The sequence below is a fragment of the Lipophrys pholis genome, assembly GCF_963383615.2.
Source record: "Lipophrys pholis genome assembly, chromosome: 1".
Classification (NCBI taxonomy): domain Eukaryota; kingdom Metazoa; phylum Chordata; class Actinopteri; order Blenniiformes; family Blenniidae; genus Lipophrys; species Lipophrys pholis.
This window is the reverse complement of record NC_137635.1, coordinates 4,098,074-4,236,733: the sequence shown is the minus strand read 5'-3', so window position 1 is coordinate 4,236,733 and position 138,660 is coordinate 4,098,074. Positions and strand designations below refer to the sequence as shown.

General features: G+C 41.8%; 10 protein-coding genes across 13 annotated transcripts; 4 read left to right on the top strand and 6 right to left on the bottom strand.

The window, feature by feature from the left end:
* The first annotated feature begins 6,001 nt into the window (after positions 1-6,001).
* On the top strand, positions 6,002-33,495 carry ngfrb (nerve growth factor receptor b). Its single transcript, XM_080485943.1, has 6 exons — positions 6,002-6,390; positions 11,154-11,295; positions 16,703-17,059; positions 27,949-28,198; positions 29,923-30,086; positions 31,949-33,495. Exons 1-6 carry the CDS (start codon positions 6,337-6,339, stop codon positions 32,290-32,292), a joined length of 1,311 nt encoding a protein of 436 aa, XP_080342069.1. The 5' UTR covers positions 6,002-6,336; the 3' UTR covers positions 32,293-33,495.
* Positions 33,496-54,687: 21,192 nt separating this feature from the next.
* On the top strand, positions 54,688-56,228 carry LOC308124090 (neurexophilin-1-like). The gene is made up of 2 exons (XM_080486904.1): positions 54,688-54,984; positions 55,118-56,228. The coding sequence occupies exons 1-2, from the start codon at positions 54,928-54,930 to the stop codon at positions 55,844-55,846; spliced, it is 786 nt and encodes a 261-aa protein (XP_080343030.1). The 5' UTR covers positions 54,688-54,927; the 3' UTR covers positions 55,847-56,228.
* Positions 56,229-58,443: 2,215 nt separating this feature from the next.
* On the bottom strand, positions 58,444-72,484 carry spop (speckle type BTB/POZ protein). Its single transcript, XM_080486253.1, has 10 exons — positions 72,412-72,484; positions 63,946-64,158; positions 63,734-63,855; positions 62,591-62,742; positions 62,354-62,481; positions 62,082-62,259; positions 61,839-61,894; positions 60,933-61,055; positions 60,380-60,522; positions 58,444-59,338 (listed from the first exon to the last, which is right to left on the bottom strand). Exons 2-10 carry the CDS (start codon positions 64,021-64,023, stop codon positions 59,194-59,196), a joined length of 1,125 nt encoding a protein of 374 aa, XP_080342379.1. The 5' UTR covers positions 64,024-64,158; positions 72,412-72,484; the 3' UTR covers positions 58,444-59,193.
* Positions 72,485-72,870: 386 nt separating this feature from the next.
* cenpt (centromere protein T) lies at positions 72,871-78,600 on the bottom strand. 2 transcript variants are annotated; one of them, XM_080485274.1, is made up of 13 exons: positions 78,277-78,600; positions 78,077-78,197; positions 77,863-77,998; positions 77,681-77,774; positions 77,424-77,560; positions 77,222-77,279; positions 76,923-77,059; positions 75,347-76,378; positions 74,940-75,206; positions 74,724-74,823; positions 74,208-74,381; positions 74,000-74,104; positions 72,871-73,511 (listed from the first exon to the last, which is right to left on the bottom strand). In XM_080485274.1, the coding sequence occupies exons 1-13, from the start codon at positions 78,360-78,362 to the stop codon at positions 73,385-73,387; spliced, it is 2,574 nt and encodes an 857-aa protein (XP_080341400.1). In that variant the 5' UTR covers positions 78,363-78,600; the 3' UTR covers positions 72,871-73,384. The 2 variants fall into 2 exon arrangements, with proteins under 2 accessions (XP_080341400.1, XP_080341401.1); XM_080485275.1 differs by having other exon boundaries at positions 73,049-73,511; positions 74,208-74,375.
* A 703-nt stretch (positions 78,601-79,303) lies between these two features.
* Positions 79,304-81,995, bottom strand: ndufa4b (NDUFA4 mitochondrial complex associated b). The gene is made up of 4 exons (XM_080487228.1): positions 81,756-81,995; positions 80,691-80,779; positions 80,404-80,464; positions 79,304-80,174 (listed from the first exon to the last, which is right to left on the bottom strand). The coding sequence occupies exons 1-4, from the start codon at positions 81,804-81,806 to the stop codon at positions 80,118-80,120; spliced, it is 258 nt and encodes an 85-aa protein (XP_080343354.1). The 5' UTR covers positions 81,807-81,995; the 3' UTR covers positions 79,304-80,117.
* Positions 81,996-85,006: 3,011 nt separating this feature from the next.
* Positions 85,007-92,054, bottom strand: LOC308119466 (protein FAM117A-like; the record flags this gene model as incomplete). Its single annotated transcript, XM_080479481.1, has 8 exons — positions 85,007-85,158; positions 86,382-86,535; positions 87,237-87,417; positions 88,197-88,319; positions 89,045-89,143; positions 89,882-89,977; positions 91,044-91,189; positions 91,937-92,054. The coding sequence occupies 8 exons, from the start codon at positions 92,052-92,054 to the stop codon at positions 85,050-85,052; spliced, it is 1,026 nt and encodes a 341-aa protein (XP_080335607.1). The 3' UTR covers positions 85,007-85,049.
* A 2,329-nt stretch (positions 92,055-94,383) lies between these two features.
* Positions 94,384-103,456, bottom strand: LOC308123528 (RUN domain-containing protein 3A-like). 2 transcript variants are annotated; one of them, XM_080486056.1, is made up of 11 exons: positions 103,078-103,456; positions 99,344-99,459; positions 99,070-99,197; positions 98,293-98,378; positions 98,116-98,205; positions 97,927-98,007; positions 97,667-97,832; positions 97,145-97,302; positions 96,873-96,992; positions 95,697-95,794; positions 94,384-95,586 (listed from the first exon to the last, which is right to left on the bottom strand). In XM_080486056.1, exons 1-11 carry the CDS (start codon positions 103,182-103,184, stop codon positions 95,444-95,446), a joined length of 1,293 nt encoding a protein of 430 aa, XP_080342182.1. In that variant the 5' UTR covers positions 103,185-103,456; the 3' UTR covers positions 94,384-95,443. The 2 variants fall into 2 exon arrangements, with proteins under 2 accessions (XP_080342182.1, XP_080342183.1); XM_080486057.1 differs by lacking the exon at positions 97,927-98,007 and having other exon boundaries at positions 103,078-103,447.
* Positions 103,457-105,899: 2,443 nt separating this feature from the next.
* On the bottom strand, positions 105,900-114,603 carry pth3r (parathyroid hormone 3 receptor; the record flags this gene model as incomplete). The annotated part of the gene is made up of 13 exons (XM_080487348.1): positions 105,900-107,185; positions 107,277-107,318; positions 107,405-107,546; positions 107,647-107,741; positions 108,123-108,189; positions 108,304-108,364; positions 108,444-108,597; positions 109,310-109,463; positions 109,610-109,704; positions 109,870-109,994; positions 110,164-110,274; positions 111,033-111,138; positions 114,538-114,603. 13 exons carry the CDS (start codon positions 114,601-114,603, stop codon positions 106,700-106,702), a joined length of 1,704 nt encoding a protein of 567 aa, XP_080343474.1. The 3' UTR covers positions 105,900-106,699.
* A 1,773-nt stretch (positions 114,604-116,376) lies between these two features.
* Positions 116,377-120,434, top strand: taco1 (translational activator of mitochondrially encoded cytochrome c oxidase I). Of its 2 annotated transcripts, none has more exons than XM_080486705.1 (6): positions 116,377-116,432; positions 116,592-116,868; positions 116,953-117,059; positions 118,464-118,597; positions 119,104-119,266; positions 119,695-120,434. In XM_080486705.1, exons 2-6 carry the CDS (start codon positions 116,595-116,597, stop codon positions 119,902-119,904), a joined length of 888 nt encoding a protein of 295 aa, XP_080342831.1. In that variant the 5' UTR covers positions 116,377-116,432; positions 116,592-116,594; the 3' UTR covers positions 119,905-120,434. The 2 variants fall into 2 exon arrangements, with proteins under 2 accessions (XP_080342831.1, XP_080342832.1); XM_080486706.1 differs by having other exon boundaries at positions 116,395-116,505.
* A 1,064-nt stretch (positions 120,435-121,498) lies between these two features.
* kcnh6b (potassium voltage-gated channel, subfamily H (eag-related), member 6b) lies at positions 121,499-128,033 on the top strand. Its single transcript, XM_080485608.1, has 12 exons — positions 121,499-121,667; positions 122,102-122,217; positions 123,326-123,751; positions 123,862-124,255; positions 124,372-124,571; positions 124,648-124,900; positions 125,000-125,193; positions 125,843-125,945; positions 126,124-126,369; positions 126,518-126,698; positions 126,920-127,124; positions 127,192-128,033. The coding sequence occupies exons 2-12, from the start codon at positions 122,116-122,118 to the stop codon at positions 127,486-127,488; spliced, it is 2,601 nt and encodes an 866-aa protein (XP_080341734.1). The 5' UTR covers positions 121,499-121,667; positions 122,102-122,115; the 3' UTR covers positions 127,489-128,033.
* Positions 128,034-138,660: the final 10,627 nt, after the last annotated feature.

Here is a 138,660-nt window from a genome sequence, read left to right as displayed (position 1 = left end):
TTTTACGTTGAATTAAAAAAAGAAGCACGTTTCCACACACCGTCATGTGTCATCACTGAGAAACAAACATCACACATTCCTGAAACCAAAGACACACGTGGGCAGGCGCCGCGTCAGCGGAGGGTTGTGAAGCTGGAAGGGAATTTCCCAATTTGAATAGCCAGAATCAATCTGCATTAAAAAAATGGTGGGAAGCATGACCGATAGACAATTAATTTATTGCTTTTTAAAAAATATTGGGAAATGCTCCGACCACACAGCAGTTCTACAGACATGATATGGGAAAAGAGAAGAACTAAATGAGGACACCAAGTGGACATATGAGAGACTACTGTCTGTATAAAGAAGAGCAAAGTACAACTCTCTCTACAGTAATGACTTAGGTTCAACAAACTCGGAGTAAATTGTTCCCTAAATTAAAAATTTAAATTTTTTTATTATATATATATATATATATATATAAATAAATATGATCGTCTGTGCAACCCAATAAATGAAACTGTAATCACTGTAACTCTAAATGATCATTTGAAAAAGGCCATGAGCCAATTTAACAGACAAGTAAGTCCAGTTATTTGTTAAAAAATAAAAAAAATAAGTCTTCAGAAAAATCGCTTCTCAAGTAAACTAAAGATATAAAACAATCTATTTCTGTATATAATAAAAATGAAAATAATTTTAATTTTAATTTAAATTTTAATAATGATAAATAGCACTTTTAAAAACACCCAAAGACACTTTACATCATCATGAAATCAGGAAGCATAAATCTGCATTTGTTCTCTCTTCTTTGTGACACTTGTTCTCTTCATTCACATCGTGCTGCATCAGTTTTATGGCAAAATAAAAATTGGATCCTTAAGTATCACACTTGCAAATGGCCTTTTCATTAATTCATCGTGAAATAATTGATTGCCAGTCAATCAATAAATTCCTGTCGGCTTTTAAGAAGCACGTCTCTCACATTTCAACCATCAGGACTGCCGATGTGTTTCAGTGTGAATCAGCAGGGAGCAGCATTGTTTTAGACATCAACAGCCTCAGTACAGAGTATTTATGGGATGTAAGATGCTCCATTTAAATCTTCAAATCTATTTACAACCTGTGGCGCTTTTTTTTTCTGAATGTGGTTTCCTAAAATAAAAACAAGCATACTACAAACTCAAACACTGAAAATGAAGTATGTGTTATATTAATAATAAAAGGTCTCACAGCACAAACTCAATGTAAAAAAAAAAAAAAAAAAGCCATCATAACCTCAACAAATTATATAAGTTTACATGTGGATTTTATTTATGTTTGCTTTGATTGCTTATGTGAGATCCCAAAGCTGTTGCTTGTGAACAAATATTTGGACAAATGTGATGTTCTTCCCGTTTCACAGATGATTTATGTTCACCGATCTCTCGTGAAGAAAATCCGTCTTGCTCTCTATACGCTTTAACAAAACCCATGTGTTTAAAGAACTCTGAGGAAGTTAAATCCAAGATTTCAAAATCTTTTTATTTTTATTAAAATCACATGAGCCACTGGAGTGGTGTTGTTGTGTAACTGTCATGTTTGGGCCAAGTCTCTTTATTCAGTAATATACTGGCTGCAAATGCACTCTTCTTAAGTCACATCGACACACTATGTGTCACTTGGAGTGCATTTATCAGATGGAGAAACAGTCTATTTCCGCTTACAATGGATTAAACAGCCGCATGCAGTGGAAATGAAGAAGTCTGCACATGTGTGAATTCACTGTCCGATTCCAGCAGGTTACAGAGCCTCATCATCTGCCACAACACTGCGTCTGAATACACAAAGGGCTGCATTGACAGGCTGACAGTCATCGGCCCGAGGCTTTATTTCACCCGAGTGTTTTAAAGCGAGCTCTGTCCACCCAAATCTGATCAATACAAAGACTAATTCAACCCCATCCTCCACCCAGAGGTCCTTCTGCTCTTTCCAGAGCAACAACACAGAAACAAATGGTTTTTATTAACGATCCACTGAGAGCGACGTGTGTCATTCACACACGTACAGTATGAAGAAAATGACACCGTGCAACTCGATCCACTGACGGGATATTAACCACGAAGTGACGCACAAATGCATTTAACCCGACAAACATGGCATCATTTGTGGGTTCAGTTCAGGCCAAAGATAAAAGGGCAAAGTTTTTCCACAAGAGAAGGCTGATTCGGTGACCATTTATCATGAACGTGAGCAAAGTATTTGTTGAATAAAGAATTCTGGTTCGTAAGAGAAATCCACTGCAAAAAGAGAACGCATCTGTGGACAATATGGGAGCATGTGAAAGAACCAGAAATAGACCTGTACATATGCAGTTCATTTGGAGCGCATCTGAGGAGTCGGTGAATTTTCAGAGAGACGGTTAAAAACGAAACTGGCACATCGTCCAGAAAATGAGTGAAATAAAATCTGCACATGGATGTTTTTTTTTTTGTTCTTTGAATGGCGGGAGGATGTACTGCAGGAGGATGGGACAGACAGATCAGATCAATACGGTGCAGATGAGGGCGTCCCTCGGGAAGACGCCGGTTTTGTTGCCATCTGACCACCCCTGAACGTTTAGGTGTCTCACCCGCGCAAGCAGCCACGCAAAGGGATGACAGAAATATGTGCCAGCTTGACAGCGCAAACATTTCACAAGCCAGGAAGACCAACAGAGCGGAGACGCGCGCTGCTGGCTTCCTCCAAACACAACATGAGACCACTCCGATGCCAGTTATTGGTGTGAGTGCTCTCAGAGCGAGTCAAGGGTTTCCTCGGCCCGTCATATGATGCCTCGGCAGCTATTACAGTACATTAGAAGGAACGTTTGCAGGGAGACTGTGGATCGCATTGCCGGGGCTGTTTGTGCCGTTCCGACGATGGAAATGCAGAAACGACAGGTGTACTCTGCCCCTCAGGTCGATGTGGGTGAGGAGGAAAAATAAATAAATAAATAAAGAGTTTTCTGTGTGTGTCTGAATAAAACAAGCGAAGTGTTGAAGATACACACTGAACCATCTGTCCCCGGCTGGTGGATGGAGGATGGGTGGTCCAGGAGACGTTCAGTCGCATCTCAAGTTCCCAGTAAATGATTCTGTTCCATGTGAGCGGTCTCGTGGAAAAAGGTGCGTTTGTGTGAATGCACGTGTTTGAGTTTGGATCTTTCACTGTGTGCATGTAAGAGAAGGAATTGCAGTTTTGCAATATCATGCATATTTTGGTTTTTATACGTCCAGTAAAAAGGGAAAATATTTGCTATAAATTAAACGCAGGCCTCCAAGGTCCTTGTAGGTTGTACTCAATATAATGCAGAAGCCAAGAATAATAATAAGAAAATAGTATTCTGTTGCACTGTATTTTATTTTAATTCATACTGTATTTTATTGCCTTACTTTATTGTATTGAACCAAACGATGTATGTTATGTTGTAATCTGTCATGCTGGGTAATATGTCATATCATTGTATAGTAATATTTTGATTGTATTGTAATAGAACTTGTAGTAACCTATACTATAACATTTCTGACTGTAATACTATACTATATTGGTTCTTATATAACTGTATAGAAACAAACTGGCTGATATTACTTTATAGAACTGTGTCAAACATCCATATATTGCATCATTAAAAAATCATATTTTATGACATGTGCTGGTATATTCTATCGTATTGTATGTTAAAATATACAAAGAAATACTGCTCTTTCAGAGTTTGACAGAGAGTAGTTAAAAAATGAATAGACAGATTAACTGGATATAACAGAAATCCTGTTATTCAGTATGGCACATGTCTTTAACAGCAACCTGAAAACACCAATATTTCTATTAAAGCAGTCGTTTAAAAAAGAAAAAGCCGAATTGAAATGTGTTATTTCAATTATCTCTAATTCCCTTTATTTAATTGCATTGGACAAGGTGACAGTTGAATCTATCCGTTTTGGCCACAACATAAATGAGACTGAAATGGATTTTCTTTTGTTTGTTCTCTTTGTCTGTTTTAATCCCTCTCTTTGCTTTTATGCATAATTTAGCAGCCCATCACAACTCGGCTTCCTTTCTCTCCTCATCTATAGCCCTCATGCCCCCCCCCCCCCCCCCCTCCCATTGCCCTTCATCCACATATAGATCCTAAATCACAAGCTCATCAATATGTAACGTGTGCAATAACCGTCAGTCGTTTAATGTAAAGACTCTCTACATCAATGCATTAAGGCTCTAATACTTTTAGTCTTTAACAGTAGACATCAGACTCCACAGGAGAAAAACTAAACGTGTTATTAAGCGGCGAGATGCTGAACTGCTGCAAAACGTGACTTCTCAAGCAACAACCAAGCAAGACCTTCACCTCAGACCTTCCCCAACAACCCTCACGCTGTCAGATTTTGCAGATATTCCCAGAGCAGGGGTTTGCATCATGTCAGAGGATGACGCCAGCAGAGTTTGGTCCACATTGTGCATCACTCCAGCCACAACATACCCCCTCCCCAAACTCAAAACCTGCACGTTTTCCTTTACAAAATGTCAAAACCCCATGAAATTGAGTGTGCCAGGCCACACCTAAATGATGACCTGGCTTGAACTCAATATCGAGGTTCCTTCCAGTGCCGGGAATAATTTTTCAAGACCACCAACAAGTTTACCGTTATCCGTTCCATCAGCTGCTCAAACACAATAATTATAGTGGAAAAAAGAAGAAAAAAAACAACACAGAAACACAAAGTTTGGCTTCAGCAATGTTCAATTAGTGAAGACATTGCACAAGCATGACAGATCCATTACACAGCTCGGCCAGTATTTCTGCCTGCTCTGCAGTGCATTAAACACTATGACATGTATAGTCATGAACTGAATATGACGCGCTCCCCGGTTTATATCAGGCCAACGTTTTGCCTAAAGGTATCAGATCGCCTCTTTCCATGAATAAAGGCAGCAGCGTTTCCAAATAAGAGCGGCTCCATCGTTCCCCGGCCCTCCTGCAGATAAACAGATAAACGGGTCAAGTCAATATTTTGTTAAAGAAAGGAGGCTTGTTATATATAAAAACATGTGTCTTTTATACAACATATAAGTTACAAACACCAGTGGGTATGTATACCTGAAGGAATCTCACGTTTCGGTGTCAAAAGGTGTGTTTGTACTGTCTGTCATCGGGGGGGAAAGGCTGCTGAGCAGTGTGGATGTGCCTTCTGTCTGCAGGCACTGACAAAACAAGGTCAGTCCAGTGCTTCAGGGAGCGCCCGGCTGAAGCAATGCTGATGGGTCACTCCTTATTTCTGCGGGGAGACGGATGGTTTAGGAAAAGTTCAGTTTGAGCAGACTTTGATTCATTTGTCCACATGGCAAATGACTTACAACAGATTCACGTCATGGTGAAAATGAAGATGACTGATCTGCAACTCGTCAGTTGAACAAAGGTACATGTGAATACATTTCATTTACTTATTTTGTTATTACTGTCACTAAGCAGGCAATCGATAAAAGGGCCTTATATCTTGCAGTTAGTAATGACTCTCAAAATAATCATCCAGATAAAGACATTGGGTTGTATTTATTTATTTACTTTGATTAAACTCTTATCGAATAAACAGTTCAGTTGTGGACACCTTACCTACAATCCTAACGTGTGGAGATAAATTGGCAAACGTGCAAGTTATGTTAGAAGAGCTGAAGTAGCTGAAATCATTCATAAAATGTAAATTTTCTTAGTTGTCGGTTCTTAATTTCGTTATGAAGATTAAGAACAGTTTGGGTTAAAACTAAATAAAATAGTTTTTAAGATGAATTGATAATTGATAGAGAGCAAAACGGGTTTCAGACCATGATTTACAAGGTTAAAGAGAAAGTGTGTGTGTGTGTGTGTGTGTGTGTGTGTGTGTGTGTGTGTGTGTGTGTGTGTGTGTGTGTGTGTGTGTGTGTGTGTGTGTGTGTGTGTGTGTGTGTGTGTGTGTGTGTGTGATGGGCGTGGAGAGGGAGACCGTTCCTTCCCTGGAGCGCTCGCGCTGCGCTGAGCTGCGTTGCACTGCTGCCACACGAGCGCAGCTGAGGCGCGCGCACAGGCGGAAAACCCAATGGGTCAATCTCAGCGAGTTTACTCGGACTGTGTCTGCAGCCGGTGTTCATGGACGGAGTGATCTCCCGCTGCGACACACACACAATTTGAGAGTTTTTCTTTTCTTTTTTAAATTGCTCTTTCACGACTGAATCAGACAGAAAAAAGAAAGAATCGCAGAAAGACGCAGCGATGACAGCCGCTTTTATTCTACTTATTGGAAGATACTGAGAAACGCATCCTCCTGCCTTGCATCCGATCGCTGACCTCCTCTCCTCTCGGGAAAGATGCGAAGGGGACTCAGGATGAAGTCCGTTTTTATAGCTGTGTTACTTGGATTGGTGAGTAACTTCTTTCATAATCAACTGTTGTATATGTTGGACATAAAACTTTATTTGGACATCTTTTGTCAACACGCCCCAGTGAAGAGGAGATTAATATGGGATTAAATAGAAAGTCTTTCGACAGAAGTTTTACTTCTTTTTCAAAAGTAAATTCAACTTTAGTGTTTAAATTGTTTTGCATCCTCGAGTCAACTTTCTTCAGTTTCCTCTAAAATATATTAAATCTCAAAAGTAATACTCATTGTCCCTGCACCTGTCTGGGTTTCCAGTCCTGGCGCGACAATATAAAGCAGAGCGGATGTATGCAGCAGTCATTCAGGTTGATACTCTATAGCTCCAGTTGCTGGATCTGTAGTTCCACCCTTCTCAGTTACATGTGGCCCTGCAGACAGCAGGACAATAACAGTGTTGCAGTGGTCTCCAAGAGCAGCACCACTAAGGACTGCGTTAAAGGAGGATGGGTTTGGTCAAAGTTTGCCTTAAAACCACTATTCTATTGTCACTGAGTCCAGTCCGTGATTATTATGTGCGCTTTAGGAAAAGATGTGCAAGAGATTTTATGTCAGACACTACTTTGTTTTAGAGCTTAACGACCAAGATTACATTACAATTTGCAGATAAAACTTTTAAGTGTTTCCAAACGGCCTTAAAAGACACAATTCACACATATTAGAAGGTGAAACATGGAAGCACAGACAAGGTCGGCATCGCAGTACGAGGCATAACTCTCGGAAGTTACCGTTTATAATCAGTCTGATTTATCTTGGATTTGCCTCGAGGCCACACAGGAATCTCTCTCTTTTTTTTTTTTTTGAAGCGTGTTGTATCTGACAGGACATGGCCAGTCGGTGCTGTGGGCCTGCCAAGGTCCTGGACCTGGTTTTGGAACAGGCTGCATCACTGGTACATGACAGCTGCTCCCTCTGATGGGTATGCATCCTCTGCTGGCTCAGCACATACAATATTGATAGAGCCTCAGCCTCAGCCCCTTCCCCTCCCCACTCCTCATCCATGCGTCGCTCTCCTCTCCTCCGTCTCCTCCGTCTCCTCCGTCTCCTCCGTCTCATCATCTCACAGGCCGTAATGATTCAGCAGTGTTTGGGAAGACATTTGGCGTAATGTTGTTTCCACTTGTGAGCTGGATCCACGACTGTAATGAGGTCCGGCTCATTGGAAGGCTGGTTTAGTGGAAATCTAATGCTTTAACAAGCGCTGACAGCTGAGGTCCGGAGGTTAAGTGCCCCCAACTGAAAATTGACGGAGGCATTAGTAAGATTGGCCGGAGCACTAAAGTAAAGTTGTGCGTCCAGATCCTTCTGCACATAACATTTCTACGCGCCGCTCAGAAGTGCGAGCGACCGTCTTGCCTCTCGCTTTTTGCTTCGGGGAGAGACTGCCTGACACAAGTCGAAGAGTGCAACCTTCAAATTCCCATCTTAAAAGAGAGAAGAAGAAAAAAAAAAAAATCAAAAGACATGTGGAAGTCGAGCTCCAACTTGCTGCTTGTTGCACATCTTCATTTTTTCTGTTTCCACGAGCTGATTTCCCAAAATCACCTTCAAATTCAACAGATTGAATTGGTCGTTTTAGATTTTCTTTGGCAATAGTTCCAGGAGAAAAGATAACCAGCAGGACAAACTGGGAAAAGTGGAACAGGTCTGTCGTAATTTTATGTGTTGTGAGGGGTGTGGCTAATATATCGGAGAAAGGGGGGGGGGTCAGGAAATGGGATGAATATGTTGAAATATTTGGTCCTTTTCCAAATAAAGGCTTGCTGGGTGAGGGTAACTGCTGGATGTGAGGAAGACACCTGGTGAAGCATCTTAAATGTTTAACATCTCTGCTCAGGGAATGTGGTCCAACTCGTGTCCTAACGTATCCATGTACAACAAATGTGAAAAGCAAGTTTTTGGTGGGTATTGAGAGGGATTTCTGCAGGGGGCGGTACTTCCGTGGTGGCAATGGGGGAGCGTAATCTAGTTAGCCATGCTGTGTGCACCCTCCTCTATGGTCGCTGAATCTTCAAAATAAAATTCCTTCTTTGAAGATAATGGAAATGGGAAGTTTGGGACTTCACTTATGCCACTGACTGAAAGAAACGTAAACGTTTAGGACTCCGATGACCTGAACTGAGAAACGTTCAGTGGGAAAATGAAAAAGCATTTTAGACACTCTTCATAACAAATAATTAATACGTTTATTTCCACTTTGCCCTCCACCTTCTGGATCTGCTCCTGGAGTTCTGCTTTTTTTTTTTTTTTTTTTTTTTGCTGCAAAAGTCCCAAAACTTTCCAGAAAACCTAGAGTTAAAAAAGCGAAACGTTTACATCAGGTTTAATGATCTCAATAAGTCAGAGGTTTCATCACAAAGCTGCAGACACATTCATAAAAGTAGGCAGAGCGGAGAATCTAATGTCACAGGCTGGAAGGTGAATGAGCCATGACACCATCAGCGGCAAGAGAGAGAGTATGTTTTGCATGTGTGCATGCACAAGAAGACACACACACACACACACACACACACACACACACACACACACACACACACACACACACATAGACATTACCCACCAGCTGACTCAGAGACGCCTGCGGGGAAACTTGATGTTTTGTAGAGCTCCTCTCACTTGTCGGCAGCATTCCTCACACACCTGAAGCCTGACGATTTATGTTGAGCGTACCTGCTTCAAACAAGCGCAGCCGTCACTCCACCCACATGTGTGCACACATCCTCAAACTGTTTTGTTTGTTTGTTTGTTTTTAAACGTATGACTCATTCTCACTAGGAATCAGTCAAACAATAATCGCCTCTTTAAAAATAATAATTGAAGATGTGATGAAAATCCCACAGCAGGAAGAAAAGCTAAGATATGGTTTTGTTTTGACCTCTGATCTTTGGCTTATCTATCAACCAGCGAGAGGCCATCAGAGGAACATCCTCACTTCATAAATGATAGCCAAAACTCTCGTATATCTGGAGACACTGACGTGGCGGGCCTCTGTGTCAGGGGGGAAGTGGCTGCTTTTATCAAGGTTTGCTTTGGAGATCAAGGTGCGAAGAAGATAAAAAACAGACCTGTTGTGAGAGAGGATAGATGTAGCATGATATACGTTTGAGGCCACATCCACACCAGGCAAAACGATCTTTTTTCTCCCCGAGGTTCTCAAAGACAAATTCCATCCACACCTCACTATAAACGCGGCTCAACACGAGGCGTCAGGGCATGTAGTACACATGCCAGGCCTTTAGGGGCGCTGTGACACACCAAACAAACCAAAAACGCAGAAGAAGACAGAGCACATCGAAATTTAGAAGTAGACTTTTGCTCATAAACCTCAACGTCATCTTTTTTCCACAGATGATCATCTTTGCCGCCCACACCCCGGGGTGTTGGACGGCACGAGCCGGGGTTTTAGAATTTACCCACTGTAGGACCCGTCTTCAAAAAATGAAAACGTTTTCACGTTTCTAAGGCGTTTACACGAACCTGGGTATCTAAAAAAACTGTGATATTTCTCTGCGTTTGGGCCGCGTATTGACACATAAATGCAGCTATGAGTCACCACAAACGATGATTTCTGAAAACTCCGGCCACAGTGGAGATCTGGATAAAATCTGTGTCTCTGTTTGCATCTAAAGGCCGGTAGGCGGATATTTACATCACAATTCGTGACGTCCTGTTTTTTTTTCCAGGATTCTGATTGGCTTCATGGTTCTTGCTACACTGCCCCCTACAGGTTTGGCATGGTCATAGCAGCTCTGAGCCAGCTGTATATGTGGGTCAGTGTAAATGAAGATTTTTAAATTTTTTAATTTTTTTAAACGTACAGAGAGAAATATCCATTTAAAAAAAAAAAAAAAATGGGTACATGTAAACGTGGCTTAAAACACCACCTCTCTGGATGATAGGCCAAAAACAGCTCGTTTAGGTTGACCGGCTTGCTCGTGTGGACGGCCCCTGACAGGCTTCACATGAAAAACGCAGACACGTCCCTGCTCAGGCATGAGTGTGCAAGTGGGTGCGCATTCACATGCATTTATGCATGAGGGGAGGCAGGACCAGACGTCTCTACCTGTCGACGGTTCAGATGAAGCGCTCAACAGGTTACAGTGTAAAGAATGCAGAGAAGACTGGCTCTGATTCTGTTATATTTCATTAATCTGGCTAACAAATACTACAAAAGGTACTTTTACACATTCAAAGTTGAGTTGTTTTTTTTTTTTTAAGTGTGATGCTATAAAAGCATATTGACCTCGTGTTGTGGGTCTAATTTGTTTGAATTTTGTAAAACTGGAGACAATTTATCAGTCTGGAGACTGTCTCATTTCAAAATAAGCCAGATAAGGAAACGCTATCCTATAGTTTTAGAAAAGCAAATACAGCTTCTGAGGAAAAAAAAAACTACAGAAAACTGACAATTTTGTGAAGCTTTGCATTAATCTTTTAACAACGTTTCTGATTTATATTTCTGCAGCCTTGCGGGGTTGTGACCCTCTGAGGCGGAGAATCACTGGCTTAGTTACAGTATATGAAATAAATCTAAGGCATGGTGAGAAAACAAAACATTTCTCTTCTTTATATTTTCCTTGTGATGTAATGACTGCTATCCCGCCATTAAAACACTGAAAAATGACTTGAAATAACACCATAAAATAATTAAGTTTCATATGAAACATGATTTATTTGAATTATTATTATTATTTCTTTTTTTGTATCCTTGAATTCATGTTTTCTTGCTTTAAACCCGTCGACCTACAGGTCGGTGCTCTGGCCAATAAGGAGACGTGTTACTCGGAACGGTACACGTCCAGCGGAGAATGCTGCAGGCAGTGTCCACCCGGCGAGGGCGTCGTCAAACCGTGTGGAGTCACGCAGACCGTCTGCGCTCCGTGTCTCGACAGTGAGTACCAGGAAGAACATCTGTCTGAATGTCACGCTTACTTATGATGGCACACACACACACACACACACACACACACACACACACACACACACACACACACACACTGGTGCAGCTGGAGATTCAGTGCCTTGCTCAAGGACACTTCAACAAGAGGCGAGATGGGGGATTAAACCCATGAAATGACAGACAGGCTGCTCTATCGACTGAAACATGCATTTCTATAATATCAGTTTGTGTAACATCTCTTCATTCGTTTAGCATCACAAAAGTATTCGCATTCCAAAGTAAAACATATGTCAGTTCTTTGTGTTAAAAATATCCATCATATATTATAAACGAAGTGGCTGGGGGGGGGGTGTTGCAGCTCGGAATCTGCTCTGCTGGTAATGTTGCCTGCTTCACGTTTCGCCTCGTCATCACCAGTTCACCCAGTCACCAGTTCATCACAGTGAAAGAATTCCGTTTCTCCCTCACTCGCGATCGTGTTTCTGCAGTTTTCTGTCATAGATGAAATGCACTAATGGTTATAAATAGGTGTGTGTGTGTGTGTGTGTGTGTGTGTGTGTGTGTGTGTGTGTGTGTGTGTGTGTGTGTGTGTGTGTGTGTGTGTGTGTGTCTTCGTGCGTAACTGTCGCACCCTTTTAGATGGAAATGAGTCATTATGCTGGGACTCCCACATTCAAACAAACTAAAGGACTCATGAACCTGGAGTTAAATATTTGTTGAGACTAGCCAGTAAATGTCAATTGAAAAATAAATACTTATGTAAAGCTCAGATTAATCTTGATTATGTCTGATTTATTTTTTTTTTTTCACAATAAATCTGGTGGCTGTTCATCCAAGTGAATGTGTCTTTGGACCAAACCACACAGGAGCACTGAAGGTGAATCAAGACTCATTAAAATCATTAAAAACATTTTGTGTGGTGACGATCTCACTGTTGAACTTCTCACTGGATAAAAGTTCCAAGATTGAGAGGATTGCTTCGACGTGTTACGGCATTTTATTGAATAAAACTTTGATATTTCTGTGCCAGTTGTACATGTTCTTCATCCGGGTACTCTGATTAACACCCATAGTAAAAACAAAAACATGTATTTGAAGCTGGCTATAAAATTGCCCGTAGGGGTAAATGTTTGTGAATGGGTGTCTCTGCGTCTATGATGCGTCCAGGGTGTATCCTGCATCCAACCATTGCAGAAGCTGAATGGATGGAGAAAAGCCACTGGACTGAATGCAGACAGTCCCCAAATTTCACACACGTTTATTTGTAAGGCTTAAGTGTTTTAAATGTTGGATGAAAGTCCGACCTTGAGCGAAACGTTAGTGTGATTTATGCACTGGTAAAATAAATCTCAGTTTGTTTGATCAAATCCATCAACAGAGCTCTTTATGAGTTTGGATCAGCTTGAATGTGGGAAGTTCTAGTAAACTTTAAAAAAAAAAAAAAAAAAAAAAAAAAGTCTCCGACTCAGCGCTTTACTTGAAAAGTGGTGAAATGTGGCGTGTTGAAATGGGGCCGGCGCGTGAGTCTTGAGGAGTCTGCCGATTTTTGCCTTCATGTGAAGCCTTTGACTGATTTAGCAGCATGTTTGGAAGTAAACTGGATGCCAGACATAACTCTTCTCCAACACGCCTGCCCTTGTGTTGGCCTTTACCATGTAGGGAGCGCGGCTGCATCGGAGTGCGAGTCTTTATGAGGACATTGAGGTTGGGAAGACACAAGAACAGGACCGGCTCCAAATGTTGCTGCAGGAAGGGGGGGGGGGCGGCAAAACATTATTGTGGGGATATTCAGTCCCACAGTTAAGTTGTAATGTGGCTGCGATCAGGATTTCAAGCTCCATAAATTCAAACAAAGCAAGTGACTAAAAGACTTTTTTTTTTTTCCAGGTTATTTATGGTCTGTTCGAGTGAAACACATGAACTTTAAATGGTTTTCATAACTCCATCATGTGAGGTGAAAAGGTCATGGCAAGCCTGCAGAAGTCAGGGCTGGTGTGCAGCCAGATCCTACGCTGTTCCCAGAGTTTCTTCCTGTGTGAATTCACTGACCGTGCTGCGTTCAAGCCAGGAAGTAGCCATAAGACTCCACGGCTCATTGAAGGAACGGCAAACCGTGAGCCAAAGGAGCTCCACCGGTTGCAAAACAATTCAGGCTTAAGGTCGTGAGAGAAGTCGGGCGGAATCAGTGTTATTTATTTGTAATTTGGCATCCTACACTTGTAAAAGTGTCGAAACCGAGGTCTTGAATTAGATCATTTATTGTTCGAAGGACTGTCATCATGAATTAGCCTCGGTGCAAAAACTCTCAAATTGATTTTTAATTCTATTTTTTATTGGACACCTCTGAGGTTTGTGCTTTCAGTTACACAACACGGAGGTTTCCAGGGGTGATAATTATCGGCGTCGCTGCGCCTGCTCTGCTCAGACATGAACAAACACACAGTCGAAAGCCTCTCAGACTTGACATGAGTCCAGACAGGCTCTGCGCTCACTCATGGACACGGAGAAATGCAAAGCAGCGAGCTCGCCATCAGATACGGTCATGATGAGCTTATACACTGATGAACAGAGTGATTAGAACTTAGAGGTGCCTCCAGCTTTGTTATCATCCGTTGGGTTTTCAGGAGTCATTAAACATGTATTGTTTGTTCCCCCCCCCCCCCTGAACAATCTCGCCTCTACTTCTATCCACCGTGTGTCTTTCCCCAGCGTTGTTTCAGGCATGTCCCCAGCAGTTGACAGCATGTTGCACTTACAGCCTGTCGTTTTCCAGACTTCGTTTCGTCCCGCCGGTTATCGGCAGTCCGAACGGCGTTAAGTGCTAAAGAGGAAAACAGCCAGCTGAAATGCACGGAGGAGTTTGGCTGGACGGACAGATAAGTGGAGATGAAACAGAGAGAGTACAGATGGAATAAAGGCGAAGCAAAACTTCTCAGCCGAGCAGCTAATGGTTCTCTCACACACACACACACACACACACACACACACACTGAGTGAAGAAAGTCAAAAGTCCCTTTATGGGAGCTGAAAACAAAGAGAAGGATTAAATGTTAGACCAGTAGTTTTATGACTGTTAGAATATGATATACCAATTCAGGAGATGACCATCCATGCCCCCCCCCCCCCCCCTTCGTCTCTTGTCCCTTGCCCCCTCCCCCCCCCCCCTCCATGCTGCAGGCTAGTGTTATTAATGTATTGACTTGCATTATTGATGCATGGCATTATGATAATGGCTCTGAGAGCACTTGTGGGGAGGGGGAGAGGGGGGAGGGTGTTGCAGGACATAATGGGGTGGGTGTGTGGATGGGTGGGGTTGGGGGTAACCGGGACAGCAGTTGACTTCCGCGGACATAATTAAGCAAAAAAAATAACAATCCAAAGCGCCCACATTCGACACCGTCGGTTCGAGGCAGAAGTGCACATCCAGATTCATGTGGCTCTCAAATGACACAGTCACTGCTTTCTTTCTTTCCTCCTCTCCTATCTCTCCTCATCGCCACTTTAATCTCTGCATCATCAGGGCGGTCAACATGGTTGGTGGGCCAGTGACGCTAACCAAAGAACTCGATATGCGAGCTGCAGAGGGTCTGCATGGAGACTGCAGGCCCACAGCTTCCCGTCTTTGAGGACATCACATGCCACTTAGTTTTAATTAAATGAAAATAAAAGCCGAAAACTAACACTATCGCAACAATCTTGATGATTCCTAGATAGTTGAATTATTCCCTTAAAAGCCAAAATATCCTCAGTATTATTTGGGTACAAGGTTCTCAGTTGTGACTGTTTGTAGATTGTAAAGATGATTTATTTGATATTTTCAAATTCTAGACTATTGGCATTATTGAATAAAAATAGCAAAGGTTATATGTGTAAATATCCTGCAGACATCTTGCTGGTTTCAGATAATTGTGACAGACATTCTTCAGTATTCTTTGTGGTCAGACAGACTAAACACAAAACAATCAGTAGACTAATCTATAAAGAAAGCAGCACCAGTTTATTTTTCTTTACGTAATCTGTTACCCAACACGCTCTGTGGTCGGTATTTAATCAAATTTAAATTGTCTGCAACCAACAGTTGTTTTATAGTTGATTAGGCTGTAGATCCCATGAAAGCCATGAGTTCTGCTCATTTCTACGCAATATGAATATATCGCTCAATAAAAAGCAGTGTGTTACATGGTTTTAGGATAGATATTAGTCCTGCTTTGCATCAGACAAGCTCATAATCCTCTGTGTTGTATTCAATAATGACTGAAACTTCATCACAGTAATGATTAGGAAAAGTATAAATAAAAGCAAAGCAGCTGTATTACATGCAGCACTCTGATGTTCATGTAATTTATTACACATTGAATTGTTTAAATCTACCATAGATTATTATTTTTGAAATGTCCCATAACTGTTAATCCAGTCGTACAGCAATAGCAAGATTTGCTTATTTCTTAATACTCCACATATAACCAATATCTGCTTAAATCAGGCTAAACATAAGAAGTTTCCTACAATACTGGACCAATAAATGCAGCCAGAGGCTAAAACTGTAAAATATTTTTTAGAGTTTGCATGAAATGTCTCTCTCTCGCTCTCTCTCTGCTCCTACAAATGGGTCTGTTGCATAATTTAGTATGTTTCCCAGTTCTCTATCCAGCCGAAATACAATTCCATAAAACATGCAATATTGATTGCGTCCTTTGCAGATATATATATATATATATATATAAAATCTTGAAGGTATGCAAACAAATTTACGACGCATACGTGATATGAGAACGCTGAAGAAAAGAAAAAGAACATTCTTTTTGTGTTTCTCTTTTCTTGTTCCAATTGACCTCTGTGCAGCAGTGAAAATGAACTTTAGAATAAATTCCAGTGGTAGTTTTCTTTTCTCTTTTAATGGAAGAAAGGGTTAACTTTTGAAAATTTAGTAAATGGACTTTGTGATCAGTCACATTCACCCTTTCACACAGGTTTACACGGTTTGGATCAATAATGGGTCCAGTGTCTTTGCCCAAACCTCATAGATACCTAATGATTTAAAATGTTTTCAAAGTATAATGCAGAAAACTCAGTTATATAACATAAAGATACTGCTTTATAAACAGAAACACGTTTATTTATTGTGCTTGAAACAATCCTGTTTACCTTAATGTACCTTTAAAAATCTCTCCAATTGAAAATTTGTGGAAAGAAATTCTAAATTTAACAAGTTCACTGTAATATGAGATGAATGGTGCATTCTGCATCCTGTTTTTCCAGACTTGGACAGTAAATAAAGACTGAATTCGATCACCTTAAATGCTCCTCCTTTCATGTTTCACAGGTTGAAAACATTTGCAAAAGAAAAAAAAAAAAAGAGTTAACAATCCATTCCTTATTTTTTTTTTTTTTCCTTTAGGTGAAACCTTCTCAGAAAACTTCAGTCACACAGAGAAATGTCAGCCGTGCACACAGTGTACGGGCCTACTCCGCATGGAGACGCCCTGCACGGACGCCAACGACGCCACGTGCGTGTGCAACTACGGCTACTACCTGAACGACTTGTCGCAGCGGTGCGAACCCTGCACCCGGTGTCCCGAGGGCCAGGGCATGCTGCTCAGCTGCGAGCAGCAGCACGACACCATCTGCGAGGAATGCACCGGAGACACCTACTCGGACCAGGAAAGCTCCCGGGAACCGTGCATCCCCTGCACCACCTGCGACGACGAGGAGGTGCTGCAGTCCTGCACGCCGGTCAGTGACACCGCCTGTCAAGGTAAGAATGGATGGCCTATTAAAGCCACTGCACTCAAGCCTTGCTCGTAAAGAAACAAACACGCAAACGTCACTACACGTGTCGTCGCTCTTCTCACGAGCCACATTGAGGGTTGCGTCTGACAGACACGCAGTAACTACACACTACCAGTTTGACGTGTTTGACTTCATGAATATACTAGAATATCATTTCCAGATCAGGATTTTGGCTGCGTGTATTTATTTATTGGTCTGTACGTATGTCTGTATTTGACCAACTTTTCACAAAAACTACTCACCCGAATTGCATGAAATTTTCAGGGATGATTTATCATCATCATTCATCAATTTATCAGAGTATCTTCGTAAATGAAGCTCGAAGAACTCCCAGCTGATGATATCGTTTCTTATCTGCGGTTGATCTTTCTGTCACACAATGCCTGCTATTTGATTCCAAGGATGTGAAGTTAAAGGAAAATTACCTTTATTGCACTTTTGCTGAGTGTTAAAAGCATCAAGACTACATTTGAAGCTACAACTGGTAAATGTTTTTGCTATAAAGTTTTAAAACATCCCTCATGCATCAGATTGCATTCATCAATTTTATTCGGTGGATTACCCGGAGCACCGGCAGACTTCAGTTTTGTCATGTTCAAGTGCGACCGTGTTGAACTGGACCTCAAAAGATCAGGTCGATAAGTTCATATTGTTGAATGCAGACGGGGAAAGTCGAACTATTCCATCCAGAGGAGAAGCAATCCTTTTGTAACAAGACAAATTTATCTTTCCGCTGTTTAATAAACGGCTGTTGGATGACCTTATCAAAACACTGGGCAAGTTTACCATGAACCCCTGTGCTGGGTAAAGTTGAGTGATGGGGTGAACTGCCAAGGGTCAAGATCTACTGAATGAAGGCAGTGTGAATGCGAATTAACTGTCCAGCGACTGAGTGGACAGTGAGTCGTAGTGGACGTTCGCTCTTGACAGCCAAACAGTCGGATGGTCTCAGTGCAACACTGCGGACACTGTGGGCCCGTCGACCCAAATGCCACCGTCCAAGTCTGTCTTCATTGTCTCCACCGGCTCATCCCATTCGAACACACAAAGACCACACTCTTTCTGGTTTGCAGGGTTTAGGAGGAGGTCACGCCTCTGAACAGGGTTCTGATTTTCTTTTATATCATTGCACCCTGTGGGTATCACACTCCAAATCAAGAATTCCTTCGGACTGCAGTCACCACCCATTCCGATGATCTGATGCCTCGCAGATCAAAATCAATGCTTTTGTGAGATGACAATACAAGGAGCCTGTTGATCAGTCTGTTTGGGGCAGCGGCTTGAAGGAGGTTGTTATCACAGAGCCGGGCTCCGGCTAAAGGGAGGCCTTTGTGGCTTCGCTCAGGATCCGGTTTAGCCTTCGAGGGCCTTTGGTTTGAGCTCATGAGGTTCCTCGGAGGAGCGAGCGCTCAGTGGAACAGAGAAACTAATGTAGAGTGTGCTTTATTTATGTCTCGGTCTACTTGTTTTAAAAGTCACTTCAATATTTTCTCTGTCTCGACAACAAATGTCCTCAGTATCTATAATCACATTGCTCGTTTATCAACACAACGGAAAACTACCTAATAAAAAAATACCCGTTTTTGATCATCTCAGGCAAAATAAAATAACTTATATAAGGCAGAGCTGTCGCTTAGGGTAGAGCAAAGACATAAAGCTTTATGTAACTTTCTAAATATAACTAGTTTTTACATTAATATATCAACATCTGTGGCTTGTCACAAAACCTCTCACAAGGAAACGTTTCTCCAACGTTTAAAACAAATGATCTGATCCTCTTGAACGGAAGGGAAGAGGCCAAAATTAGCCCGATTTATAGTATAATATAGGAAGTAGATGTTTGCTCATGAAGAATCTGAGAGCCTTTTCTAGGTCTGGACGCTTTGAGCGTCTGGCTTTTTTATTGTGCTTCCACTCACATTAAAACAATTATTTTAGCCCTGTTGTACAGCGTGAAGCCATCAGCGGTATGTTTTTGCTGTATAAACACGTCACGTGGGCTAATGCAACATGCAGGGGTAATGAATTGAGTGGCGTCTATTTCAGCTTTTAAAGAAACTGGAACAAATATACCACAGGCGGAGAAGATTATTTGATTACCAAAAGTGGTCGCAACATGTGTCAGTGTTGGGTTTTTTTTTCTAGTAAGTGCCCCTTATGCTGTTCAAGACATCCTCCATTGAGGATGACGCTTGAAGGGTGCTTGATTCAGCTCGTGGTCTGAGAGGGGGAGTGTCCGGCAGGGATGATTCATCCGAGATCCAAGATACAAGGAGCCAGAACTCCAATATAAAACATCCTCGAGATAAGTAACAAAATACACATCATGATGAATGTGAATTTGCAGTGATTCCAGGCATGATGATTTACAGCCCACCGTGTAAGGCCTCTGTTGGCGTACGCTGTTCTTCACTCTAACCCAATCATGCGCCTTTTATTCCTTAATGTAATCTTTTTACCGAGGCGCACGCGTTATCAGTGCTCACAAATCTGTAGCGCTGCCAGACGTCCATATCCATTAATGCTGTGGAGTTGGGCGACACGGGCCTTCGGGCTAAACGCAGGCAGGAAGGTGGAGGGACGGAGGGGAGCACGGAGGGCCACTGCCCATGAAAAGACAAGTCGTAACTCGAGACACTGGAGACGTAATTTAACCAGAGGTGGAAGTAACCGACATGATAATACTGCAGGTTTATCTGTAACGATGAAACTGGATTCACCGCTTTACTTATTTTGAAAATAGTCACGCAGTGAATTCCCGTCCTGATCCAGCTCCTAATGTGGACACAGGCTCAGCCGAAGTGTGCGCTGGAAATCAAATTTCCTCCGTCTCCACTAAAAGGATCAGTGCTGTGTTTTAAGTCTTAAAAGAGGAGGAAAAAAAAAATGATGATAAACAAAGCTAATACCGACCAGATTTATTCAGCGGACTTGAAGGTTTGAAGGCAAGATGCTTATCTAAAGACGTGCGATATGACTTCCCCGCTTTTGCAGTGCAGCGAGCAGGGTCAGAGGTCGGAGGTCACGGAAGGCTTGTAGGAAGATCGTGCAGTTTGAGAGCCCCTTGGGGATGTGCACTGGGAAACATGGTTTAATCCCCTTGATCCTCTCCAAGGGTCACAGCAACGCCGAGGCAGGAGAGCTTCATTAAAGCCAGTGGATATTATTAACCCGCTTGTCAAAGTCACATTTGCCGCATCGTCACACGACCGCAAAAAAAAACAAACAAAGACATTTTGTACATGTAAGTGTTTAGCAGTTCACAATGAGGTCACGCCTATTTTTTATTTTTCTTTCTGTCGTAAATTTCTACCTTAGACCTTAGACTTAGTTACACTGCGCAAGATGCGACATGTTTACAAGCTTTTAACTCAAACCACAAACTTCTACTGGCAATGATCAGTGTATTTTTCTGTCACGGGAGCCTTGCACACCCAGGCTTCTTTCTTTCTTTTGGCACTTAAGTTACTAATCCAGGCGGTTTTTATTTGTCACGACAGGTTAGCAGAGAATCTTCCCTGAATAAAGGGTTGCCACGGTGATGATAATCATCCCAGTACGCGAGACAATGGTTTCATTTGCACAGGGACGCTTGTGGAGTGTGTATTGAGTAAGCAACATGACACATTATGTGGCTGAGAGGTTTGGGTAATTACAGACGAAGCCTAGGAACACATCATCGCAAGATGCATTCACAGTGAGACCTTGCTCGCCGCGCAAACGCACTGCAGCCAAGATTAAAACTGAATGAGTGCTTGAGGTTGACAAAGCGCTCGCTTACTTTTCTTATCAGCTCTTTCCTGAAAGTGCTCGAGGCTGTTGGGGAACCGTTTCTCTCCATGACCTTGAGCTTCCTTCAACTTGTACCGAAAAGCTCACATGTGGACCGACCTCATCCGCAACCCGGGGTTCCTGCTCGACGGCAGCGTGGTCAGCAACCTGCCGTTTCAAAGCTCATATGCAGCCGGCCTGTTAATGCAGATACACGCACAAAACCAAAGCTCTAAGGATTACTTCAATATGACTCACAAAACACACCAACGCAGAGGGGGAGTTTCTGCCAGCTGAAAGCCACTTGTGTGCACTTTAGTAGGAGTAAGAGTTGCCCGACTCATTATTATTATTATTGAGAAAATGATGATTACATAAATACGCAGAATTGAGAAAATCTGGTGAGTCATTTCCCAGAATGGTTGATGAATAGTAGTGATCCATTTACAGGTATTTAAACATGCACCTGAAAAGTAATGCCTGAAATAAGTCGATTATTAAAATGGTTTGCTTTTGATGAGTTGCCATTTTCTGTTTATAAAAGGCTTATCAGTATTAACTGCTCTCCCTCCACCTTACACCTCGGGAGCAGCAGCAGAGGCGAGCTCTGCTCTCACACCTTTTTCGCCTTTAGATGCTCTTATCACTGGCAAGTGTTAGATTATAGATTTTATTTAGTTTTTTTGGAGTCATAGCCGTCTGAAACTGAGACGGGGTATTCATGCAACAGATCCCAAGAGTCCGACCCCCTTTGTGAAAATAGACGCAAATGCATATGGAGAGATCGTTGGAGGGAGCGCAAGGGTTCAAGTTCATTTGGTAGCAGCATTAATAGGTGAGTAGGAGGAGGAATCTGTTTCCTTCCTGTGTTTGTTTGACCTCGACGATTGACAGGCTGCCCTCCACAAATCACAAAGCTCCAGCAGTTAACCAGTAACTCCGGCTCAGTGGCAGTGAAAGAAAGGTGGCATCCTGTACACTTGGTGCGACTTCTGCTACTTTGAGCATTTTATGAGGTTTTCCCTGGAATACTGCAGATGTCCAGAAGAGTTGGGATGACCTGAGAACAGGTACAACAAAGAAAAAAAAAGAAAATCCTATAAAAATAAGTTGTGGTTCCGCTGAATTTGCACCTTCTTTTCAAATTCCTCTTTGACACAAACGTTCTCAGACAAATAAAATAAAAAATAAAATAAAGTAAATTAATCTTTTGAGCTATAAAATATTTTTGCACAATCTGGAACAAACAATTTATATCAAATAGTCACAAAGGAAAAAGTGGAAAATGTGGTGGGTTTTTTTCTCTCTCCGACAGAATCCTGTGTGTCACGTTAGTAAATCAGCTCTCACATGTGTGTGTGTGCACAATATGTAATTTCTGCATATTTTCATAGCTTCAGTAGCTCACACCCTCGGTCTATGCATACATGTTCAGCCTGCAGTAAAACTCAAAGTTTGACAGTACAGTTATAGTTGCAAAGTTATAATTGGGTAAATCTCTCTGCGTGGGCGGCGCTCGGTCGATGGTAACCACCGTTTGACAGACAGAGAAAAGAGTTTAAGACGCATGGGGGGGAAATGAAAGGGCGAGATGCCATCGACATTCCTGATTTCCTGCATCCAAAGCACATCCACATCAGTAGCAGTGATGAATCTCCAATGCCGGCCTACCAATGCCAACAATTCACAGCCTTTGTGTTGCACAGTCACACATTGTGTGGCCATAACTCGGTCCCCTCACATCTTCTGAGCTGCAGCTCCACTGCGTCAGGCTGTATGGCCACAGATGACCTTCTCTCCTTAACCCTCGTGCTCCCGGCGCCACACAGTATGAGCATTGTACCGACGGAGGATGTTTTAAAGTCGAGTGTGTCTCTTTCTGCGCTGCTGAACAAGAATCAACCGCTTGTGGGAATGACTCTGTCTCCTGAAGTCGCCCGCCAGCCGTCAGGAATCTGCCCTCCACACAACGGCGAGACATTCTGGAGGTGATTTGGCGTGAGTGAACGCCTCCGATGGCAAGGGTGACCAAAACACTCGTGCCGTCTTTCACTGCCAGATGCCCTGCTTGTGGAGTCAAGGTTGTGTCCTCGTGGGGATTCATGGCACGAGTTCGGGGAGTTGTGAGTTTGCCATGGAGCCAAGGCTCTTTATCTGCTTCCCGGGTGGCATGATTTGAATGAATGAAGAATTTTGGTGGATGAAACTAAAAGAAAATGATAGATCTGATCATTTGGGAAATATGCAAAGCTTAACTCCTAGTGGTAATAAAGCATGTAAGAACTAGTCTTCTTCTTTGTTAATATTTGTGCCTCTATAGAATGTGGGGCCACAGTTCCAGCCATGAGAGCAGAACACAGAGGGGCGAACGGAGAGCCACAGAAATAAAGAGCGACGGGGGGAAAGCAGAGAGCGAGCAGATGCTGAGAATGTGGCCTGGTCGATAAACGCGATGGAGTTACTCCTCTGAGCTCTCAGGTTTCTCTGGTTGACCTCTACGAGTGCTGATCACATTCTGCCGCAGAACACACACACACACACACACACACACACACACACACACACACACACACACACACACACACACACACACACACACACACACACACACACACACACACACACACACACACACACACACACACACACACACACACACACACACACACACACACACACACACACACACACACACACACACACACCCTCTGCAACAGGGATTCAGGGGTGCGTTTCATGCACATGCGTAGGAAAATTAGAAGGCGCATGTGACTTAAGATGCTCAAGGAGAAAGTTAGAAAGTGAGGTGAGATATACCTAAACATCAATCCATCACGTCACGTCGACGGTTGACGTCAGTCCTTGTAGTTGTGACAATATTGCAAACAAGATATTAACAGTGCGCTCGAGTGCTAAAGGCATCCGAGGTGCAGGGATTGCCAGCGGTCGCAGCCATGATTTTAATCACGTCTTCTCAAACAACGAGCCCCTCCTTTTTTCTCTGCGCCTCAATCCAAAAGTCAGCCTTTTAAGTACACAGTCTTGTAACTGCAGCAACACCTGTTTGGAGGAGTCTGCAACGGGCCGGAATGACAAGTTCAACTCAGGTGTGGCTGCGGCGGACTCACCTCACACATAGTGCAATTACTCACCGACTTTGAACACAAGCGAGCCGCAGCCTTCCCCTGAAAACACTCGTGCAAAAGCACAGAGCAGCAAGTTTCTCTCTGTATAATTACTCACCTGAGGCTTGTAAACATACGTGTGCCTGGATTTCCTGTCACTGGCTAATCGCTGCAAGCCAAGGGGGAAAATTCCAGTTATTTGACTAACGACCAGATAATGCAACGATAAGTAATAAATGTTTTGTCGACGAGAGCCGCTGTTATTTTCACAGCTTCACACCCTTCAAACTTTAACGCCACATGTGACCAGTTAAAAAGGTTTTAAACAGCAAACGTGGACCCAGCAGCACCTGGTTACCATTGTTTGGGTTGTTATTTTGTTAAGACCGATGATGTGGCAGTTAAAGTCTAATTCCCATTTGCATGTAAAATTGAATCTAATTATTAATCCGTCGATTGGAAATGTGTTTAGCCCGGGATTGAGAAATAATTGCTTCTTCATGGCAATGACAACATGAATCCTCATGAAATATTGATGAACAGCACAAGACTAGTTTACATTGATTAACTAGAGTTTATGAAGTACATTCATCTTAAAGAAAAAGTGTTTGCGTACCTTCATCCGTGGGAGAAATGATTCAAAATCGTTATCGATCTCTTCCACAATTCTTCCAAACCAACTATTTTATGCAGTAAATAAATAAATTAACCAATTGTTTAACTAAATTGTGAAATATGTGTTTTTTGAGCAACAGGTGATTTTAATATATAAACAATGCATGTAACATTCCTATTACTTATTTGCTTGTCAGTGGGTGTCCTACAAAGGGTTAAAAGTTAGAATTTTCCTTACACTAAAATTGCTGACTCAGTTTATTACAGTTTTGCGTTTAAACTCATTCATCTCTCATTTTGCTTTATTATTTCTTTTCTTTTTTTTTTTTTTTTTTACAAGTACCTCAGCTGTGGGTAGAGTAGAGGGGGGGGATGTGTTGCTGTGCCGATCATTAAGACGTCTCAGCGCAGCGCTCCAATGACCACTGAGCTCTCTGCACAAAGCAGCTGAGCTCAGCAGGACAGGGTCACGCCTCCCTGAAGCCAGACCGTCCTCCTGGAAGGCTGAGCCGGCGGTTCGGCCGAGGCACTCTGGGTCTCGCTCTAATCGCTGATCATAGAGGAAGGAAGGGGGGGGGGGGGGAGAGAGACAGTGAAAAGTATAATGGATGGACTGGACGTATGATTTACAAATGGAAAGTGTAATAAGACATAAACAGATACGTTAGCTGGCAACGATTGCGGCTGTTTATTCCTGCCGGTGAGGATTGAGGGGAGGTGAAAGGGGGAAAAAATAGAAGAAACGTCAACAATTCGATTGTATTTGTGATCGGGGGGGAAAAAATTTAACTGGAAGGAGCAACAAAATGTGTCGCCAGAGGTAAAATGGGGATTGAAGGATGAAGAGAAAAGATGGGGGAGGGGGGGGGGGGGGGTATGCATCTGCACTGGACAAAGACGATCTCTGTCAATGGCGGGTGTCTGATTTCGTGTGTGTGTGTGTGTGTGTTACAGAGTCCAAGATAGCTCGGTAGAAGCAGACACGCTCAGGCGATGACGGTCAGCGTAGTTTTTCTGTGTGTATTTGTCTATTAAGTATTGAGGAACGCAGGAAGCGACTTGATCCGTTGAAGTGATTCATCTGAGGCCCGTTTGTCTTTCGTTTCTCAGGAAACTACTTTCGCTGATGAACATATTGGTTGAGAAGATAATCCACCAGCTTAGCAGTGCACGTCTGCAACACGACAGAACAAAAATAAAGGCACACAAAACAACTCACCACCAGTTTGGTTAACGAAAGAAGTGATCAGCTGCCGGCTCAATAAACCCCTGATATCATGCATCTGGCTGACGGCCTGTGTACTCGTCAAAACTTTAACCTATACGCCATTTCTAATATCTGGAAAATTCAAAAACTGAGCCAAGAAATTGTGTTTGTGCCTGAATATTAGTCACTCAGTACCAACTCTCTCCATGCACAGGTTTTTTTTTGGGACATTTCTAGAACGATGAACTCAAACTAAATCCAGTTCATCTCCTTGTGAAATGGTAAGGACACCAGCTGACATCAAGTGCAAAGATTTCCACAGTTTTATCAGACTAAAGAGGTCTTATACTGACTTATAAATCCCGGCCTTCTTACATTTCCATGTCTTTGATGTTGCAGAGCATGCACATTCAAAGGTTTTATAGCAAAAACCGTGTTTAGTAGCCGACGTCGCTGTGAGCCTCCAGCCGCAGGAATGGAAAATGCAGTTGTGAGTGGCAGCTGATGTTGCCTGAGGTGTAAATGCCTGAGGCATTGCCCGTGCCAGATCTGTGTTATACTTACTCTAAAACTCACCAAGATCTTTAAATAGACTCAGAAGTGTGCAGCACCGCCACTAAATTCACCTCCTGAATCTGTCTTTAACACTAAATAACAGGAGGCGGCACATGTAGGCGAGAGAAGGCGTGATGACTGGAAATGTGGTTTTAACTCAGCGTGCGGCTCACTCAACTGAGCGGAAGGCGTGTTTTGGACCAATAAGGCAATAAAATGTCAAACCTTCTTGTGACACACTTTCATTTATTTAATTTGATATTCCCGGCTGGACGACGCGTTTCATGGTCATGTGTCTTTGACAGGTTAATTACGAAGAATGACTGACAGGATTTTCAGTGAAGATGTATTTCCACAAAGTACTTATTACACCAGAAAGAAAATTCCTTCAGCTAACACCCCCCCCCCCCCCCCACATCCATCTAAATGCATCTAAAATGTTTTCGCCTCATTAGTGAAAAATGGCCGCTTTGCACTCAGCAGCTCTCCCGAGGTATTTAGAGGCTTTAGGAGCCAACGGGGTGATTTCCTGTCGATGATGTGGGTAACTGTAAGTAAGTGACAGGCGCGGATAGGTTTCCACATCCGCGGTGGGGAGCGAACATGTCTGCTAATGCTCAGGCCTGCTCTTATGTTCACTGACGGCCCCCGTGGGGAGGACGCCAAGTGACCGAGTGGTGTGTGACAAAGGATTGAAAAGGCACAGAAAGAGCCACGCTTTATACTGGATGGAGGACGGGAGGTGTTAATGCACTTTTACAGCATTTATTTTTTATAGTTTTAATTGTGGCTCTGAAAATCATTTGTACATAAACATTTTGTGTACATTTTTATTTTTATTCTATTTGCATACCACACAGATGTTCAAAAATCCATTATAACCTCGGCTAAAAACAGCTCAATAATCTAAAACAGCCAGAATAGCTGAAATAAACCAACAAAATAGATGAAATAGCTAAAACTACTCAAATAACAATAATCAGAAAACTTTAAATGCAGTAAAAATTGTGAAATGAAACTGATTTAAATTGCCGGAACAATTCTTCTGAAGAAAAAAAAGGAAATAAGTAAAGGAAATAAAGAAAAAAGATTGGGAAAATTGCCAGTATAGCTAAAACTGCTGTCATGAGGAAACACACAGCCACTATAAATATTAAATAACTAAAATGCTAAAATAACCAAAATGTTCTAAAATAGCTAAAGCATGAAAATCTATAAAGAAAAAGAGGAAAAATCTCTAAAAATGTTATAAAATACATCTAAACTTGTGATACTTACGACCGTAATTTTTGGATTGTTTAAATATGTTTTTTTCTTCATTTTGGAGAATTTACATGTTTTGCGGCTCCAGACAAATAATATTTGGCTGAAAATTGCCAAAAATATAATTTAAAAAAAATCTTTTTTGGGGACAGATCAGAATTAATTGAGTCATTATAGAGTTTGCTCATGATGTCTACATTATGTAAGAGTTAAGCCAACTACTAGTATTTGTCTTTATCCAATGCAGTGGCCATTATTACCTGGAATCAGAAAAACCCTATAAATCCCGCCTCTATGCTCTGTTGTTCTTCTTCCCAGCTCCAACGTCTTCCTCATCCTACATTAGTTTCAGCATGCCCACTTACCTCGACTTCACGCCCGTCGACCCCCCGACTGAGGGCCTCATGGACAGCAGCAGCAGCAGCACCACCACCACCACCACCACCACCACCAACGGGGACTCCCAGGAGCGCCTCTACCAGGGCCTGAACAACAAGCTCATCCCCATCTACTGCTCCATTCTGGCGGCCGTCGTCGTCGGCCTCGTGGCTTTCATCATCTTCAAGAAGTAAGAAGACGATAAACGGGAAGTCCGAGGAGGTGTCGGGTTTCACACTGCTCCGGACTTGGTGTTTCAATCTTTCTGTCATTCTCAGTAAAAGATAGGCTTGAATGACCTTATCGGGGTGGCTGTTAATTCGGCAGGCCAACGGCAACCCGTTATCTATTTTTAATTTTATGCCTGCAGCAAATTCTAAAAATAGAATAGAAAATGGCCCACACATGAAACTTGCAATTGTGTGAACACTAAGAAAGTCTTAAGGGCGTTACTTTATGAAAAACAAAATGAGGTTCATCACGGGACCACGTTGATGCTCATGACCCAAAAAGGGAACTACTAAGGAAATGCAAGATAAATTTCAGATGTGGCCCTGCTGTTATCATATTTTAGATTCATTCAGTGTTGAAGAAAGTAATTACCTTTTGAAATCTACAACGAGGATAAAAATAGGTGTGGAAAAAGGGAATCCTGTTGTCTTAAAGTGGCTCAGCGAGCATTTTTTAAATCTTTACCCATAGTATTTTAGGTGTATATTCTTCATTTGAGTATTTGCAAAAAAAAAATTGAGTTTTACACTTTACATTTGGGCACAGATATTTATCAGTCTATTCTTAAAACTGACTCATTACTTAATTGTAATAGTTACATTACATCCAGGCAGGTTATTACCATTTTCTAATTAGAAAAACAAAAAAAAAAAACTTTACTCAAAACAAGTTGAATTGTGATCTGTGATATTGGTAATGACCAAAATGATGTATCCAGGCGGACGGTGTGAGAAGAAACATTTTGTTTAACTAAAGAGGATTATTCAGGATTTTTACCAAAATGTTTTCTTCTATTTAAAAATGATGAGCACTTCTCTCAACTCTGAACAAAAAGTTTCCTCAAAAAGCCAACATGAAAGAAGAAAGACAGATTTATCCACAGAACTATTATGTGACCAAAACTATTGGTTTAATACACACATTTTACAAATCCAGCAACAGACTGGACAAACATGAAGAAAAAAGAAAAAAAAAACTCCCGTTTCATATTTAATGAAATCATCTGCTGGGTGAGAGCATAACGTTGTCCTGTGGGCGACAATATGGCCCGTGTTGTGTTGCTTTTATACCCCTGCTAAATCTTGAATGTACAATATGTTCCCACCGTGTTCAGTAGTGTGACAAGTTCACACAATCAAACACTGTGTCGTCAAGACGGATCACAACGCAGGAAGCCCCCAAAAGCATCACCGTGCCGCGCTGATTAATAAGGGACTTTCCTTTTTAAACGTCTTTTTATTTTTATTTTTTTAAATGGTCATATTGATCGTCTAATGTTCTTTTAAGACCAGCGTCGGGGCTCTGCAGCATGGGCTGATCAGCTGTTCTGGGCAAACCACAATTCTCTTGTCAAGGATACACAACCACACCAGATTTATAAGGATGAGGATTAATCCCAAGAGAGCTATACAAGCTTTAAATCACTGCTCTCCTTAAGTGGGCCAAGTGTGCAGGGATGCTGAATACACATATCCAGGATGTCCAGTTCAACTTTAGTTTTTTTTTTTGGTCTTTAATTCATTCATTTCATACAACCACATACATTACCAATAATCCATTTCTGCTCATCGGTCCCCTCAAGTCACGCAAATTCCTCTCAAATGGCCAAAGAAGTGTCCATAGCGCCGCATTTGACTGAATTTACATTTTCTTTTTTGTCTCATCCGGTGACTTATTAATCAGGTGGAACAGCTGCAAGCAGAACAAGCAGGGCGCCAACAACTGCGCGGCCAACCAGAACCAGACGCCGTCACCCGAGGGGGAGAAGCTCCACAGCGACAGCGGCATTTCTGTGGACAGCCAGAGTCTGCAGGAGCAGCAGCAGGGCCAAACCCAGGCACAGACAGGTAACAAACACTATTACCTGCAGCATACATGCAATGCCAGCCCGTGTAAAAGCCCCACTTATCAGGAAAATACATGTAAGCATGTTTTAACGCCACAAGTGTTTATCTTGTGTTTGAATTCTTCTTGTAATGGGTTTTCTTGTGTGATGGATGAACCTGAATTCTGGGTTTAAGTGCGTGTGAATACACTGCAGGCTGCCCGTCCGTTCCAGAGGAAAGAAAAGAATTCCACCCCCAGGAAGGAGCTGTCTGGTGGCTTCATCAGCAGCGTCTCCACGCTGACCTTTCAAACTTACTGTAGCACATCAGCCAAGCAGGATTACAGCACTGACAGGGCCCACAATGTTTGTGTTTTTTGGCTGCATGCGCGACACTCCATTCACGCCCGGACAAACCAGTTTCTGAGAATTTAGGGCTTTTCAGACCACATGCCTGTCCCAATGACAGTAAAGGAAGAAAAACTTTGTACAAACAGGAGAACACTTCTGTTTCTACTCTCGGTATTTAAAGTGGAAAACTACCAGGACGTTTTGTTTTTTTGATCGACGTGAGAAGCTGCATCGGAGCCGAAGAAGCACTATTTTGCTTTGTTTTGTTTTACTAGTATATCATTACAAACGGTTTTTGTGTTCATTACAAAGAAAAAAGTGCCCACTTTGTTTTTAGAAGAGAATCTCATGAAGAGGGGTGCGAGTTGAACTCTCTTCTTGAAAAATGGGTAAATCTAAAACTGGCATTGATTCAGTCAAACAAGAATTTCAACTGGGAAGAAATAAATAAATAAAAAAAACTTCAAGAAGGATTGTAAAGCATGCTTTCAGATTAAGGAGCTTTAAGAATACGGCATGCGTGAGTGCTCAGGATACAACGATTCAGCCAAAACGTTAAAGGGATAATAAGCTTGAAACATAAAGCATATGTTCTTTTTTGGTGGTAGTTGTTTCAATACTGTGTGACATTTAAAAAGTAACCTTGAATATTTGATATTGGCCAAAAAGACTTCGATTTGTCTTTCATTTGATACAATTTTGGGTCTAAATTAAACCGTCGCAAACTGATATGGGTGTTTTTTTGCCATGGTGAGACTGCAGGAGAGTTCTAGATGTTAATCGTATCCCTCTGTATAGACTTAGATTTCACTTAAAGTGGTCATATGATGCAAATTCACTTCCTAAAGGTTTTCCAACAATAATAATCGTCCCCATACCTCGAATGATGCCCCAGAAGTAAAGAAAGTCTGTCCTCTCTCTCCCTGGCTTGTTTCAGTTTTTAAAAAGTGTGTTGCTCCAACCGGCCAATCAGAAATCAAACCCTATATAGTGTCGTCGGGGGTTTAGCCAATCACAATCAAGGTAGGCTCCTCCCTTTGACTCCTCCCACAATTAGGCAGCTCTGCTCTGGCACATGGCACCACGAGAGGACGTATTTTTTCCTCTTCCAAAGATGGGCATGTGTGGGTGGAGCCAGTCCAGCTCACACAGACACAGCAGATTCTGAATGCAGCTCCTATGAGCCAACATTCAAATGGATGGAAAATCAAGGAGAAGTTGGATTTGGGGCAATAAACTTAGAATACAATGCTTATGGACCAACGAGACCATGTGAAAGTGTTGAAAAGCTGGATAAGGGTTGGATAACATGACCCCTTTAAATATATTTGTTGATAACGAAGTAGCCAAATGTCTGCTGGTTCATATTGCACTGCCAACATACCCAACAATGTACCCGGAAAACATTCAGAGTATAACTGCCACAAAACTAATATCTGGGCGAGGAGCAGCACAAAACTTGAGAAAACATGAGATGGAATCAGCTAATGAAATTAAAAAAGAAAAAAAACGTGTCTTTTCTTTCTTGTGCAGTTGTGAACATGGATGAGGAGCCGTGTCTGCTGCTTCCTCTCCACACCAGAGAGAAAGTGGAGAAGCTGCTGTTCAGGGGCAACGAAGGCGACGACCGCGACCACATGCAGGACAGCGACTGGTGCAACCTGGCGGGGCTCCTCGGCTACGAGGAGGAGCGCATCGCCACCTTCAGGCAGGACGAGCATCCCGTCTGCGCGCTGCTCTCCGACTGGGCGAGCAAGGACTGCGCCAGCATCGAGACGCTGTGCACGGCGCTGCGCAAGATCAACCGCGACGACGTCGCCCAGAGCCTGGCGCTCAGTCCGAGCTCCGTGAAGCCAACCGCCACGTCTGTAGTGTGACTTTAAATGTGAAACTGTGAGCAAAACTGTTAACACCTGAACCTTAAGCTCCTCCTCCATGGCTGCAGTTACGCCACATGATTCAGGCGATGGTCACTTTTCCACGCGGCGCCACAAGTAGAGAGTCGCAGAGTCGGCGCGGTGAATTTTGACCGACAAATTAAAAACCAAGGCTTAGAAATGTCACAAATCCAAAAGCATTTCAGTGCAAGGTCAAACTAAACCCCTCATGGTCTTCACTCTCTGCGTCTATAATCATTCCACTATGAGCCAATATGTCTTTACTTCCTATTTCACATCCATATTTCTTCTTATCTTCTGACCTGATCGACTGTAGAAAGTCCTTCAGGTTGAGGATAGCTGTGGCCGCCTGCCTCCTTCATTCCTCCGACTTCATCCTGCTCATCTTCATTAGGTTTCCTCAAACATGCATTGAGGCTTAAATGTCATTTGTGTTGTGCTTGGTGAAACTGAGCAACCAAAGAGGAGCAAATGTTTTCAGTCGTGACATTATTTACATGCCATGATGAATGGCTCTTGTCTAGAACTGCTACTGCAAACCATACAACCTGAGGAAACCCCCAGCAAAAATCCCAAGGCTACATCCGAGTATTTGCTCTTGATTGAAATATTTAGGATTTATATCCTGGCACAAGCGACACGCAGGGTTTATCTCAACGTCGGCTCCATGTTTGGCGTTTCTCCTCCTACAACAAGTGATTTAAGTACAGCTTGCTCGACTTCACCCACTAGGTGGTCCGACGGCCCGGGGGTCGTTGACCGAGGCAACGTGACTCCGGTCTATGTGCTCAGGCCCGATCTGCATAACACAAGCGCTCGGAGTCCTCCACGCTGACCCAGAAACGGAGGAGGACATGGAGCGCGACACTCATGTTTCCCGCCGACAAACCGTGTATATTATATGTACATAGGCAGACAGCGCACACTCCAAATATAGCCATAGACACACTCGACGTACACCTGCAGTGTGTAGCCATGCATGCGTATGCTGTGCTGTACGAACACAGACGGAGCGATAACTGTATGCATTTACATTGTTTGTTGTAGAGAATCAAAACTTGCCACCTATGGTACGAAGCACTCTTTTGACGGGACCATGCACTGTTGATTATCATTGTAAGTAGCCAACCTTAAAGTGACTCTGTGTCTTATTTGTGTTAAACATTATATCATGTACATGGTAAAAAAAAAAAGAAATGTAACAGGCAAACTCATTGTTGGCTGGTGCACAACTTCCAAGAAACGCATACATAAAGTTTTTCTATTTTCTTTGGTTAATTTCTCAGGGTATTTCAAATGACTGTGTCACGATATGAATGATACATTAATATTAGTGCCCTCCGTGACTAACTGAAGAATCCATAACTAATCAAAAGGAGCACCGTGTTTGACCAAAGCGGTGATTCTTGCGCGTGACAATCCTTCAAAGTGCTGCATTGGAGGGAGAAATGAACCGGAGGAGCGAAAAGAAAAGGGGTGTCCTGTTTCTTTTCTTTTTTTTGTTTGAACTAATGTCCTCTGGACAAAAGGAGAGTTGGTAGAGACACAAGTCGGAGGATGTTGGATGAATTCAGACAGGGGGGAAGTAGAAAAGGCTCCAATTACTCAAAGGTAAACGTGAAACCCAGAAGTCTGCGTCTGCATTAACCGTCCTGTTTAAAGTGTCGCAGCATGAATCCCGCTCCTGATTTTCACACATCGTGTGCAGTATTTTAATTCTGATCGTATAACTTTTGCTGCCAACAAGACCAAGATTTCAGTTTGGGCTCAATGCCTCTTATATTACAAATATTTGAAGGAGCGACGTAGTTTACATTACTTTAACTCGCCTGTTTCAGCCGTTAACCCCGAGTGTATACTAACAACTGGCACACTGAGCGTTATGCTGTAGTCTTACTTTAAATGAAGGTATTCTTAAGTACTCTCAAAGGGTTGTTGTATTTTAATTCCCTCATAATTGCATACGGTGTTATATATATATATATATATTTTTTTTTTGTCATCCTTGATCGTAGCACTTAAATGTGTCTTTGTTTGTTTGTTTAGGTTGTTTTTTTTCACATCACAAGTGCCTGTAAACCATTTCAGGTGTCTGCTGGTGTTGTATTTTTTATTTTTTTGTAAGTACATCTTATTTGTTTTGTGTTACTTTTAACTTGTAAATAATGTCTTTTTCTAGATTTTGTTTTAGCTAAAGCCTGGACGGCGGCATTGTACAGTGTCTATGTAAAAAGGCCTTTGTTACTCTATTATAGTATTTCTAGATGCAAAGGGAATGAAAGGGGTGGGGGTGGGGGGGAGGGGGGGGTCTCATTAAGGTAAATAACAGATTACTCACCATCAATTGTATTAACGCATTCAATTAAAAGGAAATAGTCATAGTAATCCCAGTTAGAAAATCACCTCATAAGTAGCCACAACATTTAGTCTGCAGCTTAGCATCAAAAAGGCTGTTTTGGCATCTTTTTTTCCCTAAAGATGCTTTTTTTGGCAAAATGTATTTTTTATTTTGTGCCTCGATGCAAAATGTGCCACCTCTTGTTTTTATATAACTGAGATAGAAACAGCCTTTAGTCCTCCACCTGATGTTACAGATGCTTATGAACCAGAATATGTTTAATCGTCTAAAGACTTGAGCCGATTTCTCCTCTTTAATCTACAATAATATAGGCTAAATGCTTACGAGCTGATTATTTATGTAGAAATACCAGAGTATTCCTTTACGTCATGTCACCGAATGAAATTTGTATTCGATAGTGATTGGAGAGTTATGATTGGACAGTGCTTCTTATTACTTCTGAAAGCTGCATGTTCGTGTTTTGGTAGGATCTTGAAGGAAAAGTCGGGTTTTTGTGTGCTGAGCATCTGGAAAAAGTGCACCAGCATAGAAATGTAAAGTGAAATTTTGGTAAAAGATTTTTATGACCAATAATAGAAGCAACAATCAGTCAAAACTTTCTTCTGTTCGATGGATTATTGGTTTCTTGGTTGAATCATGGCATTTAAAGTGTGGAGATCATATTTTAACTTATTAATTTGTGACCAGTAGTTTACGTCATATTAGAATAGGCTTTCTCACCACGGCGCACGTCTTTGGAGTTTGTGTTTGACGCTGCAGCATTCGCTTAGTCGAAGGTAGTGAACAGAGGTCAAACTGCTTGTACAGTAAAACCCAACTGAAGGCGAACACGTTGTGATATTGCACTTGAGATACAACGTCATTATGCAATTGTGGAGAATTTCTTGGGGGGGGGGGGGTTATAAAGTGCAGGAAGAGCCCTGGTAATGTAGCCAACAGTGGAAAGACTGACAGTGCACCAGGACGGAATTGTACAAATCTGAATGTTTCTTGTATACTAAAACATGTACTGTTCCATACTTTGTGTGAATTTGCTTAAAATTCAGACAGCAGAAAAGCAGTAAAAACTAATAAAGCTCCTAAATCCAAGTATATCTTGTCTTGATCTATCTGTATATATGCATCCATCCACAAACATGTCAGTGTTGTCAAAACTCATTTTTAGTTCACACAGCTTGAGCTCATTCACGCTAGACCAGTATAATAATAGTGTATTAACCCATTAATACTAACTATTTTCACTATTTTTCAGATCACAACTGCAATCTGAAAATGTTCACATTGATTGCACGTTTTTTTTAATTTTCTGCAGACTAATGTCTGCCGCCTTCGCCGGGCACGTGTTCACAAACTCTCCCTCGCGACATTCATCGACGTGAGTGAACTTCCTCAATAAAAGAGCCACCGCTCACTGCAGCATCATGCTGTAATTATCTGCTCAGTTCTGATGGAAGTACTACTGATGAAGTGGCAGTCCCTTCTAAAAAGGCAGTAATAATTATCATCCTGTCAGCTGTATGTTTGACACTGCTAATCAGATTATAACTCCAAAACCATCCCGGTAATTTGCGAATACTCAAAATGTCATGTTTTATTGTAAATTGTTGCATCTGTGAACGCCATAGAAATATATCCGCATCATACTGACATTACACATTTAAGGGCTCAAACAGAGTACAGTATGTGCAACAATGCAGTCATAAAAACAACGTGATTTGATCCTTAAACCATCACAGCTTGTTTTAAGTTCATGCTCCCCAAACTCAGACGGTCTCTGCTTTTTTCCCTCAAGAGTCGGAAAAGTCCTTCTGACATGTAACTCAAGCCAAACGAGACAGACTGATTACTGCAGGCTGTTCCAGCACACTGAATGATGAAAGAGCAAACGGGCGGCTGAAAAGAGGCGGGACGAGTTCCTCAGCTTTATCAGAAGGACCGGTTGAATTCTGGCGTCGCGTGTGGTCAGTGTGGCGGCGGTAACATATCATAATAGATGCTATCAGTCTGTCAACACCATCGGACCGACTCTGGTGAGTGACATGGAAAATTAATGGCGCGTGAAAGGACACATGCTATAGCGCTGAGGTTCCCAACGGTTCTATATGTTTATGTCACTGTGGTCGAGTTACAAGTGTGAAAATAGTGAGAGTAATTATTGTCCCTCAACTGTTCAATCCCGAGCTGGAAATCCAACAGACGTCAACAGATTTGAACATAACATAGCATGCAGAGGACATGACGTGTCCCAGAGGAGGATGAAGTAGCAAAAGTGAACAAGAATAATGTTTGAAGAGAGCAGGAGTGACGCACGTCCAAGGTTTGTGTGATAATGTGAGAGCGGCTTCAGGGCGTCGTGTGGAGAGCGCCATCCATGAATCCCGTATGAAATGAAACAATGAAATCACACTTTGAACAGGAAATAGTTAAAAAGAGAATGCATGTGAATCATGAGCGATTTAATGATGACACATTTCAAATGGTGTCATATTTTTACACCACCGTGAACTTGATTAGACGTATTCTCTGCGTGATTGCAGTGCAACGAAGAATTGATTATTATCGTACCAAAATGTTTTGTTAAAATCATGAGTTTGGTTTGATTGGTAAGTTTGAGTGAAATGACATTATATATATACACGTACATACACATATATATATATATCTTTCTATTCTCTGAATAAAGAGATCTGCTAATCAAATTTGAACCAACCAACAGGTTAGAATATGAAACAAATACAACAGAAAGAAATCAATTGAAGGAACCATATACTGTACAATACATACACAATTTGGCATCTCAATAGGGCTTTTTGTAATAAAATGTGTTAAACTAAAGGTGATTTATGAACGTCAAGCTGATTTTTTTACACTGTTGAATTTTATGTCAATAAGGTGGTAAGTTGAAGTGGGTCGACTATTGAATACAAACAGGGATATGCATTTATTAGCTATTATTTTAAAGGCATAAACAATATTTGTGTTCAAATGGGTCAATATAAAAAAAAAAAAGCTCAGGCTGTCAAAAAGCATTAAAAGAAGACATACCACTGCAATTACAGTCTCTAACCTGGATTCTGCTGGTCCAGTTTGATCTGCTCCCACTTATTGAGATGAGAAATGGCACCTATGTGTTTGGGGACAGTGTCAGTGGCTGGTCTCAGGTTCTGAAGGAACTGCGGTTCAAAAAGGAAAACACATTGCCTGGCTGAGTGCCGCTAACCTCCGGTGACTTGTTAACTCGGAATGCTTGACGTGTGAAGCAAACCATATGTGAGGGAGTGACATGTGGCAGTGAAAGATGATCCGCCGCAGTGGGGTTTGAGTGACTGGTTAAGATTTGGTTTAAAAGAGTAACGACAAAACAAATCTGAAGAGATCATTTGATGTGGTTCATGTAGAAAATATGGTTCCTAAAACAGAGCGACCGTACAGCGAGAGAGAGCAACGTGAGAAAGTGGCGAGTCCAGTCCACCAGTGAGAAACTCATGAGTTGATTCATTGAAAACTACAGATAATTCTAATAAATCCAAAACAGTAGCAAGAACAGAAGAAAAAGATGCTTTTACGTCCCTCCCCACTGGCCACTTATCTTTGCTAATTTACAACATGTTATAGTCCAGTTTTATGAGGGAGCCTCAGAATAACACGCTTATTTACTCTACAAATCACTCGTGGGATCATGTGAGAACGTGGAAACGAGACTCCCCGGGGACTCTGCAGAAATGCCAGTGTGAAATCTCTGCTATGAAAAGACCTGTCACACACACACACACACACACACACACACACACACACACACACACACACACACACACACACACACACACACACACACACACACACACACACACACACACACACACACACACACACACACACACACACACACACACACACACACACACACACACACACACACACACACACACATCTCAATAGACCTACTCTTAAGCATTCGGTAGTAGTGTTTTTTAAAAAGTGAACACATACACAACATAACAGGACAGAACAAAACACTAAAAGGAAAGAGAGAGAAATATAATATAATATAAGAATAAGAATAATGAAAGTAGTGTAGTAGTGTAAACTAAAAAAAGATCCACTGAATGAGAGTCAACAACTGCAAAGAAGATTTGGCAGATAATTAATTAGAGCAACACGCGTGAGCTCCGCTGCTCATCCCACAAATGCATGTTCCTGAACAATTAGGCACCATTCAAAAGGAAATTTAACAAGTTGCCATTGGTAAAAAGATTTATTGCCCATAAGCTTTAGTTTTTTATATGTTGGGTCTAAATGTGCTGTGATGGGATCCTAAACCACAAAGGTGACTGAAGCAGGTGAAGGAGATGGCTCGAAAGAACAACAGCATCAATAAATAATTATTTAGATATATATCAGTACCTTTGAAATACTGAGACATCACAGGGAATCAAGTTTTGTTCAGAAATGCTCTGTTCTTTTGACAGAAGCTCTATGCTATTATTCACCCCTCCCCCGCCCGCATGACCCCTAAATAGTTTTTCGTCATTAATTTAAAACACTTGACCTCAATTTTGTGACCTTCATGCGCTTTGGACTCCGTACCACGCAAGTTAGCACAGTGGTCCACAAAATGCCGACAATCAAAATGAGGTCAGAGGTCGGCGGCGTCTCCAGCCTTACGACGCCTCTCAGAGGGTGTCGGTAGACACTCATGATGATGAACGGCCGACTGTAACAAGTCTGCACAGCATTTGAAACGGGGGGCACACGTGTTCTCTTCAGTCGCGGTGGGACACAGGATCAAACCCCAGTGGCGGCTTTTTGAAGTGTCTGGGCGTGGCGCTTGGAGAAAAGGTGACTGATCTTCTGTGAGGTCAGAGGTCTTTCCTCCGGGAGGCAGGCGGTCGTTTAGTGGACAAAGCAGTGCAGCAAATTAATAAGCCCCTGTTTTACACGACAATGAATACGAGTGTATCCGCAAACCTTTCTTCAACTTTTAGGGAGTCCGTTTATACGACACTGGTGTGCAGATCCACTGTATCCGCCAAGGTTTCATACCGGCTATTCTGGATTTGAACGTCCATATTGGTAGTTTCATAGTTGAGTTACTATCGCAACAACACATCATCGGTAGGGTAAAACTAACCTGTCACACGACGGTCTAATCCCAGCTCACGTCCCCTATTAGTGGGTGAACAATCAATGATAGGAAGAGCCGACATGGAAGGATCAAAAAGCGACGTGGCTATGAACGCTTGGCCGCCACAAGCCAGTTCTCCCTGTGGTCACTTTTCTGACACCTCCTGCTTAAAACCCCAAAAGTCAGAAGGATCGTGAGGCCGCGCTTTCATGGTCTGTATTCATACTGAAAATCATGATTCAGCGACGTCGCTTTTTGATTATAAAACGTGATTCATCATTTCTCCCTCGTGATGAACGTCCTCGCACTCTGCGTCTCCAAAACCAAACTTCAAAACCATGCGATTTATGATAACGGGTCAAAATTGTCTTTCTGATCTTTCTGTGCACCCTGTTCATGGTTGTCCTCTGCCTCCGTCCACCGTCAGCTGGGATTGGTTCCAGTGCCTCGTGACCCTGAATGAGACGGCTCAGAAGATGGATGGATGGAGAAAAGCCTGGAATAGTGCCAAGAAGAAGGAAAAGAGACATGGCTTAATGTAAGCTGGAGCCCCACCGAGGGAAAGAGAAAGGACGTAGTAGCTTCTATTAACTTATTGTGAGGCAAACGTCCGGGGTGCATCATGCCACAGTGTAACCCAAATACAAACATGGAAATATCTATACTGGAGTCGACGCTGCTTCTTCCCACTCCCTGATCTGCCGTGTTTACACTTGCCTGCTCATAGGGGACCACGTGTCCCACATTTACAAGCTGTCCGTCCAAAGTAGTGGTTTCCCACTCCTCTATCATTCTGCCCTTCTTCCTCCTCCTCCTCCTCCTCCTCCCCCCACCTGCCCGTGTTCGCCGGGCTCTGCCAGCGATTACGTGAAGAGAGATGAAATTATACCTCTGGCCTGAGCAAATGGAGTGAAGAAGGGATGGAGAGGCAAAGCAGGGAGGAGGGAGAGTCCATTCTGCTTTCCTCCGCGACTGAGGGAAATTCTATTAGACCTTGTAATAGACTCATTTTCACCTCCTTCCACGTCAGTCTATTATACGATGCCTCCACCGGCCCTTTCCTTTCTGCTGTGCCTCATTTTAGCTCCTCGGCTCCGGCGTGTCCCTGGAAAACCCTCCTCCTCCTTTCTCTGAAGTCTATTTCTGTCTGCATCATACCTTATTACTCCGCACTGATTTACAGCCTTGCTTCCTTTATTAAACTGCAACATGAACCGGCAAACATTGCCGTCTTTGTGTGGCCTCAACTGTTTTCAAAAGTCAGCAAATGTTATGAACATTCATATCCTGTTAGGGTTTCTGAATCATCGCATCGAACGGGCGTTCAGCAGGAGGAACATCTTGTTGACTTCGGCGCTATAAAGTGTCTGCGGCCATAAATGTTAACGACGGGAGCGTGCTTCGAATTTTTAATTCGACTTCCAGCGATGATAAGGCTCCGAAGAAACGGCGAGCAGGAAGGCAACAAAATAAAGATCAGTGACACGATACGCGAAGGAGCTCGTAACTGGCGGGGGCTTTCCTCCCGGCGGCTTTGGGGCAAAATGGGAAAAGAATTTATTTGTTTGTGACTTGTATCGGAGGAAATGCCATTTTGAACACCACCGCCTTTAATTACATTTCACGCCAGGCCGCATGCCTTCCCGTTTCTATTTGTGTCGCTCTTCTGTTTACCAGGTGGCGAAAGCGTTCGCTCAGGCAACTCGGGAGGCCTCGAACTCAACGCCGCAACGACAACAAACGTCAACCAGAGGGAGACGGGTACATTGTTCGGAGGGCCGATTTATAACCACACGCCCGCGTGAATATCTCCCGCGTTTCCTCCCTTCAGTTCCTTTGTTGGCTCATCCTGCCAAGTGAGTCACTGAACAAACACAGCTTTCATGTCATAACAGAAAAAAGACACGCCACACAAACAACAACAGACAGCCGAGATAAGGCCAAAGCCTCGACTGCACGTCGAGGTGCAAACGCCCTGCGTGAATGACACGGATCCTCCGAACCAGCTGCTTGAGGACCTCTCATGCAATGATTTTAAAAATGTCATGATCAAGATTATCACAACTGAGAAAACAGCAGTAGGTGCTGACAGGCAGAATAATACGAATGACATCTAAATATTAAATATATCACTTTTTTTTTTTTTTACATCTTCTATCTACTTAAATGTTAAATGTTTCTGTGCTTCAACCTACTTTTTGTCTTTTAAATTTGTGGTTTTTAACAATAGAGGAAGTTTGAATGTGAGTGTGTGCCAGGATACTGATGGTTTGTTGTGTCAAACAAACATTTCATCCATTTAAAACGTGGTTAAGTTTTTAAGTGCATCACCGTAATGAGTGAAGCAACTACATCAATTATGTCAGTTACATCACACGTGTCTGTCCGTAGGTTCGATTTTTGCAAAGAGCGGAATTTACCTGCGAGGTCACTGGATTGTGGCTCATTTTGGACAAAAGGAAGAAGTTTGATCTTCCTAGAAAACCGAAAACCCAACATCGACCAATCATCAGTGTTTTGACTGACGGAGCTTCTCATCCAAGATTCTACAACACAGGACCGATTCAAAGTCCTCCAAGTCTTTCTGTAACCTTAGCAGAGGAACAGCCCCAAAGCATGATGCTGCCTGCTCCATGCTTCACAGTCTAACTTTGCCATCTGAACGGGAAAGTCTTTGGAAAAGCACAAAAACAATGTCGCCTCCAGTCAATTGTTGTCATGTAAATAAAAAGTTAAAGGGGGGGGGGGGACACACACACACTGGGTAATTGGTATCAAACACTCTGGACTGAGATTCAATGAGCACGTTGCTGCCAATTTTAAATCCAAGAAAAAAAAACTTGAAAGATCAAAAGGACTGGATTCAGACGTTTTCCCACATGACTCAGCACAACAGCATTTGGATCGGTTTCTACAGTCGTAGTGATTTAATTTGTCCATCACAGAAGAAAGACTTTTCCATATTTTCCAAGAATCTAAAGAAACGAAATAAAAGTTGTTTGGGGTTTTTGTTTTGATCATAAATACTTGGTTTTAACTTGTGATTACCAACTTTGAGGAGCCAACATGAATCATGACGGTCATCTATAACGTCCCAACAAGGGGTCAAATGTTTCCCATGCATGATGTCATAAAGCATCGATGAGAGGATCCGAATGCACGACCGGCTTCAAAATTAAGGCAACGTTCTGTCTTTTGGCAAAGAAAATACAGGAAAACTCAAAAGTCAAGGTGAGAGGCCAGAAGCAAAGAGAAACACACAAGACGAAGGGAGGAGGGGCTTGATAAAACACAGCAGAGAATCAATCCAGGGTGATCGGAGGAGGAGAGAGAGCACGGAGCAGGACACAAGGGAGGAGCACAAGAACGCTGAAAACAGACTGGGAATTTAAAAATAAATACATTTTAAACAAAGCAGGAAACGTGTGGAAATCCCAAACACTAAACTAGGAACCCACACTCTGAGCCAAGAACACACCCACTCTTCAGGATAGCTGACGGAGCATGAACTCACTACAACTCTGAGCTGACATTTTTCAAATACATACGAGCTTCTATGTCACAGGTTAACTTTTCGTTTCTGTCAGGAGGCAGGCCTGGCCTGTAAAACTTGTCATAGAAAAAATATTTCAGCTATCTTGAAACAAAGGTAAGAGACGCTGCACTGTGACGTGGTGGTTATATAGGAAACGGTCTCCTTTAACCCTGAATTGGACAAAAATCATGTTAAATGTGACTTTATCATCTAATTTCCATCTGAAGGTAAAACTTGTATCATATAACTGTGACTGGAATTAATGTTGGCAAAACTGCTGCCAACAAATTAGTAGTAATTGATTAAAGAAACAAGATTATAACATGCTGATTAGTGTGACATATGTTATTGTGTATAAATGAATCCAGCTGATGTATAAAAAGCCATGCATGGTCGCTGCAGTAATCAGACTTTGTTCTCTCTGTGGGGGAACGCGTCAGGAAACAGGCACATCCAGCAAAATGATCCATCTGTGCAATGTCTTCTCCATTGAAGCTATATGAAACTGGAACCACGTGCCCGTATTCTGCCGCATGAAATCTGATTAGTCTTCAGAATAGCCAAGGACCAGCGCTGACGTTCCGCATCTCATATAATACCGAGGCTTGAGTTTCAATCTCAGCCACCCGTCTCCGTGGTGAATGCAGGCACAGAGTGACGGTCATGATGTCACGTTGATACGGCGTCTAAATAAAGGAGTGATGTAACGCTCCACTCGTGGACACAGGAGCAGATTATTATACTCCAAAAGATAATACAGCTCTCTTGTATGACATGGACAGTTTCCCACATTTAGCGAGACTTTCAAGAAACTAGGTTCAGGTACCCGATTGCTTTTTTTTTTTTTAATCCAGTGAGGATACTAATACCATGGTGGGAGACAGCATCCTGTTGGTAAAGGAAACTCTAGATTGACCGTGATTTTTGGCAGTCTCTAGAAAGACGGTTCTATATTTTTTAAAGAATCACCCAAAAAAGAAATGCCGCTCTCAGTCCTTGTATTGTTCTGGTATGTTTCCCCATGTCTGATGACAGACAGGCGCCCGTTCGGTCATCATCGCTTCCCGAGGCAGAACGTGTCGCGGCTTGTCTCGTTGTGGTGTTTGCAAACGTGTGTGGCGTGGACGTGCATCGAGGTATCAAGAATCGGCAGCACCTTTTGAACGTTTCCGAGAAAGTATTTATGACTTATTTCAAAAATATGCAGAAGCTCTCAAACCACAAAGCATGAGGAGCTCAGCCACGTCACGCGACCTTTCGCCTGAGCAAGCACACGTCTCGCTGTGAACGCAGAAAAATATCCCGGGAACATCCAAACCAAATCCCCGAGGAGTTTTGCGGTAGCCGCTGTTTCGAAAAGCTTTTCTGTACAAAGCATCCATGCTTTTGTACACGCTCCATACGGCAGAATTCCACCCAAACAGGTTTGGTTTTTTCCCGTTAGGTATTTTTTTCGTCCTTTTTAATTAATCAATTGAGTTTCTTTGTCAGTTTTGTCGTGTTTTCTTGTCTTGTTGTTGTTATTGTTGTTTTTTTGGTCTCTGTCTCTTGTTTCTCAACCAGGACTGTAGAGACGAGTGGCTTATTTTTCATTGAACTTGTGCAGACACCTGTCATCTCTGATAAGAATGGCACTCTCATGCACTATAGTTTTGTAAGTCTATTGGGTCCCTTTGTCCTCGTGTTTGTCTGTTTGGTTATACAGAAATTTTTATTTTTTTTAAATAAAATTTTAACAAAAGGCTTTTCTGTCAATTGAATTGTGGGAGGCTCAGATTGCCGACGGCTCCGAGCAACCCGGCCAACAGCAGCACCTGTGGAGGCCTTGGAGACTCCAGGTCCCTCTGAAACGTCGCTCCAGGAGAAATCCAGCTGTCAGAACTGTGGAAAGGTTCACCTCATGTCAGCATGTGTCTTTTAACATCTTATGTATGTCTCTGGAACACTTAAAGTCATCAGGTGATATAGGAGACTTCTGAGGCCACAGGCAAAGTTTGGGCTGTTTTCCACTGATTTCAGTGATTCACTGACTTGTTGCCTGAAGTTGATCACTTTGAATCTCGGATTCTTTTAAAAAGAGACAAAAACAAATCCATGTGATTCTAAACAGATTTCACTCATATTGCACTTTTTCCGCTGTTTCGGCCCACAGAAAGAGCTTTACGTTGCAAGTCAAATTCGCCCATTAACACACACAGTGCTTCACTATGCAAAGTGCAAAGCAGCTCAATCCATCATTCAGAGTCTTTGACAGATGGATCAAACTCACAACATTGGAACTACCAGCTGACCTGCTTTAGCAACCGTGTTTCCATCGTTTCCACCGCTATTCAGCTCAATAGTGTTCGAAGCATTAAAAACAGCATTTAATCAGTGTGTTTTGGCCTTGAAAAAAATGTTTTTCCTTTTGTGTGGATTTTAATTTTCTATATTATCTAACTTTAGCCAACAAGGCAATTCTACATCCACCAATACAAACTTTTTAACCAGCTAGTAACAAAGCCACTGGAAACAACACAGATTTACTTCATATTGATGATGATCAGATTCTTTTTATCTGTTTTTTGCAGAGTGAGGTCAAACACAAGAAGGGAGAGGAATTACGTCCAATGTTTGGCATGTTGTATATATACACTCACAGAAATTACAGAATACATATGGATATCGAGATAGACTGTTTTTTTAAAACCTGAATGAATTTGATTATCTTTACTATCCCGTTACAAATGTAATAACATATCACTGGAGAAGAATTAGGCTCGACAGTGGCAATATTCTAGATTTTGAGCTTGGGGCCATTTTCCATGTTGTACGTGAGGATTTTCTCTGTAAACTCTAGTTTCCCTCTCAGCCTAAAAACATTTTTCTATCAGATAAATCAGTGTACGTCGGCGTGCAAATGTGTGTGTGTGTAATTGTCTGTCCCGACCTGTCCAGGGTGTTCCCCACCTTTCACCCAATGACATTTGAGATTAGGTCAAAGGTTGCTGGAGCTTAAAATGAAGGACGGATGAAATATATGAATGAACTTTTATCTTTAGGTGATCCTACAGACTCACAGTTCTAGATCACCTTCATGTCCAAAAAAGACTTCCAGTAAAAAAATGTTTGCATCTATTTGTACAGATGAAGAGACAAAACCATCCCATTGTCTCCCCTCGGGGATCTCCTCCTCGGGTCGTGACCTCTTGGAAAGAGTTTGACTAAAAAGGCCGATCTCGTCTGTCTGGCACACAAAACAACAGATACTCTGGCGTTGGGCCACGCTCGAATCCCGCCCTCCTCTTCCCATTCCAGATTTCCACAGAGCCCGAGTGTCATGTTCGGCCACAGTATCGGCTGTCGGGGTTTGGAGTCAGATCAAAGTGGGACGGTGAAAAGACCGAGATCCACACCCCGACTCCAAACCGTACAATGAGGCTAAGGAGCAAACTCTGCTCTCCGGGGAGTTGTAATGGGAGCGGGCGATTACCCTCCGTGTATCACGGCCATTTGGGCCAACCAGTGGAGGACAACACACGGTTTGGGGGGGATGGGGTGGGGGGGGGGGGGGGGGGGGGGGCAGTCTTGACCACAGGTAATCCTGGAACCTGGCTAAACACGACTGACTGTCAGCGTCTCAGAAACTCTTAGCGTTCGTACTCCATCACTGTGCAGCTTAAGCACAGTACTTCCTCATTATGTGAGCTCATTAAGTGAGAGTACCGGTACACTCAGAGGGCCCGCGCTCACTCCTCTTTGTCCAACACAGTCTGGGGTTGTTAATATCAGAAGCATCAAGAACCCCCCACCCCACCACCCCCGCCTCAGAAACAAGGAGCAGATTGAGTTAGGACCGATCCGCTGCCCAATTTATCTCAAATCCTCGCCGATGCAGATCTAATTTCAGCCTCTTAGTACCACAAACAGGAAGAAGGAGCTGGTCGATAAACAGCCTATGGTCACTGTCGGGGGGGGGGGAGAAAATATGGTGACACAGTGGAAAAAGAAAGCAGGAGGGTTGTCATTACCCCCCCACCCCCACCCACTCCATCTCTCACTCCATCAGCCTCTGGCCTTCTAATTCCTGGAGATAACGTAATTAGAGTATGTAGGCAAATTAGCTAAAAGCATTTCAAGTAAATTGGCAAAAGTTCGGAAAACTGTTTCCAATCCGGTCAGAACAAACAACTAAAAACTGCAGGGAAACTAATTCCATTTATTTACTTTCCTCACAGCCCATGTTTTACTGTTAGTGCATGATGTTAACGTTTCAGGAATTTTACATTAGACTTAGATTTGATTATTACGGCTGCTGCCCGGCTGCCAGGTGAGTGTGACGCCACGGCCTGTTTGAACAAAGACCGGAAAGAGCAGAGCCGGCTGTCTGCAATTTGTTTACACATGTTATGTGGCGCTTCGGATTATGTATACACTCATCAAACAATTAATTGCCGAGTCACACACACACACACACACACACACACACACACACACACACACACACACACACACACACACACACACACACGGTTATTAGACAAACAAAGAAAGAGAAAACTGTGGAGAACCAGACTAGTAGTTCTCCACTTGACTTCTTACCTGTGATCAGTGTTGCCACAGTTGCCTTGAAAAAAAGTAATACGATTACTGATTACTAGTTACCCCTTTAAAAAGTAACATAGTTACTTTCAGCAGCTGCCGACACCCCCCACCGTCTCAACATAAAAAATGACAACCGGCGGCTTTACTCGTCGTCCTTTCCAAAGTCCAGCGGGACGGATTGCAAGTGGAGGCTACAATTATTATTGTTTTAACGTGTTTGAAAGTATCAGAGAAATTAAATGCAGTAAAGATCTTAATAACAAATAACTGATCGACCTGTTTCCCATTGTAGAGGTCGAAAAAACATGTTCTGTTGTGAAAGCGGAAGTTTAATATGAAGGTTAGAAACTCCAGGGTGAGTCCGATGCACGAGCGTACGAGAGCGTGTATATGGTACGCTACCATAGGCTAAGCTAAAAATGCTACATTGGAAAATCGTATTAATTATAACAAAACCGTGAAATCCCAAATCGCCGTCTAATAAAATCCCGCTTGAAATCTAAAGTCGAGCAGCTGCGGGCGAAGCTTTACACAATCATTTATTATAACATAAAACCTGACGTTGTCGTGTGTTAACTGGAAAGAAAGCGGAACATGTGGGAACAGCCAGAGGCTTATCAAAGCATACCGTGGTGATTTAACCGTAACAGGTTAGATTTACTGATACTGCAGAGAATACATATATATATATATATATATATATATATATATCTCAGAGGAAGACAAACACGAAAAAAAAAGTCTCAATCTTTTGCCAGACACAAATGAGTGTGAGTCCAGAGGAAGCAGTCACGGGTTGACAATAAAACCAGATGGCAAAAGGAAGCCTGCTGCTGAACCTCTGATCTAATATATCAAGTGGGAGGCTGAAGGAAGCAGCGCGTCACAGAAAGCATCATTAAGAATGATAACATTTTGGATTTTGATATATTCTGTTTTAACAGTATTTCACCAAGCATGGGACTTTATAGTCGTGATTTAACACACACTCATTTGTGCCAATCTAAACTATTCAAACACTATTATTACACTCGTGTGCCTGATCATTTTCAGGACAGTAAAGACGTCGTCATAAATCCAGGGCTGCAGACAGACTGGATTAAAGTCACGGTGCGTATATCTCCCAGTGCGGTGTGTTGATTTTTCACGCGTGGTTTGCCGAGTCAATTTCACGACTTCTAGGATTGCAACCGCAATCCCACGACCGTCCAAACCTTCTCAGGAGTCTAGAATTCACCGGGGAAATCTAATTACTCCCGATGGAAGCGGGCCGATACGTCGTTGGGGAGAAAAGGTTCAAAAAGCCCCGGTGAACGGTGACAAAGCACGTCGAAGGCAGCTTGACAGGAAGTGGATTATCAAAAAATAGGATTTTTCTTTGAAGGCATAAAACAAAATAGGGGAATTTAATGATTGGATGAGCAGAAGACGATGACAGAAGATGTGATTATGGAAACCGGTCACAGGTTTCGCTGCACAAAATGGACTCAAAGTCGGGACTCGGTGAGCTGCTCCGTGGACGGCGGCGGGGTAAAGGTCAAGCGTGAGACGAGACCCCCCCGCTGACCCCGCCGTCACACCACACCGGGGACCTGCAATTCAATCTACTGAGCCCTCAGCGGCTCGTGAGAATCAACAAGCCGTCACTCATATTTCCCTTATTCCCTCAGCCGACGCCGACGCCTTTCCTCTCGCCACCTTCCTCCTCGACCAGAAAACTTTTTGTGCTCGTTTCGAGACGTGTTCAATGTCAATCTCTGGTTCAAGGAGTTCTTGATAAGGTCGGCTGGGGGGGAGCAGGGTCATTGTGAGTCCATCTTTAAGGCCTTCGCAGTGGAATATTAGGATGAACATATGAACAACAGGTCATATTATTGTAGCTGCTGGTTTGTGTGTAGTTCAGAGGCGGTCGGCTTTCAGACGTTCTTACCTTCACTGTGTCTGAACACTTTCTACTGGAAACTCCCGGCAGCTCATGAAGGCTGCAGGAACGTTTTCTCATGTTTCCAGGATTTTTGTAGGAAATCCTTTACACCCCTTATAACTCAGCAGTTTGAACATCCCTCTATCAGACTTTGACATTTTTCTGTTTGGATCCATTTTGCCTGAAAAAAAAGGAAGCTGCTGATTACTTCCTGTATGCACACCTGATATAGGGCGTTGCTCTGATTAGGCCACGCCCTCCCTTGTTAAACACCATGAACAACACCTGGTTTGCTTCAATTTAATTGGTCGATGCAGTTTGGTAGTTGGTTGAAATTCTTTAACACATCAGTGGACGAAGCTTTAAGACCAGTGTGTGCTCATGAAGTGTAACCGGTACAATTTAGATATATTTAATTCGATTTTTTTTAGTTTTTGTAGCCATTTTTAAAGTTTTATTTCATATTTTTATCTATTTATATCTATTTTTCTTTTTACCTCGTGCAGAACCGCAGGTTGCAGACTTTTGGTTTCAAAGTTAAATGAGCGTCTCTGTTTTCACAGTCATTGAAGAGGATCATTGGCGGGAGAAACATTCATGTTTTGTCTCATTTTTGATTGGTGGTTTGGTGAATGTTGAATTATTCTGTTTCTGGAAGTTCCGGGGAAATTCACGTTAGTTTATTATTTCAATCAGATTTGAGGTTTTTAGTTGGGTGGGCGACAGAAGGTTTTTTAATATTCTAAATGGGCCGTGGAATTCTTGGGTTTGGGAACGACGAAGGTTAGCGTTGAATGGATTTACTGTCGGAAATTAGATTTATTTTTTCTAATATACTTGCCCCATTGTGAACCAATCTGTCCAGGGTAATCCTGCCACCACCCACAGAGATGTGGGAGGAGCTTAAGACATCACTGACCCTGAGTTCTATAAAGCAGCCGCCTATAAGAGAAGCATGCTGGTACAGCCCTGCTCTAAATGAATGAACTCTCCCACTAAAGCTTTGTCATCCTCCATGGAGTTCAGACCATTGATCTCCAGTAAATCCAGGCCTTTACATTCGATTTGTCAGGAGATTTTCCTCCGACAATAGACGTCTGCTAAGTAATGACTTGCAGATATCAGTTCCCATCGGAGCTATGTGCCACTTGTTGGTCGTCTCGGTTTAACTCATGTTCGCGTACTGACACTGAAAGCCGGGAAAATACCACATAAGCCACAGGATTAACCTCCCAAAGGCGTATTGTCAAGAGAGCAAAGCTATTACATGCGATATAGTGAGAAAACAAACAATGGCTGAGGGTGAAAGTGCTTAACCAGTAACCAGTTCAACCACATGGATTTGTTTAAGAACTGTAAATGAAGATTAAGTCATGAAGTCTCGTACCTGAACTGCGTGACTGTGTGATTTGATATGAGACACGGTGTGTTTATCTGAAGTTTCTGCGTCATAACACATTAGAAAATAAAAAACACAAGATGTGGACAAGTTTGCCCGTTTCCATACGGCTGAGAAGACATTGACAGATAGTGACCAATTCCTCCGCCAATAGAGAAGACGCAGTATAGATGTCAGCTCTGTCGGCCTCCACAATAAACTCCACTCACCACAAAAGAGTGAAAGCTGACCCCTGCTATCACGGAGAGCTTCTTTCATACTAAATAGGAGTCGTCCTGCACTGATGGTTTGGATTGATTCTGGATCTTGTTACGATGTCGAAATACTACAGTTGAGTTTACTTTGGTTCGTCGCGGCTGTTTTCAGACTACTTTATGTGATTTCAAGAAATATCTCATGCAGACTTTCAAACTTGTATTCAGATATAGAAAAACTGTAAATTGCATTTATAATAATAATAATAATAATAATAATTTCTTCAGTTGGCATTTTACTGTTCCCTGATGTTTTTGCTGAAGATAATAAAATACTGATTTTGATCATGTTTTTCTTTATGACCTATACATTTCCCAACACGGGACCTCTGGTGAATTTTTGGTGAACACAAACTTGTGAAGTATGTGATTTTGATGCTCTGCTGCCCTCTATCGGTGCATACAGGAAACTGCAATGATGTCAGGTTTGTGCATGCACACAATGCCCTGTAGTTTATTTATTCTAAGACATGTAATCAGTAATCATCACAGAAACATCCCCCACAGACAAACATGCTCACAGGTGCGTCCACAGTCACTGCCACAACACTCGTAGTGACCCTTGGGCTGGACAATCCAGTTCTTGCACGCGAGGAAATAAACGGTGTTTTTCACCGATGGACGAACTAAACACACGTGTGGCATTTCAGAAGACTTACTTCGACCAGTCAAGCTGTGGCTGTTCCAGATGGTGTGTAGAAATCATCAGTGGCGTTCCCATTGAAGTTTTCCCACAAAGTCCACATGCAGAGGAGAAAGTAAAAAATAACAGAAGCTGATACAGTTAAGACAACTAGTGTTACAACAAAATACATGTAATGTCTTTTATACAACACAACAAAGACTTCCTGATTGCTAAGATTGCTGGTAGTTGATATTCAGAGCACTTAAATTCTAAAAGGACCTGTAATTGGAAGGGATTTGACGTCCGAGAGCCAGAAAGCACAGGGTTATCCTAATGACCTGAACCGTCACAAAAACAGGCTGATTTCTTTTGACTCGGTTTTGTTTTTGGTGGTTATTAATGCTGAATGTTGAAAGCTTAATAAATGTATCCTGGCTGATCAAACAGACTCTCTGACCTACTTATTAAATCCAGACTTACAACCAATTCATTTCAAATAAAAAAAAAAAAAAAAAATGTAATGTCATCCGCACTCGTTTTATTAAGTTTTATTTGACTTAACTAAACCAAGCTGTTCTTGGTTTATACCAGGAGTCTGTAACCTGCAGCTCTGCAGCCCCTCTGTAGTGGCTCCCTAAAGCTTTCACAAAATTATATATGAATAAACATTTCACTTATTTATATTATATTTACACAACAGAATAATTCTCAAAAGAACTCTTAACACTTGGCTAAAAAAAGCTTTTTTTTTTTTTTTAAGTACAAGTAAAATGGGGGAAAAACAGCAAAAACTACAAGAAATGTGGTGAAAAAAATTATAAAATGGCTTGAAAAAAAACAAAAAATGCTCAAATCAGGTCGAAAAACATGTAAAATGTGATCAACTGTGATAAAATGTTCACCATCGTCAATTTTAACTGTAACATCATAAATACAATATAAGATACAGTTTTTATATGTGCATCAAAACTATATAGGGGCATTTTTCAAGGTGTTTTTAAGAGTTTTCCAACTGAAAATTAATACATACATAAATTGAATTTCATAAATAATGAGTTTTTGGAACCAAATTATAAGTAAGTTCACTCATGATGAGCACAAATCCAACGACCAGCAGTTAAAATGTACATTTAGTGGAACAACAACATCAAATATATGAAAGACTACAGTAAATAGTACGAAAATACTGCTTAATATTATACTCCTGCTCCAAGGTTCTGCTTTTTCTGAACTTTTTATGCACAAACTGAGAGATTAATTCATTTGGATGAATTATAATAAACCACGGGGCGATGAGAAAAGATCAAAGGTCAAATAAAAGTAATATTTTCTCATCGATTGAGTTGGTTCAGTTGTTCAGTGATGCAGGGGTTTTATTTCACATGAAGATATCTGATTATTACCGAGTCCTGAGCAGGAGAAGACCGCCCGCCATATCTTTGTCTCTTCCCTGATGGAACACGAGGTCCAAGAAACCAAATCCGACAGCGTGCAACAAGACCTGAGGCCGGAGGCGACGGATTTCCTGAGCGTAACTTCATCTTTTTATACAGTACGACTCCAAAAAATCTAATTTATTTGCTTCTGCTTGAACGATTAATATTTTGTTTCTCAGCTCATTTTGAATTTGTTTGAATGCAAATGTATGTTGATAAAATGCACAATTCGTTTTCTCAGAATGTGTGTGAAATCCTCTATTGAACTGATGGAGTGTTTAACAAATCAGTGAATGAACTTCCTTTAAAAGCCAAAAGTGTAATTCACTATATTCTGTGACTGTATTGGTTAATAACGTGTACAAAGTTGTGCACTCGCTGTGAGTAATCAGCACTGTGTTTCACTCATTTATCAGTTAGTTGTGGGAAGACGCACAGTAATCAGAATGTGCAGTAACACACTCATACATTTCAAGAAAATTTTTAATCTTCAATAGTTGCTTCACTAATTTTGTGATATTTATTAAGAAATTCCTGCTAAAAAAATAGCTGTAGTACTTCGGGATTTGTTTATTAAGTTGTTTACAATGTACGATGTAAAGTGCATTACAAATAAAATGGATTATTATTATTATTATTAATAACATTTACTGTTACAATTATTTCATAGCAGCTATTCACATCACTGATGTGAGCTGATACGTGACTGAGTGAAACTTCATTTAAAGTCCATCAGTTTAACAGAATGTAGTTTTACTGAAGTCCCAGGAAACTTCCCAAAATCTGTGATGGGAACCAGCAGGAAAGTACACTTTTCTGACGATTTCTCTTTTTTTTAATAATGTTTGTATTATAATACTCATGTCAGGTACTAAAGACAAAGGATTTTCTTTTCTTTGTATTGTGTCCAGTTCAAAGAGCTTGCAGTTTTCTTTATCGCCACAGGAGGGCAGTGTCATATTATCTTCAAATAGAAGTATACTAACATTTAATGTCAATAGAGTTAATTGACCTGCATTAACAAAGTGAAATCTATTAAAACAAGAAGAAGAAGAAGAAGAAGAAGAAGAAGAGGACTGAAGAATGTAGCTGGGAAGAGAGGGGGGGGGGGGGGGGAGAGAGAGAGAGAGAGAGAGAGAGAGAGAGAGAGAGAGAGAGAGAAGATGCAGTAAAACTGGGTGTTAAAAACCTCCAGACCTGAGGAAGCCTCCCAGTCAGCAGGCTGAGTGGAAGCAGCCGCACACTGAGGCTCTCCTGCTGGTTTTTCCTCACAGTTCAATGAGGCTCGGTCTCTTTAAAGATGGATTTACAGAAGTTAACTTGAGCCGGACGAGATTTGAACGGAGGTGAATGGCTGCAGGAATTCATGCACCATGGAATCAGTCAGTCATTGCTTTGCGTGGACGCTTCTGAAAGGCTCCTTCTGTCTGGTGAGTTAAGCATTTGTAGTCTTATGGGTTTGGTTTCTGTCTTTGTTGCTTAGAGGCTATCTGGATCACATTCATTTGTAGTTTGCCGGTCTGCTTGTTGAAAGTTTATGTTCTCTCATGGTTTTGTGTTTAGCTCATCCTCAGGCACAACCAGGCGAACAGTGACTTCGCCCTCAGCGAGGAATCCTCTCCTGAGGGGTCATCGCAAAAGCTGTGGGTGCTTCCGACGGGGAGTCTGACACAGTACAGCAAAGTACCGTCTGACCCGGTGGTGCCCCTGTCGAAGCAGGGCCTGTGGGAGGTCATGGGGAGAAACTCACTGTCCCACTCCAACCCGACCTTCAAGACAAAGAAGCTGCAGCCCACCGTCAAAGTTCACGGAGCGCCAAGAGTCTCCCGGATGTTCTCCTGGGGGGAATTCTACTCAAACGTCAAGACAGTCAAACTGAACTTGCTGATAATGGGAAAGATCGTGGATCACGGGAACGGCTCCCTGGGCGTCTACTTCCGCCACAACTCCACGGGCGTGGGCAACGTGTCGGTGAGCCTGGTCCCGCCGGCGAAGGGGGTGGAGTTCGACCTGGAGCGCCAGAGCGTGGTCAACCCCAAGGACTCGAAGACGTTCAACTGCAGGGTGGAGCACGAGCGGACCGAGCGCAACAAGAAGGTGATGCTGTGCAACTACGACCCTTCGAAGACGTGCGCCGGCGAGCAGACCCAGAGCCACGTGAGCTGGACCTGCTCCAAGCCTTTCCAGGTCATCTGCATCTACGTGTCCTTCTACAGCACCGACTACAGGCTGGTCCAGAAAGTCTGTCCGGACTACAGCTCCCAGAGTGCATCTCACCTGCCCACAGGTTAGACTGTGGTCACTGAAAGGACACTATACAGTTTAGGTTTTTTTAATCATCCTGTAATCATCTATTTTTATTTAGTATCTCCAATGAATTGTATGTCTTTCCTTCCACTACCATGTGACGTTGTAAATGTTATAATATGATTTAGTCGCGGGCACAAAGATCACATGTATTTTCAACACTTCTTTGTGTTTACCTTGTGAACATGAGGCCATCGTTGCACCGACATGGATCTCTTGACAACTCGGCGCCACGTTTTATCTAATAAAATAAATCCATCCTGTGAAGGAGTGATAATTTGTGGAGTCTCCTCGGAGAGTGACCGCCTGAGCCCTTCAAACCGCCCGAGTCCACTGAACAATCAATAAAATTACTTCACAAGCAAGTAAAAAAAAAAAAAAAGAAATTAAAAAAATCTGATTTCTGCAGAGAGAGCTGGTCCATCTCGACCTTCAGTCACACCTCGTGAGCAAATTGGGAATTTTAACAATTATATATTAGATTTACTGCATACTGTGTAATATTTCAGGGCTTTTTTGGTTTATTCTTCAATATTTAAGTTTATAATAGAAAATTCGGTATCAACAAATACCTTAATGTTTTTTTTTCTATATTGTTTTGTTTGCAATGATCTAAATAAAATGAATTTAAAATCCACTGAGTGGTTTCCACTCTCACGACCAGGCCTAGAGGCTTATTAATAATGTGCAGTTTGCATGTTGTCCCTGTGTAAATGTGGGTTTTATACTCCAGTGTGCTGCATTTTCAAGCAGTTTCTGCTTTCACGTGGTCAAGCAGTACAGATTTGAGTGCGTTTGCGTCCTGCAGAACAATCCTGTCATATAAATCTAAGAATAAGGCCGTGTGGGGGGGGAGCACAGTGTCTGCGAGGTTCAGAAGTTGACAGGAACCATTGGACACCTTCGAGCCGTCATCGCCTCACACCGGCGACTAACCTTTCCTGCCGGTTGAACGGGTGTTTAGATGAGCCAAACGCACACGGATGACTAGACCAAGGAGGCGACGGCGGCCGACGGCACCACTTCACCTCTCCTGAGGCGGTTTTTTTTGCACCGTGGGCGAGCGGCTCCTTCCAAAAGCTGCAGCCACAGCGAGTGACGAAAGGCTGCTTCGTTAAATGACACATGCCGTGACGGCTCTGCACAACGCGCAGCGGAGTATTTCTACGTGTTGAGACTTTTACCTGTTGAGTGGGAGACGAGTCCGGGGTCCCCCTGCATGACGGCCGGACCTCCAGTCTGCGGTGACCCCTGTGAAAGAAGATGGAACATAAAACAGACCAATGCAGTGGGGTATAACTAAAGCCATTCAAAGTAGAATTTGGCACACGCTCTACAGCTCATGCCGACCTCAAGCAGGAGAAGCCCATCAGGACGAACAGACAGTGTTAAAACACAAGCGGTGACACACAGAACGTGTGAACTCACAAATGTCTGCAAGCATCCAGGACCTGGACGCAATAATATAAATACAACAATGTACACAAAAACACATGAGTGCAAATATTTAGAGTTTGATATTCTAAAAAAATAAAGATATATATATTCATTAATACAGCAGCTATTTCCTTCTTTTAGATGTTGTGGACTCACATGTTGCACATAAGAATACACCAGACAACATTCGCTCTTTGCATTCAATACAAAATAGTTGTGGTTTATTCTGTTGGGAACAAAAAAATGGCAACAACTAAGTGTCACTTCTCATAATCAGCAATATCTACAGGAAAGAAACAACAACGGTTCCTTCTATCAATTAATTACCATTTCCAACCAGGTTAAAATGATAATTTGAAATTTATTACATGGGTGTGCACTTTATTCACATTGTCTATTATGAACATTAAAACGTGTTCATTTCATTTCTGTTTCCCTTCAGTCGTCACGCCCCCCCCCCAAAACCAAAAAAATAAAAAAATAAAAATAATAGGAATCCGGCCCGCTTCGTTTTCACCCTTAAAAATGCTTTTTGTTGTACACAGTTTCAAAAACACGAGTGTCTGTACAAATTCCTATGAAAAAAATAGAAATGACAGTTCTGAGGAAAAACAAAAAAAACTAATACGAAATCCGTATTAAAGAACATCAACATGCCCAATTTAAAACCTAATCTCTCTCTCGCTCTTTTTTTTTTTTTTTTGTAACCAACCCAGAACTTTTTTTTTTCCTTTTACCTCCCTTTGTTTTCTACTGTTTGGGTTCATATGGTGAAACCTTGGGACTTTATTTCACTCGAGGGCTACGGAGACGGACCCACACAACAAAACACAGTTTCCCCAAGAACGACACCCCAGCTGCTCTTTTCCGTTTCCTCTTTAGACTGTTTGATCCGGCTTTTGAGAAAAATGAGAACGGAGGCAGACAAAGCTTGAGGAGTTCGATACGGGAGTACAGGTGCTGCTGTTTGTCGCTAGTTGATAAATCTGTTTTTTTTTTTGTTATTAAAGGGTACTTCTTAGTGGTCCAGCTGGGTCTTCGGTCCTTCAATGTGTGCTTGCCGACTGTATTTCTACTTTACTGCTGGTAAGGGTTGATAACGGGTGACCTGTGACTTTAGTGCAATATTTCTGTCCCATATCTGCTTTTCTGTGTGTGTGTGTGTGTGTGTGTGTGTGTGACTAGCCCTTGGTTGTCTTTCTTGGGGGGGGGGGCCTTCTAGTTTAACTATAGGCCTGAATCATAGTCTTCCTCAGGCCCTCATGGGCCCAGGTGTCCTTTAGTTTGGGGGGGCTTCTCTCACCGCTCTACTCCAAACTCTACCAACAGAGCAAAAAGAAGCCGTACGATAAAATGGGACACTTGATAAAGACTCGATCTGCAATCGTCCTTCACGCCTCTTGGATCTCCAGACAGTTTGGCTCTTTTTGGGTGAACGTGTCCAGTTCTTCCCTCCAAACGGACTCCGGAGTAGGGACTCGGGAGGACGTCGAAGGATTTGGGTTCTCACACGCAGGAGAGGGAGCACAAAGTCCAACCTCACTGAGCCAGAGGCGAAGAGAAAGGAGAGGGTGTTTTTTTTTGTTTTGTTTTGTTTAGTTTTTTGTAAACAACAAACAGCCACTTTACAAGCCCGCCTGTTCTTCCTCTCTTCCTCCTTCTTGTTCCCTCCATCTTTAGAAGAAACTCTAAATACAGCAGGTTCTGGATACGGCAGAAGGGGGAGATTTGGGGGAGGTTGTAGGTAGTGTCGCAGGTAACAGCAAGGGGGAAGGTTCGTCCCTGTGTGTGTGTGTGTGTGTGTGTGTGTGTGTGTGTGTGTGTGTGTGTGTGTGTGTGTGTGTGTGTGTGTGTGTGTGTGTGTGTGTGTGTGTGAACGCCCTGCTGCCAGGCTGTTAAGATTGTTTGAGACGCTTGCGCGGGGGTCCGAGGAAGGGGCACTGGGCTGAGGCCAATGAACGGTACGCTTCGGCCACCAAGTGCGGATGAGACGCCACCATGGACTTCCAACCTGCGGTCTCCATCACCTCGGCAGCGTGGCTGAAGGGAGAGAGACACAAATCAGGGACAAAACAAAAAACAAAACACAATCTGTTCATGTGATAGAATACAAGAGCTCGAACAGAAACCTGATAGAAGCCTGACGGAATGTTTCTCAATTAATAATATTGAGTAAATCGTACTATAATAGTAAGTTGTTGAGAAGGTGAGAGAAAGTCTGAGGAACCAAAGTGATTTAAACTGAAAAGGTGACATAAAATAGATCAGTTGAACTGGGTAACAAAGTAATTGGTCACAAATCTCTTTTGTCTTTCAGCTGCTCTGTGATCAATACAGAGATCAGCTGCTTCTCCTCCTCTAATGTTAAACCAACTACCTCCTCCTTCTCATTTACTTCGTCCATGAATCGTCGGCCTGGCAGCTCCATCTGATGATCCATTTTACATCATGTCAGCACAGATGTTTGATTATTTTTGAAGTTATTTCTCAGCTGTTAGTCACATATTATTTATGGTAAAAAAAATAATTCAATGAAGCCCTATACATTTGGTAGAAGTATACCATGCTTAAAACACAAGTCCTGGTTTGTATTTACTTGGCAAAAAGACCGAAAAAACAACAATATTCTGGCATAACTGACTAAAAACATGTGAGCCGAACGTCGGTACAGTCACGTTTTCAGGCTCTGACTTAATATCACACATCCATGCGAGTCAACAGAGGAGGTAACAACAGGCTCGGCGAGGAGTCAGGTTGCCCCGATCCCTCTGAAAGCCTCCACGGGTTTTAATAATGTGGGACGGACCACTTCATTGGGCCACATGTGGAATTGAATTACTGGGACAGACACGCCAAGAGATGAGACAAGAGGTGAGAGTCCTGCTACAGTCACAAATGATGCCAGGATGAGAAAAAAATAAATAAAAAAATGAAGCAAAGTGACACCAAAGAGACAAAATGTTCAGCGGATGAGGAGGATTTTCAAATCTGTTAAAAAAAAAAAAAAAAAAAAAGGTGCCGGACACCCAATTATATGTGATGATGAGTTGGTTTTTTTTTCCCATCCGAGTGTGAACTCACTAGTTGATGAAGTCGACAGCCTGCGTTTTGAGCTGGTCTGCGCTGTGCAGGTCAGCGAGGATGAGGATCTCCGCTGCGTTTTCCACCGACAGACTAGTGCACAAGGCATCCTCACACATGACCTTGAGTCTCTCCAGAGCGTACTGCAAGAAACCGGGAAAGCCATCAGAGTCGTGCGAGATTCACTGCCACAGTTAAGACGATATCAGCGTTTTCGCTGCTCTGAATAAAAAGCCAGTCTGGCCTCACTCACACCTAAATGAAAACTGAAAAATGAATAGTTCAAAAGCTCAACCTCAGAGAAAGAGTGTCTCAAAGTTAGTCTCCCATTTGGTGTCACGGAGGAGTGAGATCAGTGTGAAATCCTCCAACTGTTTCTAGAAATCCCGATGGCTTATTGGGACCAGGTTTAGCGGAGACGACGGACACAGATGCAAATACGCATGAGTCCAAATTTGATGACATAAGAGCCGATGGGCGTCTTTCGTTCAAACCGATGAGCTTCCAGTTCTCCTTACGACGAGTGTTCAAAAGTGTTGTGCACTTATTTCACCTTGTCAGCTGCTGCCAGCAGGTCGTCGGCCATCTTGTCCAGGTTCGGAGCTTTGTCTGTGTAGATGAAGCACATCATCTCTTTGAAAACCTCCGGCTCCACGTCGTTGATCTCCACGCGGTTCTGACACAGAAAATACAAAACTCGCGTTAGAAACTGGAGCTCTGGGTGGACGGGTTATTGCGATCATAGCTGCAAAAGAGAACTTGGAAAAATGAAATTATAAAGAAGGTGGGACTGTGATTGGAAGTGTGAGTCAACATAACTAATCCTTTATGTACAAATGTGATGGAGAACAAAGTAAAATGGCCTAATCAATATTTCTGATCAGGCATGAGTCCTTTAATCCGTCAGTTTCTCTGGATTACCGATAGTTGAATATGATTGCACCAAGTAATTCTAGATTATTATAGCACAGCTACTTCTGCCTTACTGTGCATTCTAACAATTTTATAGTTGTATGAAACATCCACATATTTTAAACAGGATCATCACAAACTGTCATTCAAAACGGATTAATTAATTAAAAGTACTGTCAAAGTCGCCATCAATCAATCTAAAATGGGCTTGTTTGTTTTTTTACTTTATATCTGGACAAACACTCATGCAATTTCATTTCTCACGGTCACATGTGCAAAAATGAAAAAAGCAATTCTCTGCTGCGGCAGCTTTGTCAGTGAAGGATGAATCCCGACCCCCAAGTACGGCAGGACAATTGCATTTCAGGTGCACTATCATTCAGTTTCACCAAACGGCTCTGTGCTGCAGCCATCTGACGGCAGACAATCCTTCACTCACTTTAACCCCTCGACACAGCCGGGGAAATCTCCGCAGCTGAGCCTCTGAGGAACAAAATTTATTTATTTCTACACATAGAAAAAAAAACCTGTGAGACCTTGGACTCACCTTTTTGCTCTCTTCCATCTCGTGCTCAAACATGGCGCTGAACACGGGGGAACGTGCTGGGGAGCGGGAACAGCAGACGTGTTAATGTGCGAAGACTTATGGCAACAGGCAAGAGTCAGAAATTGATGTGAAGAAAGAGAATCCTGACTAAATCCTCTGTATACACAGGCCAACGGATACCTTTGGAGCTGCAGGTGTGAAATCAGAAGAGCACAAACAGGTTTGTCTCAGTCATGTCTGTACCTGCCAGGATGGCTTTGTGAGCTTGAAACTCCTGACCAGCGACGCACAGGGAACAGTCTGTGAAGCGCGAGTTTTCCCACAAGCCGCCCAGCTCGTCTGCGAGCCGGCAGTCGGGCACCTTCACCATGTTCATGGTGTTCTGGCCTGATATGTTAACGGAGTCCTGCACCACGCTCACCTGGGACAGAGAGAAGCTCAGTGAGCTGAGCCTCATCACGACCGGGGGAGCAAAAGAAAAGGAAGGTGTCCAACCAAAGCGTAACGCGGTGTACCTCACAGAAGAGCGTGAGCTTGTCATCAGGTAGAAGACCGTTGGCCTCGTCTAGGAGGAAATCTCTTCGGATGAACTTCTTAAAGCCCCAGTCTTTCCCCTGAACAAAGCGATACGCCCTCTGGCTTTCTGCAGGCAAGAAGTCGCGAAGTGAAAAAGTCAAGAGATAAAGCAGCAAAGCACCAAAGACTTGGAAGTGGGAAATATTCATTGATGTGGTGAAGCAGCAGTGCCTCACCCATGGCTTTGGTCTCCTCTCCCTTGGCATTGAGGATGGAGAACTTGAACTTGGCACGCACTTCGGCCTTTGGACAGCTGACCAGCAGCAGGTAAAGGGACAGGTAATCTTTGCTCTCCTCATCGAGGCCTTTAGGATTCACTCGCAAACACCTGGTGGTGATTTGAAAATACAGCAGGTGAAATCACCCATATGCATTGGTTATATGAAAAGATCTCTACTGCACACCCAGGTGCATTACAAGTCACACAACCGGTTTTAGTTTTAGTCAGTGGACAGAGGGGACATTCATGACAGTTTCCCAACAGGGTTTGTCAGTAATCAGGCTACTGCAGCTCATACCGAATGATCAAACGCCGGTTGTGAATGAACCACCTGAGAAAAAGGACAGTAAGTGGAGACGTGTCATCTAGCTCCACAATGCTGTCACAGTACACATTAAACTATTTGTCACTTTAAACCAATGATTCTCGTCCGATGGGTTGTGACCAAAAAATGGGCTGAAGGCTCGTTTTCAGCGGGTTGCAGGGCAAAAAATAAAAATAAAAGGAAAAATTATAAGATTAGTAAATAGTTTTGTTTACATATGCTAATTGAGGATTACAACACAGATACAGTGCAAAACATGACGCATGGATTTAGTTATATTGAGGACAAAAGAATAAAAATGTCTGTTTTGTGCGGCAGGATGAAACCTTCAAAACTGAAGTGGTGTGTGGAACCACATTTAGAAACTGCAGAGGTCCATTTCACTTCAAATTTGTGCACGAGAACAGAGATGAATGGGTTTAAAATAAAAGACTGCCTATTTTGTCATTTATCATTAGACTTTTTATTTTTTGGTGCTGATGTCCTGCAAGATTCTTTTCAATTGGAGGGTTAACAGGGTTTTCATACTGAAGATGCACATTTTGAAAAGAGATTTTTCAGCAAAGCGCCACATTTTATTTTCTGCACACCCTTAGAGAGCCCACAACAAACAACAGAGCCGTGTTGTTTGCTTGTGTTGTTTGGAGACAGCTTACAAGACTTCCATGTCAAAAAAGAAAAACAACTACCACGTGTTTAGTCAATTCAAAGAGATTTTCTAAATAAATAATTAATATCATCTCATCCAACACACGAGCACTCCCGAAAACCCACCATTTCAGTTTGTCATTGGCCCCAGAAGAGAAGGTGGAGCTTTTGATGACCTCCCCCATCTCCTCACGACAGAAGCTGAAGTTGTTGATGGTCCACATGTACGAGAACTTCACCACTTTGATCTGGCAAGGCAGAAGCAAAACCTAAGATGCTTGTCTTGGAGGACACGCCACCGGGGCAACAACGGGGAGGTCTGCGTGCATTCGTTTTACCTGTGTGTAGCACCAGCTCTCAGCCACAGGCCCGCTGGACATTTCCGCAGGGGGAGGGGGACTCGGGACTCTTGACATTGCCAGCGTGACAGACGGTGTTGGGGGTAATAGGGTGAGGAGGAGGAGGAGGAGGAATCTGTCTCTTCCACTCGTCACTCTTCAGTCCTGACGTCCATCTGCATCCGTGTACACCAGATGGAAGTTGTTTGCCCCCTGAAAACAGACCACATGACTGTGAAAAATGTGTCTGACTGGAATTGAAACTCATCCCCTTGAACCTTGGAAGTTCCTTGGAAGTTGTGTGTACAGTGTGTATCCTTCATTAACGCAGATGAGACAGTATATCACTTAATTCACGAGGCCACACAGGCCGGCCTCCTCAAGTTTGTGTTGGCATTGGATGAATCGTCCCTGATCCGCTGGGAGACAGCGGGAGATCGATGGCCCGTGCCTGTTCTGAAATCAATAGCCTCTGCGATTGCAATTAAGTCTCAAAAATGAACTGTAAATAAACAAGCTGCCTCCCCGGACTGCGATGGAGTTTGGAGACACTGGCCTAATCCAGCTTTCCCAATTACCTTCAAGTCACACAGGAAGACCACGCTGATTAGTGAAGCACAAACTAAGGTACAAACAAGCTGAAATTATGTCTGTGGCCGTCCTGTGTGTACGTCATTAACCTGTGATCTTCACAACAGCTGAAGTCAACAGTCATCACACTTATTGCTACCAAAAGTATTCTATAAGAACTTTTTCTTTTGGAAGATACCGCAGTTCATTTAATGATAATATTATGACAAAAAACTAAAAACATCAAACTTACAAGCATTTTTTTTTAGCTATTGTAACTGACTGCATAGAGCTTCTAGATTTAACAATAAACTACCGTCTATTGTCGTGACTCATGCTGGGGCCTCAGTATCAGCCCATCCTAGAAGACACTGCATCGTCTGTTGGAACTAAATAAGTCAAATAAAATTATGTCTATTTTGCTCGAATTCAAACATTCTCTAAAATCAAAAACCAAACCAAAAGCGGCCTCACAGGTAGTCGACTCACATTAATGTGTAAGAATTTATAGTGTTTAATAAGATACACCAGAATTTTGAACATTTAAAATGGAATAAACAAATATATTGCCAAGAAGCATGGTGACAGCAAATATTTAATTTACCAAACATATATATTCTTAATTGTTGTGTGTAGTTCATATTCCCTGCTGATCTATATAAAACACATGGTTGTCATTGTCGCCAAATCCCATGAAAAGACCTGAATAAACCCTCTGTTGTTGAGGAGGCCAAAGACTGATATAGCTCACTCCTCCACGTCTCTACTGTTATCCAAGAATTATTAAAACACATCAGTGAGACACACTTGTTGCAGCCGGTGTTATGGGTGAATCATTCAAACATAAGCCGTCCTGCTGCCATAAATATTTGCCAGGACAACAATTAATTAATCTACCACTCAAAATAGTATTCTACAAATGCTCCATTCATCCAGATAGAGAGGATGGATTTACAAAGCTGGTATTATACCGTATAAACTGTAAGGATTTCACGGCACTGAGATAATTTACTGGACATATTCATAGTGGTTTCTTAGAGAAAAAGTACACCGAGCACTAGCCACAGTCACATTCTTGATACAATGCCAAGATCATTATCTTTCTCCAGCTTTGGCTCGGTCAGTGACTGCATGGTGCATCATTATTCAGCTCATCAATCCAATATAAGACAAGTCCGTTTTTCTTCCAGCTCGCAGTCACTCTCTGGCCAATTTTCCATGCTATTCACTATCAATTTTCTGTTTCATCAGTCCTCGAATTCACAATCAGCCTCGACCCATCTTTCACACAGAGCCTTTAATATCTTTATGTCTTCATCCATGAATTCAATTTGGGCCAAAACTCAAGGTAAGTCGTAGTGACAGCTGGATGCTGAGCTTTCTGCTCCCGGTGATTACACTGACGGAAGGTGATACACTGATAGTGAAGCCGCCTAAAGGTTTTATGACACAAAGAGGTGTGAAGAGTCTAAAAGCCTATTTGAGTTTCTAATTACAAAAAGTGTTGTCTTATCATGCACGATAACAGATAAAACATTACTGACTTTGACATCACACCATTAGGCCACTTAACTATGTGATTTTGTGCGTTTAAAAGCATCAACGTGTGATGTGTGAATGGAAACAGTGTGTCGCCACGTTTCATTCACTGTAATCTGCTGAGAGCCTCGATTGGGTTTAGGTGTTATGAAGGATGAGTTCAACACTACCTTGCTTTTCAAACATTTGGAAGAGCATTTGTGTGTGTGTGTGTGTGTGGGGGGGGGGGGGGGGGGGGGGGTGTCTTTACCATTTCTCAATTTTTTCCAAGGGTCTGGATCAAAGAATTCAGCTTTAATCGAACACATATCGAGGCACTGTTAACACGGTAATATTTACAGTGAAAACGCATTGTTTCTGCATTTTCGCTTCGGAAATGGAAGAAACACTGAAAATTGTGTAGTTTTCACGTTGGGCCACTAGTGGGTGCTGTTGGTCGTTTTGGTGATGAAACCACACACACACACATGCGCACAGAGAGCAACACACTATAAACACTAACAATGGTGAGTACACAGACATTCATATGGACAGACAATGAGGTTGGATTGCTTTTACAGAGACTCTTAATTATAAAACTACCAAGTCCCAGGAGGATATGGACCGGGAGTCATGACACACTGGTGATTGTCGTTATTGTCTATTTACTTGCAAAAGTGCAGAAGAATTATTTAATGAACGTCCGTGATGCGCATGTGCTGTTGAAGCATTTCCACCGAGTATACGGAGACAGAGCCTAAGCGTTTTCTCTTATGTTGAAAGAGCCTACACCAATTTTTAAAAGTCCTGGTAGATTCTGATGAATTTCAGAGTCTGAGTCTCATTTAAAGAATCTTTCTTTGAGGGGTTTTTCAAGGATCAAGAAAGCATGAACACTATCCAAGGGCAGATCAGTGTCAGTTGGGAGCTTTTCACCCAGAAGCTGAAGCACAAATTGGAGTTCCAGTACTTCATGTTTAAGGAAGCTTACAGCCCGGTATACAAGGGTTGTGCCTTTGATTGTGAAATTTAATATTTCATATCATTTCAAATCTAAATCTAAATAAATAAAAAAAAAATGTTTGGTTGACACAGTTGAGGTGCCTTTTAAAACAGTTAGTCCCATACACCTGAACCAATAAATGAACAAACAATTCATCCTGTTGCAATTTTGTCTTTTAAAAATAAGAAAATCCGATGAGCAAAGACTTAAAAAAACAAAAAAAAATTATATTATTATCACAAGGACAACTGGGTGGATGGAGAGCGAAGGAGATAAAGCATGAAGGTAGGGGGAAAGAAAATGAAAAGTAAAGCGATAGAGAAACCAAATGGAAAAACAGGTGGTGAGTAAAAGATGGAGCACCGTGTGTGGAACCGTTCACCGAGATAAATTGCCACCAAAGGAGGTTAGATGGAGACAAAAGCAAATCAAACAGAGCCAGGAGAGAGAAATCAAATACAGATTTGTGGACAGTTGACTGAGCTACAGATGTACAGCGCAGAGAAACCTTAGAACCAACATTTCATCTCCTTCTGGACCGTCTTTGTAAAGTCATCAGACAAAGATTAAGGGCGGTCCATAAAAAGTTAAAAAAAGATTAATTGTAGTCCTCACATTTTTAGACGATTCAGACAATTCCATCTGTGATACCGTCTAGTCTGTTTCAACAATAAACCTTTTACCATTCATTTACCTCTGGACATTTGTACATTTTATTGGTGGAGGAGAAGCATTTCTTCCAAATTTCCAGTTATTCTTTCAGACTGATTATTCATTTTCTAGAAGGTTTCTCAAGAACAGGATTTTTTGGGGGCATTAAAAGACCAGGAAACAAAGCATCTAGTATTTATTGTGATGAATTGTTGTTGACTAAATATGTCATGACTGTTGTAGAAATGCTTATCAAGCACAGTGGCACAAGAAGCAACCACTTCCAGTGTAATGAATTCGATGAAGAGATAAGAGGAAGAGACGAGTTCAGCTTTGTTTTTACAGACAGTAAGAAGCCAGATCATGGCTGAGTTTAAAACAAACTGACTTCCTTGTTTAGAAGAAGTGGATCTGTTTGGCTGAACTGTAAACACACACAGCAGCAGCTGCTGCTGCTGCTTCGTCTGTGAAGTAAAGAAACGGCTGAGATTTACTTGTTTATAGTGGAGTTTTTTTTTTGTTAACATGGTAATGAATTTACTGAAGACTGATTCGTCAACTAGTGTAACCAAAGAAGAAACTAAGAAATTCACTGAGCATGTCGTACTCAAGCTTAACATATTCCTTTAGCTTAAGAAACCCTTTAAAATTGGTCAGTGTAGGGATGAGCTTGTGTTCTCAGGTGGGACTACAGCGTCTCTGGATAAACGATATCAACATGGCCTGAGTGTGGCTCGTAGGTAAAACTAACACTACCTAATCAGATAAATAGGGATGGCGTTTTTCCTGATCTGAAATGAGAAACCTTAAGGCGAAGTTATGATTCATGACTTGAGATTATGTTGTGGGACGACACAATGTGAATTTAGGTTAATAAACAAGAAATATAACTGACTCAGCTGGTAACAAGCTCCACCGACTAAATAGTATAACAGTATAAGATGCTTCGATCAAAGGTTGTTTTTGTTTTTTATGCAGCACAAGCAAAACGGGTCAAAGTAGTAAATGTTTACTATAAAAAGCTGAACTTTCACCAGAATATCTTTAAGCTTATCACTACCGTATACAGTAAATGAATTTTTTGTAATTAACTCAGGTGAAAGTAACTCATTCCAACAGCAGGGATATTTCACCACAACCATTTCGGGATGGTCGGAGAAAAGGGGAAATTATTATGACATTTTCACTCACTACAATGTTGGGTGATTGTAATAGATTTTTGCTCCATAATCAAAATCAAATGACACCATTATGACCACAATAAGCCAGTATCGGTGGGAAACAACATGCAAATCATTTAAAAATCCTCTGAGGAGTTACTTCATCAGCAGCTTCAGCGATATCGGGTCATCGATGTAACAAACAGGAAGCACAAGAGGCAGGAAGAGAGGAGCAAAGAGTTTCCATGTGAAAGTGAAAATACGTCACTGAAATTCACCACAAAATATGTATGTATGTCTTGAAGACATAGGATATGAATGTACAGTGACAGTTTTGATCATAATGCTTTTTTTTTTTCTTGACATTTCCCTCCCCCGACCAAGAAAAGAAGAAATCAATCCCTGCTCTAAATTAAAGACGGGAGGTATGGAGGCATTTCAGGCGGCAATTTCCAAGGGGGAATGAAAAAAATTGCAAGGCTTGTCGAAGTGTCAGTGAACACAATGTCTGTTTCCAAAGCTTTGGTCTTTGAGGACCGCAGTGAGCCACAGACAAACCTTAAAACTATAATTGGTACAGGGACCGGGGATCGATTGCAGGGCGCACGTTCGGCCTCAGTGGGAGTGATTTCAGATTCTGCCCTTGGTCATGGTGCGCCTCCTTTCCTAAAAACTCAATCTCTGAGAGGTATGAACTATTGATTTTGCTACAGCGATCAGCTTGCCTCGCTCTCATCCTCGACTTTGTGCAGACCCACAATTACAGTGAGGGGGATTTGACAGGGCAAAAAAAGCATTAGCACCTAGGCTTCACCTGCTGTCGGCACTTCCCAACTAAAACCCTGCTCACTTCAGCAGACGGGCGAGGTTAAAGGGAGGAGGGACCTCAATGCATACCTAATGTCTCCAATCACCTTCTCGTACCCCCAGTTACACTGTCTGTGTTGACCTCCAAGGTCAAGTGCTTCTCCAGCACCAAAGAATAATGATAAATAAAGAAAACACACAGTAGACCAATATCGAAATCTTCATTAAGGCAGCATTTAAGAGACATTGTGTATTAATGTGGGGTTGCATCTGAGACCACGTTTAAACGTAGCCGAGTATATACAAAACCTGATATTTCCCCCTCTACGTTTTTAATAATATGATACTTCACACAAAATCGTTTTCAAAAACTCTTCATTTACACAGAGCTGCTTTGAAAACCTTATTAAGAGCTACTATGAGCCAAACCTGTAGGTGGCAGTGTCACGAAAAGCAAAAAAGCCATGCTGGCTTAGCAGAACAACAATGTGAACAACAACATGAATGACTTCTTGTTCCTTCATTTGGTCGTTTGTTTGGAACAATAGAGAAGTGGAGCTTTTTTGTTTTAGAGCTGTATGTAAACACAGGTCACACGTATATGATGCTGGTGATGCTTCAGCCGCATAGTGTGACGTTAAACTCTGTCTCCACCCGTCTACATGCAAATGGAATAGACAAGAGTTTTTCCAAATCTCCACTTTGGCTGGATTTTTCAGTCATATTCGGTGACATGTAGCTTTATTTACGTGTAAATCAAAGGCCTAAACGCATTGAAGTATCACCGATTTCACTCGTTTTTATATAAACCGGGCCGGAACTTGGAAGCCTTCCCATCATTTCTGAATTATGTTTAATATCCAATTAAACAGTTCATAAGATTTTGTGAAAAATCTTGTAATTCCTTGCACATTTTAACAACATAATGATGTGTGTTATTAACTGATGAAATCATAAAAACATCATCTATGAACCTTGGAAATAATTTTCCAAGGTCCAAAACATCCACAGATCAATATTTTACAGCTCAAAATCTGTATTTTGCTCTTGGGTGATCCAAATAAAGCAAAACTCCATTAAACCGAGTGATGTAGTGCAAGCCCAAACCTGAACCGAACGTGAAACCTGAACTTTGAGGTCATTTCAAGTAGCTTGTGTGGGAGATTTTTGACTTTTCAAAAAGGGGAACAACAGATCAAAATGATGGAACCAACAATTCAACTGTTTTTCAAAGGAAGCCCGGCAGAGATATAAGCCGGCGCACAAAAATCATTGAGGTAACACTGAGATAAAACAAGCTGTTTAAACAATGAAACTTGATTATATAACACGTTTTCATAGAGACATTAAACATGTGAATCACCGCTCACAGACAGCAGGGATCACTTCATGAACCACATGAATGACAGAAGCGATTGTTAATCCTTCAATGTGACAAAAGTACTTTTTGTAATACTCGAAAATGTATTTATACTATGAAGAAAAACATCACTTTTTCTTCTTCAAGTCATATTTGTGATTACTATGTTAAAGGACACAGATATTGGAACATTTCAGATGTTTTCCTATCTTTTAATTAGAATCGGTTATCATCAAAATTTTGGGAAATTACAGCTAATATAATATCAGTGTAAGAAATTAAACGAAACTAATCCTATACAACGATTTAATGCATATTTAGTGTCTTTATGTTTGATGGAGGAGTGAAATGAAACTATCATATCATAGTTTTTATGTCCCAAGTGGTTCAGTAATAAATGTACAGAGAAGATAAATGTCATAACCAAGTTTCATCCCAGTGGGTGAGGTGAAACTTGTCTGTTCCTTTTTACAAACTTCCCCAAAAGTCAAAGACTTTAGTCCAAGAACTACAATTACTACGATTATATAGAACATTTATTTTAGGCAGAAATATACCATTGATCATTCCTCCTTTCGATATTGTGTAATTACACATCAGTAAAATCACTATGGTGGTATTTTTAACCTTATTTGAATAAAACCAGAGTTCTCCATAAAGAGCATGTCTGTACTAAAGCCGTTATATCGAGTATGTGCTGTCCTCAACACTGATTGTGAACTTTGACTCATTTTCTGTACCCAAACATCAGTCGCTGACAGCTTTTAAGATCACCATGTTCTGGGTTACAGACTTGGGGATGAATATACTCAGATTTGAAGGAAGTGGACTCTTGTCTTTCAGATTATGAAGGATAATGATGGTACAGCAGATTATATTTCTGACATGTGGGCGATAATTCGTCACGAATTTGAGTCCCTTCACTAAAACTGCAACCTTTCACTGAGATTAACGGGGTAAAGTGTTTATTTTAATGTGTTACGACGTGAAACTTTTTGAAATGAGTTACAGTAGCAGGTACTTATCCTGCCAACAATATACACATTCAACAGTGACATTTCACTCGGAGTAGACACTCTGCTGTACACAGGAGGGGGTGAAAATCAGCTGTGCTCGTTGATGGAATTGAATCCAAGTGATGACAGCGTTTGATAAGGACACATGAGCCTAAATCAGGATAATCCAGTGAAAGTGACGATAGCACGGCGGCTAACACGGCGAGCAGGCTAAGTTAGCCGTCACCCTGTAGCAGGCAGCTAATCTGAGCCAAACAAAAAGGTCGGGCAAAGTTTGGATAAAACTATACCGAAAAACACCACAAGACCATTTTCAGCATGTGGCTTGAAGCCTTTAGTCATCAAACTGCCTCTCTGTGTTTTATTCGTCGGTGAACTCACCTTTGTGTTGGGTTAAATCGTAGCGTTTAGTGATCCGGGGTCTTGTGTTGTTGTTAGCTAGCTGGCTGTGGAGGCAGCGGACGTGGATGTGAGGGAGGATGAGACAGCGCCCCCTGCTGTCTGGGAGCCAATCCACCCACTGCACGTTACTAATAACTCCACTTTCAACACATCTGAGCCGAAACCAGGCGATGGTGACGATGGAAACCACATATTGCACGTAGATCCGGTGCATTTCTGATAAAAATAGAAGCCGTCATTCATTGCTCATATGACAATGGGAGCTGCTTATGAATGGAGATCATTAATTTCACTACCCTTTATGCACTTGTGTCAATTTTCCAATACCTTGTGCTAAGAGACTGGTGAAATTTGGATTAAGTCATATACCTTTGACATCACATTTTTTTAGTCGCATGTTTTACACACGCTCAATTGGAAAAAGAGGAACACAGCTTAGTAGCTTTATCTCGTTTTATATCCCACATTTTTTTCAGCCCCAGTTCTACTGAATTGGTTTTAAAACATTTACACCACCTTGTGGACATGGGTGAGACACTCTCCTCACAAACACCTTGAGGATAAGCCATAAAACATATTGTTTCACTTCATCGGTAGCTCTCAATCAAGCAAAAATACAGCAACAATAACTTTATTTAAACTTTTGCTGGGAAAACTGTACACCACATTTGATGAACGTTTAATAAAAACAAACAAACAAACAAACAAACATAAAACATAAGACGAAGGGCTTTGCCATCATGTAAAATTAAGCAAAAGACTACAATTAAAACACTCTTGCAGATAGTAAATTATATACACGAAAATCACATATAGAGCTGAATTTTTGATTAAGTACAAATATTTACATGACTCTTTAGGCTCCGATCGAAGTTTTTAATGACAACAGTCATCAAAATGGAACATAAAGTTTAAAAAAAGAGCAGCCCGAGAACCAAAACCCAACAAATGTTCATCTTTTATTAGGAATAACCACATTCCCACTGGTTGCGATGGGAATCAGGAGCTTTCGCTGCTCCAGACGAAGATACTTTTCAATGAGGACCTCCACAGGCATTTTGTCGTTCACATAACCCTGCCTGCAAAATAAGAAACACGTCAAATACAAAAATAAACACATGATGACTTCAAGTTAAGACACATAAGAGATTATCGTGCCTCTCTTTGGGCTGCACATGGAGCTCAATCATGCCATCGAATCGCTAGTTAAGTGTATTACATGTTTTTTTTTAAATCTTTGGACACAAAGTCTGTAGACCACCAGGGACCTTCTATAATTTGATTTTTAAAAGATTTTAAACATTAGATAATGAAATTTGGACCGATAGGTGACTCAATAAGATATTTCCTCAGAACAATGCAAACCGCACTGCATTCACCATGTTGTCACAAAGTAAATATTTAGAAAAAAAAAATCCACAAAATGAAGTTTCAAATTTTATGTTTGTCACTTAAAATCTCACCAGCAGGTAAAACTACTGAACATGAAGGTGAAGCTGAAATTCCCAACAAAAAGGAAAACAACATATATTGTTTCATGTTGAAGTCGTACATGTATATTATATACCTTTTCAACAGAAGTACAGCGTCCTCGACCTCGATGGTTTTTCTCTTGGCATGAGCCGCGTAAGTCTCCAAGTCTGCTGCCAGCCGATCAAAGAATGAATCCATCCTGTAGAAAAGGACGACAGGCATCAGCCAGCTGAGCGGAGTGCTGTGACAAAGCAACGCAACTGCGTCTTAAAATAGAATAAGGTCACGCTGTGGATACTCACACTTCATCGAGAACTGGGTAAACGCCTGCCGAGACTTTTGTTTTGGCAAAGTGTCTGAAGACGCTCATCAGGTAGGTCTTGGGAAGAGTCGCCTTCTTCTTCGCTGGCCTCTTCTTCCTCTGTCTCGCCTGCGCAGGTTTGGCTGCAGGTGCAGCTTCACTGGCATTACTGGCACTGACAAATATTAAAGTTAATTAAAACTATTATTAGTTAAGAGCCACACAGTGTCATTATCAAAATTTAAAGGGAGCCTTTTCAACGGCTTTGATTGCGATTTTAGGTAAGTTCAGATTGGAGCTTGAAACTCTGCTTCCTGTCAAGTTTGCGCTTAAAAGTAAAAGTGAAATAAAAGTCGTTTTTTTTCCTAACTGCCAGTGATAAAATGCTGAATTCAAAGATTTTAAATTTCTTTTTAATTAAGCAGTGGTTTTAAAGAATTTTAGGAGGAACACAAGTCAACCTGTTGTTCGTCACACTGGTGCAGCTTTACGTTTCAGAGGAAGAGGCGCTTCTCACCTCGCTTGAACGTTTTTCAGAACAGTGGGTGAGGAAGAAGGATCGGGGTAAAAATAGTTCCTCTTCACTTTGACGAAGGGCGGAGTCTTGAAAGGGAGATCTGAAAATGTTGAAAACAATAAAAATAAAAAATAAAGTATAATCTCTTACTATTTTAATTCATTTCTTTGAATCAATGACTCGCATAGCAAGACAAACTGTCACTCTTTTCATTACCATCAACCTCCTCCTCTTCCTCCTCCTCCTCCCACTCTTCTTGTTCATCACCTCCCTCAGGAGCAGCTTCTTCAGGTGAGACACCACTCAGGTGCTCTTCGGTATGGGAGGAGTTCTCTTTATCAGCGTCGGGCTCGTTCTCTGCACACGAAGGCTCGCTCTGTCCTGGATTTGAGAATCCAGCCTGTCCAGAAGACGCTGCGCTGCTCTGCGGCTCTTCCACGTCCAGGTTGCTCCCCAAATCAAAGGTACGATGTGATTTGGAGTCTGCAAAAGAAACCCCTCCCAAAAACACAAAGGGAATGTGTTTTTTTTTTCCCATTATACAGACAATGCAGAACATTTTCTCATCTTGAGCTTACAGTGTTTGTTTTTTTTCAGTAAAAGATTACATTTCTTGATCATACCTGCTGCTTCGGTATCGACCACATCCTCGCCTGCCTCCGGAACGAGCACAGCGAGTGCAGCCTGGGAGTGACGACTCCTCCGACTGATGTGCTCTACAGCAGGCTCCCCTTGCTCTTCATCCTCTCTTTCTCCATCATCTTCATTCTGAGACTCATTTATATCCTCATCTTCCTCGAGCTGATGGAGTTTCTGATGACCGGTCTCAAGAAGATGCTGAAGGAGGCCGTCAGTCTGCTGCTCAGATTCTTCTTCTTTCCCCTCCCCCTCCTTCACAGACTTAGACAAATTCTCATCTTCCAGAGACTCGATTTCAACATCCTCTTGAGACTGGGACTCAGCTTCATCTTCAGTCTGAGATCCAGGCAAATCTTTATCCTCCTCAGTCTCGGCCTGAGCTTCTCCCTGAGACTCGGAATCGGCTGCACCTTCATCAGTTTCAGCTTCAGTTTCCTTCTCTTCTTCAGATTGTGAGACCTCTCCAACCTTTACTTCATCAGACTGAGAACCTACGTCAACATCCTCTTCAGGCTGGGAATCAGCGGCATCTTCCTCTTCATCAGGCTCAGTTGCATCCGTCTGGGAATCAGTAACACCTTCTCCGTCTTCGGACGTCGATCCAAAACAAGTCTCCGGCTCAACATGAGCCGTTCCCTCCGCTTCCTCCTCCTGAGCATCATCAACAGCACCCAGTGATCGAGATGCACGTCTGGCTTTTTGCTCTTCGGGCGTTGCCTCTTCCTCTCCTTTACAGAAATCCTCCGGAGCATTTTCATCCTGATTACTCTGCTCGTTTTCCATCGCACTGTACTGCTCAATATCCGCCTGCAGCTGAGAAGCCGTGACGGTCGGTTTGTCCTGAGTTGCGGCGATGGAAAGGTTAGAGGCAGTGGCATCGGGTTGAGGGTAGAGAGCCGTGTGGAAGTTCACAATGTCAGTGGTGAGATCAGGTTCACTGACTTTGCTTAGATTCAAGGTAAAACCTTCAGAGCAGGCCGTCTCACTGAGTTCTGCTGAGACAAGACTGGGCACACCTGAAAGGAAGGAGGAAGAAACTTTTGCAAGCTATATACAAACTACTTTTCTATTTAATTAAGAAAAAAGAACAAAAAGTCATCACGCTTATGAAGAGTAAGCAAGTTAAAATTCAGATTTAGAATGACTTCATGGCAAATCATCGTTCAACTAACATTTCTGCCTTGAGGTGGAATTATCTTTTAATCAGTTATTCAAATAAACCAATGGGTTGAAAATAAAGTGTGGAGGATTAATGAAAAGTTGTTTTTTTTTTGTTTTTTTTAAATTAATGCGATTATTGGCGGCTTTTATATGTTTGGTAAGGATTCTTAAAAAATAAAGACCTTGAAGCAGCATGTTTGGGTTTGTATTTCAAAGTGTCAATGTTATAGTTTACAGCAAATTAAAGCGCAAGGTAAAGATATATGAAAACGACAAACCAGAGCTTCAATATATTTGCCACAACGTTATCACCAAGAAATGTCTACTTCTTCAGGTGTTTGTCTTTATTTGTCGCTCTGATCTGTTCAAAGGGTTTTTGTATTGTTTTCAGATGCTCACCTCCCGTTTGCCGATTATTTACCGCGGCACAAAATTCCTCCTCTGATATTTTTCGACGGTATGAAATTTTCCTCTGCAGGCCTTTTTTTTCAGTCTGAACGTCAACGAACGGTGTTTTTAGACTCAAAGACGTAGAACTGGAAAACAGATGGAAGAAGTAAGGGAAACATTAAACCTGTTGCTCATCACTGGTTCTAAAACAAGTCCAGGTTTAAATACCTGGTGAGAATCAATACTCTCCATGTGAAGAATACAACAATCAAAAATGAAAGACAAGGTGGGTTTTAAAAGCGCTTTACCTTGACGAAGACAGTGATAACTGTTCATCCAGTGATTCTTCACCTCTCACTTCAGAATCTGTAAGCAGCGGCATTCATCAATTAATCTACATAGTAAATGTTCCCCCCATAAGACACTCAGATTCACACATGTTGGAAGTGTTACTGACAACAAGCAAACAGTATTAAAATGTGATGATCAGCCATAACGAGAATCACTTACCATCTGCACCTTTGAGTCGTTTTTCAAAAGCCGTCACGTTAAGGCTTCGGCGAGGTCTCTTCCTGCTCAGTCCCTTTACGGAGCTTAATACGTTGCCAATAGTTACGTCGGGAAGATCCAGGGTTGACAGCTCAATACTGAAAGTCAGAAAACACATACATTTTACCTCATGCAACAGCGAGATGGTTACCTATAAATAGTCAGTGATCACTACTGAAATACAAATAGATGGTCATCCATCCTTCATATTTATCCACCTCGGACGTGTCCTGGTGGTGGAAGAGGTGGCTGAAGGTGGTTTCTGCTCCTCTAATGGCCCTTGGTCATGAACCACAGGGGACTTCACAGGTTCTGAAAAAGTAAAAAGTATATTTGAAAGAAAAAGAAAGAGCTAAAACATCCTGAAAAAAAAAAAAAGAGGCAGAGATATGCTGCACACCTGTCCGCAGGATGTTCCTGAGGATGTGTCTGGGAGTCTCCCCATCATCAAACAGCATTGGGGTCGATTTTTGGTCCATTCTGGCCAGGACAACTGCAGGCCTTCGGGGAGCAGGCAGGGATTTTCTTGTTATGCTCTGGAAAGAAAGTAAACAGGTCGGGCTTAAGCAGCCTAAGACAAAACCTAAGCAGTCCAAAACCTTGCTATTCCTCACCTCGGTTAACTTGTGCTTCAGGCTGCGTCTCAGGATGGCCTGCGGGGTCTGGGCAGCTGCTTTGAGGGAAAGTCTGCTGCTGCGTCGGGTCGCATTGCTGCTGCTCTGCCCCGTGGGAACACTGACGACAAAACAGTGACCTGTCAAACCCCTGACAAATCTATTTAACTAAACTGGCGTCTTCAACAAAAGAGCAATACCTGCGGGTGATGGGAGTCCTGGGTGGCTCGGTGTTGAGGATCTGTCTCAGCAGGATCCGGGCGGACAAATCCTCCGTAGCGTCCATTGAGAGAGCCGCTTAGCTAAAGGCTACAGACGGTCAATATAACGGCAGACTACGGCTGTTTGTGAGTCTGCTAATGTGCAACACACGAAGCTGCACATAAGACAGCGTCGCTTACCGCTGTTTTAATCCAACTCCTTATGATTTGCCGACTTCAAACGCCCTTTTTGTTGTCCAGTCTCCACTGCGAGGGTCGTTCAACGGTTTGACTCCAAACATCGTCCCGCGTTATTTTTGAGTGAAATCTCGCGAGACAAACTGAGCTTTTTTTCTTCTATTTGAATTAAAAGTGTGATTTGATTGTGACAAAAGCACTGCCGCCACCTGCTGGAGAATTTGGAGTAAGACACACAATTAAAACACGACTGCGAAAAGTGTATTTTTTTTCTATAGCATAAAAATACCTAGTAACAACAATCCCTTCAAACAAATAATCATTTTTTACCAACAATTCTATACAATTTTGGCGTACTTTAAATTTTTGGGAGTTGTATCTTCTTGGATATGACGAATCTGCTGAAGAGAAATTATGCATTCTTGCACATGGTCATTTTTATGGACAGTATATATAAATATAAATATACAGAGCCCCAGACATGACTTCTGAAATAAAACCTCAATTTGTGGGCACAAATTCCTATTTCATGGACATGGAATTCAAATTTTTAGCCATCAAAACAGTTTTGTGGGCACGAAAGACTAGTTTCTGTACAGAAATGCTTATTTTTTTTGCCAGAAAATAGTAAGTCAAGGCCACAAATTACTATTTCGTGGCCATAAAGTATATATTGTAGCCTCAAGTTAATATTTCATGACCACAAAATGCTAGTTTGTTGCAATAAAATATTATTTAGCATCACAATTTAAAGTTTTATTTCTCTTGTCATGTGTCTGGCCCCATAAAAACATGAACTCAGAGGTATTTGGAATTTTTTTTCTTTTTCCTACACCTACCATTAATAGAAACCATAAACTAAAAGGAAAACCGATTACTTTATGAGTTGAGACTTTTGATGTGAACTATTTGCCTACCGAATTATGTTATAGATTGTGTTTTTCCAACTCATATGTTTGCTGATTTATGGCTAAGGCACAATCTTTGCAAAAGGAAATTTGCTTCTACTTTTATCTATAAACACTTCCATTCAAAGAGGTTGGTGAATAAAACACAAGCAAACAAAAGCAAGGACATTTTCATTTGCATTGAAATATTTTGGTATATTGTCATATATAAAGATATTCACCACTCGTTGTCCATCCCAGTTGTACTGTGTACGACCTTTTTTCGACAAATACATACTAAATAAGTAAATACTACAAACCATCTATCTACGCTGTGTAAAAGGAAAACTCAGATATTAACACAGGTACATGCATGTTCTTTCATTTTTAATATTGAAAAAAATTCTAAATATTATAAAGAAAGGGAGAAGGTGAAGGAACTGAAATGCTTTGACCTCTTAATTCATACAAAGACAAAAAAAAAAAACACAGCATCAGTTGTGTCATTCAAATTACTTTATTAATATAGGACATAATAGATCAAAAAATAAATTCCCTTGCGAGTAAAACAGGTGGTTGCCTGTTTTTTATTCAGATTCATTAAAGAGCATGTGATCCCTTCACCTCATGAGGCTGGAAATATAATAAGTATTATTCATCCTTCATATATTTTAATAGGCTTGTTTGTATTTGGCAAAAGAAAAGTGCAAAGTCTCCTGACAATGATGGCAACGTCAGATACAAAGCTTTGAAGACTTAGTAATCTGGCCTGTCCTTCTTCAGCTTGGAGTAGTCCATGTTGACTGTGAAGAGCTGGGGAAGCACACACACACACACACACACACACACACACACACACACACACACACCATCAGTCTAATATGGACTTTGAGGCAAGATAACAGCAAAGATATGGCTTGTTGTTCAAAGAAATGTGCAGTACTTCCACCTGACAGGGGTAATAATAATAAAAATTTAAAAAAAGAAACCTGAGCTACCGGAGTGAAAAGGAAAATGTGTTTGATGTGTCAGAGGAACATACTTTGTACTGGTGAGTGGGATCCATGTTGTTCCAGGGCTCGGGGTTGTTCTTACGATCCCATCTGAAAATTCCTAATGTTACTGTCGCAATACTCACACATATACCAGTACTGAATATCACTTCCAACATGTACTATCTGACATCTACTCATATTATTTACGACACCATCTTTTTTATTTTCATGGCTTATAAGCTGATGTAGACAAAAGCTCCTGTAGAAAGTCAGCCAAGCAAACAAATAGGATCCGATTATGTTTTTTATTTAATTTTTTTATGCAGATACTCACGAGACATCAGGATTTTTCAGGGCCAGTCTGCCCAAGTACATCATGCTCATGGTGGCTCCTCCGCCAATGAAGACGAAGAGAGGGATCAGCTGGTGGAACAAAACATGTACATGACAGTCAGGGGACAATCGAGGACAGACACACTTGTTTTCACACAGTAGATTTGACGATTTGACCTAAGATTGTAAAAAACAAATCTTAAAATAACCATGACATTTGATCAGAACAATTAGAATAAACTCTTGCCACCTGCACGTGGAATAGAATATCCACTTTATTGTGTTGCAGTATGTTTTCCTCTCACAGTAAAAGGACAAAAATGAAGTATTCCAGCAGTGAAAAGGGGTTAAACAGAGGTAACCTGGCAGTCAGTGGGGGACATAAACATTTACGCACGGTGTTCTATATATGGTCGCTGCCGTAAAGCAGTTTCACCCGCTCGCCCTTGATAGGAAGGCTGTGCCATGCATTGCTTTGGCCTTGAGTTACACCACTATGGAGACTATATAGCCACAAATGTACGTGCTGCAGCGATCTGCACACATGGCAGCGCACCCAGGATTTCCTCTGATATAGAGACGCTTGTTTTTTTCCCCCAGATCTCATTCAAATTATGATTTATTTAAAAAAAAAAAGAACAACACATACATAATATTACCTATAAAGGTGATTGAATGCGTAAAGAAGGAGATAAATTGTTATGAGGACGGTGGAAAACAAGAATGAGCTTGTCAGTTGACGGGGGCGTTGTAATAAATAGAATTTAGTCTTTGAAATAAATAAATAAGATCTGTGACGAAAGCAACACATGCCGTGGAATTTGACAGATTTACTCACAAGACACAAATAAATATCCCTTAAATATCTGCATTGATCGGTGGAAGCTGTGCGTGATAATAAAGATGTAATAATGCCCGCGCGTCTTATAATAAGGGTAAATTATTTTTTAAGAGGGGGAGCGGGGGCGCGCGCGGCCACACCGCGCTCCACACGCCTCAATGTCACCGAGACGTTTAACAATAAACATCACAATGAAAAAAAAAAAAGTAACAGACAAACACTTACAGCCGGGTGGTTCTTCAGTTGTTTAGCGACGGTCCCCAACATCGATGACATGACGAACAATCGTCCCGCTGGCGGGGTTTTGTTATGAAGGAAAATCAGCCGGTGCCGCGCGCGCGCCTCTGCAGCGGATCTCGGGCCTGGAGACGATCCGGGAGTGAAGAGTGAAACGTTACACCAGCCTCCTCCACCGGCAGCCAATCCCACCGTGAAACGACAACAGCTGGGCACGGAAACCACTGCTGGAGTGGATATACGTTTGACTGAATGACAGGAGAACATGTGAAAGAAAGGAGTAAAGAACTCTCACTGCGTTACTGTACGTGTATGAAGATATGAGATCCTGATCATATCCGGATATAAATAAAGAAATGAGCAGGATGTAAAACGTATAAACGTGAAAATGTATAAAGAAGAATAAAATAAAAGATGTGGGTCGCGTGAAACCAGAACTGTGTCAACAGTTACACTCAACATATAAAGACCTTGTAAAATTCAAATAGCCTCTAATATGATAGTCTCTAATATACCTTAAAACATGAAAATATTAAGTCTAAATAGAATACTTGAAGTGAGATAAAACATAGTGGTGCAATGTGTTGGATCGGGTCTCTTCCTCCACACTCTTATAAAATAATAAATATTATATTGAAACCTTAATGTATTTTCCAGTTTGACAAATATGCTTTTAGCTCATATTTTAAAATTTATATTCGAATAGCTGCTTTTGGTATAACTGTAGTTCGGGGAACCATATTTTCCAACTGTACTGTTACTTGTGATTTTAACACTTGTGAGCACTTGTGAGCGACTTCCAACCATGTAAATCAGCATCTTAAAAGCTGTAAGCTATAAATTTACTATCATTTGATATTTGGAAATATGCCAAATCTGTTTGTAAACAAAATATCAACCCTGTGTCACAAGCTGAAACCTGAGGGGAAAGTCCCCATTCATGTGAATTTATCCACTTTTGTTAATTGTTGACGGGTGTTGTAGTGCATCTTTAATGTCTTGGAAGGAAACACCAATGATGCATTTACTGTACATCTCATACCGACGTGTACTTGTTGACTTATGGAAACTTTAATCCAACTTAAGCCTGAATAGAGCAGCAAGTCTTTCTGTTTCAGAAAAGAAATGATCAAAATAGAATTTTACTTTTAAACAAAAGCTGCCAGCAGCGTTGAACAAGTCCTCGCTACTCGCAGGACTCAATGGTGGACAGAAGTGGCAAAGTTTTATAAGGTAAATAAAGTCTCCGTAAGTGTGGTGAACTTGTAGTGGTTCGACGTTCAAAGAGTTTAAATGTAGTTTGAAGGGGTTTCCTATCCACTTCAATGTTAAAAAATATTTTAGAAAGATTAAAAGGTATTTTAAAAAGTTGAATTGTTTAAATCTGTCAAGGTTTTAAAGAGGTTTAGGCTGAAGAATTACAATAAATTCCATGTTTACAAGAAAAAAAAAATTGTAGAGAAGTTAAAATATTTAAAAAAATGTCTTAGAATATATTAAAAAGTTACAACATAGCTTAAATCTGCCCAGTTGAGATATTTGTGTATAAAACTGTCACAAACAAGGAAAAAAAAAAAGCAATGTTTAGGCAAATATGGCCTTAAATATGTCAGTTAAATCTGACACATTACCAAATAAGAAGTGAGTCCGACCATTCCGAGCCACCATATCAGGAGTTTTTATTAACCACATCCAGGACTCTCATATTATTTGTGTGCACAGAACACAGAACCTGAGATAGCAGCACATCTGAAGAGCCCACAGTGACTCCTAAAACACTTTCTGGATGAACTGTGTGGGGAAAAAAAAAAAATACAAAAATATCAGCATTTCAATCAGGATATAAAAAAAAAATAACAACCTAATGAATAAGGCCGCCCACAGGACCCTGAAAGAAATAAACACGTGGATGAACGCGCTCCTGGAAGTGCATAAAAGTCCACCTGGTACAAAATGTCAAAAAGCCTCGGCGACATTCAGACTGATCGAATTCATAGTAACAAGGGGTTGTAGCTTATGACGGGAGAAAAATTCACAAATATACAGAAAGAAATATATATATATATATACACTGCTACTCCTAAATTTACAATGAAGACAAAGTGAATCTTAGGAATTGTGACTCACAAGTAGCAACTTGTGCAAACGCGTGTCAACCACAAACAAAACGACGTCGGCTTGGGAAGGAAAAAAACAACAACAAAGAAACCGAGGAACGACAAACACGTACCAGTAGAGACTGACGAGCCTGAAAGAACTATAAATATCAAGCATGTAGAAGGTGGCGGTGTCACAGATTGCATTACATGTACCCACACTTTGTTCACCCGGAAAACAAAGTGACAACGAAAAAACTAAAGGTGAGACGCTTAAAGCAGGAACGTACGTGAGCGTAATTCATTTACATGTTGCAGTTGAAACGTTCCCTTCAGTGTAAAACTATCTAAATGTGATTTCACTGTGGTAAAAACCCAAAAGTTTGCACAATAACAACACGTGCAAGGTGAAAATAAATATCTTTCGAAAGTATAAAAACAACAACAACAACCAAGGTGTCCCGCGAGAGGATCATTTTGAATTTTCCATCTTCAGATTGGACTTCTACCATATTGGACCAGATGAAACGTTGCGTGTTTTAAAGAAAATATAGTAAAAAAAAAAAAAAATACAAAATGAGGAATTCCAAATTTCACCAAGAATGTATACATTTCATAAAAGTGGAAACTTGAATATGAACTTTGTGAACCAAAATAAAAAGCACTTTCTTCCCTCTTCTGGATCTATAGGAATGTGGTGGTGGTGTAGTGTTTTGGCTCCGCTGGTGAGTAATCAACAAGTCAGTGCAGTAAATCAGCAATCAGTCGGCCAGCGGGTCACGTCTGAGGTGGGATTAAGAGGAGAGAGGCTGAACGCGCCTCCACGCACTCAGTTTTGGCCAAAAATTTATCTTTGGGTAATAAAAAGGTCGAACCAAAAGTCGCTTGGTTGAGAAATGTAAACTTTCCTACGTACGGCATCGCTCTAGTTTGCGGCCGATTCGAACATGAACATCATTGTCCACTCACGCCGACAAAGTTAATTCATACACCCGTACCTCAACGGAAAATAACAAGCACAGATTTCAAAACACATCGGGGTGTGTCCTCCTGGGACGGCGGCGGTCGCCTTGCAGGAGAATCTACTGAACTCCCTCTTCTTTCCAGGAGCCGTCACCTGGCAGGAGGAAGGTCCTTCCTGGTTGTCGGGAGAAGGAACAAGACCCCGACGACAGGATGCAGGAGGTTAAAGGAGGCGGACGGGGCAGAACGCAGAGACGCCGTGAGGGGCAAAGTTCACTTTGTTGGGGTCTGGGCAGGAGGAGACGAGGGGGGATTTGGGTTGTTGTGGAGACCTACGGAATGAGAGCAAACAGGAAGCATTAAGAAAGAAGCAGTTCTAATGAGGTTTGGCCACATATATACACCTCAGCCATACTCCTGTGTGGGTACCAGGTGTACTGCACAGCTCGGACCTGTTATACACATTTGTAGATATGACTGTCAATGCCATCGTCTCTTTAACTGGCCTCCTTGACTGGAGTTCCTTTCACATCCAGTAGATGGCAGCATAGTAAAAGCAACACATCGTCTGAAGACTGAAAACTAGAAATTGTTTCATGATGAGAGAATCTGCTGTTCTTGCTTCAGTAAAGGTTAAAACCATAAATTCTTTATATAGGATCATAATCAGCTATTTAAATGATAAACACGAGCTAGTTCTCATCAGCTCTACTGTAGCTGAGCCCTTTTCAACTCTTGTATACAGAGTTTATTAGTGCATCTCATTTAAATCTCAGTCGAGGCAGAAAAGTAAGTTACAATGACATCGGGGGAGTAATCCTGTAAACACACAGCATTAATTAGGGTCCGAGCTCGTGCCGAGCTGGGCGAGAACCCTAATGGAATTGCAAGGAATTATTATTATTTATTATCAAAATGAAAAGATGAAATTTGGCACAAGAATCAAGCCTTGTGGAAAATATGTGTTTGAGTGGTTTCAGACATGAGCCTGACAAAGTGGCTCCACAGCGCCACCTACAAACTGCAAAAAATTCATGCAAAAATCAATGGTTTTTCGCTGCTTCCAGCTTTAATGTTATTTGTATTTTTTAGAAAAGTTGTAGTTTTTACACTTTTTTTTTGCATTTCAATCATGAAACATTCGAAGAAAATGCTTTTTTTTATTCTTAACAAATTGATCATTTTCATTAATTTATATTCTGTCGTCTCTGTAGGGTTTTATATGAATTAACTTAAAATGCAGTCATGTAAATGTAAAACTCACATTGATGCATTAGTTTGAAGTTACTGAGAGAAAAAGTTGCTGAATGAGATTATTACTTATAGATCATCTTTGTTGTGCTTGTTAAATGACAAAACTCAGTATTAAGAGAACTTAAATATCAGTTCTAGATGGCCTGACTTCGTTCAGTAAGTTACCAGAACCTCTGGATATTTCAAAACAGAGGGAAACGATTCCGTCCAGTCAATGACGGATGCATGTCAGGAAAAGACCCAAATGAAAAAAGTAAAAGTAGGAGAGAGAGAGAGAGAGAAAAAAAATAAAAGCACGAACTTTACGTCTTCCCATGCCGTGACCTTCTCGCAGCCCTCTGGAGGGTCTCTGTGGAAGCAGCAGCTGGTGTTGGGCTCTGGGGAGGAGTTCAGCTCGCCGTCACTCTGGAGGGAGAAGGGAAACTGGAAGCCCACCTCGACACTGTCTGCTGAGCCTGAGCAGGACGGAGAGACAAATGAAATAAAGAGTCCACAGAATAGCAACTCTCTAGACGTAATAGTGAAATATAATGTTCCTGAGAACGGAACGTTGACTTGGTTTATGTCCTAATACGTATGTTGGAACAGACACGACCATACATCTTCAAACATTTTCAATATTTAATCTGCTTTAAGAAGCCATGAACAGCTCTGATCCACTGAAAAACCATTACTTTTCTTGGATTATTCTTTTTGACTTGCTTTTTGGTGGAGTGGTTTTCTGATTTTATCTCCCATGCAAGTGATGAATTACTGAAGCGAAAGCTCTGCACGGGTAATTATTGCACATTTCCTACATTTTGTGAAATCAAACTACAGACAAGTCAAACCAAAGACAAGCCTGAGCGTCGATGGCAACAATAGTTGTAAAACCTAATGTGGACTATTGTTTACATATGTGGAAACGCTTTGTTCTCGTCACGATTTAAATTAAAAAAATTTAAAAAAATTATTTTAAAAATGTAAAGAATTTAATACAATTTTAGTCAAGCATTTAAAAAAAAAGCCAGACTTTTTTCTTAAAAAGATGTCACTTCAGCATGCGGCTATTCTTGTTATTTCACACTTGATAGACGTTTTGTGGCAAAAAAACAAAAACATTTTTCCCTTTTGAACCAGATGCATTCTAAGCAAATATTTAACCTTTGAAACTCACCTTGATGCTGGCCCGAGGGAGTGTCTATAAAATGAGGCTTGGGGGTTGAGACGTCGTTGGGTGAGCAGCAGGGCGAGGAGGAGGCGGAGCCTAAGCACATGGCGGCGAGGTCACACTGAGACCCACTGCTGCAGCGCTGAGGAGGGATCGGGGCCCGGTGGCCATCCGGGACCTCCAGTAACTGAGCAGACAAGGGAAAAAAAAAAAAACATTTATAAAATGAGATAGAAATCATTGGTACGAGATTGTTTACACACTTAAACAATCATCAGATCATCGGATAATACATGTCATGTTTGATTTGTGGATCTGATTATAAGAAATTGGATAAAAATATGTAGATGCTTCCTTAATATTGCAAAGTTTCCATGCAAGTGGAGTTTCTTGTTAACTTATACATTTTCAACATTAAGACCATAGAGCAAACCAGGGCATCATTTGGCCCTTTAGCTTTGTTCAAAATGAATATTACTGTTGTTATTGGCTTTATTACATCTAAAATAGTCAGACTTTTCCTATCATTATTACGTTATCAGTTGGGTCTAGCACCTTGGCCAGCAGAGTTAGGAAATGATTACCTGACATATTTAGTGTTTCACGGTGCAATAGATGATGATTAATGAAAAAAAAAAAATTTGATTTACTTATTAACTGAACTTAAAATTTTGAAAAAGAAATGTAATCATGATTTGCAGGTAGAATGGGGAAGAAAGAAAAGGCATTGCAGAGCAAAAATATCTCATAATATTCATCCAAGAAAAATGGCTTTTAATCAGAGAGATGATTCTTACTGATCCAAATTCAACCAAACTTAAGTCGCGGCCCTCGATAGCAGTGATCATTTTCCACGTGTGGCCCTTTGGGAAAACTGGCGGGACACGTCCAGATGTTTTGAAGTTAAGTTTGAGTCTGACGTCTCAACCCCGAGTGCATGTGCAGTGCGGAGTCGGTGAGCGTTACCCTGCGCTGCGGGTGTGGCGGCGGGCTGATGAACATGCCTTCCAGCTCCTGGTTGAGGCCCTCCACGCTGCTGCACAGCTGAGGGGTGAGTGCAGACAGCGCCGGGCGGGGGATGGGAATTGGCTGAAGAAAACAAACAAGGGTGAGCGCGGCTTCGGCTTGTAACGCAATACGGGAACGACGGAGAAGGAGCTTTCCGAAGACAAAAAAAAAAAGAAAGAAATTCTCTTGTTGGGAGAGAGGTTCCATATTTGTGGTGAAACGGCTCAGAAAATCTCAGATTAGGAATCTTCAAGGATTTGATCACCATGCAAATTAAAAGAACACATGGTGGAGGTGGCTTCCTTCTTTAACTACCTGAAGGGTTTACGTGTTGCTGCAACAGGTTGTGTGACGATGAATGAAGGATGTTTTGATGAAAACCACGATTGCAATTCAATTGTATTTAGATATTAAATCACAGAGGCTTCTTCCCAATACTAACTACACTCACTTTATGTACTTTCCTTCACCTCTTCCATCACGACAGGTCACCCAAGTGTGACACCAGCCAAACACTACGATTCTAAAAAAGGGGAACGACACATTTCTTTCTGAAAAGCAGAAGCAAAAAAAAAAAAAGAAGTGATGCAGCGATCTTCCTGTTGCTTCAATTTTTATTTCATTTAACTCAAACTACGATAAAAACGTACTTTTCTTTTTCTCTCTTGATCCTGCTGAATGTATTATTTTATTAAATTTTTTTACCTGGGGACTGGCTGACCTCATGAAGTATAAGTGGTTTTGTAGCAGGTGACGCAGTGTTTGTGATGATGATGATGAAGATGATGATGATGCTGCTAGGGTACCTGAGTAGTTCCCCAGCTACAGCCCCCCTGAGGATCTTCCCAGTGGCCGTCCCTGTCGCGCTCCTCTGAGACTGCAGGTCTGCCGCACTGCAGCGGCTGCTGTTGTAGTTTAGCAATTTGCAACGAACACAGACAAAACAGTCAGTCACTCTGCTTCTGCATGTAAACAACAACAACTTCTAATGGCCTCATCATTTCACGTGTGACGTACAAATGAGAGAAACTTCATATTTGTTATGATCTCACTTTACGTGACAGCAAAAAACTAAATGACGGTTAAAAAAAAAAAAAAACGTCAGTGAAATGGTAAAAGAGAAGTTTGTAGGCAAATGAGATCACTGGTTTCCTGTTGCTCAATGATGTCAAAATAAAAGTCTGCCCCTTTCACAAAAGCTTTGCTTTAAAAAAGGTCCCATATTATACAGTTTTCCAATCATTTCACATCAGCGTCAGAGGTCCGACAACATCGTATTCAACGTGTTGTTCCTTCTAAAAGTCTTTTGTAGTGACTCCACTGAGAACAGGATGTTTCTGTGTCTGAATTCATCCAGAATACCAGTAATCTTTGTAGGATTTTATTTACCCATGGGAAGGTCAAAGTGAGTATCCACTAGCAGAAAGTGTGGTTGTGTCCCCAGATGATGTCATGAAGGGAAAATCCCTGAATCGTCTGTATGAGCACACATTGACGAAGCAAGCAAGTGAGGGAGATTTGGGGACACATATTACCGTTAGAAAACAATTATGAAGTGATTGTTTTTGGATAATATGGGACCTTTAAAAAAAAAAGAAATCATGCAGCGTGGCAAAGCAAAAAGAAAATAAGCACAAACTGACCTCTTGCTTGTGATCAACGCCGCCGAGTGACGCCGAGCGTTTGTGGCTGCTGCCCGCTCCCCTGCTGCGACATCTATCAGACCACGAGTCCGGGGTCTGAGGAGCACAAACGTTAACGACGTGTCAACATCTCTCAGATAATATTGACCTGAAACTGACATATGGAAATGTTTGGTTTTTTTTTTTTACATTGTGTGCAAACAGATATATAATGCTGATCTGCAACCACATCAGATGACTCAAACCCACACACTCTACTGATGCTTGTAGAAGAAGAGCAAGAGAAACTGAAAAACAAAACTACGGAGGTGGGGGTGGGGGTGGGGGGGGGGGGGGTGGGGGGGAGGATGTGGGCAACAGACGAGCGAGTGCCTGCACACAAGAGCACAGAGGATGGGTGCAGCCTCAACGATCTCGTCAGCTGACTTCAGTGACTCGTCTTGGGGCTTGTGGTTCTCGCTCTGTAATAGCTGCTGCATAAGCAGCGGACACTGACTCGCCTCCCCTCCACTCCACCCGACAACGTCTGTCTCTGCAACAACTGCAGACGAATAACCGACCTGACTCAGCTGCTTCAACCCTTTAAAACATCCTCAAACCTGAATTGCTTAATACATCAGCTTGACTTTTACGCCATGTCCAGACTCTTCAACACTTTAAAAATGCACTTGGGAGTCGACCAGGCCGCTTTGAAGTATATCTGGCTTTTCAAAACACATCCTCAGATTGTTTGAATAAGACTTTAAACATGAAATAGAACTGGGTTCTTCAAAAAGTAGAAAGTCAGACTGAAATTCCTCAAACATGTCACTCCTAAAACCAAACTTGGGAATGTTAGAAACACTTTTTCGACATGAAAGCACAGACTTTGAATCCTTGTAGATGACTCGGACTGCACCGGGACGCTTCATGACAGATCCAGACTATAAAATAAACCTTCTTTCAACAGAACTTTGTTATTAAAATAAGAAAAACTCAGTGACCCAGACTCCTTAACAAAATCATTTCTCAATATTTCACAAAAAGGAAAACAGCAACACAATATTTACTCGAATGCTAAAAGTTAAATAGACTCGCACTCTCATTCATTACTTTTGAACACATCAACTCGGCAGCGGCGATCGTCTCTGCAGTTAAAACACAGTCTCAGTCTGCAGCTGACCTGGGTGCATTTGTCCTTGTGATGGCGAGCGCTCGGGCCCGCCGGGTCTTTGAGCCAGTGTCCCTGCAGGTACGACTCGGTGAAGGCATCGGGGGACATCGTCCACCTCCTGCTGGAGCTCAGCTGGTGCGATCGGATCTTCGCAGCTATCCATGTCAGAGACAACTTGTTTTTTTTAAATTTTTACATATCAGTAAAAAGTGGCGTGGTGTCTGTGTGTGTGTGTGTGTGCATGTGTGTGTGTGTGTGTGTGTGTGTGTGTGTGTGTGTGTGTGTGCGTGTGTGGGGGGGGTGTTAAACAGAAATGCTGCACATCAAAGAAATCCCATCCATCCAGAGATCTTTTACATTCACTTCATCCTGAATAGTCGCATGGTTTGTGAAAAAAAACTAAACAACCTTCCAGTCTATAAGAATGTAGAGTTAAAGTTATATCATATCGTTTAGTATGATTATCAAATACCTTGTGGTTGGATTCATTATTGTGAGCCACTTTAAAGAAGAAAACATACTTGAAAAGAGACAAACTATAATATAATATGTAAATATAGTAACAGTTGCTTTTACAAAACAACTTGCTTTGTTTACCAACACATTGTGAGATTAAATAAACATCACTCTTATGCATCTATGCATTTAAAAGCATAGCTATTATTAAGCCAACAGCTTTAATATATTTCAATCTATTCAAGCGATTCTGCAAATGGAGATGCTCACCTTTATAATAGTTGGTTATGAAAAGTTTGGTTATGCATTTTGTGCAGGACTTAAAAACGTAACTCGAACACACTACGATCTGCACCTTAACAGTGACTTTATGGAGTTGTGCTGGCATGTTTGTGAAGATGCTGTTTATACTTATTTAGGCAGTGTGAGTGGAGGTCGAGACTCACCTGGCTGCACATCCCTGATCTGCAGTCTGGTTCTGGACAGGAGCTGGTAGGCCACGGTGGCTCTCAGGGGCTGCGGGTGGGGGGCCGCAGGCCTGGGGGGTCCGCCTCGGTGCGACATGATCACCTGGTGGATGGAGGAGGAGGAAGAGGAAGAGGAGGAGGAGGAGGAGGAGGAGGAGGGAGGCTGCCCTCCGTGCAAACTATGTTATGATACCAGCTGCAAACTCTTCCTCCTCTGGTGACGATGATGATGATGAGAGAAGTGAAAACCGGAGCCGTTACCGGGGGCCTCGCGCTCACACCGTCCTCTTTAAACTTCCCCCAGGACGCGTTGTGAGTTTAGCAGCCTTTAGCCAAGCAAAGTTTCTTTGTGAGGAGAGTTTTTTTTTTTGTTTTTTTTTTCCAGAGCCGCTGCTTGTCACGACGAGGAAGCGAGCGGCGGCTCTAAATGTGCAGTCCGAGCAGATTTTAACTTTAAAAAAAAGAAAATATATATATGTATATATATATATATATAAACGGAGACGTGTGTTTCCTTAAAAAAGAAAAAAACTAGGCCTGAAAGTTGCGAGGAGGAAACATCAGTTGAGACATCGGAGCTCCGCAGACAAACTAAACTCCTCCGCCAACACGCTGCTGTTGATTTAATTAGTTTGGTGAGGAGGGCGGAGGCGGGACCTTGACGCTGGACGTCACTTCTGATTGGCTGCTGGAACCTTCAGCTTCGACCTCATTGAACGAGCTGCTGTCACTTGTGTGGCTCTACACGCTCCTAAAACAACAAAAAAACTAAAACTGATTGTTTTGTCTGATGGGGAGAAAATTGTAAAAACAAATCAAAAGGTTTTCATTGTGAATTTATTGTTTATTGTCAATTCATGCAACCAATTCCTGACTATCCTGAACCCCAGCTGTGTGTGTGTGTGTGTGTGTGTGTGTGTGTGTGTGTGTGTGTGTGTGTGTGTGTGTGTGTGTGTGTGTGTGTGTGTGTGTGTGTGTGTGCACACCATCTGGGTGGACACACACACACACCCACAGTGGTTTTTGGGTGGTTTTGCAGGCAGTGTGCATTGTGGGAGATAAATTTGCTGACTCGGTGCAAGCAGGGAGTGTCAGTGGTGGACAGTAGATTCAGTGGAGATAAGTCGATCTCGGACCAGGGCAGAGGCTCACGGTGCAGCCTCAGGTCAGGGGGGTCAAACTCTTTTTTTGTTTTGTTTAATACAGCCCTATTGCATCTAGAGACATATTCATATCCCCCCTTTGTTGTCATGTGAAGATGGACACATTGATTTTACAAATGTTTACAATGAACCCACTTTTTATCTATTTATTTTTCAAAATTCTAAATATAAATTTGGAGATCTGAAAATTCTCTTTTCCTCTGTAGTTGTGTTTTGACTTATATTGGCAGAAATCTGTGGTTTCTGCACGGCTTCTGCAGGCTCTCCCCGTGCACGTTTTCATGAAGTTATTCTGGATTGGATCCTATGTATGTTTCACCACCCCTGCCCTTCATTGTTGAACTGTGAACTTGGAACCTTCATTTGGAGATATTCAGAAATTCCTCTTTTAAGATTTCTTTTAAACTCCTGAAGATGTAATCGCAGCTTTGCTCTGGCATGTGATCCTTCTGCATATTTCCCCCGCGCCTTGTAAATATGTGTGTTGACAACTGGCTGACTGGTGGTGGGACTTGTCAAACGAGAAGCGATAATTGGAGCGAATTGTGGTCAAATTAAAAGAAAGCAATCATCAGAGCTCCAGGAGGGAAAACTCTCTTATGAAGGTGAGATGGAAATGTTAAGGTGAGTGGGATTTTCTCATGAAGGCTGCTTACACTCAGAAGCCATCCCCAGCACTGACCAAAAACTACTCAGTGACAGCATTTTAGTGATGGGATCCATTCATTTCCCTATTGTTTTCTAATGTGTGATATTTAGGGAGTGTGCTGAGGCCTTCTGCAGTAGACACAGTACGACGAGAGGATATTACACGGTAATATAAAGACTGATCAGCTGTGTTTGCTCTGTTGTTGCTCAGACTCAAGGTTGGCAGTTCGATCTGCAGTCTCGCCTTGTCCATGTGTTGAAGTGTCCTTGGGCTAGACGCTGAATCCCAAATTGCTCCTAATGGTGGGCGGGCAGCCGTTGCCATTGTAGTGTGAACGCATGGGGGTGGATGTGACTGATGTAAACCATGTTGAGACTGCTGAAGTGGTGAAATTATGTCTGCAAAGTCAACTGAGCTGTTATTTCAGTGGTAAGCTTTGAACTTGTTCTTAAAAGCAAGGAAATAGGTACCGATTTGGTCTCTTTCTGACAATCGTACAGCATTCTCTTTCATTGTGACATGCTGGACAGTGTGTGTGAATCCGTGTAAGTGGGGAGAAAGAAACCCCGGCATAAATCTTTAAAAAAAAAAAAAGGGGGGGGGGGGCAAGCTTAAACACTTTGAAAAAAGAAAAAAGGCAGTTTTATTGCGGTTTTAGATAACACAACATTTCCCAGCTCTGCATTAGATTTTCAATTTACATGTCGGTAAACAGACACACAAACAAGTGTGTCGTGAAATCAATCATAATATAAAAACAATAGGTCACAGGAAAAACAAAATGAACACACACACACACACACGCTGCACATCTTCGAGCCGCCGCCCTGCTCAAACTACTCTATCAAGCCAACTTTGTAGAAAAAGACACAACACTCACTCTGCATAGTCCCGATGCACTTTGCATTTGTTTTTTAAAAGATACTTTGTCTACTTTTGTTTTGTATTTTCCCATTTTAGTGACTCTCCAAACCTCGGCAGCCCGTCATGTATTGATGACATTTCTTAACATCTGTAACTAACCTACTGAATGATTGAATAAGACCTAAACTGTCATTCATCATAATATCGTACAGCTGTGTCCGGGAATGAAATCAACAGACATAATCTTCATTGTAAACATACTTCTTTCTTCATGTTTGATTTTCATGTATTTTCATATTTTCGTAAAGGTCTAATAGGACAATAATATGTCTCTGGACCCTAAAACGTTACGACAGCTCCATCCATCTTGCTTGTGTTATGTAAAAGGTGGATTAAGATACACAGACGGACCGGTAAGACACAGACAAGTGGACAGAAACACACAACCCCACCGGGAGTTTTGAAGAGCGGCACCAGCTCAGATACATGACTTGCACAAAATGAAGCGACGTGACGCGGGAAGAGGTCAAACCTAAACCGGTTGTTTGCATTCCAGGAGGCTTCATCGATGAAAGAGTGAAATGGGAGGAGGACAGGAGGCAGCTTTTTGTCCTGCGTCTTTTGTCAGACGGTCCCGGGACTGAGAAGCTGCTCTTTCACAAACGCTTGAAAAGTGGAAGTCGAGAGTCACCAGGCCCGGAGCGTGAGGGGCAGAGGGGGACTATAACCAGAACATTTGTCCGCCGACCTACAAGCAATCTTTTTTTTGTGTTCACGTTGTCTCAGTGGCAGTATTTCTTTGGCTACCCCCTAGCTGGGCGAGAGGGCAGGACTGTTCTCTGTGCTGATGTTGACCAGGCACTCGCTTGACTTCAAGCTGGCCAGAGACTTGCAGCTCGGGAGGGAGGCCAAAGACCCACACAGGCCCATCATAGAGGGGGTGTAGTCCTTTTCTGAAGGGGGAGGAACAGGAGGACAAAGGGGCGATCAATTCAAGCGTGCACGGGAGTTCACTCACCTATTATTTTACAAGATGTCAGTGTGTCATTGTCTCAAGTGTTACCTGAACACCAGGCGCCTCCATTTTGCTTCCCTTCCATCCTGTGGGATTCTGAATAGCTGACGTCCACTGACAGCAACTCCGTGCTGGGAAAACTCCTCCTGATATGTGTAAAACGGACAAGTAGGGTCAGCAAACAATTAAATGCCTCCAGGCAGACCACAAAATGTCTTTTTTTTAAAGCAAATTTTGAGTTTTTAAAGCTGTTTACAAACACTGTTGTACAAACAGGAAAGGAACCGTCCCTTTAAGTTGACAAGCAATATAGTTCTTGAAGAACATGTCAGACCAGTCAGTGGTCTCGCAAGAGAATTAAGATTATGTTTTGAGAATTGAGATTAAAACAAATATAGAGAGCAAGAATCATCGAGAACATGTCTCATGACACACCTGAAAAACTAAAAAGCAATAATTTCTCTCCAGAAGCAGTTAAAAGTGTTAAAAGACAGAAGGAAGATCTCAAACCAACTCGCTTTAAATAACTGGAAACACTTAATGACATAAAGGCTTAGCTTTCAAGAAAGATACACAACTACTTCGGCAGTTATCATAAATATGAACTGATGGGGAAAAAATTTATAAAATAAACAGTAAAAAGTGATGGGAGTCAAAATAAAAAAAAAATAAAAAATCAGGTATGTGAGAAAGTTCAATGAGGACAGATTCAAGTTTGACTATAAGGTATTTTGTCTCCCTCTAGTGATGCTTTATATTCAAAGCCCAGGATGTAAAGTAAATTGTAAATGAATGTAAATTCCATTGGTTCGAGCCTCCTCTTTGTGGTCTTTTTCTTTTTTTTGCATTGTTTGCATGTTCTCCCTGTGCTTCAGTCCAAAACGTACATTTGAGATCAAATGTTGGCTCAGATTGCTTGTGATTGTGTGGTTGTCTGGCTCTCTGTTTGTTCTGTGGTGGTGACAGTCCAATGTCTAAGACAAGGAAATGGATGAAATACAACGTGGATGTTGGTTAATTAGTTAAAAGACTGGGATTGAGTCTATGGAGTGTATGGAGTTTTAAAATCCAGGCATTAGAGATGGTATACTCAAGATATACAGTATAACCATGCACAATCTGTGTTTTTCCAACTGCAGGACAAAGACTAAAGTAAACTTGTAACACATAATAAGAGTCCAGTTGTAGATCTGTGTGAGCTGAGCGAGCAGGAAGCAAACAAACCTGCGGAACAGCTTGAGATCTTCCTGGCTGCTGTACGGATCGAGTGCCGGCCACTGGTTGACGAGGGGAATCGAGAGGTTTTTGGCCAGATGGTTGGAGTCACATGGAATCAAGCTTGTCCTGACGTAAACAAACATGAAATGCTTTTGAAACCATAAAAGTAAGTTCAGTTTGCACAAGTTTACTGGTACTATTCACAGGGCGCTCAATGCAGCTTCCAGCTTTGTCTGGAGGAATATCAATCTGATATCTGGACGCCACCTGCAACTCACAGTTGCTCCTGAAGCTCAAGGATGACGGCCTCCAGTTCCTTTTTCTCCTGCTGGCTCTGGCTCTGCAGCTCATCCAGCCGAGTCTTTAGCCGCTTGTTTTCTGCCTCGGTGTTTTTCAGCTGCGACTCACGCAGGCGCACCAGCTCCTCCAGGTAACCCTGACAACACAAGTCCACACTCATGAAAGGAAAAGTTCACTCTCTGATACTAATATTAAACATCCACCATCTGTGAGGCTCAGCGTTCAAGAGAAACGATCTTTATGTGGTTTGGCATCTGCTCACGTTTCCTCAAAGTAACACACTGTAGTGTCAAAAGTTTTGCTTTGTTGAAATTCAAACTTAATTACAAGTGTGAGGATGCCTGCATTTAATTTCATTCTGTGACTGTAGGATTGTCAAAGCCAACATTAAATACATTTAAATGCAAGTGGAATAGCTACAGGACTAGGCACTGTTTGGAGACAGTTTAAAACATTTCCACCTCATTTTCGTGGTGCATATTCATGTTTCCTGTGCTAACCTTCTGAGCGTTGACTATCTTGAACCTCTGCTCCATCTTGCGGCACTTTGTGCTCCAGCTCTCCTCGTCAGTGACCAACGGGACGTACGGGTGCTCGGGGATGCTGTCATCACTCGCGCTGCTGTCGACGCTTCGCCGGTCGTCATCGTCACTCATGTAATCATAACTATGGGATGGGAAAGCAGGGTTTCATTACGTCTCAAAACCCGGCTTCAAAATGCCGCTTTTCTTTATTTGTGTGGATGTGACTATGATTATACCTTTGCGTGAATTTCAAGTATGGAGTGTAGTCAATCAGTGACGAGGATTTTCCATCCAAAGCTTCCCCTTTAAGGCAGAAACTGTGAGAGAAACAAGGCTGAAATAAGATTTTTTTTTTTACTTTTTATTTTTTTTAAGTTCACCTACTGCCTGAAAAATATATCTGCATGCAAGACAAGACCACCCACCTAAAATCAATGGCTCCGAGTCCTATGAACATCCCTGTCAGCACGGTGGCTTCCTCCCTCAGCATGATGGCGCCCTCTGCATAGAACCTCCTGAAGCACACAGACACGCGCAACCATTCTTTGAATGCGTTCGAGCAGCAAGTGACGCTTCGTCGAAGTGCAGAGCTGATTTCTAACCTGGTTGTCCTGCCGTCCCTCAGAGCGGTGGCGATGTATTCAGACAGTTTCTTCTCCATCAGGGCCACTCTCATCCAGGCTCGGCCCTGTCGTGGTCAGCAAAGGTTGAAAGAGAGTTGATGCGACAATCAAGACACAAGCAGTGCAGGAGGCTCTTATTCTTGTGAGTAATTAGTTGCAGATATTTTGAGGCAATACTCATTTCCTGCAGACATATTTAAAGCTCATGTATGTTTAGGTTACATATGCCAGTGTAAGAACGTATGCTTTTCTCTTTTGTTTGACCATGAAATCACACAAAACACTCCCTGAGAAACTCACATTAATCCATTCATCTGTACACAACTTCGACAGCCAGTTACATTTAACAACGAGGAAAGGCAGGGTTCACCCCGGACAGTTTGTTAATCCATCAAAGGCCAAACACAGAAGAGACAGACAAACACACACTCGCTCACATTCACGCCTCGGGGCAGTTTAGAGCCACTAATTAGTCTCAAACACATGGTTTAGGGCTCTGGGAGGAAATATTTGGAACCCATGCACATACAGGAAGAGCATTCAGTCACAGAAAGACTCCTTAGTTTTGCTGTGAGAACACAAACCACTTCCCCACTGTGCACCACTGAAGGCTAAAATATTCTTTTAAGCATGGGAATCATTGTCGTATAGCAGCAGTGAAAATCAAACACTCTCACCATCACTTTTACAGGCAATTTAGTGTCAACAAGTAACCTCAAGCGCATGTTTTTGGAGGGATGCTGAGGACCGCCTTGCCTTTGCTCGTGAGGTGCTGATGTTCTCCATGCTCTCGATGCTGCTGATGCAGCTGTTGGGCACTTTGCCGCAGGCCAGACGGATGTAGTCCCAATAACTCCTCTGACCGTCAAACCAGCTGCTGGAGCCTGTAGCGGGGAGGACGTAACACGAAAATCAAACAAAATAATAGTAACGCAAGCTGTCATTATCATACACTTTGTCTCACTGGTTTTATTTGTTTTATCATTTGACATGTATTGGAGAGTGACGACTCGTCCGGCAGGTTTGTTACCTTTAAAACGGTGGCTGAGGATGTGCTCAAGAATGGCGGAGAAATTGATGAACTCCTCTGATGAATCATCAATGGGCTCGGCTGTGTATTTCTCCAGCAGTGTTTTCACTGAAAACCTGAGTGTGTGTGTGTGTGTGTGTGAGAGAGAGAGAGAGAGAGAGAGTAAACATTTGCTCAGAGAGAAGCACATCTTGGGAACAGATTAGTCAGGCAGAACATTAGTAGATGGTTTACGGCTCCCTTTGTTTCAGTTTACTGAAGGCAGAACACGCCACAGAGCCTATTAATAAACATCTCTCTCCTCGACTGGATAGTAAGAAACAACATAAGTGTATTTACTTGTTGTGATGAAATAGCACACCGCTCTGCTCGTGTGATAGATTCAGGAAAACAATTTAAAGTAGTCACCATAAATGCAGCCACTCCCCCACTACCTCAACGTTTCCTGAATCGACCGTCTATCACAGTCCACTTTTCAATTTCCTGGAAACTCTCCCGTCTACACTTCAGACTGATGTCATCCATTTACTGCGAGGAAGGACCTTCACTTCCCACTGAGCTTTCAGGAACCTCCTACAACTCAATTTGCTTTTTACAGGATGGTTTGAATTTACGAGTCCAGACTGATGTGATGCAGTCACTTCCTGTTGTTACAAGATCCTTAACTCTTTAACAGATGTTGTTGATTGAGAAAGTATTGAAAGTGCAGTTTTTGCACCTCTTGCTGTGTCAAGCATTTAATAGAAATAAATCAAATCAAATCAAAGCTTTTGTCGGTGCAATCAGGTGGTAAAAAGAATGCAGACTTCTCACATGGACAAGGGAAAACACATTATATTGTGAGTTGTCTGGTGTTTGAATCATTTTCAGGGTGAATTGGAATGATTTCTGGAACTTTTTAATTCTAATGGAATTATAAGTTGACTTGGCTAATGGGCCAGATTCTATTTAATAATATGAATAATGCACCTATCCATCTTCTACATTACTTCATTTACATTGGGTTTTGCAGAAGGCTGTGATATGGAACTGCCACAGCAGAAAGCAATAACTTTTACTGAAGCAGTAACTTTTACTTGCTTTATAAAGCCGGACTGGATACTCTGTGGAGCTTGTTTTGGTCAACGGGCAGTCTTGTTTTGTTTTGTTTTTGCACGTCCCTAATCTCGAACAAAATTATGAATCAGCTGACTGCCACATTACCTGACTATTCAAAAGCATGTGTTTTTTTTCTTCTGTATACTGTAAAATTAATGTTGTGACCTCTTGTTGGGTTACAGTTAGTTCAGTGCACATGCAGACCCCATGCTGTGGTTTATTTTGAGGAAACTCATCCTCCTTAGTGGACCACTCCTTAGTATTTTCTATAAGACTAAATAATTCAGCAGTATTTGCTGTAAGGACACCTGCCAAAGGCTGTTTATCCAGTTAAAATGAGTGACGGTGGTAGATAAAAGAGGCCGTATGGACAAAAGAAACCTCCGGAGACATCCAACCATGCAGTATGCATGAAGATAAATTATAGGTCTTGTTTTGTGTAGAAAGCTGATGGCGCAACTAATGCTAAGAGTGACATGTGCAGCCACACCATGTGTTTAAAGTGTGCATTAAAGCAAAAGCCCTGAAAATGACAAATGCTTCAGTGAGAAACACATTTTCTTCAGCTGATGTGGAGACGTTGTTTCTTGAACAGCATTAAAGCAATGAAATGCAGGTTTTCTCTGTCATTTAACTCCTATATATACAGTATTGATGGGAAGTGTGTGAACTAGAGAAGGACAAAGCACAGCAACTGCACACAGTACAAAGGAAACTCATCTAAAACATGCAAAGTGGATGTCTCCCACCAAGCTGCACACAGATGACGACAACAAAGGTGAAACGGTTCTATATACAACAAAACTAATAGTTTTTCTTGCAGAAGTTGACATTGTGGTGTTGTGGTTTGAACTAATGCATCACAACCAGAGGCCTTGGATCGATTGTGAGCTAAAACCTTTGTCCTTGTAGTTGGCATGCCTTCCTTTATTTTTTCCTGTTTTGTCTTTATTTTCTCATCCTCCACAGTGTAGGCATATTTGTTAGTGACTCCAACTTAGCCACAGATATGAGGTTCAACATGAATATTTGTCTCTCTGCGTTGGGCTTCAACGAAAAGATGTCAGCTGCCAAGGACTCCAGCCAGTTTCTAACCTAATGTGAATGAAGCAGCTACATTAAAACATTGATCATTATGGATAACGTCTGACTGAGAATGTAGTGGCTTGTATAACCTCACGTTTTTATAGTAACGTTATAAATATGACAAGTTTTGTGAGGATGCGTGAATATAAACACTTAAACGTCAACCTGTTGGTGGAGCTTAGTTGCACTGTAAACACATGCTGTTCCATCCATCACATGCACATCAAGACAATGCTTATCTGGGCACAGACCAAGAGCTGGAGGATCACAGTCCCCTCTTGTTCCAAAGGCAAACAATGTCTTATTCATCTGCCTTGACTGGACAATAATTGTCTGCCTGTCCTCAGGACAAGCACAGTCCCCGGTGTTTTCACTGTATTACAGATCGCAGGACTGTGGCATGACCCAGATACACCTGTCACATGCTCAGGGAGCATGGAAGTGACTGACAGCGCATAGAAAAATGTAATTCACACAAATTAATCTTATTTTGGATTATAGTTCAGTACACACAATGAGGGATGTCAGTAGACCAAAACAATGACTTCAAATAAGCTTAGAATTTGACAGACTTGAAGGAAATTGAAGATATGAATGATTTTTGTTTTAAACTATTTTATTTATGGCAAACCATTATGTTTACCCTGCATGCAGTGATTATGATTGTTTACAAATAGCAGCTTTAAAGATGCCGTGGAGCATCGTAACTGTTGTTTACATTTTGACTCAACAAAAAGAAGACCTTTTTTTATTTTATGAACGCCTAATACTGGTCTTCAACCTCTATAAGAAAATAATTCTCTTTTCTATGCAGTTTTAACCTATAACCTGGTCCAGGAGTGAAAATATTAAAGCATTCATTAACTCAAGTGTCTCATTCATCACATTCGATCGCAAGATAACAGCCTCTGAAGAGTTTCTTTGTTGTCCAGCAGAATGACAAAACGGAAATCAACAGGAAGTGAGAAGATATTATCACTACACTAAAGGTTGTATTTGCTGCACTTTGTGTATGTTGAAGCCCTGGCAGAGTGGACGAAGAGGTATACATTTCCACAGAAGCCTCACCAAGTCCAATTAGGATCTAATGCACAGGGCCTTGCCCCGAGTCCCTGGGGTGCCAGCCAGTCCTTGCCCCAGGAAGGTTGTCGTCATAGCAACCACGCCATTAGTGCTGAAAATTGCACTGACAAAGATGACAGTGCAAAACACACCCAGACAGGCTGGCCTCTGTGCGTGTATGTGTGTGAGGATGATGATGATGATGATGATGATGATGGTGATGGGCTTTGGCTTAAACAAATATTCCATGTAAAGCAAGGTCGTTAGACTCTCAGGCTGTGTATTCCTGCAGGCCCACTGAGCTCATGATGATTTAAGAGAGTCAAAATATTCAGTGTGTGCTGCATTGTGGTTAGAATTAAAAGAGCAGCTTTAGTGTTTTGAAGCAAATAAAATCACATGATCACTTGGAATTAACGCAGCCATTCGCTTATCCAGCAGACACACATATTGAGGCACCACGGCGTCTCCAGTGATCATAAACTAACCTGCAGACAGTGAGGAGGTTTTTTCTCTCCACCGCCACGTTACGAGCTGACGCTTTTTTCGAGACGTCTCCCATGGCCATCGCTGCCTGCACGCAGCCGGGCTCCATCCAGGAGGAGGACGAGGAAGAGGAGGCAGCCCTGGTATGAAAGGACCCCTCCCTGTCGGTGGCCGTCCTCTGTCACTCCTGAGCCGGGTGGATGCTGCGCGTCCGCATCGGAGCTCTGCGCGTCTCAGCGCGGACAGCCCGACGCAGGAGGTCGGACCATAACGCGTGGACGTGTTTTTATCAGCAGCACTGCTTTATTATTATTATGAGGACTGAACAGTATCCGTGCGCTCTCTCCCCCTCCCTCCTCCCTCCCCGCTCTCTCTCTCCCCGCCTCCTCTTTGACCTCATGCTGCCGTCACCGGCTCTTTACGCATCACGCAGGCTGAAGATGACGAATCAGTCCTGCTGCGGGACGCTGTCGCAGCACTTTTCTGCTCCACATGCAGGACATTTACAATCCAGGTCACACACACTGACTGCTCACTTGCCTATTTGTATCGAACACGTTGGTTGTTGCGCCTTATTGGTGAAAATCATCCGTGCGCTTTGTGCTCCGTGCTGTTGTGCTTGGCAAGACACAACGCAACATTTATATTTTACACATTTACATGTAGGAAGAGATATGTATTATTTCACATCTATAAATGAAAACGAGTCAGTCCAAAAAGACACAACTTAAGTAAAAAGTTTAGATTTCTAAATTCAGATTATTGGGCTCAAAATGTAATATTTCCTTCCCATTTGTTGTCCATTTAGTCATTTTTCCCCATGTTTTTTTTGTTTTGTTTGTTTTCTGCTATATCAAGTTCAAGCTACGTTATATATTTTGATGAATAATCTTTGCCAAACATTAGAAATATCTGGTAATTCTTCATATACAGTGTAGAACTGTAACCGTAACACAGTTTTTTCATTGTAGCCTATTTTATCATTCCATTCACTTCTCCGCTTTACATTTAGAATCTTTTGAAGTGCTACAATACGGCAATAAATTGTAATGAAAATAATGAAAAACAATTATAAACAGTAAGATACTCACAATTAAAAGCAGTTGCAGCAAATATGCGTGTTTCTTTATATAAATGATCAATAGTTTTAACCTCCACTTTCTGAAAAAAAATAACAAAAGATTTAATAATGATACAAGCAAAAGACATGACACAAAACTTTTCTATCAGCTCAAGATCAAGACTTCATCTGATGGACCGATGCAGGGTGTACAGTACATGTAATATAAAATTACAAAAATTACGGCAATTTGATAAATTTCTATGTAGCAAGAAATGGCCTGAAAAAAAAATCCAAGAATATAATTTGGGTTGATTTTTTTAATCAGTGACTGGAACATAGCACACGATTATTCACAATACAACAAAGCACAACAAACAAAGTCTCCCAGAATATCTACGTTCTGTAATATCACGCTCACCAGACGTCATATTGTACTTGTGATGATCTTATCTGTTATGGCAGAAACTGTGGTTAGTTTCCTTTCAGCTCCCGAAAATGGTTCAAGTACAATGATGGTGATATCATCACCGTCACAGTCATCATGTTGGATCATTTCCCCACGTTTGTAATTTCCGATCTGCATCCTCCTCTCCTCCCTCCCTCCATTTTTCCTGCTCCTGTGGGGGAGGCTCCTGTTTTCGGCCCAAGTCTGTGTTGTAGTGTCTCCAGTGTGGAGACACTTTGATCCCCCAACCCCTTTTTCTCTCTAATGAACTGACAGCTGGTTTCCACCATCGGTTGCATGGTGGGGGTTGGAACTTGGTGGGGGTTTTGTTCTGTTGGAGGGGCAATTGCTCGTGCATGTGTCTGCTGCTCTGCACGTTTGGACAGGTTAATTTAATGTACAGTGAAGTTGGTAATTCCTTTGTGTATTACTGTGTTGATTTAGGAAAATGCAAAGTTTGTGCTCCATTTCTGGGGTTATGATTGTAAAACGTGGGTTTTTGCAAAGAGCCTGATGGTAAGTTATGTCATTGTGTCATGAAAATTAACAACATGTCAGAGAATTCTTTTATCCACGCAGCAATACTTTGCTATACAAGCTATTTTGTGCTTGGATTGTGTATGAGTGTCTCAATGACTCTCCTCTATTGTAAATGCCCACTAGAAATAGAGAGAACAGTTCAGACGGCTAAAAAAAAACATGATATTTTTATAGTTGTCACCACGTGTGGGAGCCTCAGAAAGCTCCAGAGTTTCTTTGCGTCCAATTTTCATCCACAGTATTAAACATGCTTTTCTGGAGACCTGAGCACAGCTAAAACATTTACAGGCGCAGCTTTCTGTCTGTTTGTCTTGTGGATACTGGTGGCTTGTGCAGCAAGTTCGCCGCTCATGCGCCGAGTCTACAAACAGCTCAGGTGCCCGTTGCTGCGAGCCGAGGCCTGAGGGCAGCGTGTGAAATTCTGTACGGTGTTGCGAGGACGTTCGGGGCAGAGGCCGCACGGAGGAAGGAGTTAGGTTTTCCTTGTGAGGGGCAAAAGGTTTGTGCATCAGCCCTCAGGGTCTTGTCAGTCTGATGAATTGAACTGGAGAGAGCAGACAGACGACAACAAAGGTACGGATTTGTCTGGACAAGCAGACTCTTACAGATCGCCGCTTTTTAAGGATTGGCCTCTTAAAGTAACTTGGTTGTGTTTTTCCAGCGGAAATATGTAAACAATTTTCCGAGGACCCGGGGGGCGGGGGGAATAGTGTGAACTGTAAAGGTCAGTCAGTGTCATCTGGAAAATCCAACACAGGAAAAAACATGAATCGTTTGAGTTCACAATCTACACAGATTGTTCAGCACATTCGGAAGTTGCCTGTCTTTATTTGAAAGCCTGTAAAAAATAAAATAACGGGAGATACACCCACAACATTTGAATATCAGAAGGCCAAATTGTGACTGAGAACATCTACCAGGACTAAACTTAACTAATAAAGTAATCACCTTTGCCAAGGAGGTTATGAAATCATTAACGTGCATTTGTCTGTCTGTCTGTTAACGTATCTCAAACACAAATGAGTAGAATTGAATTGTTACAATCGAAAATTATCATTTTGCTAAATATTGTCTGATCTTGTGTTCTTTCAAATTATGTAATAAAATCACGTGATCACTAAATAAATGAATAAAAGCAGTTGATATGGATGTGGAATGTTTCATTTCCCTGTGTCTATGTCCACCTGATATGTCGATATCAGGTTCAAATGTGATTAAAATTGACCACAAAGTATTTGGGAGGGTTCACTTATGACCCGCCTGCCACCAGTTGCTCACCACTCCAATAAAAGATCAATAATCAGAGTGCAGACACAAAGCAGACATTTGATTTGATGTAGTTTTTGTTTTGTTTTGCTCTAAGCACGGGTCTTACGAGAATTATTTCTTCATGAAAATGTTTGTCCGTCCTCATTGTTCATGCGGCTGAATGTTGATGCCAGAACCGTGGGGAAAGTCCAGTGAACCATGAACTCCAAATGTTTTGGGGTGAAACAGCCTCACCGCACATGGTCTGCTCAGCAGCTTCTCTCCAGCGTTGGATTTTTACAACTCAATCTTTTTCGTGACTCAACAATCACAAGGTGGTCTCCAGCTCTTTCACAGGTAAGAGGCTGTGTGGATCTTCTGCTCCGCGACTGATTGAGTCATGATTCCCTTTGCTGACTCTGGCATGTCTGGCAGAGACTCTTGACTCGGCGCCTCTTGTTTTCCATGCTTCCTGCTGGGGTCCTGGGATCTCGGTGTGACCGGGAGCGTAGCCACACAGGCCCATATGAGCGTGGCAAGAAGGTGAGGACACGTGCAGTGGTGGCCTGACCCCCGAGGTGGCAGCGGTGGCAGCGGCGGCGGCGGCGGCGGCGGCTGAGCCCACCACTCCCGCGGTGAATGGGTGCGTCCTGGGATTGGCTGCAGACAAGCTGACACTGTGCATGGTGGTGTGTGACATCATGCCGCCATAGTAACAGCTGCCTCCGCCCCCGCTGCTGGTGATCCTGGCCTTCTGTTTGAGGTCGAGCACCAGGCTCCTGCGTAGCCACGCCTTCTTTACCTCCGCCTGCACCTGATGGTGAAAACAAAGAAAGAACATAAGAGGACAGAAAGTGGATGTTTCTGCCTTTTGACAGACAACATGTTCAACTGAACTTCATTACCTCCCCATTGCAGAAACAGTAGATAAACGCTACGAAGAAACCCTGGGGAGATAAAATCAAGGTTTTTCTTAAATTACACTAAAGTGAAAATAAATTTGGGATCAGTGAAATGTTGTGTGTATTCGGACCTGCGAAGAGTTGAAAAACATCTCGTAGTGCATCTGCACCTGCCACAGCAGCCCGGTGACCTCGGTGTACGGCAGAGCCATGAACACCATGTAGTGCACCCCGAACAACGGCATGAGGACCAACGTGGATTTCAGTAGCTTCCTGCAGAGCAGGAAATAGTAAATTAGAGTTGAGGACTCCCAAAGGCCTTTAATTAATACCGACTGTCAGTGGATGGGACTCTGCTGATGATACAGCTTACCTGTACTGCTGTCTGGGGTCAAGTTTACCAGTGTTGGTTTCCCACAGTTTCGAGGCCAGAACACGGATGATGTTAATGAAGAGGAGGAAATTAACCTGCAGAGACAGAGAAACGCGAACAATTATACATTTGGCTTTAGACATTAGTTTTTACTCCAAGCTTTAAAAGAATAATTTTGCACAGAAATAGAGCTTTTTATTGTATTTCTGGGGGATTTAACTGCAGCTTGTGGCAGTGGACTTCATGTCTTGATGGTGGGAGGTAGTTGATGATTTAATGTTGAAGCTTTTGAATGTCTGTGTTCATTAACTATGTTTTCTGCTCCACGTTGTTATATTTTAGTTTGATTTTAAATAAACGTGCACCCCTCAACCGCTGTCGGCTTTAAACAGTAAGAACAAATTGTTATTTCTCTAAAACAGACAAGTAACAATTATTTTTAATTTCTTTGTCAGATGAATCTACGTTTCACCCACAACAATGGCTGCCAGTATGGGAACTTGATAAATCCACTTGAGGTTTCCTGCGCTGATGTCCCAACATCTAAAAAGAGCCACACATAGACATACAAAAAAAAAAAAGAAAAAAAAAGCTGAAGTAAGCATTTGAGAAATAAGTGTGATATTTGCAGTCACATAAACGTATTGCATGACTCACTGTGTGTCGGCCAGCGAAGCTCGGGCGCTGACCCAAATGGACACAAACACAGCTGGAACACCTGGAATGAGCAGAGAGTGGTCAGACACGCTCCGGTCAGTAGCTGGGACCACAGCAGAGGCAACTCCGGGGCTGCTCACCCCAGCCGATGATGGTGAGGGCCCACAGGTAGTTCTTGTCAGACAGGAAGGCCATGAAGATGAGGCTGTGCAGGTACAGGCCCTCCACCAGGATCCAGTAGTGATTGGTCGCCAGGAAGTAGAGGAAGAGGGTGACGGCGACTTTACAACCGGCCTGGTGAGACAAAGGATAACAATTAGATGAAAAGAATAAACAAAACGTGTTTAGAGTCGGGTAAGCTCCTTAAAATAATGAATAAATCAACAGATGAACAATTGTGGGTGAAGAGAACAAGAGATTTTGAGATGTTGAGACAAAACCAAAAAAAAGAACAGCTTCACTTCTTTGTTTGTTTGTTTCTTTCTTAAAGTGCGGTTGGAGCGTAGACATAGAGCGATAGAACCAGCAGATGGCGCTAATGCAACTTTACGAATGCAAACTGCCGTTAAACCCAAAAGAAGAAGAACCAAAAGAAGAAGATAAAGAATAACAGCCATAAGACATATAAATCATATACATTACTCTTTCCTCAATGCAAATGAAATATCTTAGCTATATTTCATCAAATGTGTGTGAATTAACGGATTATTAAACTAGCAAAGCACACAAGTTTATTATTGTAAGACTGAAGTGAATATTTCAGCCCGGCAGGCAGTGGGTGAAGTACCTTCCTAGTTTGATTCCAGGTTTGGCTTGGGGAGGGTTTGCATGTTCTCCCTGTGCCTGTGTGGGTTTTGTTCTATAACGTCCTCTCACAGTGAACTTTATGTGATACAACTCAGCATCATTACTGCTGATCTAATATATCGACAATGTAGGAAGACGCAACAACAACAACCACAACAACAAACAAAACAATAATAATGAATGATGGTCCTGAACTCGCCATGTGAGGCTTCTCTGTTGTGAGCTCAGGCTCGGCTTTGATGCCAGCAGATATGGAGTAGAGCACGGCGTCCTTCACAAAAATGCTGACCGCTCGACAGATGAAGGAGGTGAAGAGGTTGATGTGGATGTAATTCCGCGTGCAGTGGAGGCGTCTGACCGAGAGAGGATTAAGCAGCGTTATATTTATCGCCTCATTCTGAGCTCATGGAGCAATTCCAGTCATATCAAAGCCTTTTTAATCACCTTTATGTGAATTAAAATCAATGGATCAGTTAATACTTCAGGGTCGTTGACTTACTTGAAGTAGCAGAGGATGGAGACGGCCACCAACAGAGATGCCAAAGAAATGGAGTAACCGACAGTGTACATGAGATGTAGTCGCTCAAACACCTTCTGAAACAAATTGATCCACAATTATAGGATTCCATTTTTTAAAATATGAGGGGAGTTATCTATTTGAGCTACAAACACACACTTTCAACAAAACGCCCGTCAAACACACACACACACACACACACACACACACACACACACACACACACACACACACACACACACCTCTTCATGACTTCTGTGGTTGGATGTGAGGTATCTGGTGCATTCAGTGTAGTTTGCCCAAGTGCGGTTAATACTGGGCACAAGCTCCCAGCTCCCTGACGAGTCGCACTGGCGATAGGCTCTGCCTGCAGCGACAGGACAGCAACACACAGTACGAGGGACATTAGTCCCTCACAGTCCCTAAATCTTCTACTTATTGTTGGTTGATGTCGAATTTCTGAAAGCCCACGTTTGCTCCGTAACACATTTTGAACATGCTGCATTGTCTTGGGGGGGGGGACAGAGTTGGCCTACCTCTGTGATTGAAGTCATAGATGTACTCCGGACAGAGCACAGACACCAGCTGACCTGCTCGGCTCCGCGGCCAGCAGATGATCCCATCCCACTCTGGGACACAGTCACCGTCTGCAGGGGGACAAAGGAACAGCCGTTAGACATCTGATGAGTCTAAGTCTAAGTCTGAGTCTATGAGTAAAATGTTGAAAAAGACACTTCTATACTAGAATTTCTCTGAATTCCTATAGCTATACCATACATACGTGTTGCTTCTTGCATTTCACACGGGACTATTTTATCTATGGCTGGTGTCAGAACTGAATTGGAGTCGGCCTCCTTCCATCCGTCTCTGACAGTGTTTCATTCACAAGGTTTTCCTCTCAACGTCTGAATCGACTTATCTAACGCCAGCTTCCATGACATAGTCCAAAATAAAGCATGCCCGTCCTGCGTCTCATTTCAACTGTGTAATCAGAGAGATACTGGTCAGCAGGATATTGGATTGGTCTGATATCTGATCCTCAATAAATATTAATGGAATAAACACCTTTTCCCATTGTATATTTGGACATGTGCTCACCGACACCAGTGAAATACTGAAGGCTCTTATCTAACGGGAACATATTTGGCACATTAAAGAATAAATAAAACTTCACTTCAGTATTGCCCAATGTGGAATTCTCCAGTAGGTTTGTATTTGATCATCAATCTTTTCGCTTGGCCTCAAACAATTTCAAATAAATATTCATATCGAAATTCATCGTGAGTGTGTGTGTGTTCCGTGATTATAGAGTTTGCATGTTCCCCCCTCGGGTCCGATGGTTCAGTGGTTTTACGTTTTGCCTCTGAAGGGACCTTTATAAAAGCAACAAAAGACGAAGACGAACCTCTTTTGAGCGCCATTTGTGCCTGGATGCTCCTTTCACACCTGGCATGCGCACCGATCAGAACGTAGATCTGCTCGTCTCTGGTGATCACGTCGTCTGAGTCAATCTGAAGAGTGTAGGAGGAGAAAAACTATTGAGACGAGGCGGCAAAACGTACAGCAGTGCTCATGGAAGCTGCACTTTTGCTGTGGATGTAGAAGATGGCAGCTTCCCACTGATGTCAGAACTTTCCGTTCACACACTTCTCTGGAGATTCTCTCCAACTTGGGGCGATCTGTCAGCCACCTCTCTCCCAATAGACCTGATGTGCTGCCTCCAGGTGTTGTGAAATAGTTGTGTGAGGGTGCGGTATGTGAGGATTCCCCGCCAACCCTCTCTGCTTGTCCTGCAGCGGACCAGACCCGGCGGACCTGGTCCTCCGGGCCTTTGTGACCCTATGGTAAACTACACAAGCAGCTTTGTGTTCCCGGGAACATTTCACAACACAGCAGGAAAAAAACAAGTTGACTGGGGAGCTCACAGGAGGTTGGGGGGGATTTCATGGAGGAGAGCAACGTGAGAGAACATTAGATAGAAGATTTTCGAAAAACTATAAAAAGTTAAAATGACCAAACGATGTGTGCAGTGAGTATTAGTAGGAATTGTGCTTCATGAGTATTTTAATTCATAATTTTTTTATTCATATTTAACTCTTTAAGGTCCTCTCAAAAACAAACTAACGTCATTAAAACCGACCTGGACTCTAAATAAGACCCAGACTTATTCAACCACATCAATCTCACTTCAGGTTTGAACCAGAAACTTTCCAGGCCGCCTCGTCTGGTTCCAGCATGACATGTACTCTCCTTTATAGGCAGAACAAGATTCCTAAAATAATTATTTTTTTTCCTTCTGGGCTTAATAAAGTATTATTATGTAAATATGTTCTTTATTAATTAATTTGAGTTTATTCTTAAATGACTCAGGATTAAAGAGTCTTGCTGTAGATTTAAAACTCAAATCCAGGAATCAGAGCCCATTAGACAATTGATTTTTTTTTTTTTAAGTCACAGCCGAGCAGCATGTTAAATGGTTAAATTGAGTAACGACTGAGCATGCCCACAGTGTGAATAATTGTTCAAATCGTTTTAAAGTGCATGGATTTATCGATGTCTATTCATTCAAGGGGGAAAATATTTTCTTTGTATCCGTATTGTTTAATTTCTCTGTACTTTATTTTACTTTATTTTGGTTTGAACATAGATACTTTAAACAGGCGCATTTAATTGAATGTAAGCAATGTCATTAAATGTGAATAACACAATTTTCTCCGTGTCGATTTTGAAAGGAGTATTTAGTTACTTGATGCCGTGGTGAAGTGGTTTAGCGCTCCATCTCCGGTTCGAGTCCAGTCAGGAGCCGTTCTGTGGGAATTTTGCATGATTTATTTATTTTTCCTGGGTAGTCCACACTGCAAAGGTTTCCAAAGCTATTTGGCGTCTCTGAATTGACTGTATATGAGGAAAGTGTCTGTCCCTCTATTTTTTCTGTGATGCTCATATACACAATATGTATATATGCTCATAGTCAGTTGGGGATATTTCATAAAGCTGTTTACAGGATAGATGGATGGAACTCTTACTTCTAAGAAAGTACAATTTAGTTTACTTTAATAAGTAACTTCTGTATTTGAGCAAAAGTATGAAGTACTTCTGCTTGATGAATTTAATGTTATGTCATAAAAACTGATTGAAATGTTATTGAATATTGCACAATATCAGAATATTGTATCAATTTAATCGGTTTTATTTAATGTTTTTAACAATGAATAATCTCACCTCATCTTATAATAAGGGGTTTTGCCCTGAAAACGATCTGTTCTGTTGTGTTTCAACATTTTCTTTGGTATTTGTGGGCCCAGACTGCTCCAGCGTATGAAGGTAAGACTCTGGATTCTCATAACTGCTTGTTTTTGCTTTACAAGCTAAAGAAAACAGATCAGTCCGAGTCCGGAGGTGAAGCATGCAATTGGATATGCGATTAGTGACATTCTTGAAAAAATGCCATCAAAATAAACTGCCAGTGGACGACCGGTGTATTAAAATATTATAACACAGCCATCATTTCCGACAGCGATTCGTTGTTGGAGCGACTTTCAGCCAATTTTAGATGTTGACCAGTCTCGCGGTCAGATATAAAAATGTTTTTCAAAGTTTTGCACCTGTGCATCAAACGCAGCAGTTAACCTGCAGCACAATGTTGAGGCATGCAGATCAATATGTCCTTCATGGAGACTTTTCAGCCGACAGACATCATTTTAACAATCAGCCTGAGACATCCAGCCGCCTCTGTGTCATAAGTGCAATGCCCTGTCATTTCTTATTGTAAAGTGATTTTCTGGCAGGCCGACGAAGAGATTGTGAGTCTGTCTGCCGTCGACACTTGAGATTGACTCGGGGAGGAGAAGACAGACCTGGAAGGCAGCCGTGGTCAGCGTGAGCCGGCGCAGGGTCACACCTCAAGCGAGTGAAAGGTTAAAAGCGTTGGAGCTGATGGAGCTTCGTGAGTTAAAGCAGACCGCAGGTGATTTCTGGTTTCGGGTTCACCGAGGCTGTTGAGCTTGACGTTTCATTATTGACTCAATTTGAAAAGATGCACATCTGACTGCCCTTGAAAGAAAACCATCCCAACAGTGTCTGGAGGACTCACCCGTTGAGTTATTTTAATATTCCTGGGTAACTTTAAACATGGCAGAGGAGTCGTTTTTTGAGTGCTTTAGGATGAACTTTAAACAGCTAAACTTTTGAATTTAATTGTTTATGTAGAAGACTGGCTTAATTGTATTCACCACTTATCGTTCCAAGATTAACATCTTTCAAATCCCAGATAAAGTGTTTTATTTATGTTTGAAATTCTCAAGTAACTCACTAATTTATTGGCATAGTTCTGTAAAGACCTGGGACAAAATTTGTCCAGCAAATAAAAAGTTTTAGTTATTCTTAAGCCGTAGCACTAAGAAAAAGAAAGATATTCAATGGGAGTTTGTTTGTTTTAAAACTGACAATCGTCACTGATGAATGTCTGGACCTTTTTCCCGAAGCAGATAAATCTGTGTCCAAAATTCAATCCATCAAAGGAGGTCACATATATGTGAAATTTTCTATATTTGGCCCAAAGTGCTTCTGTATGGGAGTGGGCTTTTTTTTTTCTTTTTTCTGTCTCAGTGTCGTAATATAGTGTAAGATATTATGCTGCTGTGTGAAAAGTTTATATTTAGAGCACAAAAATCATCCTTTCATTATTATACAGCAGATTTGCTCACCTGTCAACACAAACATATGGAGAGCTTAAATTTGTGCAATTCACACAGGTTTCCCATAAATATCTATTAGGCAAGTTTTTTTCTTTTTCATGCAAAAATTAAAAAAAATCCACTTGAATTTTATATATATATTATATATATATATATATATATATATATAAGTATTAAAGACAAAGATTAAAAGTATAAACAGGATATACTTACCAGTGCAGTAACTGTAATTACACTGTGGAAAAGAGACAAAACACCAATTTCCTGTGCTGACACCATCATGACTTTTGGACTTGAATAGGAGTTGGACAGTTTCCCACAAACTCTCAGATCATTTTCTCCTCTCCAAGCCTGTGCCGTGTCCCAATGTTAAGGTGTGTCTGTCTCTAGTAATCCATCAGTGCTCCATGTCTGTTTGTTTGGGATTTTTTTTGTGAAAACTGCCTTTGAGGGTCCCCTTGAATTTTAGTGTCTGTTGAAATCCAGGAAAGAAGTTTGAGAAATGCCAGCTGCTTCCAGTCTTCTTGAAGCTGGGTTGACATTACTGTTCAGGTTTGTGAGAGCATGAAGTGCTTCGGTCTGTGGAGTGAGAGGGATCCTGTGAAAGAGAGAGAGAGAGAGAGAGAGAGAGAGAGAGAGAGAGAGAAGCAGTGTGGATGAAACCTCCTCTTTTTACAGCTCTTTGAACAGCTGGGTGGAAGTCAGCTGGACTTGATTGGCTGTTTCTTCCATTTGTTTAACTCTTTGTGCTCCTCTGGTGGGATCATCTCTCTGTATGTCCTGCACTGTGTTCATCGCTTGTTGTTGTTTTTTTTGTTTTTGTTTGTGACTTATCTGATCTCCTGTTCCATAGAAGAGTTTTTTTTAATCAACGTTGACAATTGTCCATTTATGCCTATTACTCTTCTCCACGATCATAAATAGAAACAGTCCAGTTCAATATTTCCTACATGTCAAGAGGACAGCATTTCTTATCTAGTTCCCATGCTGGGACACTTTAGAGGACACTGATGCAGACCAGACTGTAATCTCCAGTGAATAACCCCCAATCACAAATAAACACATAAATTACATGCAAGCATGCAGTATGTTGGGAGCAATAGCTTTCAGTTTTGACCCATACATGAATGCAGTGGTTTCATGCACTATGTGCTGTCAATTCTTCACTTTTGATTTTTAGATTTTACAATCCCTCTAAATGTTCTTACTCAGTACATAAAACAATGGTCAAGTATTAGCAATGGCTTTAATTATTATGAGGGCCACAGAAACAACAGGCATGTCGTTGATCACTTTCCATGAAATTAATTCAGTAATACATTTAGTAATTAGAGCTCTCTATTGGGAAGTGTTTTTGGATTGGGAAGCGTTTTTTGGATTGGGAAGTGTTTCTCTATTTTGAAGTGTTTTCTCGATTTAGATGTGTTTTTTGGATTTGGAAGTGTTTTCTGAAGTTTGTAGTGTTTTGCACTTCCAGGCCACCATAGTAAAAGGATTAATAAAAAACTAATGTCCATTTTACATGAACTACTGGTGAGATTCTTTACTCAACAAACAATAGTGTAAACGAACTGGCATTTATTGGGTTAAGATCCTGAAAATGATGGTGGAATTTCTTCTTAAGATTTAAGTTAGAGAAAAGAAAAAAGATAGATATATTGTAATACTATTTTTAAATGTATTGAAATGTGAGGTACCACAATGGAAGAAAAATAATCTTACACTGTATAATTTTTTTTTTTATATAAAAATGCTTCGAAATCAAATCTGTTGTTAATTATTGACATATAACAGACTCTGAAAATCCATCACACAACAATCTACTTTTCACTTACTGGAGTAGTTTTGGTGTATTTTCTTATTTTGAAAAACGAACAGACATTTAATGGATACATTTTTTTAAATGTATTCTATCAATATGTATTTTTTATGTTCAAACGTAACACCCGAAAATGTGTATGAGGGTCTGACCAGGGAGAATATTTTGAAGATGTAGTAAGTTTAAAACATTTATTCGAGTTTTTAATTTCAGTGACGTCGGTGAAACCCGGAAGTTCCGGTTCCACCGGAAGACCAGCCGCGGCGTGTTTTGGTCTCCTGTCAAAGCTGTAAGTAAGGACATTTCAGCACTTTTCATGAAGCTACACACCCTATAAATGAAGTTCGACACGTCGTCTGCACGTAAAGACTCACAGCGGCGCGGTCACACACAGTATGATATAACTTTTACAGTATAACTCTAACATTAGCTGTGTCTTGTGTTGAAGGGCATGGCGGGGGGCGTTCTGCCGCCGCTCAGGGCTCTCAGGACCCTGCGGACCTGTGCGCTGGTCGCGGCCGCAGGCAGCTCCTGCCTCCCCCGCCCGTCTTGTGTGTTTCCCCCGGTGTGGAGGACGTGTCCTGTCCGGACGCTGCAGCTGTCCCCCGCCTCGTGCGCAGGGCATAACAAGTGGTCGAAGGTGAAACACATCAAGGGACCTAAAGATGAGGCCAGGGCCAAGATGTTTCATAAACTAAGCATGATGATAAAAATAGCAGTGAAAGGTAAATCTGAAGTCTTTGACAGATGGGTGTGATTTCATGTCAAGCTGGAGCTAACTTGTACACTCTTACTGCTGTGATCTGCAGATGGAGGCTCCAACCCAGACCTCAATTTGAACTTGGCTCAGCTCCTGGAGCAGTGCAGGAACAAGAACATGCCCAAAGCATCCGTAGATGCTATCATAAAGAGTGCGGTAGGCTCTCGACACCTCCCATCCCTCCTCTGTGCAGTTTTATTCAGCTATGGGCGAAGGCAGGATGCAACATGGACATCATTGGGACAGGCAGTCACACACACACACACACACACACACACACACACACACACACACACACACACACACACACACACACACACACACACACACACACACACACACACACACACACACACACACACACACACACACACACACACACACACACACACACACACACACACTATCTCATTCATATTTATTGACAATTCAAATCACTGATTACCCTCAAATCTAACTGAAAGATAACCAAAGAACCCAGATGAATCAGGCACAGAGCGAACTTGCAAACTCAGAAAGAAAGGCCCTCATACCCAAACGCAGACTGATAATTTTCTCACGATGAGGCCAGAATGTTTAGAGAGCCCTCTTTAGACCAAAAAGTCTCTATTTGGATATCATCGCATCCTGTGACAAAACGTATTTTATTACTATTTCTCACAGTGCCAGTGGTGCTCATGACAAGTGGCAACAAACTGTCCCACTAAACTTCCTCATTCCCTCTGGAGAGTAGTATTATCTAGTCTATCTAATACTTCACCGTACTGCTTGACACTTGTTAGGGACACAATCTGTCACCAATAGATGGTAATGAGACTCGTACTGACAATGAAAAGAAGTGGAAAATATCAGCACTATTAGTATTTAAAACAATCTAAATCCCCCTAAATAATAGTCAGTTTTGAAAAGTCACAGCTGTCATTGTCCGTTCATTGTTATTATAAAATCATCAGAGGTCAGGTTTTGATCGTCATAATTATAAAGTATTTTATGTTTGTACTATAGGCTATTGTTCTGCATAAGTGAGTAATACTTATTTTAGTGGCTTTGTTGAGAAGAGACAAGGCAGCTGACAGCAGACATCTTAAAAACATTCACATCATTTAATCGATTTTAAACCTTTTTTGTTGATTTTATTAAAAAACATTTTTAGCATTCAAACCTTGAAAATCAAAATATCAGTATTATTCATGCGAATCAGATGTTTTTACTATTTTTTTTTTTTCTGAAGCCACAATTATCACAATTAAAATTTGAAAATTGGTTTAACTTCTTATTGATATGTAACATTTGTAGAAATAACCGATCAATTAATCACGTGTTCAACGACATTCAAGACCTGCATTGTCTGTTTCAATGTCGTGGTTGTCGATGTTATACCTAACCTAATCGGCATGCTTCAGTTTGAAAACACATTTTCCCATAAATTAAGAAAGTTCAGTTTGTGTGTGAGGCTTATAAATTAAATAGATGCATATTTCTACATGTCGCGTTCAGTTAAAATATTGCACTCTTGAGTACGGTAGTAACTTTCTCATATGTTTTGTTCAAACTCTGCAGGAAAAAGCTAAACCAGCGTCTCAGCACATGTTTGAGGTCCGCGGTCCTGGTGGGTGTCTGCTGCTCATCGAAGTCCTGACCGACAACATGTCACGCACCCAACAGGACATCAAGCGCCTGCTGGTCAAGAACGGGTCAGAACAAAATCCCGGAAGCCTTTTAGCTTCAGCTGAAATTGTTGTCATTTAGTCATATTTTCAGAAGTGACTGAAGTACAAGTCTTTACTTAGGGAAAACTACATACGGTGTAAGGTACTACCAGTATGGAAGAAATGAAAGTTGAACTTCACAGCAGTGTCAATTTGAACAGTTGTAGTAATAATAATGATAACAGTAGAAGAGTTATAATGGCGTGTTGATGATGGAGATGAGTGTAGCTTGGCTGTTGCCACTAGATGTCCCTGTGCAGTCAGTCACCAGTGTGTACAGATCACAGAGAGCACAATATCATTTCATTGCTTTGGGATTTGAATTGGGATTCATTGCTGAGAACGATGTAGACGTATGATCTGAATTTCTTGGGCAGGTATTCGGCGTTGACTCGGTTTGTCGTTTTGTTTTTGCATTAATTGATCAGTTACAACATGTACCGCAGCTTCACTGAGAAGAAAAGTAAAAGTGCTTGTGTACTCATCCTCAGAGCGATGCTGTCAGATGGAGCTCGTAATAACTTCAACAGGAGGGGGGTGGTGCTGGTGCCGGGTCAGGACGTCACCACAGAGAGAGCCCTGGAGCTGGCCATCGAGGCCGGGGCCGAGGACGTCCAGGAGACGGAGGACGAGGAGGAGACGCCCCACCTGCAGGTGAGACACCTGGAAATTACTCAGAAGTTAATCCCACACATATCTTACCAACAAACATCACCTAAAACATGAATTTCATCTATCTATACAAGTATATGCCCCCCTTTCTTATGGAATATGATGAATGAATTGCTATAGTTGACTAGACTTCCTTACATTTTATGCAATTATGCAATTATTCAAACTATTTGTACGGCTCCTTGTGCACAGATGACTGACTAAATGTTTAGATAAAGCAACGACAATCCCAAGACAAGAAATAATAAAGAATAAATCAAGGGTAAAGCAACATTAATTGAGCAAAACAAAAATAGTGAAAGTACCTTTATTAACAAATCAGAAATCACCTTCGTTCAGCACTCCTGATAATAATCAGAAGTGGCCACAGAGTAATCGGTAACCTTTTCTGTTTTCCTCTCTTCCTCCAGTTTTTCTGTGATATGACTGAACTGAAAAAGGTGCGTGGCGCACTGGAAGTGCTGGGAATGCAGGTGATGTCTGCAGGGGTGGAGTTTGTTCCCCGCACCCTCTTGTCTCTGGACCAGCAGCAGCTTGATGCGGCTTCGACTCTGATAGAAGCCCTCAGTGACTCTCCTGACGTAATTCGAGTGTGGGACAACATTCAGGCTGACAGCTGAAAGCCGTTCCCGGACACGGGGTGGACATTGAACGTGTGAAATATTTGATTTCGCATACAGAGAATTTCCTGTAGGATGCCTTGTCCATCAGTGGGTGGTCACACTGCTGCACATCGTCATGGAGGACAGACGTCACCGGGGTGAAAAGAGGAATGTATTGACCAGGAATTGACTCGGTGTATGAGCTAAAACTTGGAAAAGAAATTAAAAAGGTCCCGGTTAACACTCCTCTTTCCATCATCAGGATACTTGATTCCAAAAGTGTTTATCAGTAGTTGGTTTTAGGCATTCAGGCGACATCCTGAAACACAATGTCACCATTTCACTCTGAGGTTTCTACCAAAGATGTATTATGTGGAGGATGTTACTGGATCTGTCGGCAAATTGGTAAAGATCTTTGGAAACGAGATGATTTTCAGTGAAAAAGCTGGAAAGCCTTCTGTTAAAGGGACAAACTTGTTTGTGTTCTGAATGAAATAAATTCAGGTGGTGTCAAGACAGTAAAATCCACTGCGTCACTGTACTTGGTGTATCTGTCTCAACGCGTTTGGTCTTTAGATTAAAATAAAACAATACGACGGGCACAAATGTGGGATGAACAAAATAGGTCGACAACATTTATCCCACAACAAACGTCACATCAACTTTTCTATAGATGCACATACAATATATATACACACACACACATCTATAGTCACACAAATAAAACACCCAACGAGCATGCTGCATATTCAGAAGTCTGAATATTTGTAATTTCAATTTTCAGTCCTCCTTTGTCTCCCAGATTAACAATCTCAAATTCACAACAATCCCAAACGACAGGATTGAATCAATGTTAATGTTGACATTTCTAAGAAAATCAGGTTTATTTGACACTTTCAAACATGTTGTATGGAAAGGCACAAAAGGTTTTTGTTTCATGCAAAACTACTAAGAATTTACTGTGAAAAGTTAAAGGAATATTTGGCTCCTTTTGCAGTCTTTATGAGGATTTCATGCAAGTGTGTTAAATTCAGGCCCTCGTGTATCGACGGTTCAAACCCCCACTGGACACACGAGCAACAGTTTTTCTCATTACGGGACTTTTGTTTTTTTTTAATATGCAAGCGATGTAAATGAGAAACACGGAATAGGGATTGTTAAAGGTTAAAGCTGAAGGACGTTTTAGAGCCAATGTCATCACAGGTCATTTCCTCTCATATTACTGGAGTGTCAACACTGCAGTCGATAAGAGCCCACATTAACAGTATGCCTGCAACGTATTGAGCGGGAGCCATACATTTAGGGGGACTGACTTAGGTTTCTATTTTCTGCAATATTGCATCACATATATGTCAGAACCTGAACTATATTTTGAATATAATCTATCAAGGGCAAGTACCAACACAATGACTGAAATGATAATTTGATGGCGACAGGGAAGTCCAGTGTAATGGCTCTGTGCCCATTTGTTTGTTTATCAATGCTTGGCATTGATTTCCCTGTCAGTTCCTCTCAGCTATAGCATGGCATCGATTAGTTTTCCAGTGTTGGTGAATGTTGAGCAGCAACATGCAAGCTGCAGGCCAGTCCTCCGCCCCGTGTCGAGAGTGACGGGTTTTACTCCGAACACACACTCGTCTGCAACCACACAGGAGAAGCGAGAGTTTGTTTTGCCCCTAAGAAGGAGGGAGAACATTTTTAAAACACATTTGTCCTGAAGGTGTTTGGAGCGTCGACTTATGGCTTAGCAGTGGCGGTCAACGAGGATCGTTTCCAATCAGGTATGTTGTGTGTGTGTTCTGTCAGTGGGGCTATTGAGGGATTTCTCTACAGGCTAAATGGTGTTGTCACCATGCAGCAACACTTTGTGAATGAAGTATTGACAAAAGCCAGGATCTGAGGACAAGGCAGGTTTTTTTTTTTGGGGGGGGGGGACTGGATGGGCATCCTTGAAAATAGGAACAGAGATTATAAAACAACAAATATCACAAGAGTGGACTTTTTTCGTTTCTTTTTTTTTTTTTTTTTTTACATTAAGGGTCAAAAATATTGTGGTGCTCTTAATATATACAAATCAGGGTCAAGGGGAATTTTTTTTTCAACTATACCATAAAAAAGTTAAATGTATTTTCAGGGAATTTAAAATGGGTTTAAAAAAAAAAAAAAAGGAAGATGTGAATGGATGAACAGAAATGTGTTTACCAATCCCTCGTAGGCCAGCAAAGCTCCATGTCTGACTCAGATCTGAAGAAAAGTGGGGGACCGAACATCAGAAGTCCCGAATGCTGCTCACCTCCAACCGCCAGGATGGAGCTGCTCAGCCCCTCCAAGGTGACGGAGCGCTCTCAGAACGTCACAGAGAAGGTCACACAGGTAGGGGGGGTGACAACCTCGCATGGCCTCTGGCCGAGTGAGAAACCAGGATGTCCTATTAAGAAGCTCTGAGTAAAGTTGGTTCATTTGCCGCCAAAAATCAAAGGAATGTCTGCGACAGTAGTGGGAAACAATGTTATTTCCTCCTTGTCAGGTTTTTGATCCATCATAGAAATCACAGCAATCACACGTTGATAGAGAAACTACCAGAAAGACGCTATTATGAAAGGCCCCAGTTAATTAACCTGCTAGTGGAAAAATCAGTAGTTGGTTTGGTCGCTGGATGCTCTCCTCACGGGTGTGAAAAACAGAGTTCCATCGAGCCGCGGTTCAATTCAGATCTCCTGTCGTTGCCGCTGGAACCCCCGAGGCTCGCCGTTCTGCATCACTGCCTCTGTGGGATGTTGTGCAGCGAACATGAAGCGAACCCAGGAGTAGTATTCACAAAAACTTGTGAATACCAGCGGCGGGATTATTCTGTAAATCTTTCCCGTTCACCTGCTGTTTATCTGATCTGATATATAAGCACCTCGGAGGAGAAAATATCAATTTGAGTTTGTGGTACGGAGAATACGATGACCAGTCGGCACATGAACTCAGGAGTGTAATCGTGACGCCCACCTCATCGTTACAGACCTCCAGTATCGAACTCTCGGTTAGAATTCACACTGCTGATTACAGCACGGAGTTACACCCGAGCTTTCCAACTTCTTCTTCACGACGTGGAGTTTACCTCTGCCGAGCGTCACTAATGACAGGATGGTCAAGGATTTGTTGGAGCCGCCGGGCAGCAAAGCCGGAGCATGCGACCGTCGTCAGCAAGACCTCAGTCAAAGCAATGTGTCTCCTCACAAGGTCTGTTGGTCAGCTCGAAAGTAGAGCGAGGGAATGCATGTTTTTAAATTTTTGAATTGCTGCTAATTTTAATGCAAAGATTAGATCTATTTTGCATCCAAAGTGAAAAAAGCCTCAGTCTTTCAACTGGCGTCAATAAGAATGAAAGTAGCATAAATGTCATTGCTCAATTGTGAGCAGTCGTCGCTTACTGATGCTTTCGGTTTCCCAGGTACTTTCTCTGGAGTCTGATGTTCTGCCTGAATATAAAATCGAGGTGGCAGACACAACATGGTGGATTTTGCTCCACTACAGCCCCTTCAAGGCGTTTTGGGACTGGATTATTCTCCTGCTGGTCCTCTACACAGCCGTTTTCACTCCTTACTCGGCGGCCTTCCTGCTGGACGAGCACGGGGACATACGTCAGAGAAGCTGTGGCTACACATGCAACCCTCTGAATGTGGCCGACCTCATGGTTGATGTGCTTTTCATTGTGGACATCGTCATCAACCTCCGGACAACATACGTGAACCATAACGACGAGGTGGTCACGCAGCCGTGCCGGATCGCCAAGCACTATATCAAGGGCTGGTTCCCCATTGATCTGTTTGCCGCAATCCCGTTTGACCTTCTTATTTTCAGATCAGGTTCTGATGAGGTAAGTTCTTGATGCCCTCGAGTTGCCTACTTGTTTCTCATGTTTTCTCAAGTTTTTTATAAGAATTCGGAATTTCTGATCTTCTTTTTCGTTGTTGATCAACGCCGAAGATGGCAACCTTAACAAGTCTCCTGAAGACGGCTCGGCTGCTGCGACTGGTCCGTGTGGCCAGAAAGCTGGACCGGTACTCAGAATACGGCGCGGCGGTCCTCTTCCTGCTCATGTGCACATTTGTCCTCATCGCCCACTGGCTGGCCTGCATTTGGTACGCCATCGGCTTTGTGGAGAGGCCCTACACGGAGACCGGCTGGCTGGACAACCTGGCGGAGCAACTGGGGAAGACGTACAACGACAGCGACTCCACCTCAGGCCCATCGGTCAAAGACAAGTACGTCACTGCTCTGTACTTCACATTGAGCAGCTTGACAAGTGTGGGTTTTGGCAACGTCTCTCCAAACACCAACTCAGAGAAGATTTTCTCCATCTGCGTCATGGTCATTGGATGTAAGTTCAATAGATACAAGCACGTTTCTTTCCCCATAACCACCAAGGGAAACACATATTATAGCTGAAATGGCATCAAATCACGCGTCCTTTGTCTTGTTCTGCTTCTGTCTCAGCTCTCATGTATGCCAGCATTTTTGGGAACGTATCCGCCATCATCCAGCGCCTCTATTCTGGGACAACGCGCTATCACACCCAGATGCTGCGAGTGAAAGAGTTCATCCGGTTTCACCAAATTCCTGGGAGTCTGCGGCAAAGGCTGGAGGAATATTTCCAGCATGCCTGGTCCTACACAAATGGCATCGACATGAATGCTGTAAGTAGGAAAAGTGACACTCACTTCATGAGCTGATGTTTTTTTTTATTTATTTATTTTAAATTCTCTTATTCAGGTGTTAAAAGGGTTTCCAGAGTCTATACAGGGAGACATCTGCTTGCACTTGAACCGATCTCTGCTGCAGAACTGCAAGGCTTTTCGCGGAGGTAGTCAGGCGTGTCTCCGTGCCTTGGCTATACGGTTCAGGACAGTCCACGCTCCTCCAGGAGACACTCTGATCCACTACGGGGACATCCTGGACTCCCTCTTCTTCATTTCGCGCGGTTCTATCCAGGTCATCAGAGACGATGTGGTCGTAGCCATATTAGGTGGAGTTACATTGCAACCAATGACAGAGCCATTTTTAAAAAGAGGTTTTTTGAATGATAAAAAAAAAACAACAACAATGACTATTTGTATTCTTTCAGAAAACAATGACATCTTCGGCGAGCTCATCCATCTGTATGATGAACCAGGGAAATCCAGTTCGGATGTACACACCATCACCTACTGTGACCTGCATCGCATCCCAAGAGACGACCTGCTGGAGGTGCTGGATCTCTACCCGAGCTTTGCGGACAACTTCTGGGGGAATCTGGAGATAACCTTTGACCTAAGAGATGTACGTTGACACATTTCTTTTGAGAATGTATATTATTGGGGTTTTTTTTTAAGAAAAATAAGACAACAAAAAAGACAAGGAAGACGTATGTTGACATGTCAAAATATATATATATTTTTTCTCTGCGTTTGGGTTTTGCTTTTGCACATAAACGCAGCTTGAGTCATCACAAACTGTGATTCCTGAAAACTCCGGCCACAGTGGAGATTTAGAAAAACTGTTTGCATTTAAAAATGAGCAGACGGAGATCTACGTCACAATATGGAAGCGTCATCTGTGTGCGACCCGTGTTTACAGTTTGAACGCTGTGATGTGAATGGATCCAGTGAAAGCTGCTAGTTCTTGTGCTTCGTTTGTTTTTTATTCTAACGCCACATTTAGGAGGTGCGCCGCTTGTTTGTCAGTCCAAACAAACAAACAAACAACAGGAAATAACCCACGCCATTCGTGACGTCATGTTTTGTTACAGGACTCTGATTGGCAAGCATGGCTTCATGCTTCTCGCTACACTGCCCCCTACAGGTTTGGCATGCTCGTAGTAGCTCTGAACCAGGTGTATATGTGGTACCTGTAAATTAAAAAATAATGTGTAAAGGTAGAGGGTGAAGTATCAGTTGTTGTAAAAACGAGTTTGTTCTGTGGTCTTTAGGCGGATCAAGTGGCAACAACCGTGACAACGGATGATTCTGGTGATGACTGTGGGTATCGCCATAAACCAAGACACAGAACCCTGGACTGTCGGATCAGACCAGGTGAGACGTGTCGTGAAACAGGTTTGACATCTATGCCACTGGCTGGTAGCTTGTAATGAGCTGAGATGTTTTCTCCAGGTTCACAGCAGAAAGAAACCACAGCCTATAGACATTCCGTTTCATCCAGATGTCGAGTACCTTTCAGTTTTGAAGTGACAGAAATATTTCCTCTGGCCAGACGGAATCGACCACGAAGACTCGTACCCTCTGCAGTCCTGCCATCACTCACATCCTCAGGCCTGCTGGGATGACCGCTGCAGCTGTGGATCTCTATGTTCCGAGTCGAGTGAGGAGCTTGCCAAGCCTCCGACCCACAGTGCAAAAGTAGAGCTTTATTCTCCAGAAGAAGCTAGACGGGACTACCCTCCATCTGTAGTGCAACTGCTTCCCCCGAATGGCACTTCAGTGGACCGTGGCCACCAAGGTAGAAAATGAGCCATGTTTGGAAATTTGTCCTGAACAGAAGAACTTGGTCTGTTTACCTTAAGTTCTTTATCCGGTGGCTTTGGAATCATGTTGAATGCTGCTAGTGGGCAAAACCTCACAAGGTCCACTGCTTTCTATTCTTTTAGCTTCGTCCCTGAACGTGCCGGGGATGTACCAGTACTGGCCAGACCGACAGCCACAGCAGTTTTCCAATCGGGCCTATCCATCTTCTGCTGCTCGTAACTCGTGCCACCCACCACCGTTCACAGAAGACAGGCCCAGTGAGCTCGAGAGTCGACTTGAAGTTTTGCATTCACAGCTCAACAGGTGTAGTTATGGTTGCGTTCTGGAGGTCTACCTCACTGGATGTTTTTGATTTACTCAGACAATGTTAACCACAGCTTCACTGCATGTTTAGTTTTTTTAAAACTACACAGTGAAATCCTTCAATTCTATCTCACAAAGTGGTCGGAACATTTTCTCTACCAGCTATAAAGGCCCCAGTGTAACTGGCATCAATTGTTAATATCTGCGTCTAATTGCCCCAGACTGGAGACGCGAATGACGGCTGACATAAACGTGATCCTGCAGCTTCTCCAGAGGCAGATGGCGCCTGTCCCTCCAGCTTACAGCACAGTATCATCCGGGACCCTCCCAACCGATTCGCCTGCTCTATACGGGTCAGGAGCTCCTGTGCTTCACAGCATGTATCCCATCTCCCCCATTCAAATGGACAACCGGCCAACCACACAGGTATGAAAACCTCTTCAGGGAATCCAAGATGCAACATGTTGCCAAATATCAACTCTCTGTTTTTCAGAACTCTGCCCAGTCTGACCTTAAATGTGCCAAGAAGTCCCAGGAGTCGCTCTCCAGTGGGATCCATGTGACCGTGGCCTCCGACGACACCATGTTCATGACCGTCACCCCAGAAACAGACCCCAGCACAGGTTTACCTCCACAGACGCCCCGGGGATCCGTGAAATCCTCCTTCATGGCAAACCCCGGGCCGTGTGGGAAACTCCGCTACCCCTCGCTGCCTGGCAACCTGGACGTCGCCTCGGGACTGAGCCAAGTCCAGAAACACCTCTCAGACCCGGGGCTTCCTGTCACCTGACAGCCAGTGTGACTTACAGAGTAGTGACTCTCTGCTACTCAGACATTTGGAAGACGCTACGTGATCAGTGCTTCTTTTTGGTTTTGAAGATTTGAGCTGTAACCAGATAGTTGTGCCCAAAAAGGAAATTCCCTTTCCAACTGATAACGGCGTCTTTATTGTACATGTGAAATAATTTCCTTCGGAATTCTGTTTATGTAAGATCTTGAACGGCACATTCTCCCGCCTTTCAGTTCCGTTACGATCTTGAGTAATTATACTTTTTGGCTCTTGCTGACTGGAAGAGGTTTTTACTGACCGATACTGAAATATAACCATGGATTAGAGAATAAAGCATTGGGTCCATATTTTGGAATGCGTATTTACACATTTTCCAGTACTTGTACACAAATTGTGATTCCACGCCAATGTTTGTGTTTTAAATGTGAAGCTACAGGAAAAAAACACTCAGTGGTTTAAGAAAGAAGAGAAAGACTCTGTAATGTTCCATTTGATTTAAATTGACTTCTCAACATACAATAAATTGCAGCTATATTCCACTTCACAATGTTGTATGACATTGCAGTTTTTCCTTTTTGCTGTACTGGGGAATCGCTGCCTTCAGGATTTAGCTGCTCCAGCATTCATCATTGCACTCACTACTCGTCCTAATGAACTTTACCAAACTTTGTAAATTCCAAACAGTCCTACCTAGAAAACAATTAATTGTTGCTCAAAAGCTGAAAAACCAAAGCCAATCAATTAGAATTGAAGGGTTGAAAAACTCGTCAGTCACTTAGTTCACCGCAGTTGAAATATCTAGATGAGGGCAAATAGTACAACGGATCTCCAGGACGAGGGTGGTAGATCTAAAGTAATCCAGTGCCACACCTCGTCTGTTTTTAAGTGATAATGATCAGGGTAAGTTGGATGGGCAAGTTCTGGAGGTTTTAGGCTGCAGTGATATTTAACTTGGAGTAAATGATGCTTTACCAAAGTAAAGGGACCAAAATACAACCTGAAGCATTTTATTACTGATGTGATCTCAGTGATCAGCACAGCTATTAAATCATGTATTATAAATCATGCATCTTTTTCTGATAGAGACACACTCATGGACACACATCCTATCCACATATCGAATGCAGTTCTGCTTTGCCCCGTGTGTTTCTGGGCTTCCTTGGTTCAAACGGGATCAAAAATAGTGGCTTTGGGGGTAATGTAATGATCGTCTGGTGATGAGGAAGACATTTACTTTTATGTGAAAACTATTTAGTTTGAATTGATTTCACAGTGAGCTGAAATACTGAAGAAAGTGTTTTTCCAAATGTTTCTATCATAGTTAAAAATAACTAATTACCTTACGGGAGTATTTCCTCAGGGCAAATGTGACAAAAACACAAGAAGGTGAATCGATTTCAGGAAATCTGCTCTCTCCCTGGTAGTAGAAGTGGCGCAAAGTTATACATACCCTGGCATCTGCATTGACAACACACTGTCGTTCGAGCGCGTTGATGGACCTTGTAAATAAAAGAAAAAAGAAAAGCCAACCAGCGGATGTTCTTTTATAGAAAACTGAGGAATTTTAATATCGATTGATGTTTTTATTGAACCCCTTTCTCATAAAAAACATAATTTAAAAAATCCTCATACAGGGCGAGAACCTTGGAAAAAAGCTCATCTTGTTTTTAGTCTGATCAACAAGAACTTTTATTTTCAACTGCTATTGGTCAGTTCATCTGTACATAGTTGTGTCAGTGTGTGTATCATATGGACGATGGTTTCTTTATATATGTTTTGCTGATAAAGTTCACTCTGACGTTGTGTTTTCTCACTAAAAAACGTTTTCAATATCATTTCTCCTCCGTACTACAGATTTCCGCCACTATGTTAAAGGATCACACAAACGATGTAAACTCTTGTCTAAATGTGAAACTTGTGTATAATAGTTCAACCTGAGAGGCCGACTATTTATGTGTAAATTAAATAAAAATTACTTAAAGAAAATACAAAGAGGTCTGTGTTATGGCCAGTTAAAAGCAAATCATGGTTAAGTTGTGTCACAACATCAAAAAAAATTATCATATAATTGAATTAAATATATTTATATAGATTCAAAAACTGTTCCTGAATCCACATAAAACACATTCACTCTATTTTTACATTTTTAAAAACAATGTCATAGCATCAGAAAAAATGAATATGTAGAAACTGTATAAAGCCAGAACCAACCAAACAAAATTAATATATAACTGACTTCGTCAACGAACCAAAAGAATTGAAGCTTCTCTGTACATGAGAAGAGATTTAACGTTAATGGACAGCAAACTGGATAAAGGAGGTATAAAGGATGGATGGGTGGTTTGTATCAGACGTGTTTGTTTGTTAATTATTTACATTTCGTTTCACTAAGGATTTCTTTAATATCTTAACAATTCCAGCTTTGAATCCTTCTTGAACGACCACAGACAGCATCAAACACCTCGTTTATAATAGAACAACATGAGTTTGAGAGAACGTTCCCCCCAGTCCTTCACACACGAAGAACTTGATCCAGCAAAGTCCCATCAGCTGAAGGTCCCAGCGAGAGAGTGATTTAACGCAAAGTTTCTGTCAGAAGCAGCTCAGACTGAGGATTTCCAGGCAGTTGCTGTAGCAGATCCAGTGGGGCTGTGTGGAAGCCCACTGGACGTTATTGATCTCTCCCTCAGCCGTGTAGGCCAGCATAGGGTCCTCGATGGCCCGCGGCCTCTGCTGGATGTCCCAGATTAGAGCCTGGTGGTCATCCGCTAGACACGGAGTGAGTGGAGGAGGCTTGATTTGAATCAATTTAACTTACTGTGACAGAAAACAGAACGGCAGTAAACAACTCATTTTACTGCTGGATTCTAGTTGTTATTGATTTATATATTTTTTTATTTAGAAAGACAGCAGATTAAGGAAGAAATTGCAATAAATTGTAAAAATGTGTTTAACGTCACATACGCTCAAGGGACAGTTCAAGAAAAATTAAGACTCATTAACTGATTTCACTCTTCACAGTAGTGTAAATAGTGTAAAATCACTCTGCACATTTTTCAGCTGATAAAGAAACCCTGCTGTGATTAATTACCTAATCGACCTGATCAATTCTTTTATCAGGGCATTTCTCTACTTTTTGAAAAAAGAAAATGTGCCTGTCTTACATATTTCAAGCCCTATTTTATTACAAAATTACAAAAAAAATAATAATATGGGACTAAAAGGACTGTTCAGTGAAGAATTGCAGAGAGCTCTGCCCCACATCGTCTCAAATCCTTAATTTAATGTCCTGGTGCACTTGCTCCCTCTAGTGTTCACTATTCGTTACTGCATGTGCATTTAAATAACAGATTTCGTAGTTCTACAATCTCATACAACAACACAGATAATCTCGTTCAACAACATTCTGTATATGTGTGGATACATTTCTATCCATTTAAATTGTATATATATGTATAATTTATGCATGCATGATCAGATATGGTCAAACAACTTTATCATATTTATTTTATAAATAGTTCACCTGTGGAAACGATGTCAATAATATGGCAGCAACGGAGGCGACCGGAGGACAAAAATAGTATGGAAATGATCGTCATGGGGGCTGCTGGTGCTGCCTTCAGGAACTGTCGTATTTATAAACTTCGAACATCAAATCGACAAAAAAAAAAAAGAAAAAGTACTCAATTTGTTGAAAAGACGACCTACTATATGTGATGTATGGAGTATGTACAGATATTTTTTGCTTTTGATTTATTGTAGCTTTATCAGCTAAACTATCGCGTAGCTATCCTAAAATGTCTTATTCTCAAAATAATTCCACAATGATAATACCTCCAAAATGAAGATTGCTTTTTTGCGCTTTCATTTCTTCCAGTGAAATTAACCCTTTTTTAAATGAATCTATGACATAAGATTTATTTTTCCAAAGTGGACATTATAAAGTTATATTACTGGTTTTAACGGAGGCACGTGAACGCATCACGATAGAAGCTATTCCTCGCCTGAAGAGATGCACGAAAAGCTTTCGTCTCTTTTATGTGTGCACACGTGTTCCTCTTTTTCTTTCAATTAGGTCTAGATTAATTTCTTAACTGTACACCTCATCAAGTTATAGTGAGATTTGCAGGCAAGAACCTCTCTGTGATGACGATGAACAAGTCTTCTAAAAAAAGAATCTGGAGAAAACTCAAGACAAAACTGAGAATCCGTGGTGGATTTCCAAGTTCTGCATTAAAAACAGACATAATTCTGTTGAGAAATCCTCTAACAACCACCAGTGCACTCTGCTCTTTGCATCGTTTGCAGGATTTGTAGAATCTTACTATGGAAGGAAGACATTTTTTTGTAATATGCATAGATGCCACAATTTTTTCCAGGTTCAGTGTCATTGGATATGGACTCAGGTGTGACGTTCAAGTATTCATTGATATGATGAATTCATAAATTAACATCTGCCATATTTTGTGTTCACAGGTAGTATAGAGAAACTGCCAAGCTTAACACAATAGAACCAATACAAAACCATATTTGTATTGGTTGGTTGTATTTTAATATGTTTTTGTGAATATATTCAAAAGCTTAGAATCAAACATATTCATGTTGTCACTAATTGAAGCATTGCCTAAACCATATAGTCTATTGTATTGTCCTTGTGATTCCTTGCTGTCTGTGTTTCTTTACATCCACACTATGTCCCGTTCTTTGGAAATAAGATAAATGAATTAAAGAAGAAAATGTGCAAAAACCAATCACTTAATTTGTCTTCAATGACAATATATCACCTTTCTTGTCAATTAATATTTGACTTCAAACTTCTCACTTGCAAAAGTACAATGTCTTTCGACTTTTTTTATTTGACACTTTTGTTGTTGACCAGCAATTCAATTATAACTTATTGTCTTAGTGTGTCTTAGTTTTGTGAATTTAATGAACTTAGACGACAGCCATCAAGACATTTTGACGTATCAAAGAGGATGTTGATGACCTGTCATCAAGTAGAAGTACATCTTTTACATGGGCAGCAGATAAATTCAAAGAATTCACATGCAATCGAGTTTGTGTACACACATGAGACACTGGTGTGTGTGTGCGTGTGTGTGTGTGTGTGTGTGTGTGGGTGTGTGTGTGTGTGTGTGTGTGTCTGCACTCGTCCCTTGCCGTGGTGGTTGTTTGAATCCCTCGTGCTCTGCGGGTGACTTTTTTCCATGATGTCACTTGCAAAACTGCAACTGACGCCGACTCACATGATTGATGTCTATATAAACACATGGAGTGGTTCCAATAGGTGTTTGACACGCCCGCCAAAGCGACACGCTGCCGCGAGACCCGTGCAAGAAAAGTGAGTACAAACCAATCGGTGTTGGAGAAAATGCAGTCAGTGGTCAAACGTCTGAGATCAGCGCTTTGTGTCTCTCAGGTCTTTCAAGCGCTCCCCGGTTCTGTAATGCTGGGAGAAATGCATAAACAATACAAAACTCTGTCCGACAATTCAACTGTATTCAGTGATTATTTCTCTCCATGTGAAGGCAAGTACGTTTGGGGCTTTTTCTCCCTTTTCACCTGTGCTGTTGGGTTGCCTGCTTCTGTCGCCATCCTCTGGGAGATGTTTAAAACGTACAGGGCAAGTCCCCTCACGCCAAATGATTTTCTCATCCTGAACCTCTCCATCATGGACACCCTTTTTCTAACCATAACCCCACCTGGTGTATTTAATCATTTTTTGTTAAATATTTTGGTATTAGAATTTGTTTGGTCTGGTTTTTATGCTCTGAGCACGTGCGGTAGACCCCTCCTGATGGCTTGCATCTGTCTGGACTGTCTGGTGGTCCATCCCATCATCTACCGTCAGAGGAAGAGTCTCCTTCCCAGAGTCGTGATGGTCGGCGTCGTTTGGACTCTGACACTTGCCACCGGACTTGCGTGTGTTTTCTTCAGTGCATTGTTTGACACTCCATTTCCTGCTGCAGGATTTCTGATTGGACTTGTAGTGATTGTGATCTGCGACAGTTTCATCATTCAAACAATTTTAAAGTTAGACCAAGGCAGGAGAAGCATCCACCCCCAAAAGCAAAGGGCCATTCAGACCCTCACCGTCAGCCTTCTCATGTCAGTCATATGTTACATCCCTCCGATTTTCATTTATACGTTGGGGCGCCTGCTGATACACAGCACACAAGTCTTCAATTGCAAGCTTGCTTATCCAATTACAGTGACTTCCACTTTAGGATCTGCTCTGATGCCTTTATTCTCTCTTTACAACGTTGGAAAACTCAGATTTATGAAGTCTGTGTGCTGCAAGATGTAATCCTCCTCATCTACCTTCTCTCTTAGAATCTGTGTTAGCACTGTGAGATCTCAAACTGTTTATCAACTGTATATTTCAATCGTGGGGTGAAAAATAATCCTGTTTTAAAAATGTAGCCCAAAGATTTATGATGTAGGACAGTTCACTTATATAGATATTAAATTAGAATTGTATGTAATAGAACAGTTAGCATTGGTTGGAGTGTTTAGAATGTGTTCTTCGTTTAGGTAATTGTTGTTTTGTGTATGAAACGCCGTAATTTTGATGCTTTTTGCAGCGGCGCAAACATTTTGTGATGCAGCAGGTCAATTGAACCATATTTTTCCTGTTTGCTGGTTTTCATACGAGGACTCTGTATTTAACACAGATCTAGAATAAAACTGACAACCTAAAAATTTTTTATATTTGATTGTGCAAATTAACTTTAAATGGTTTGATTGTTTTATTTCAAAACTATGTGTGTGTTTTACACTTATTTTGTTCTTGTTGGTTTATGAACAGTTTTAGAGATTAAGATGAGCGGGAGAAGGGTTCAAAACACAAATCATTGCATCAACAACGATGTTGTTCGTCAGACAGATCTATGTTCCTTTATTTGTCAAGGACGACAGCCCATTTGTGTTTGGATTTGCACGGCACACTCTTTGCAAATGTGGATGCTATTTGCATAATTTTCAACTACAAGCAGCCTTTCATTGTTTACTCAATTCAGAGTTGATGTTTGTGAGAGATTAGCGGCTGACCTATAGTCTTAATTCCTTGATCACCTGAAATTAGGGGGAAAAGATCTGATTAAACAATAAAATCATAAAATGAAAAAAAAAATTCTTAATAAAAATAACAGAATATATGACATTCAGAATTGTGATTTAAAAGTATATGCTGTTTAAAATATTATTCAGAACAGGAATAATTGTTAAAGTAAAGGTAGGTTTACACGATGTTCCCGGCAGCCCCGTTTGACCGAAACGTAGGGCCGCGATTAAACGTGATGAAACGGCGCCGTGAGAACCGTGACGAAGCGCCGCTCGACGTGATAAAACGCGAAGCAACCACGAAACAACCGCGATACGTCACTTCCTGTAACCCTCCCGTCCCACTACGGACCGCCGTCGCCGCTGTGGCAAATGTATTGACATATTAATAACCTGGCACGGTGCCCACGGCCATCACGACCTTTTACGTTTCCATCCCGTCCCCCTGCGATGTCTCACGTCCACCCCGTTTTGTTCACGGTGGCCTGAAACGGGGCTGCCGTGGCTGCCGTGAAGATAGTGTAAACGCACCATAAGTGGTGGTGTAATAGTTATCAACTTTAACCCAGAGACAGAATATCCCTTGTTTGAGTCTGGTTAGAATTTACTGGTTTACCTTGTGTGTCTCCCAGATTAGAAATCACACTTTTTATGTTGTTGTTTGTCTGATTTTCCGATTCATTTTAAATTTTGTACCACAAAAGAAGAAAAGAAAATATTTTTTGAATTCAATTCAATTCAATTTAATTAAAATTTTTAATTAAAATTTTTAATTAAAATTAATTTAATTTAATTTAATTTAATTTTAAAATAATTTATTTTAAAATAATTTAATTTAATTTAATTTAATTTAATTTAATTTAATTTAATAAATTTAATTAAATTAAATTTAAGGATGCTTTTTAACAAGAGGTTGTGATGCTATATTAAAAAAAATTGCCTATTTTCTACTGGCTGTTGTGTAGTCTGCTCAGTTTGACAGTAAGTGTAAAATCTCAGTGGACTTGTGTAGAATGTGCTGTTATGCAAATACATAACAGCCTGAACTCATTCAGGCTGATATTTAACCAACTAGAAAAGTCAGAAAGTGAAATAAATGGTGGGTCCAAATCCAATAATGTATTTTGGTTGTTTAAGAATGAAAGATAAGGTGATTTGTGCAGAGCTTCTTCGATGGGCTTGATTTCTTTGCCAATGGTGGACTAAAGATTGACCAGGTGTTTTATACGTCCGGGTCCGTGTTTATGCCATAATGCAAAAACAGTGTAAATATATAGTCTAGGTATTCATCACATTTCTGATGGTATGATACATAACATTTGCATATCATTTGTAAGAGTGCCACTATTGACAAGGGATGAGTTTCATTCAAAACACGAGCAGTGCGGAGCTGTGCCTCCAAATGTTTGATACTGTTTTCAAGGCATCAGCAGGCGAGAAGACCTCTGCATCGACAGGTAGAATATGTGTTTGCAACAATATATGTATATGTATTGTGGCCAAACCGTGGCTTTTATGAACAAAATCCTTTTTTTGGTTTTGTTCTGTTTGAGTCAAATCCAGGATTTTGCATTGTGTGAACTGTTTGTGAGTTTACGTTTCATTGCTTCACAATAACAACTTGCAGGTGTTTCAGGCAATTTTCAAGGGGATACCGCTGCATAAATGCATCTCATGTGATAAAGTGAGTACACAGTAAGTAGCCAAAAACAACTCGGAAAAAATTTGCAAAATTTGAAGCATTTGAATCATTAACACACACAATTTCCTCTCAGTTCTTTACCCAGCAGTCGGCTCCGTTTTACGTGACTGGAGATGCAAAACTCCAACTCCTCTGGAGAATACAACTTATATGCATGTGCAGAGCACATGGCGGGCACATACGTCTGGGCCTTTGTTTCCGTCCTGAGCTTTGTGCTTGGTTTCCCTGCCTGTGTTTTCCTCCTCTGGGAGATGTTCAGGACCCACAAGGGAGGAACTGCTCTCACACCAAATTACTTCTTCATTCTGAACCTCTCCACCATGGACGCCGTCTTCTTGCTATTTATTCCACCTGGATTATTAAATCATTTCTCGTGGAGGGCTCATTTCATTAATGCTTCTTGGAATAGTATCTATGCTCTGAGCACGTGCGGTAGACCCCTCCTGATGGCCTGCGCCTGTCTGGACTGCTACGTGGCGGTGGTCCATCCCATCGTCTACCATCAGAGGAAGAGTCTGCTTCCCAGGGTCATGATGGTCGCCGTCGTTTGGACCCTGACGGTTGCCAGTGGAATCGCATACGCTCTCCTCTGGTGGCTATACATAACCTTCTTTCCTGCGCTGACTTTTTTAATTGCATTTTTAATAATTGTGATATGTGACAGTTTGATCCTGCGGTCACTGTTAAAGTCCGACCCCAGCAGAAGAAACATTCACCCCCAGAAGCAAAGAGCCATTCAGACCCTCATCTACAGCCTGGGCGTGGCTGTCATATCCTACCTTACCCCCATTCTTTGTTTTTCTATTGGAAAGATTTTGATCCGCAATATCAAAACCTTTAGCTGCACTGTGGCTATTCCAATCGTCATTACATCCACTCTGGGATCTGCTTTCATGCCTTGGTTCTTTTTATACAATCTTGGGAAACTGGGATGTGTCAAGTTGCCAATATGCAAGTAATAATAATATGCAATAACCTTCATGCTTAAATATTCTAGGGATTGTTGATATTAAGTGATTTTAGTCCTGTCAGGGTGATTGAGTCAGTTCAGGATGAATGACATGTAAACAGGAGTTTTGTGAGTAGTAAGAGAGTCGCTCTTCTCTCAGTGAGTTGGCCCGATTAAGGCTGCAGCTCTGCAGCTCTCATGACATTGAATTTTAACCGTACTGCCAAAAGTACTTAAAGCAGAGAATCCCTTTATCACCTGTCACGACCATCAACATTTTATTTCATAAACGTCACTAACTTGCTTCACTAAAGCAAAGTTTTCCCGTTTAATAATGAACCTGAATGTAAAGCGCTGAACCTTGCTGTCAGGCGTACAGCGGAAACTCATTTAACACAGCATCTGTTGTCATCTCCCGCTGCGGTATTTGTAAATAACCCTGTGCTCTGTGGTTTCCTCTTTTCCATAAAACATACGATTTGCAAAAAAGCCAACTGACGCCACCGAGTCATTACTTTTGACTGATGGATAGGCAGAGCGATGTACAGGTGTTTGTCACTTTTATCCCACCGACACGCTGCAGCAGGACTTCTGCACACCTCGGCATGAGAAAGGTAGAGTTCACATGTTGCATTTTTTATATATATATATATAATGGAGATGAACGCTCACTTCTAAGCCTGGCACAAGGTTATTCACAACTGCTTTGAAATGACTTGATTTGAATTTAACTAGTTGAGTTAAAAAAAAAAAAAGAGAATTGAAATAAAAGTAAAAAATGTCCTCTAAATGTTTTATTGCTAAAGTTCTCCAATATTGCTTCAGATGCATCGTCTGTACAGGAGCCAGACCAACGCGTCGGCCACGTCGACTGCAGTCTTGTGGGGAATCTTTGGTTTTGATAACTGCGGAGGAAATGCAGAGGGGATGTACGTCTGGGTTTGTTTTTCACTGCAGTTCTTTGCTGTTGGTTTTCCCGCGTCTGTTGTCATCCTCTATGAGACGTTCAAGACATGGAGAACAGGGGCCGCCATCACACCCAACGATTTCTTCATGGTGAACCTCGCCATCATGGACGCCGTCTTCCTGCTCAGCATTCCTCTTGCTATAACGAATCACCTAATCTGGAAAATTGTGACAATTGAAATGTTTGCCAATGCCCTTTATGCCCTGAACACGTGCGGGAGACCCCTCCTGATGGCTTGTGTCTGTCTGGACTGCTACGTGGCGGTGGTCCATCCCATCATCTACCATCAGAAGAGGAGTCTGCGTCCCAGGGCCGCGATGGTCGGCGTCGTTTGGACTCTGACGCTCGTCAATGGATTTTTATACTGTCTCTCCTACCGGTTATTCTTCAACGAGTATTCCTCTGTATTCTACATTATTGCAATTATGATAATTGTAATCTGCGACAGTTTTATCCTCAGGTCGCTCTTAAAGAGCGATCTGGGCAGACGAA

Excerpts from the sequence above, each read along its gene's own strand:
- LOC308123528 (XM_080486056.1), bottom strand. The coding sequence starts at position 103,184 with ATGGAGCCCGGCTGCGTGCAGGCAGCGATGGCCATGGGAGACGTCTCG. Across the intron at positions 97,833-97,926 it reads TACTTGAAATTCACGCAAAG|TTATGATTACATGAGTGACG; the intron begins GTATAATCATAG and ends CCCATCCCATAG. Across the intron at positions 97,303-97,666 it reads AGATAGTCAACGCTCAGAAG|GGTTACCTGGAGGAGCTGGT; the intron begins GTTAGCACAGGA and ends TTGTGTTGTCAG.
- ndufa4b (XM_080487228.1), bottom strand. The coding sequence starts at position 81,806 with ATGTCATCGATGTTGGGGACCGTCGCTAAACAACTGAAGAACCACCCG. Across the intron at positions 80,780-81,755 it reads AACTGAAGAACCACCCGGCT|CTGATCCCTCTCTTCGTCTT; the intron begins GTAAGTGTTTGT and ends TTGTTCCACCAG. Across the intron at positions 80,175-80,403 it reads ATCCCACTCACCAGTACAAA|CTCTTCACAGTCAACATGGA; the intron begins GTATGTTCCTCT and ends GTGCTTCCCCAG.
- cenpt (XM_080485274.1), bottom strand. The coding sequence starts at position 78,362 with ATGGACGCTACGGAGGATTTGTCCGCCCGGATCCTGCTGAGACAGATC. Across the intron at positions 77,775-77,862 it reads CAGGAACATCCTGCGGACAG|AACCTGTGAAGTCCCCTGTG; the intron begins GTGTGCAGCATA and ends TTACTTTTTCAG. Across the intron at positions 76,379-76,922 it reads AAATAATCGGCAAACGGGAG|GTGTGCCCAGTCTTGTCTCA; the intron begins GTGAGCATCTGA and ends CCTTCCTTTCAG.
- spop (XM_080486253.1), bottom strand. The coding sequence starts at position 64,023 with ATGTCAAGAGTCCCGAGTCCCCCTCCCCCTGCGGAAATGTCCAGCGGG. Across the intron at positions 62,260-62,353 it reads AGCTCACGCTCTTCTGTGAG|GTGAGCGTGGTGCAGGACTC; the intron begins GTACACCGCGTT and ends TCTCTGTCCCAG. Across the intron at positions 61,895-62,081 it reads TCACAAAGCCATCCTGGCAG|CACGTTCCCCCGTGTTCAGC; the intron begins GTACAGACATGA and ends CCCGCTCCCCAG.
- LOC308124090 (XM_080486904.1), top strand. The coding sequence starts at position 54,928 with ATGGAATCAGTCAGTCATTGCTTTGCGTGGACGCTTCTGAAAGGCTCC. Across the intron at positions 54,985-55,117 it reads TGAAAGGCTCCTTCTGTCTG|CTCATCCTCAGGCACAACCA; the intron begins GTGAGTTAAGCA and ends TTTTGTGTTTAG.
- kcnh6b (XM_080485608.1), top strand. The coding sequence starts at position 122,116 with ATGTCTGACTCAGATCTGAAGAAAAGTGGGGGACCGAACATCAGAAGT. Across the intron at positions 122,218-123,325 it reads AGCTGCTCAGCCCCTCCAAG|GTACTTTCTCTGGAGTCTGA; the intron begins GTGACGGAGCGC and ends TCGGTTTCCCAG. Across the intron at positions 124,901-124,999 it reads TGTGGTCGTAGCCATATTAG|AAAACAATGACATCTTCGGC; the intron begins GTGGAGTTACAT and ends GTATTCTTTCAG.
- ngfrb (XM_080485943.1), top strand. The coding sequence starts at position 6,337 with ATGCGAAGGGGACTCAGGATGAAGTCCGTTTTTATAGCTGTGTTACTT. Across the intron at positions 6,391-11,153 it reads TAGCTGTGTTACTTGGATTG|GTCGGTGCTCTGGCCAATAA; the intron begins GTGAGTAACTTC and ends GTCGACCTACAG. Across the intron at positions 30,087-31,948 it reads CCAAACCCAGGCACAGACAG|TTGTGAACATGGATGAGGAG; the intron begins GTAACAAACACT and ends TTTCTTGTGCAG.
- taco1 (XM_080486705.1), top strand. The coding sequence starts at position 116,595 with ATGGCGGGGGGCGTTCTGCCGCCGCTCAGGGCTCTCAGGACCCTGCGG. Across the intron at positions 116,869-116,952 it reads GATAAAAATAGCAGTGAAAG|ATGGAGGCTCCAACCCAGAC; the intron begins GTAAATCTGAAG and ends TGTGATCTGCAG. Across the intron at positions 117,060-118,463 it reads ATGCTATCATAAAGAGTGCG|GAAAAAGCTAAACCAGCGTC; the intron begins GTAGGCTCTCGA and ends CAAACTCTGCAG.